Source organism: Oncorhynchus gorbuscha, linkage group LG22 (assembly GCF_021184085.1).
Source record: "Oncorhynchus gorbuscha isolate QuinsamMale2020 ecotype Even-year linkage group LG22, OgorEven_v1.0, whole genome shotgun sequence".
In the NCBI taxonomy this organism is placed as follows: domain Eukaryota; kingdom Metazoa; phylum Chordata; class Actinopteri; order Salmoniformes; family Salmonidae; genus Oncorhynchus; species Oncorhynchus gorbuscha.
The window spans coordinates 28,132,966-28,236,778 of record NC_060194.1 but is presented as its reverse complement, the minus strand read 5'-3'; the positions used below and the strand labels follow the sequence as shown (position 1 = coordinate 28,236,778).

At 43.4% G+C, this 103,813-nt stretch overlaps 3 protein-coding genes across 6 annotated transcripts in view; 2 read left to right on the top strand and 1 right to left on the bottom strand.

The window, feature by feature from the left end:
- Positions 1 to 5,491: 5,491 nt before the first annotated feature.
- On the top strand, positions 5,492 to 89,728 carry LOC124009616 (voltage-dependent R-type calcium channel subunit alpha-1E-like). 4 transcript variants are annotated; one of them, XM_046321596.1, is made up of 49 exons: positions 5,492 to 5,628; positions 8,263 to 8,740; positions 14,052 to 14,315; positions 16,160 to 16,265; positions 23,360 to 23,499; positions 37,427 to 37,530; positions 37,673 to 37,831; positions 48,175 to 48,365; positions 48,664 to 48,767; positions 49,124 to 49,239; positions 50,032 to 50,085; positions 51,963 to 52,034; positions 52,267 to 52,470; positions 52,758 to 52,870; positions 53,156 to 53,268; positions 53,879 to 54,010; positions 54,401 to 54,470; positions 54,959 to 55,076; positions 55,923 to 55,990; positions 58,810 to 58,877; positions 59,564 to 59,569; positions 60,669 to 61,469; positions 61,579 to 61,922; positions 62,095 to 62,251; positions 62,550 to 62,679; positions 62,770 to 62,829; positions 63,429 to 63,535; positions 68,625 to 68,636; positions 69,203 to 69,299; positions 69,665 to 69,825; positions 70,162 to 70,299; positions 70,681 to 70,882; positions 73,532 to 73,696; positions 73,935 to 74,045; positions 74,187 to 74,267; positions 75,015 to 75,134; positions 75,342 to 75,407; positions 75,507 to 75,598; positions 75,758 to 75,932; positions 76,156 to 76,283; positions 76,488 to 76,584; positions 76,788 to 76,905; positions 77,167 to 77,274; positions 77,370 to 77,470; positions 80,064 to 80,173; positions 82,042 to 82,144; positions 83,798 to 83,933; positions 87,169 to 87,338; positions 87,544 to 89,728. In XM_046321596.1, exons 2-49 carry the CDS (start codon positions 8,298 to 8,300, stop codon positions 88,087 to 88,089), a joined length of 7,281 nt encoding a protein of 2,426 aa, XP_046177552.1. In that variant the 5' UTR covers positions 5,492 to 5,628; positions 8,263 to 8,297; the 3' UTR covers positions 88,090 to 89,728. The 4 variants fall into 4 exon arrangements, with proteins under 4 accessions (XP_046177552.1, XP_046177553.1, XP_046177554.1 ...); XM_046321597.1 differs by lacking the exon at positions 59,564 to 59,569; XM_046321598.1 differs by lacking the exon at positions 68,625 to 68,636.
- A 564-nt stretch (positions 89,729 to 90,292) lies between these two features.
- On the top strand, positions 90,293 to 95,404 carry LOC124010104 (RING finger protein 11-like). The gene is made up of 3 exons (XM_046322453.1): positions 90,293 to 90,891; positions 94,218 to 94,387; positions 94,612 to 95,404. Exons 1-3 carry the CDS (start codon positions 90,772 to 90,774, stop codon positions 94,781 to 94,783), a joined length of 462 nt encoding a protein of 153 aa, XP_046178409.1. The 5' UTR covers positions 90,293 to 90,771; the 3' UTR covers positions 94,784 to 95,404.
- A 5,458-nt stretch (positions 95,405 to 100,862) lies between these two features.
- Positions 100,863 to 103,813, bottom strand: part of LOC124009989 (retinoid isomerohydrolase) — a 9,174-nt gene continuing 6,223 nt past the window's right edge. The window contains exons 11-13 of the mRNA XM_046322280.1: positions 102,215 to 102,424; positions 101,921 to 102,032; positions 100,863 to 101,489 (exon numbers count right to left, since the gene is read on the bottom strand). Coding sequence (XP_046178236.1) covers positions 101,344 to 101,489; positions 101,921 to 102,032; positions 102,215 to 102,424 — 468 coding nt within the window. The 3' untranslated portion in view covers positions 100,863 to 101,343. The remainder of the gene's footprint in view (positions 101,490 to 101,920; positions 102,033 to 102,214; positions 102,425 to 103,813) is intronic.

Genomic DNA, 103,813 nt, shown 5'->3' with positions numbered 1-103,813 from the left:
CGCTCTGATGATTTCTCCAGTGAGATTCAGCCACTTGCAAATTGATGGAGAGACGAAACAGAATAGTTATTTTTTGGGGGGGTTGGTTGGTTGGTTGGTCAAATAGCATGGCTTACCTTGGCATCCATGAATATACACCACTGCTAGTAAGGTTACAGAACAGTAGACAAGCCTAGGACCTCTAGACTTACAGAGTACAGTGAAACAGTAGGTTTGTCTAATCGGTTCTGTAACAATATATATTCATATATTTGAGGCTTTCCTCTCGTGGATCTTGTTGAGGACATCAACAGTGTCCTCCAGCAGGTATTCAAAGAGGCTGTCGACCATCCTCATCTTGATGACCAACTCCTCGTGCTGCCAATTCTGCATCTGGAGCTGTTCTCCAGGCAGCTCCTGATTCTGAAAGAGACCAACAGGATACATTAGTGTGTGTGCGTGTGTCAATTATGGACAATGACAAAATACTTGTAAAAAGTTTACCAGAATGTGGTCCACCCTGTTCACCTTCTTCCGCTTGAGGCTTGTTGCGAAGGTATGGCCAAACTTCTTGGTCAGGTCCACCTCTACCTTCTTGAGGCCATATGCCTTTAAAACCTCATGTGTTATGAATGCCTGTGACAGACACAAACAGTATTAACACAATAACGCATAACGCTCACACACACTCAATCAATCACACACACACACACAATCTCTCTCACACACACACACAGCGCAAGACTTGACTCCACAAATCCTGCTTTTGTCTCACCTGAACCTCTGCCATATTATCGAAGCTGAGTTTACACTTGTAGGTGTGATGTCTGACCTCTGGCTTCTCCCATGGCAGCCTCTTAACTTTTCCTTCTGGGAAGATGTCCTTCAGGATCTCCCAGCTAAGGTCAAAAACAGCCTTTAGGATAATTAGAGACATAGGAAGGTCACTCAAAACCACACAAACAATGAGCCACCACTTCAATAAATCCTGTAAAAAAGGTCAGGATGGTTTTGTTCCCTACTATTCCACCATGTTAACTAATTCACACTAATGGGGTGAATTAGCTGATTGTGTGAATCAATATGTGAATAGAGTGAATCTATGATTTTACACCAAGGCTTACCATCCTGTAGCTACGCTTGCTACGGGTCTCCAGATCATCTCCCTCTGCATATATCCCAAGGGGGATGCTTGGCTTGTCTTTGTCAGCCAGGATGTGTGGCCCCTGGGCCAGCTTGCTTTGGGTCCAAATGTGTCCAGTGGCCAGGTGTACCAGCCTGGTCACCGCAGGCACTGTGTGGGGCACCACCATAGGGATCTTAGCCTTTTGTGGCTTAAGCTTGGCTGGTTCTTTGGGAGGCTCTTTGTCACCTGCTTTAGCCTGGGGCTGCTGGTTTCCACCTGCCTTGGCATGGGACTGCTGGTTTCCACCTGCCTTGGCATGGGGCTGCTGGTTTCCACCTGCCTTGGCATGGGGCTGCTGAAGCTTACAGAGTTGCTTCCTCTTTGCCCCACTGTGGCCCAAATCATTGTTGAACCACTCATCCCCGAGCTCGTCCAGCAGCTCATCGAGCTCATCGCTAGATTTGGTATTTTTCCCCTCTTTGGCTGGACCGATGGCTTTGGCGACGATGGTACGGATGGCCTTTGTCTGGACAGAGTGTGGAACAGAGAATAGTTATACTAGAGAATGTACTGGAGACAACAAAAAGGAACTTCTCAAGACATGGACAGTACAAAAGCATCCAAAAACATCCAAAAACATCCAAAAACATCAAATGATACGATGGGGTAACTCACCTGGCTGTTGCTCTGCTCAGGAGGGTAGGGTGAGCACCTGCCGGTGCTGCTGCTTCGGCCAATGCTGGAGCTGTGGCTGGAACTGGAGCTCGAGATGCTCTCCTCAATCTCACTCTCCCCAGAAGACTCAAAGTCCTCCTCATAGTCAGCCTCAGCCTAAGCGTGAAAGACTCATTCAGTGACCCACAGTAGAACATTACCTATGGCCAATGACTTTGAACTACATGTATATTAAAAATAAATAACAAAAGTTACTCCCTTACCTCTTCCTCTTTCTCCTCATCTGAGGACACCTTCTCCTCCTTCTCCTCAGTGTCAGGGCTGGACTGGAACAAATTGCCATCGGAGGCCCTGGAGGGTTCTTGTTCCCCCTGGGAGGCTTGGACGATCCACACGGCCAGAACCTCCTTCTCCAGGCAGAGCACGGCTGCCTCCACGGCATCCAGCTGGCGTTTCCATTCTAGCAGCTTCTCTGCCTGGCAGCAACGCTGCCAGAGCACATGCTCACGCTTGGTCAGGTACCTAGCAGATGAGACATATCAATTATTTCCCCCACAGATGAACCTGTGAGATTACATAAATCCATATCAGATGACAAAGTGTGTAGTAGGAGTACAGTATTAACTAGATATAAGGCCATCAAAACAGAGTTACTTTGAAACCTTGTTGGCCTCCTTACGACTCCTTCTTCCCAATAACTGAACCTCCTCCTATGGGGACCATACATTACAGTACATGTAGTTAGTTACTTATACACAACCATGGTTATGCTATTAAGTACAGTACATACAAAGTAAAAGTGGTGTTACTAAGTACATACAATAATGGTGTTACTAAGTACATAATACCATAATGGTGTTACAAAGTACACATAAAATCATAGCAGTGTTGCTAAAGTACCCTAAAACTTCAATTAAAAGCTTAGTCTCAAATAGCTGCCTGTCCCTTTTAAAACATAGGTAGCATAAACGTGACCACATGTATATGGATTTGCATTAGTATACAGTACCAGTCAAAAGTTTGGACACACCAAATACTCATTAAATTGTCTTTCTTTATTTTTACTATTTTCTACATTGCATAATAATAGTGAAGACATCAAAACTACGAAATAACACGGAATCATGTAGTAAACAAAATAGTGTTAAACAAATAAAAAAATATTTAATATTGTCAAACGGTGGGTGTAGGTGGTGCAGTGAAGTCAGGCGCAGGAGAGCAGAGATGAGTGAACATAGAAGCACTTTACTGAGACAATATAATTAGAACAGAACGCAACAAGTGAGGCAGCACAAAGTACAACAACACAATACAAGGTACCGGCTGCCACAAAGTACGGGTACAAAACAAAACCCAGCACAAACCAGCCGGAAGCGTGCTAACCTAGACAATAAACAATACCCCACACAGACATGGAGGGAACAGAGGGCTAAATACACATAGTAATTATGAGGAGATGTAAACCAGGTGTGCAGGAAAACAAGACAAAACAAATGGAAAATGAAAGGTGGAGCGGTGATGGCTAGAAGGCCGGTGACATCGACCGCGGAACGCGGCACCGAATAAGGAGAGGGACCAACTTCGGCGGAAGTCGTGACAAATATTTGAGGTTCTTCAAAGTAGCCACCCTTTGCCCTTTGGGAATTTGAGTGGTGCAGCGGTCTAAGGCACTGCATCTCAGTGCAAGAGGCATTACTACAGTCCCTGTTTCAAATCCACGCTGAGTTATAGTCAGTGTCAGAATGGATAATTGACAATAAATGGGTCTTACATACATCCAAAATCATTGTATTTGGTTCAAAGCAGCTGAAGTCCTAGGAGTAACATTGGATGGTCATTGGATGGACAGGGGGCAAAGCCCAAGTGGATCGGTTGTCTAAAGCACAGCATCTCAGTACAAGATGTGTCACTGCAGTCCCTGGTTCAAATCCAGGCTGTATCACATCCGGCCATGATTGGGAGTCCCATAGGGTGGTGCACAATTGGCCCAACGTTGGCCAGGGTAGGCCATCATTGTAAATAAGAATTTGTTCTTAACTGACTTGCCTAGTTAAATAAATAAAAATTATTAATGACAGCTTGGCACACTCTTGGCATTCTCTCAACCAGCTTCAAGAGGTAGTCACCTGGAATGCGTTTGAGCCAATCAGTTGTGTAGTGACAAGGGTGGTATACAGAAGATAGCCCAAGTTGGTAAAAGACCAAGTCCATATCATGGCAAGAACAGCTCAAATAAGTCCATGAAGGTCAAGAACTTTGAATGTTTCTTCAAGTGCAGTTGCAAAAACCATCAAGCGAAATGATGAAACTGGCTCTCAGGAGGATCGCAACAGGAAAGGAAGACCCAGAGTTACCTCTGCTGCAGAGGATAAGTTCATTAGAGTTACCAGCCTCAGAAATTGCAGCCAAAATAAATGCTTCACATAGTTAAAGTAACAGACACATCTCAACATCAACTGTTCAGAGGAGACTGAGTGAATCAGGCCTTCATTGTTGAATTGCTACAAAGAAACCACTACTAAAGGACACCAATAATAAGAAGAGACTTGCTTGTGCTAAGAAACTGGTGAATTTGACTGGTGAAATCTGTCTTTGGTCTGATTTTTGGTTCCAACTGCGGTGTCTTTATGAGATGCAGAGTAGGTGAGCGGATGATCTCCGCATGTGTGATTCCCAACCTTGAAGCATGTCAGATCATGTCTATTGCATATATAAGCCAGTGGGGACAATAGAGTGTAATGAATTAATCAGCACATTTACCATGCGAGGGGTCTCCATTCTGAAATAGATCCACTTGTTTCACCAGCCAGTCAAAGCGACCACTCTGTTCAGAGATTGAGCAGAGACTGACAAACTGCTAGTGATACTCTAAAACAGAATGCTGCCTTCATGATGTAATAATACACTGCATGGTACATGTAATAAGGAACACTGAGGATGAAGTAATCCATATTAACATTCTTCAAGAGCAGTCAATGTGGTCAAATGAGTGATGTGTGTTAATTCACGTGTATTAAACTTTTTTTTTTTTTACTTTTTCATACAACTATAGCTTAAAATCAAATGTTCAGTGTCACTTTCCTTGCTACTCTTTTATTTCAAAAATAAATGTTGATAAAGCTGAAGATGAAACAAATTGAGCAGTCCATCTCTGTCTCTGACTGACATTGAGTGCTATGTTCTATACATGTAATACTAGTGTAGAATGTATGATATACTTCACCATGGCATTTGGCCCTTTCAACAATTGCATTGATATTTATAGTGTAATGTTCATATTCAGTTCCTTAGGCCTAGAGCAGTTTTGACTCAAGTTATTATTGATGGGTTAATTAACATCCACTCCAGAAGGATGTCCAAGCCATTCATTGCATGATGCTTAAAAAAAAAAAGTATTTGCCAAATAAATTAAATCAGGTGTGACACCAGGCATTTTCAATTGTGCATGGTTCACAATAAAAATGAATTAAGATGATCAATTAATACATATACTAGTTTGTATCGAACATGGGCATACGGTACTTGATCTAACACTGACTGATTCCCTGCACAGAGTAATGATTATTGGGATGATTTCCATGCATAACCAACCCCTTTCCCTCCCTTCCTTCTCCAGGCAGCCTGTGTAGCCTACATTCATCTCAGCTAGACTCCTTGGCTCCCAGCCTCTCTCCTGGATTTAGCTGCACAGCACTAATCATCATCACTCAAGGAATTCACGCGAATTCGTTTTTAATCATAATCTCAGACAATTTGAGGAATACAAGGACAATAAGACGAATTTCTTGTCATTTTGATGGCAGGTGCCCTGGTAACTGATAGTATGAAGAAGGGGACGTCACTTCAAGGTAAATGTTGTTTTTACAGATGAATATTTTACAGATGAGTTAATTGGTGTTTTCCCCAACGATCCATTACAGTATTCCCTAGAGCCCATAGTAACATGTTTCTAGTCGTTTATTTTGTGCTCTGATTATACTGTAATGCGCTTAATTGTTTGTTGTCGTTAATATGCTGTGTTCATGAAAACATCCTATTATTCCACATATACCTGTTGGAAGCTCGGTTTTTTATTAGATTTGATTTCATCGATTCGCCGGCGACCAATGTTTGACACGCACAAATTAGTCGAAAGGTGGTATAACTTGGCAGATCTTGTTGCAAACAATTCCAGTACGCAATAAGTGTTGCGCAAGGTAACAACCATGGACATATTTGCAAATTAAAAAGGACACAGAATCTCAATGGAGTGGTTAACTTTATAATGAAGATTGAAAAGCATGTGAACGTTCTGATATTATATTATATATCACGAATTGTATTATGTGTTAGGCTGTGTTTTATTCATTCGCAGCTACAAATGTAATAACAGTACAAACAAAAAAAGAAACAAGGAAATAACAGTTAGCTAGCTGAAGGAAAACCTCTATTCTATTCTAGCTACCCCATGCCCTTACAGTTTTTGCAAAGGGAGATACTCATGGCCTATGCGGTCCTAATAAGTTGTTTTGTTATTGCTACTATGACATATTTCATATGGCATAATTAAAAGTAATACTAATGACGAGCTCATCTATATCTTCAACATAATAAAAGTCCAGACTGTAATGATTTACATCATGTTGGTTCAAGTGTGTTGCTTATATGATGCTATGTACTATGAGGCCAAGGTCCAGTTTCAGTTATGGCAACACACAAAGCACAATAGAATACAATGCATTGGTCTTTCTCAGTGTACTGCCTGTCACTGGCTGTCCCTCTACAGTAACCTAGGTTAGGGCAGAGGCAGCTCTGCAGTCATGTCTCCTGTGGCTGTACAGGTCTGAAGAGCTGCCGATGAGTGACTCACTCTCTCTCCTATCTCTGTGCCTCAGCTCTCCCACACTCCAGAATGCTCCTTTCAGCTTCTGCTCAGTGGAAACGGCCTTGTCTCTTCTCTGTCTCAGATAGTGTCGCAGCTAACCGCTGTTCTGTTCTGCCATTGCTAACATACAGTAGTTGAATAGCCCCATAGAACAACAGAGTGAGGGAAGCAGCCAGGGTTCTCATGTGGGGTCCATTGGAGCAATGGGTTTGATAATGTTGTGATGAACCCCTGGCATTTACGTTATCATCTAATTCTTTAGTCATATTCAGGGCATTTTAATATAGTGCGTTGGGTAGATTTGTTCATGTAATCAAATTGCAACCTGGGAAGGTGAGGTTAGAGAGGATCAGATCATTTTTTTACTCAATATAAATCAATGTTGTCCTACTGGTACTTTGTAACTAAGGCAGTCACTTTTCAGCATCCCCATTTTTGGAGATTGTATTGTGTTTCCAAGAAACACAAGTCTAAAGAGAAAGCTTGGTTTTCCATCTATCATTCTCCCTATTTCCCGCTGCAAGTGGTTCGTTTGGTACATATGAGTTATTAGTGGTTCACGTCACGCAAACAGCTGTTAAAGCTAAAAGAAAATGGCACTGCATCAGGGAAGGTCACTTTGCTTTTCTTTTCATCCATTTGTGTGAAATGGCAAGATACACCCAATTACTCAGCAGTAAAATATCAATAGAGCCGTACGCCTTCACAAGGACCAGATGTTTAACCCCTTTTATTTGGCAAATTCATCATCACTAAAAGGAACAGACCTATGGTCAGATAGAGATGACTCTGGTATGTGCCTACATCGGACGAAAGGTTAAAGGTTAAAAGAGGGAGGCTTGAGGCAGGTGGACTTACTGCCTGAGAGGAGCAAATCTTTTTTCAAAAACTGTAGTCTGCACAAGATAAGACTGAATAGTGGATTAATCAGATTGTTATTAGCTTCAGGTTATCAGATTGACTTACAGAAAACAAATCTTTTTTCTAGGACTTGGCACAGAAAAATATGATCAGTATACATATTTGCAACTCATCGGTAGCTGCAGTCCAATTACTAAAATACCCTCATGGGTGGAATGTTATTAATATGTTTCATAATTTCATAATTGATATATATAAAAATATAAAAAATAATGCAGAAAATCCAGTGTTTCTATGTTAAACGGTAATAAAGTCTAATATTGGGATGCAAACTCAAAATGTAATACATTAAAACTCCATATCTGACATGGTACAGGTGTCTTCTTTGTTTTAAGACCATAACCATGTGTGTGAGGTGTAGACTTGTGTTTCAAAGTATATTTGTTTAAGGCTACCAAGAAACACTCTGTGTGACCCTGACTTAGCCCACTGCAGTAAAAGGTTGGATGGAATCCACAGTAGGGAGAAACAGCGCCACTGGCTGCCCCACCACCATTGTTATTGTTTTTGTTGCTGAGCTGAGCAACAGTACATATTGCGCTCTTCTATGGTGCGCGCAATGATGTCAGAGGGGAAAAAAATGTGTTTGTTGTTTGCAATAAATTCTATGCTGTTGTAATCACAAATGGAAGTGGCTGTTTCACCATTAGCGATTTGAGATTGAATCTATTCTCTCTCTCTATTTATCTTTCCCTAGCGCTATGTTGATCCCAGCAGCCCTCCTATCCAGAGATGCTCACCAGCTCAGACAAATCTCTATCTCTGATGCCCGACCACTGTGCCCCAGCGGGTTTGGCTTCCGGGCCCAAAGGCAGCACATCCAGTAGGGGGATGCACGGCACTCGCTCCTCCCTCTCTCTCCCTGAGCCAGAGCCATGGCGCCGGACCCCCAGCCCAGGCACCACCCGTCAAGGGGGCCTTGTCCAGGAGTCCCGCTCCTGCTCCTTGCAGGTTCCCCACTCCGGCCTGGAGACACTGGATCTACCCCCGCGTGCGGCCAGCTTCGATGTCCCTTACAGGGTGGAAGAGGCAGGGTCGGACACAGGCTCAGGGTCTGTGAGCCCCTGTAGTATGCAGAGGAGACGAGGTGGCATCGTGGATCAGAGAGATGTGATCAGGGCCCACGAGTCGCACAAGATGCAGAGCACACCACAGGCCCGCAGGAAAGACTGGGAGTAAGTACACAGGATGGAGGGGTTCTCTCTTCACATCTCTGTCCTGTGTCAAGATTAAAAGAAGCAGGGGGAAAGAAATGTACAGAATGTATCCAGGGATAGAATGTATACAATAACTTACAGGAATGCACAGAATAATCAGCCTACACTACGTTGGTTGAAGTGTGGCAGATTCTCATGTTATGCTGTGATAACAAGACAGAATTGCCAAAGTGGTCAATGTGCTCACCTCATCTGGCTGCACGTTTATTGGGCTGTACAGTGTCCCTTCAGACCTGTCTGACTGGCTGTACAAATCTCTAGGTTGAATCTGATGCTGTGTTACAATATTATTGGTGGTTGGGTTCTATCTACTGTATGTGTTGCTTGCTTGTGGAACTTTGAGCTCTGGAGCTCTGATTACCTCCTTAGCATCACTCAACTGTGGAGTGCCACTCCATCACGGTAACCCCGCCCCCACTCTCCCCCCACATCCCCCAGCACATCTTCTTTATCATACAGTACATACAGCACATTCTGTTATATACTGTGTTCTCTGGTTGTAATTCTCTCTTTGTCTCTGTCTCTCTAATGCTTTCTCTCTCTCTCTCTCTCTCTCTCTCTCTCATGCTTCCTCTCTCTCAATTTCTCTCATTCTCTCTCATTCTCTCTTTTCTACACTCTCTCTTTCACTCTGTCATACACACTTACGTAATTACTCTTTTGTATCCCTACTACACTCGCACACTCTCTCTCGCTTCGCATCCCCCCACCGCCCCCTCACTCATTCATCATATACAGCCAAACATAATTGGGAGACTTGTTTATTTCTGGTTGCAACCCAATGTCCCAATGTGCAACATTCAACGGAATGGGTCAACTCAGTCTTGCATTATGGTATCTATCAGGTTTGGAATCATTTTTAAAAATCAGTCTGGGAATCACCGTGAATTCACCTCAACAACAGTTTTTACATGTCAATATTATATTCACTTTTGAACTCATACAGTTATTCCCACACATTCCCCCTCTAGTGTCTGTGCAGTAGAATGTCTGTCAGGAAGGCCAGACATTAGGGTTTATCTTAGTGTAGTGTGCATATCTGACCATTAGAGGATGCCACAGAATCAAACAAAGCATACCGTGGAAAATCAAATAGATAGTGGCGATGATAATGGGAAGAGGAGTTCTTGTTCTTCCCAGATGTACATAAAAGAGTTTGGGTATTTGCTAAATATGAATGGTGGCTGTTGTAAATATTCACAATTAACATCCAAAGAGCAGTAGAGATGATTAATTCAAAGTATAAAATATACAAAAAAGTATCTTACAAAAGGCAACAAATAACTTTTAATGAAATAAGAGCGTGTGTCTGAAGATGACACATTTTTGAAGTGACATCTATTATCTATACTGTACAGGATAAGGATTACTGTAGGAGACATAAACAAGATTTAACATGATCAGAATGCAACGTTGATTGAGAGGATGGGGTGGTGTACAGTTAGGTTATTAATAATATGTCTGTTTATATAAGCTTCAGTTATTGGAAGGACCAGATCGACATAACTCAGGAATAGAGAGTGTCTGTTGCTAGGTAACGGAGATAAAGAAAAACGCTAAAGCCACTCCAATCAGCGTTGGTCGGGGTGAAATCCTCTGTCGACAATTACATAAACGCTCTTCTGAGTTCTGCCGATAAGTACACCCATTAATGTTTTAACTCGTGGTGCATGTCTGCTGAATACATTTCTCCCCCTTCCAAAGGAATATGTTTCAAAAGGACTGTGCTTATTTATGAGGATGTCCTCCTCCTGAGTGTTGTGAAGAGATAAATACATCATGAGTTTTTCCTCCATGTCTAGAGACACAAGAGATGGCACCGGAAATGCTCTTCTCCTCTTTGTATCTCCAACACAGAAAGTCCTTCTGAAACACATAATAGTGGAGATGTAGTGCAGATTTGGACCACACAAACTATATCCCGTTACCCCACCAGTACAGACTGTAGGTCATTCTGTTGTTCCTGATGATGTCAACTATGCTAACCCTTCTGATGCTTTGTATTATGAAGTGACATCTGAAGGCATGAGGATGATGATGATGAGCTGAACTAATGATGAATGCATGATTAAGCTATCAATACTGGGTAGTAATCACTTCCAAGTGGACTCAATCTGGAAACAAACTGTGTGAATCAATGTGTTTCTTTGTGCAACTTTGATGGTTAGATATTGTAATAGTTGTTGAATTCAACTGTATGTATCCTATTAAATTACTAGATGGGCTATTTCCTAAATCTTCAAAGTTCCAGAATGGGCTGAAAATGGCAGCTACGTATATTGGTCAGGGAGTTATCGAAACCAATCTAATTGGAATGAATGGCAGTAGAGGTATAATCCTTATTTTACTTATGCAGGAAAATAAAAGTAAGATGTGATATATATCAGACATTGTCTAATATAATTATTGCCAACCTAAAATATTGTTATATAATTATAAATACAGTTTATATGGCTTTATTCCAATTTTCTGTAAAATTGCCTCTAAAATATATGTAAACAGACCATAATTGTCTTAATGTTTGTTTTCTTGAAAAAATGTGAGTGCTATTATATGATACAATATCAGTACTTGTTGCGTTTACAACTTGTCTAAGTTCTATCATCAGCTGATTTCAGCCAGTGTATGGCTGTGTATTGACTGCATTGTTTGAATGGGATGTTGGCATATTGGCAGTTACTTAAAACATTTAAGAACAGTTACTTAAAACAATCATTCCTCTAAGACTGTCTGGCTAGCTAGCTAACAAACATACAGTGCAGATACATTCTTCAAATTCATTACTTTGCACAATAATCTTATCACAGCACTGGCAAACCATGGTTTACCAGCTCCCTGACCAAAATGGCTGACCTTTAGCCCATCATAAGAAGGTTAATGTCCATTCTAGTATTCTAATTCTATGCTAGCAACATATGAGCAGCGCTCATAGTCATTCATTTAACCTATTTTACCAGAGTGAAATATTATTTGAAGGCGGTATTGACCCCTCGGTTTATCTAGAGGGACTGAAACCTTGACATGGTTGAGTTGAGCTGAGTTGCCCTGAGCTGAGTTGCCCTGGGGGAGAAACCGATTTCTGTAGGAAGTGGTTGCTCTATTGTGCAACATGGCTTTTGTTGGCTAAATGAAAAGAACATAGCAGAAATTCAAGAGAGCTGTGTCGCTATGGAAACAACTGCTAAGAGAGAGAAAAACTAATTTCATGTTCATAGAAATGGACAAATATTTTAGGCCCACCTCTTAGGTAGGGTCTTTTCTGGTGCTTTATGTAATGGATGTTTAAGCAAAAATGTCTACATATGACTTTATGTACTGTAGTACTATTGTCTCTCTCTTTCTATTTTCTATTTCTCTGTTTCTCTCTCACTCCCCCACCTCCACCCTCCTTCTAAAGTATCTACACATATACCCATAGAGATAGAGGGAGGGATGGGGATGGGCGGTTGGGATGAAGTGGTGGTCATTTTTAAGACCCTTTACCACATCTCCCTCCATCCCCATTGGGAAGGGAAGAACAGCAGCAGATGGAATGAGAGAGCCCCGTGTTGCCAAATTAGGTCTCCATCACACTCTGAATTAGTGTGAAAGCCCCTGCTTTCTTCTCCTCTCTCTCCCACATAAAGGGGGGCAGCTCCTCAAGATCTATTTCACGATCTATTTTTATTTCAGACATTATATTCCAATATTAGCACAATGACCTGGATTGGTTAAATGTTTTTAATATTAGCCTACAAGTCTGTCTTCATTAATAAACATACTGTATCTCAATGCTCTCACTGTGCAGCTTAAAGCTAATATATAACATTTAAGGTGGACACATGGAAATCTGTTCATAACACCAGAGCAAACTTAAATTGGCCAATAAGTTTTTATCAGACTTCTTTGTGTGATAAGGTTTACCTTTCAATTGGGGAGGTTTTCAGTAGTTTTCTTGGTTCCAATGAGTTTTCTTTGTCTCAAGTCTTTGTTTTAGTGTTATGATGGTGGCTCTACATAAACATAGTGCTGATAGTGTGTTCACTAATGCAAGGACTGTGACCTAGTGGTACCAAGGACACAGGTCATGCTTTGCAAGACATGTTTGTTTAAATGCATTGCAGAGAAATGGGCCTATTTGTGTGGGCAGATTGTTTGTCACCTTATTTTCTAGCTGTATTTTACTATAACATAATGCTAACACTTAGGATCACTAATGTGTTCCTTTACTTTCAAAGGTGATTTTACCCCCCCCCCTCTAACCCCACCCCCTTAGGAATTCTGGTTCTTGTTTTAAATGTAGAACTTACAAGGGAATGTGAATGGTGTGGATAATGGAGATAGAATGCATAGATAGTGTCCATATGTATTTTTGGAAACTGGCAATTTTGACAAAATGTCAGTGTTTAACACTGAAATATATATTGCCATGGAAACGGAAATATGATTTTTCTATCTCATGACAATTCTCATTCAGATGTACAGTATGTTGAAAATTGCTATAGGCTACTGAAAGACGTGGGAGGGGTTGCGCAAGTGTGCGGGAGCTCGCGCTCACTCTGCTTCGTGGTCATTTGGAGGCAGGTAAACACATTGAAAGATAATCGTTCGTGGATCAAACCAGTATTCTAGCGCCAAATGTTTCTCTCTGCAGAAACAATTACATGTGTCATTGTTAAACGGATAAAATATTTCGAAAATGTTTTAGACGATACAAATTGGTCGCTTCGGAAAGTTACCAAGATCTATTTTGACTGGATGAGAGGAGATGCGTAAAGTTTTTGGAGACGAGGATACATGTCCCGTGGACTCCATTGTCTAACGAAGATCAACTGGGTTTAGGCTAAATATGCATTCTATAGTGTACGTTACTGAATGTATGTGTTTTTAGAAAGTTTTTAAGTGAAAAGTCGGTGAATGTTGTTCATGTTCCGAGTTTATCCAGTGATGCGTTTTATGTTGAAACTTGCCTGGAGCGTGACTGACCATCACCGTTCACTCGCCCGGACAGATGGGGTGATCTAGATGGAAACATTTTACAATCCGTGTAATCGAATCGTTATACATTATTAGTATGAAAACTCAACAGGAAATGTACATTTTGTAGTTCACTTCAGCATGGAATGACATTGCATGTAACTTTTTTTTTGGGGGGGGGACTCTTTGCGCCTCATCAGGTCTGCTGTCAGTGGATATTTTATTACTCTACCAACAAATTTGCTTTTTAATTTGTTTTGATATCCAAGGCAACAGCATATAGCAAGTTTTATCCTCGTTTTTCCCTCCATAGAATGGCTCGGTTTGGAGATGAGGTTCAGATGACGATGGATTCCCGAGACTCCGGGGACCCGGAGCGCGGGGAGGACGGCGGGGACACGGCTTCAGGTACAGGGTCAGGGACGCTAAAACAAACCAAAGCGGCGAGGGCGCGCACCATGGCTCTCTACAACCCTATACCCCACCGGCAGAACTGCCTCACTGTCAACAGGTCGCTCTTCATATTCGCCGAGGACAATTTAATTCGGAAAACCGCCAAGAGGATCATAGAATGGCCATATCCTTCCTTATACTATACATACTCACTCACGCGTTATCACAGCACTCAAGATTTGTTTAGTGTTGTCCGTCCATTGTCAAAAAGTATTACTAACTGCTACTTTGACTGTAGTGCATATCAGCACAATGGACAGCGCCCGTATCTATATTATAATGGCTGTCCTCAGTCGTCACTTTTAATTGAGTTCTTTAGATTTGATTGGACTGTTATAGTAGGCCTTCAGTTTGTTTTTCTTTTTTATTTTCTTCATTTTTTGAGGTACATTTGTCTATTGGTCAGTCTATTAGTCAGAAATACACGTTTTTGTTGTTGCCTTTTTCTATGCTAAATCTATCAATATCCACCAAAGACCACAGAGAGCTGAGTTTTGTCATGCTTATACTTACGGTATGATGCTTATACTAATACTTTATTGTGCTCTACAGATAATGCATTGATTCCATAATGCAATACACTGCTCTTTAGAGATATATCATCATACTCAAACATTGTGCCACTCTGCTGCTTCCTGTTATTTAACCACCATCCCAGTTGTTGTGTGGGTGTACAACCAGAGTGGTCAAGACAAGCTGAACACAGATGGTTGGAGGTATTTTTTGTATATTTTATAAATATATATATTTTTTTTACCTTTATTTTTACAGGTTTACAGGGAGTTATGCCGAGTGTGAGTGTGAGACTGTCTTTAGTTTTCTGCACTTGATTGAGCTTGTGTGAAGCAATGTAACTAATAGAAAAGTCCCAAAAGTGCAAGTCCCGCCCACCTGGTACTTCCAGGCAGATTCAATCAAACCTATTTTAAAGAAAACAATCCTTTTTGAACCCAGGTCTAGTTGTTGGTGGTGAATATTAATTCCAGTGGCTGTGAATGACTAATGGGAGTCAAGGCTCTGGAGGGTATTCTTTATTGAGGAGTATACATTTGTTGAGGAGTATTATTTTGTTGTGGAGTATTATTTTGTTGTGGAGTATTATTTTCTTATTTAGATGGGCTATTTTTAACTAGTTTGAGTCGTGCCGACATGATGTAGACTCATCAATGTGATTCACAGTAGCTCCCAGAGGCCCCCGCCACAGCCCTCCTCAGTGAGTTAATGACACCATTTTCACTCAAGGCTAGAAATTAATAATGAAGGAGAAAGTGTCTCATGTGGAGCCTCTTACGATAGACAAGACAAACACAGTCTCTCATGCACACACACACACACACACACACACACACACACACACACACACACACACACACACACACACACACACACACACACACACACACACACACACACACACACACACACACACACACACACACACACACACACACACACACACACACACACACACACACACACACACACACACACTAACAGAGTGATGCAGCAGCAAAGCTGTGGGTATCACAGTTTACATATAACAGGTCCCTCGAAGTGTTGCCCTGTGGGAAAGAGGCTCTCAGGCCAAAGTGACTTTTGAACACACTCAGATAAATGTTACTGTAAAATGTTGTTGCCATGGATACTGCATTAGCTCTGACTGCTTTTGATGCCAGTCTCTATTTGAACCATTCCATTGTCCATCCATCCGTCATCTGATAATCCATCCATACAATTCTAAATTAACTGTAACTACCAACATCCACAGCCATTCTGTATAACCTGAGTATAGCAAACATTAGGAACACCTTCCCAATATTGAGTTGCAATGTTTTGTATACTCAGTGTATATATAATAGTTTCCATTCCAATATAATCAGCATTGTCATTATCATTGGTTTGTCACGATTGTCTTGAACTGTATATAATAATGTAAAAAAGCTCTGTCCTTAACCTTGTGGCCCTTACACCGTTTGAGTGGGTGATTCTGGCGACCATCACGGCCAACTGCATCGTCCTGGCCCTGGAGCAACATCTTCCTGGGGAGGACAAGACCCCCATGGCCAAAAGACTGGTGAGACCACAGGCCTTGATCGTTTAATATTAGGCATTTAGGCTGCATCTCAAATAGTACCCTACTCACTATATAGTTTTGTAACTTAGATGGGTTACAGCGTTTACAGTTTATTCATAGCCAGACAGAACAATTTATTATTACAGTTTACAAGTGAGGTCTATGTATTTTATTGCAATACATATGACAGAACTATTTACACCTTTCTGTTGTATTGGTTGAAAACTGCAAGTACCATAATGTCTTGAGGCACTAAGTGAGAACAAGATGTTTTGTACAGTCTGAAGTGGTCAAATGTAACGTGGATGATTCAATTTACTCAAAGAACCTTTCATCGCATAACTAAAAAGGTACACTCCCCAAATGTCTTATTTACTAACTATAGTTTTGACAAGTCGGTTAGGAAAATTACTTTGTGCATATCACAAGTAATTTTTCCAACAATTGTTTACAGACAGATTATTTCACTTATAATTCACTGTATCACAATTCCAGTGGGTCAGTTTACATACACTAAGTTGTCTGTGCCTTTAAACAGCTTGGAACATTCCATAAAATTATGTCATGGCTTTAGAAGCTTCTAATAGGCTAATTGACATAATTTGAGTCAATTAGAGGTGTACCTGTGGATGTATTTCAGTGCCTCTGCTTGACATCATGGGAAAATCAAAAGAAATCAGCCAAGACCTGAAAAAATACCATTTTTTTGTAGACCTCCACAAGTCTGGTTCATCCTTGGGAGCAATTTCCAAATGCCTGAAGGTACCACGTTCATCTGTACAAACAATAGTACACAAGTATAAACACCAGGGGACCACGCAGCCGTCATACCACTCAGGAAGTCTCAGAGAGCTGAATGTACTTTGGTGCGAAAAGTGCAAATCAATCCCAGAACAACAGCAAAGGACCTTGTGAAGATGCTGGAGGAAACGGGTACAAAAGTATCTATATCCACAGTAAAAACGAGTCCTATATCGACATAACCTGAAAGGCCGCTCAGCAAGGAGGAAGCCACTGCTCCAAAACCCCCATAAAAAAAGACAGACTACGGTTTGCAGCTGCACATGGGGACAAAGATCATACTTTTTGGAGAAATATCCTCTGGTTTATGAAACAAAAGTAGAACTGTTTGGCCAGAATGACCATCATTATGTTTGGAGGAAAAAGGGGGAGGCTTGCAAGCCGAAGAACACCATCCCAACCGTGAATCATGGGGGTGGCAGCATCATAATAATAATAATAATAATAATAATATATGCCATTTAGCAGACGCTTTTATCCAAAGCGACTTACAGTCATGTGTGCATACATTCTACGTATGGGTGGTCCCGGGAATCGAACCCACTACCCTGGCGTTACAAGCGCCATGCTCTACCAACTGAGTGTTGTGGGGGTGCTTTGCGGCATGAGGGACTGGTTCACTTCACAAAATAGATGGCATCAATAATAATAATAATATATGCCATTTAGCAGACGCTTTTATCCAAAGCGACTTACAGTCATGTGTGCATACATTCTACGTATGGGTGGTCCCGGGGAACGAACCCACTACTCTGGCGTTACAAGCGCCATGCTCTACCAACTGAGCTACGTGGAACACCCGATCAGGAAAATTATGTGGATATATTGAAGCCACATCTCAAGACATCAGTCAGGAAGTTAAAGCTTGGTCGCAAATGGGTCTTCCAAATGGACAATGACCCCAAGCATACAGTCGTGGCCAAAGATTTTGAGAATGACACAAATATTAATTTTCACAAAGTCTGCTGCCTCAGTTTGTATGGTGGCAATTTGCATATACTCCAGAATGTTATGAAGAGTGATCAGATGAATTGCAATTCATTGCAAAGTCCCTCTTTGCCATGCAAATTAACTGAATCCCAAAAAATGATCTCCAGCCCTGCCACAAAAGGACCAGCTGACATCATGTCAGTGATTCTCTCGTTAACACAAGTGTGAGTGTTGACGAGGACAAGGCTGGAGATCACTCTGTCATGCTGATTGAGTTCGAATAACAGACTGGAAGCTTCAAAAGGAGGGTGGTGCTTGGAATCATTGTTCTTCCTCTGTCAATCATGGTTACTTGCAAGGAAACACGTGCAGTCATCCTTGCTTTGCACAAAATGGGCTTCATTCAGTTGTTGTGAAGAAGGCTTCAGGGCGCCCAAGAAAGTCCAGCAAGCGCCAGGACCGTCTCCTGAAGTTGATTCAGCTGTGGGATCGGGGGGACACCACTACAGAGCTTGCTCGGAAATGGCAGCAAGCAGGTGTGAGTGCATCTGCACGCACAGTTAGGCGAAGACTTTTGGAGGATAGCCTGGTATCGAGAAGGGCAGCAAAGAAACCACTTTTCTCCAGGAAAAACATTGGGGACAGACTGATATTCTGCAAAAGGTACAGGGATTGGACTGCTGAGGACTGGGGTTTCTCTAATTGTTTGGGGCATATGGAAAAATACTTGTCCGGAGAAGACAAGGTGATTGCTACCATCAGTCCTTTGCCATGTCAACAGTAAAGCATCCTGAGACCATTCATGTGTGGGGTTGCTTCTCAGCCAAGGGAGTGGGCTCACTCACAATTTTGCCTAAGAACACAACCATGAATATAGAATGGTACCAACACATCCTCCAAGAGCAACTTCTCCCAACCATCCAGGAACAGTTTGCTGACGAACAATGCCGTAAGGCAGAAGTGATAACTAAGTGGCTCGAGGAACTAAACATTGATATTTTGGGTCCATGGACAGGAAACTCCCCAGACCTTAATCCCATTGAGAACTTGTGGTCAATCCTCAAGAGGTGGGTGGACAAACAAAACCCCACAAATTCTGATGAAATCCAAGCATTGATTATGCAAGAATGGGCTGCCATCAGTCAGGATGTGACTGAGACCTAACAACCTGACTCAGTTACACCAGCTCTGTCAGGAGGAATGGGCCAAAGTTTACCCAACTTATTGTGGGAAGCTTGTAGAAGGCTACCTGAAATGTTTGACCCAAGTTAAACAATTTAAAGTCAATGCTTCCAATGCTTCCAAATACTAACTGAGTGTAATGTAAACTGAGACCTAACAACCTGACTCAGTTACACCAGCTCTGTCAGGAGGAATGGGCCAAAATTTACCCAACTTATTGTGGGAAGCTTGTAGAAGGCTACCTGAAATGTTTGACCCAAGTTAAACAATTTAAAGTCAATGCTTCCAAATACTAACTGAGTGTAATGTAAACTTCTGACCCACTGGGAATGTGATGAAAGAAATTAAAGCTGAAATGAATAATTTCACCTTCTTAAAATGTGGTGTTCCTAACTGACTTAAGACAGGGAATTTTTACTAGGATTAAATGTCAGGAATTGTGAAAAACTGAGTTTAAATGTACTTGGCTAAGGTGTACACATATATATATAACCCATTTCCAGGTTAACAAATCTAATTGCCATTCGGACCTATGGTTTCTGTGTTTTTTAGGTTTACATTTTTTTTTCCAATGTTGGCTGTGATATGCCGCGTTCACTTGCTATCAGAAACTCGGAACCTAACTTAGAGTTTTTTTTTGATGGCTTTGGTATTTTCACAAGTATGTGGTACATTTTCACAACTCTTAGTACAAAAACTCCAAACTAGTCACACAGCCAGTCTTTCACTCAAAACCTGTCATTTTTGTTTAACCAGGCAAGTCAGTTAAGAACAAATTCTTATTTACAATGACGGCCTACACTGGCCAAACCCGGACGACAATGGGCCAATTGTGCACCGCCCTATGGGACTCCCAATCACGGCCAGATGTGATACAGTCTGGATTCAAAACCAGGGACTGTAGTGACGCCTCTTGCACTAAGATGCAGTGCCTTAGACCGCTGTGCCACTCAGGATCCTTTTAGATTGTAAAAATCTCTCACCACACAACCATTGATTGAAAATATCTTTAATGTGAAATGTAATGAGAACATTCGTTTAATCACCAAAATACAACATAATGATCTTTTACAGTTTTTAATACTTTTAACTACAAGTTAATCCAATAGCAAACAATGCAAGATATATGTTTCAAATCACCCTTAGAAGTATAAATGACAGTAGATTACACAGATTTCACATTAGGCAATACACTTACATTAGCCAACAAAATTGACAGAAAATTGGCCAGAGAGGTTCCACCCACGGCGCCGAGTTCTGGCCAGGTTGAAGCCCGCTTCATCAACAAAGATTTACCCGTGATGGTTCACAGCAGGATCAAGCACCAACACCCTCGAAAAATATATTTTGGCAAGTTATTTTTACAGAATAGTTCCAATATGATATTGTGAAGTAGCATGTGCATCAAATAGTAACAGTAATGCAGTATATAGTGCTGTACCAGAACATACTCGGCCTGCAGTTTTTTCACCAGGTCGTTGTTTCTCTCCAAAGGCACCCGGTAAATATGTTTCATAGATACCTGGTGCCTCTTCTAAAGGAGGGAGATTGTTGGTAGGCTGATGAATGCCACTTTGGCAAAGGTGTCATCGTTCTCCTCAATGTTCTGCTTTTTTTTCGGACAGCAGTGTGTCATTGTCATTCCTGGCCCTCACCATTTCCACCACTGTCCACTCCTGCTGGTCGGTCAGCACACTGCCACGGCCACCACCACGGGCTCTTCTGTCAATTCTGAGGGTAGAACAGAGTATACTGTCAATAGATCATACCTTAAGAATACCAACATGTTTTGGTAATTTACATGCATTACTATATTTCATTTACTGTACATGTAAAGGTAAAGCATAGTGCATATCCTGCAGACTTGCCAGTTTTCTTGGTGAAATGTTCTCTTGATCGAATTGACAGTTGATCTTTTCAGATTAAGGTGAACTAATCTGTCAGCCTCTGCCATGGTAAGGCCTCTGTTTACTACATCGTCAACGACGATGGCCATGACTTCATTAGACACAGCAGTTCCCTGCCGCCTGCCTCCCTCTCTCTGATGTCCACCTCTTTGATGTGGCCCATGCCCACCTCTCTGACGGGCCACTTGTCCACGAGCTCTTTGATTTCTTCCTCCCCCTTTCTGTCTATCCTGCTCCATGTTTACACACACCCTTTTGCATGGTGACCAAGGTGGTGACCACTATGTAAAATCAATTAAAAATAACGAGTAGTCATTGTGTGTGGTTATCATGTATCATACATGTCATTTAGATGTTTCTACTTTACAAACAAACACATATTATTTCTGTTGTTCTCAAAATCCATATATAGTAGACAAACGGGCGATTCCCTGATCCACCTCTACGCAGACGACACCATTCTATATACGTTTGGCCCGTCACTGGACACTGTGCTATCTAACCTCCAAACGAGCTTCAATGCCATACAGCACTCCTTCCGTGGCCTCCAACTGCTCTTAAACGCGAGTAAAACCAAATGCATGCTTTTCAACCGATCGCTGCCTGCACCCGCATGCCCGACTAGCATCACCACCCTGGATGGTTCCGACCTTGAATATGTGGACACCTATAAGTACCTAGGTGTCTGGCTAGACTGCAAACTCTCCTTCCAGACTCACATCAAACATCTTCAATCGAAAATCAAATCAAGAGTCGGCTTTCTATTCCGCAACAAAGCCTCCTTCACTCACGCCGCCAAGCTTACCCTAGTAAAACTGACTATCCTACCGATCCTCGACTTCGGCGATGTCATCTACAAAATGGCTTCCAACACTCTACTCAGCAAACTGGATGCAGTCTATCACAGTGCCATCCGTTTTGTCACTAAAGCACCTTATACTACCCACCACTGCGACTTGTATGCTCTAGTCGGCTGGCCCTCACTACATATTCGTCGCCAGACCCACTGGCTCCAGGTCATCTACAAGTCCATGCTAGGTAAAGCTCCGCCTTATCTCAGTTCACTGGTCACGATGGCAACACCCATCCGTAGCACGCGCTCCAGCAGGTGTATCTCACTGATCATCCCTAAAGCCAACACCTCATTTGGCCGCCTTTCGTTCCAGTACTCTGCTGCCTGTGACTGGAACGAACTGCAAAAATCGCTGAAGTTGGAGACTTTTATCTCCCTCACCAACTTCAAACATCAGCTATCCGAGCAGCTAACCGATCGCTGCAGCTGTACATAGTCTATTGGTAAATAGCCCACCCATTTTCACCTACCTCATCCCCATACTGTTTTTATACTGTTTTTTATTTATTTACTTTTCTGCTCTTTTGCACACCAATATCTCTACCTGTACATGACCATCTGATCATTTATCACTCCAGTGTTAATCTGCAAAATTGTATTATTCGCCTACCTCCTCATGCCTTTTGCACACATTGTATATAGACTGCCCATTTTTTTCTACTGTGTTATTGACTTGTTAATTGTTTACTCCATGTGTAACTCTGTGTTGTCTGTTCACACTGCTATGCTTTATTTTGGCCAGGTCGCAGTTGCAAATGAGAACTTGTTCTCAACTAGCCTACCTGGTTAAATAAAGGTGAAATAAAAAATAAAAAAATCGTTTCAAATCTCTAGGTTTACCAAACGGTTAAATGATTAACCACAGTTGGATTAAGTGATGGCCAAATGTATTTTAACAATTGAGAGGAGAATCATATGAAAAGGATTGTGACCCATTGCATTGTGAAAGGCAACGACTTTATATGAAAGGTATTTCTGGATGAAACACTCATTTGTTTAGGTGAAAAAGTTACTGTGGGATGTTGTGTGTTGTACTTCGTTAAATGAAAATGTGCTTAAAGTTTTGGGGAAAAAAAACGCATTTTTGATGATCTGTTTTGAGTTTTGTACTAAGAGTTGTGAAATTGTACCACATACTTGTGAAAATAGTACCAAAGCGATAAATAAACCTGTATATGCGTAGAGCTTCCGATTGGTTTATTCTGATACTTCCCAAGTGGGTAACTCAGGATCATCTTTTTACAACGAGTTAGCAAGTCGGAAATGTCAGAGTTTCCTAGTTCAGACTAGCACTTGAACACGGCATTAAGCTACACATTCTCATGGGTTCATACCCTCACAAACATACCTGTGTAAATGTACAATATGGTTTGTTCTCCATTGATCTTCTAATGCATCCATACTGTATCTTCACCCTACAGGAGTGTACTGAGCCTTACTTCATTGGGATCTTCTGTTTTGAGTTTGGCATCAAGCTTGTGGCCCTGGGTTTTGTGTTCCATAAAGGCTCCTACCTGAGGAATGGATGGAATATCATGGACTTCATCGTGGTAGTCAGCGGGTGAGTTACAACTAGTGAAAGGTAGATTGCAATGCATTTATGTGGGACATTTGGACTAGAAGCTCTGGCACACTTACGATGGACAAAAATCACTTGTTTATTTTGTGCCAATGTGTTGGCCTCAAGGCCTTAGTCGGAACATTTTCTTGGAGCTCAGCTGGTGAGGGACAGCACGGGCCTCTTACGTCTCCTCTGCGTGACCTTCAAACCTGTGGCCATGTGTCCACAGTGGTTTTTCCTTGTGGACCCTTTTGCAAACACATCCATATGGATCTTATCTTCTGCAGTTAGGCAGTTACTATTAATGATTGGTTAGATAGCTGTTCATCATTACAAAAAGGTGCTTATGCATAACAAGGTGAAGTGTGTGCTTCCCCTGTACAGTGTGGCTACGCAGCCAGCAGATAGGTGGGTGGATAAGTGGATTGGCTGTCGTGTCGAAAACCTGTTTAGTTTTGCCCCCCAGGGCCTCTGTGAATGACATGTAAATGTAGTGAGAAAGAGAGAGAGAGAGCATAGAGAGAGAGAGAGATTGGGTTCATTTCTGCTTTATGTTTATCTAACACTTTACTTCTTCCTAATGCTCTATTTTTGGCATCCATATTTGGTATTTTCTGTTGTATGTCGGGAAGCAGCATACAGCATACAGCATACAGTATACAGGGAAGATGGCTGTTGGCATGTTGACGTCACAGCTCACCCCAACGCCCACGTCTCTCTCTCTCTCTCTCCACTTTCTCTCGCTGAATGCACTTACATAAAAGGACCTGCATCACGTTGACACACTGTTTAGGACCCAAACTCAACAGCTGTTCTATCACCATTTAGTAGATACCCATCGCAAACTGTCTAAAAAACATGGAAGAATCTGAAACAGCCTCTTGGTGCAAAATATTACAGTTACTCAATCATAATAATCAGTGGGGGGTCTCGGCAGGTCAGAGAGACCACTCCATGTCTGTACTGTCTCTGGATTCAAGTGTTACGAGGACAGACAAACTGTCTGGCATGGTCACATACTGTAGTTTATAGAGGGGTTCGTATAGTGCATCCTTTTGTCTGAGCCAGTAATGAGTCAAAGAGAAAACATCCACGCTGTACTCTTATTGTGTCATGAGTGTGTGTCTTTGTGTATGAGAGAGATAGAGTTTTTAATACGCTCTGCCTGTGGGGGCCTCTAGCTCAGGTCAGGACCTGGGTGAATCAGAGCTGTTTCAGTTCCATGTGTCATCCCCTGACAAGTGTCACTATTTCAAATGAGAGATGTGTCATGCTTTTTCCTGCTACTCAGTGCTACTCATGTTCAGTATATTGCATGCTGCGCACTGCATATTATTGTGAGCGTGGTGGATAAAATACTGAATTGTTATACTTGAGTAAAAGTAAAGATACCTTAATAGAAAAGGACTCAGGTACACAAGCAGTTAAGAGCAATGAGCCAGTAACTGAAAGGTTGGTGGTTTCAGCTACTGAGCTGTGAATAATCTGTCGATGTACTCTTGAGCAAGGCACTTAACCCTAATTGCTCCTGTAAATCGCTCTGGATTTGATCATCTGCTACAGTGCATTCAGAAAGTATTCAGATCCCTTCTCCTTTTCCACATTTTGTTACATTACAGCCTTATTCTAAAATGCATTCAATAAAAAACATCCTCATCAATCTACACACAATACCCCCTAATGACAAAGCGAAAACAGTTTTTAGGACATTTTTGCACATTGATCTCAGCCTGTTTCCACTGATCATCCTTGAAATGTTTCTACAACTTGATTGGAGTCCACCTGTGTTAAATTCTGTTGATTGGACATAATTTGGAAAGGCACACACCTGTCTATATAAGGTCCCACAGTTGACAGTGCATGTCAGAGCAAAAACCAAGCCATGAGGTTGAAGGAATTATCCGTAGAGCTCCGAGACAGGATTGTGTCGAGGCACAGATCTGGGGAAGGGTACCAAAACATTTCTGCAGCATTGAAGGTCCTCAAGAACAGTGGCCTCCATCATTCTTAAATGAAATAAGTTTGGAACCACCAAGTCTGTTGCTAGAGCTAGCTGCCCAGAGAAACTCTGACAGAGCTCCAGAGTTCTTCTGTGGAGATGGGAGAACCTGCCAGAAGGACAACCATCTCTGTAGCACTCCACCAATCATGCCTTTATTCTAGAGTGTCCAGACGGAAGCCACTCCTCAGTAAAAGGCACATGACTGCCCACTTGGAGTTTGCCAAATATAGTGCCTTGCGAAAGTATTCGGCCCCCTTGAACTTTGCGACCTTTTGCCACATTTCAGGCTTCAAACATAAAAATATAAAACTGTATTTTTTTTGTGAAGAATCAACAACAAGTGGGACACAATCATGAAATGGAACAACATTTATTGGATATTTGAAACTTATTTAACAAATCAAAAACTGAAAAATTGGGCGTGCAAAATTATTCAGCCCCTTTACTTTCAGTGCAGCAAACTCTCTCCAGAAGTTAAGTGAGGATCTCTGAATGATCCAATGTTGACCTAAATGACTAATGATGATAAATACAATCCACCTGTGTGTAATCAAGTCTCCGTATAAATGCACCTGCACTGTGATAGTCTCAGAGGTCAGTTAAAAGTGCAGAGAGCATCATGAAGAACAAGGAACACACCAGGCAGGTCCGAGATACTGTTGTGAAGAAGTTTAAAAGCCGGATTTGGATACAAAAATATTTCCCAAGCTTTAAACATCCCAAGGAGCACTGTGCAAGCGATAATATTGAAATGGAAGGAGTATCAGACCACTGCAAATCTACCAAGACCTGGCCGTCCCTCTAAACTTTCAGCTCATACAAGGAGAAGACTGATCAGAGATGCAGCCAAGAGGCCCATGATCACTCTGGATGAACTGCAGATATCTACAGCTGAGGTGGGAGACTCTGTCCATAGGACAACAATCAGTCGTATATTGCACAAATCTGGCCTTTATGGAAGAGTGGCAAGAAGAAAGCCATTTCTTAAAGATATCCATAAAAAGTGTTGTTTAAAGTTTACCACAAGCCACCTGGGAGACACACCAAACATGTGGAAGAAGGTGCTCTGGTCAGATGAAACCAAAATTGAACTTTTTGGCAACAATGCAAAACGTTATGTTTGGCATAAAAGCAACACAGCCCATCACCCTGAACACACCATCCCCACTGTCAAACATGGTGGTGGCAGCATCATGGTTTGGGCCTGCTTTTCTTCAGCAGGGACAGGGAAGATGGTTAAAATTGATGGGAAGATGGATGGAGCCAAATACAGGACCATTCTGGAAGAAAACCTGATGGAGTCTGCAAAAGACCTGAGACTGGGACGGAGATGTGTCTTCCAACAAGGCAATGATCCAAAACATAAAGCAAAATCTACAATGGAATGGTTCAAAAATAAACATATCCAGGTGTTAGAATGGCCAAGTCAAAGTCCAGACCTGAATCCAATCGAGAATCTGTGGAAAGAACTGAAAACTGCTGTTCACAAATGCTCTCCATCCAACCTCACTGAGCTCGAGCTGTTTTGCAAGGAGGAATGGGGAAAAATTGCAGTCTCTCGATGTGCAAAACTGATAGAGACATACCCCAAGCGACTTACAGCTGTAATTGCAGCAAAAGGTGGCACTACAAAGTATTAACTTAAGGGGGGCTGAATAATTTTGCACGACCAATTTTTCAGTTTTTGATTTGTTAAAAAAGTTTGAAATATCCGATAAATGTCGTTCCACTTCAGGATTGTGTCCCACTTGTTGTTGATTCTTCAAAAAAAATACAGTTTTATATCTTTATGTTTGAAGCCTGAAATGTGGCAAAAGGTCGCAAAGTTCAAGGGGGCCGAATACTTTCGCAAGGCACTGTAGCACCTAAAGGTCTCAGACCATGACAAACAAGATTCTCTGGTCTGATGAAACCAAGATTGAACACTTTGGCCTGAATGCCAAGCGTCACGTCTGGAGGAAACCTGGCACCATCCCTATGGTGAAGCAAGGTGGTGGCAGCTTCATGCTGTGGGGATGTTTTTCAGCAGCAGGGACTGGGAGACTAGTCAGGATTAAGGGAAAGATGAACGGAGAAAAGTACAGAGAGATCCTTGATGAAAACCTGCTTCAGAGTGCTCAGGACCTCAGACTGGGGCTAAGGTTCACCTTCCAACAGGACAATGACCCTAAACACACAGCTAAGCAGGAGTGGCTTCGGGACAAGTCTCTGAATGCCAGACCCCGGACTTGAACCTGATTGAACATCTCTGTAGAGACCTGAAAATAGGTGTGCAGCGACGCTCCCCATCCAACCTGACAGAGCTTGAGAGGATCTGCAGAGAAGAATGAGAGAAACTTCCCAAATACAGCTGTGCCAAGCTTGTAGATTCATACCCAAGAAGACTCGAGGCTGTAATCACTGCCAAAGGTGCTTCAACAAAGTACTGAGTAAAAGGTCCGAATACTTATGTAAATGTGGTATTTCAGTTTGAGATTTTTTATAAATTTGCTTAAATTTCTAAAAAACAGTTTTTGCTCTGTCATTATGGGGTATTGTGTTTAGATTGATGAGAAACAATTAACTACTAATTGAATCAATGTTGGAATAAGGCTGTAACGTAACAAAATGTGGAAAAAGTCAAGCGGTCTGAATACTTTTCAAGTGCACGCTAAATGACTAAAATATGAATGTCACCCAGTAAAATACTACTTGACTAAAATGATATGGTTTTAAATGTACTTAAGTACAGTGGTAGAAAAGTCACTCAATTGTCATACTTGACTAAAATTAAATACTATTCATAAAATTCCTTATAGGAAACCAGACAGTCAGTTGTTAGTTTGTTTACTGTGAAATATGTATCTGGTCAAACACATATTTTTCCCAATAATTTTTCTCCAAAAGTTCCAAAAGAACTTATGTGACATACTTTCTGGTGGAAGGCATGTTGTCCCCCCTCCGCCATCTAGGAAGTAAGTCAGACATAAGAGGAACAGCACACATGTCACGGCGGTGGCCGATGGGAAATGAAACAGGGCCAGTGGGCCAGTAGCTGGCGGCTTTCATTCCATCTGAAATTAATGAAATTGTTGGAGCCTCATCTACAGGGACTCAGAGCTCAATTAAGAATTCTTCATTTTTATGAGGAGAGTGTGTAGAAAAACCCAGATTTACTGGGATTCTGAACATGTTCAATTACAGTAACTCCCCCGGCAACAAGTTTGGTACCGGTGGATTGGATGTCGTTGATTAGGGTGGACTTGTATGCCAGGTGAATTGTATTGCATATGTCGGTACTCCAATTATGTATTAGTAGAACTGGATAGCTACAGTATATTATGCACTTATACAGTACTATGTATGTTTAGGAGTTTTCTGTTTCATGGATTTGAACATGCAACCCTTTAGTCACAAGTCCATTTCTCTCCATGTCTCTACCCTCTTTGCCACACTGCATCCCATTGTACTACTGACTAATCAATGTAGTACTCAATCAATCAATCAATCAATGGTGCATCATTGAGTTATGTTCTCACGCTCTTTTGCTTCTGACCCCTCTCTCTCTTCTGTATGTGTCAGACCAGCTCATTATCCCTGCTCCCCTCACCCCCCTCTCTCTCTACTCTATGTGTCAGACCAGCTCATCACCCCTGCTCCCCTCACCCCTCTCTCTCTCTCTCTCTCTCTCTCTCTCTCCTGTATGTGTCAGACCAGCTCATCATCCCTGCTCCCCTCACCCCTCTCTCTCTACTGTATGTGTCAGAGCCAGCTCATCATCCCTGCTCCCCTCACCCCTCTCTCTCTCTCTCGTCTCTATGTGTCAGAGCAGCTCATCATCCCTGCTCCCCTCACCCCAGAGCAGCTCATCTCTCTCTCTCAGAGCAGCTCATCATCCCTGCTCCCCTCACCCCTCTCTCTCTACTGTATGTGTCAGAGCAGCTCATCGTCCCTGCTCCCCTCACCCCTCTCTCTCTCTCTACTGTATGTGTCAGACCAGCTCATCATCCCTGCTCCCCTCACCCCTCTCTCTCTACTGTATGTGTCAGAGCAGCTCATCGTCCCTGCTCCCCTCACCCCTCTCTCTCTCTCTACTGTATGTGTCAGACCAGCTCATCATCCCTGCTCCCCTCACCCCTCTCTCTCTACTGTATGTGTCAGAGCAGCTCATCGTCCCTGCTCCCCTCACCCCTCTCTCTCTACTCTATTTGTCAGAGCAGCTCATCATCCCTGCTCCCCATCATCTCCCTGCTCTCACCCCTCTCTCTCTACTGTATGTGTCAGACCAGCTCATCATCCCTGCTCCCCTCACCCCTCTCTCTCTACTGTACTGTCATCATCATCCCTGCTCCCCTCACCCCTCTCTCTCTCTACTGTATGTGTCAGACCAGCTCATCATCCCTGCTCCCCTCACCCCTCTCTCTCTACTGTATGTGTCAGAGCAGCTCATCGTCCCTGCTCCCCTCACCCCTCTCTCTCTCTACTGTATGTGTCAGACCAGCTCATCATCCCTGCTCCCCTCACCCCTCTCTCTCTCTCTACTGTATGTGTCAGAGCAGCTCATCACCCCTGCTCCCCTCACCCCTCTCTCTCTCTACTGTATGTGTCAGACCAGCTCATCACCCCTGCTCCCCTCACCCCTCTCTCTCTCTACTGTATGTGTCAGAGCAGCTCATCATCCCTGCTCCCCTCACCCCTCTCTCTCTCTACTGTATGTGTCAGACCAGCTCATCACCCCTGCTCCCCTCACCCCTCTCTCTCTCTACTGTATGTGTCAGAGCAGCTCATCATCCCTGCTCCCCTCACCCCTCTCTCTCTCTCTACTGTATGTGTCAGACCAGCTCATCACCCCTGCTCCCCTCACCCCTCTCTCTCTACTGTATGTGTCAGAGCAGCTCATCATCCCTGCTCCCCTCACCTCTCTCTCTCTACTCTATGTGTCAGACCAGCTCATCGTCCCTGCTCCCCTCACCCCTCTCTCTCTCTCTCTCTACTGTATGTGTCAGAGCAGCTCATTATCCCTGCTCCCCTCACCCCTCTCTCTCTACTGTATGTGTCAGACCAGCTCATCATCCCTGCTCCCATCACCCCTCTCTCTCTCTACTGTATGTGTCAGACCAGCTCATCATCCCTACTCCCATCACCCTTCTCTCTCTCTACTGTATGTGTCAGACCAGCTCATCATCCCTGCTCCCATCACCCCTCTCTCTCTCTACTGTATGTGTCAGACCAGCTCATCATCCCTACTCCCATCACCCCTCTCTCTCTCTCTACTGTATGTGTCAAACCAGCTCATCATCCCTGCTCCCCTCACCCCTCTCTCTCTCTACTCTATGTGTCGGACCAGCTCATCATCCCTGCTCCCATCACCCCTCTCTCTCTACTCTGTGTCAGACCAGCTCATCATCCCTGCTCCCCTCACCCCTCTCTCTCTCTACTCTATGTGTCAGACCAGCTCATCATCCCTGCTCCCCTCACCCCTCTCTCTCTCTACTGTATGTGTCAGACCAGCTCATCATTCCTGCTCCCCTCACCCCTCTCTCTCTCTACTCTATGTGTCAGACCAGCTCATCATCCCTGCTCCCCTTACCCCTCTCTCTCTCTACTCTATGTGTCAGACCAGCTCATCATCCCTGCTCCCCTCACCCCTCTCTCTCTCTCTCTCTCTCTCTACTCTATGTGTCAGAGCAGCTCATCGTCCCTGCTCCCCTCACCCCTCTCTCTCTCTACTCTATGTGTCAGAGCAGCTCATCGTCCCTGCTCCCCTCACCCCTCTCTCTCTCTACTCTATGTGTCAGAGCAGCTCATCGTCCCTGCTCCCCTCACCCCTCTCTCTCTCTACTGTATGTGTCAGAGCAGCTCATTGTCCCTGCTCCCCTCACCCCTCTCTCTCTCTACTGTATGTGTCAGAGCAGCTCATCGTCCCTGCTCCCCTCACCCGCCAGCCCTGTCCTCCACCCTTCGCCCCCTGCCCCTTGTGCCCCTCTCTGCTGTCCCTGTTGGAGAGTGTGTGTGACACTTAGCTGTAATGCATAATATATTTGGGTGGGTGTTCTGAATGATTCATTAGCCATCTGGCACAGAGACAGCTACTCCATACTTTGCGTGTGTTTGCATGTGTGTGTGTGTGTGTGTGTGTGTGTGTGTGTGTGTGTGTGTGTGTGTGTGTGTGTGTGTGTGTGTGTGTGTGTGTGTGTGTGTGTGTGTGTGTGTGTGTGTGTGTGTGTGTGTGTGTGTGTGTGTGTGTGTGTGTGTGTGTGTGTGTGTGTGTGTGTGTGTGTGTGTGTGCTCCTCAGCATATATTCAGTCCAGCTCTTAGTTCCTCTTCATTTTCCTTCTCAGTCTGTATACAGAAATGCCTTTTTTTCTACAGCAGTTATCACCTAAATCAATCAATTAACAAGTTAATCACTCAACCAATTAATAAATTAACCAAATAATCACTCAACCAATCACTCGTGCATCATTCAGTCACAGAATCCTATTGTGCCCTTGATAGTGAACTCAAGAAATGAATTGACATGTTATATTGCATTAGAAGTACTTGTACTCACCATGGGTGTTAACCTTGAGTTTTAAAAGAGAGAGTGTGTAGGGGTCTCATTTCCAATCATGCAATCATACAGCTAATTGAACTGTATAAACAATGGTTTATAGTCCCATGTGGGTAGTCGTTGTGAAAACACAGGCCCAGCTATTTATTCGGTAACTAATAATGGATAAATGCTATTCTAAACCCAATGGAAGCATGCGGAATGTTTTATAAAACGTTATGTTTATGGCATTAAATGGAAGATAATGCACTTAAAACTAGTACTGGCATCTATAGGCGTACACACAGGACTCCTCTGTATGTCTTGTCATTCGCTGTAAGCAGTCTTCTTAAAATGGCAGCAACATGATGTTCAAATAGTTTCTCTTTTTTTCTTCTTATATTTCCCTCCCTTTGTTCAGTGGTTGTTCTCTGTGTAGGTGGAGGTGTGTGGGAGAGGCCGGCAGGCCACATTCTGTTCATGTAATGAATTCAACCACTTAAAAGTCAGTTTCAGTACAATACAGTGTAACACTATGAGGCGACCGGGAAGGTAGAGCAGCCACTCAGTGTAACACTATGAGGAGACCGGGAAAGTAGAGCAGCCACTCAGTGTTACACTATGAGGAGACCGGGAAGGTAGAGCAGCCACTCAGTGTTACACAATGAGGAGACCGGGAAGGTAGAGCAGCCACTCAGTGTAACACTATGAGGAGACCGGGAAGGTAGAGCAGCCACTCAGTGTAACACTATGAGGAGACCGGGAAGGTAGAGCAGCCACTCAGTGTTACACTATGAGGAGACCGGGAAGGTAGAGCAGCCACTCAGTGTTACACTATGAGGAGACCGGGAAGGTAGAGCAGCCACTCAGTGTAACACTATGAGGAGACCGGGAAGGTAGAGCAGCCACTCAGTGTTACACTATGAGGAGACCGGAAAGGTAGAGCAGCCACTCAGTGTTACACTATGAGGCGACCGGGAAGGCAGAGCAGCCATTCAGTGTTACACTTTGAGGAGACCGGGAAGGTAGAGCAGCCACTCAGTGTAACACTATGAGGAGACCGGGAAGGTAGAGCAGCCACTCAGTGTTACACTATGAGGCGACCGGGAAGGTAGAGCAGCCAATCAGTGTAACACTATGAGGCGACCGGGAAGGTAGAGCAGCCACTCAGTGTTACACTATGAGGAGACCGGGAAGGTAGAGCAGCCACTCAGTGTTACACTATGAGGTGACCGGGAAGGTAGAGCAGCCACTCAGTGTTACACTTTGAGGAGACCGGGAAGGTAGAGCAGCCATTCAGTGTTACACTATGAGGCGACCGGGAAGGTAGAGCAGCCACTCAGTGTTACACTTTGAGGAGACCGGGAAGGTAGAGCAGCCACTCAGTGTAACACTATGAGGAGACTGGGAAGGTAGAGCAGCCACTCAGTGTTACACTATGAGGAGACCGGGAAGGTAGAGCAGCCACTCAGTGTTACACTATGAGGCGACCGGGAAGGCAGAGCAGCCATTCAGTGTTACACTTTGAGGAGACCGGGAAGGTAGAGCAGCCACTCAGTGTAACACTATGAGGAGACCGGGAAGGTAGAGCAGCCAATCAGTGTAACACTATGAGGCGACCGGGAAGGTAGAGCAGCCACTCAGTGTTACACTATGAGGAGACCGGGAAGGTAGAGCAGCCATTCAGTGTTACACTATGAGGCGACCGGGAAGGTAGAGCAGCCACTCAGTGTTACACTTTGAGGAGACCGGGAAGGTAGAGCAGCCACTCAGTGTAACACTATGAGGAGACTGGGAAGGTAGAGCAGCCACTCAGTGTTACACTATGAGGAGACCGGGAAGGTAGAGCAGCCACTCAGTGTTACACTATGAGGCGACCGGGAAGGCAGAGCAGCCACTCAGTGTAACACTATGAGGAGACCGGGAAGGTAGAGCAGCCAATCAGTGTAACACTATGAGGCGACCGGGAAGGTAGAGCAGCCACTCAGTGTTACACTATGAGGAGACCGGGAAGGTAGAGCAGCCACTCAGTGTTACACTTTGAGGAGACCGGGAAGGTAGAGCAGCCACTCAGTGTTACACTAGGAGGAGACCGGGAAGGTAGAGCAGCCACTCAGTGTTACACTATGAGGCGACCGGGAAGGTAGAGCAGCCACTCAGTGTAACAAGAACAAACAACGACAAACCATCACAGAAACAGCATAAAACAATTCCAGAAATCTGGCCCTGCTATTCATATCTATCCATTACATTAACAACTACACTCTTAGAAAAAAAGGTGCTATCTTGAACCTTAAAGGGTTCTTCGGCTGTCCCCATAGAAGAACACTTTGAAGAACCTTTTTGGTTCAAAGTAGAACCCTTTTGGGTTCCTTGTAGAACCCTCTATGGAAAAGGTTCTACATAGTCTCCAAAAGGGTTCTACCTGGAACCAAAAAAAGGTTCTTCCTGTAACCAAAAACGGTTCTCCAATGGGGCTAGCCGAATAACTTATTTGGAACCCTTTGTTCTAAGAGTGTTCTGAACATTCTCTTTAATAGCTAGTGTATTTCTCCAGTTCAGGTCATGGTGGATTCAGACTGTGTAGATGTGACAGACGGGTCTGCCAGTCTGTTTGTGCTATCATGTCAACTGGCACTCATTATCGTGTTTTGCTTGACAATGACAGCAATGGATCTGGGACCAGGCTTTTGGTCTTGTGGCTCTAAACGAAACTTGGACAAAACATTTTATGTAGGTTTTCCCTTGCATTGATTGTATTTTTAATGTTGTTCTGGTGATTTGTTTGGACAGAAGGGATTCATCTGTATAAAACTAGTGATCTGTGGTCAGAAGAAATTCTCTGCCCAATCAGCCATGAAGGAGCAGCAGTGCTACAGCTTTTGTTCAATGTGTTTGATGGCTGTAGACTCCCACACCTCTCTACACTCACTCTCTGCTCTCTCTCTTTCTCTTTCTCGCTCTCTCTCTTTCAGTCTCCCTCTCTCTAGCACCTTCTCTCTCTCTCCCTCTCTCTCTCCATCCCTCTCTCTATTGCGTGGGCCCACACTTGAGTTTCTGCCATGGTCTTTCTGCCCCCCACCCCTCCTCCACACAACCCCTCCCCCACAATCCGCAGCACTTACTATCAGAAGTTAATCGATTCATCTATACATAGAATAGAATGAATGCCTGTTCAAAGTCATACATGTATGGCGTTAGCAATGTAGTGTACAGTACAATGTACAGGAAGTACAGTTAATACAGAGACTGATTTGCCTTTCTTTACTTCCTGTTGGTTGCTGTAAATGTTTTCAATGTTTGTGTGCGTGGGTGGAGGGATGTCAATATGTACGTGGGTGGAGGGATGTCAATATGTACGTGGGTGGAGGGATGTCAATATGTACGTGGGTGGAGGGATGTCAATATGTACGTGGGTGGAGGGATGTCAATATGTACGTGGGTGGAGGGATGTCAATATGTACGTGGGTGGAGGGATGTCAATATGTACGTGGGTGGAGGGATGTCAATATGTACGTGGGTGGAGGGATGTCAATATGTACGTGGGTGGAGGGATGTCAATATGTACGTGGGTGGAGGGATGTCAATATGTACGTGGGTGGAGGGATGTGAATAGGGTTATTCCATGTCATTTCAGCAAGCCATGACACCCACCATCTCAGATTGTTCTGAACTCATTTCTGTAGTTAGAAACAGATAAGATTAGCATTCTTGAAACGTTATTTTGGTGAAATTGTATTTGATCAAATTGATTGCACCCAAATTGGCTATTTTTATTTATAGGGTTCATATAATCTTCAATAGATATAGTACCTAACATCTGACTTGGATCATATTTATTTGTATCAATGACTAAGACATGAGGAATCCAATAACATTTCAAAAGCTACCACGGCACCCCCCAACACAACCCACGCCAATCCCACCCCAACAGCCAGTGTACAGTATCAGTTCTCTATGTTTGAGAAGTAGTGTAAAGATGTGGTTTGGAGTTTTTTCATCCTTTGTAATGTATTTCCTGTGACTCTGGTGATGGTCCCTCCCCCTAATGAATTTGCTTAAATTATTTACCATAAATGAGTATGAAAGTAGCAGGTTTTCCCAACTTGGTGCTGCTGTTCCTGCTACTGACACCACACCCTTTTATCCATTTCACTGGTCTCTTGTGTTTATTAAATAGATCACAGCATTTATTTGCATCTTCGAGCAGAAAACCAATAGCTTTTTGCTGATGATGAAAATACATTGTGTGGTCAAGCCAGTCCTCCATGAAAGCAATTCAGTTTGTCCTTCTTTTAGCAACCTAATGCTTCAACACAACTAATCCCTGAGTAGTCCAACAAATGGAGGCTCTAAGGGGGCTATCCATATGGTGCAATTCTCATAAGAAGACTTTTCCTACAAGCCCAGCATTTTGATGGACATATGGACTTGTGACTAAATGTGACAACCCTAATAAAATAATACAAATATTAACCATTGCATGGCAGTCGTATGTTTATAAAACATTTATTATTAGAAAACATCTTATTGTTAAACCCAGCCCAATACCTTCACCCTTGCAAAACACTATACAGTGTGTGTTTGAGACTAGTACCATTGAAAAACATTAGAGCATTAGAGGACATAACGTTGAAACCATTAGAGGACATAACGTTGAAACCATTAGAAGACATAACGTTGAAACCATTAGAGGACATAACGTTGAACCCATTAGAGGACATAACGTTGAAACCATTAGAGGACATAACGTTGAAACCATTAGAGGACATAACGTTGAAACCATTAGAAGACATAACGTTGAAACCATTAGAGGACATAACGTTGAAACCATTAGAGGACATAACGTTGAAACCATTAGAAGACATAACGTTGAAACCATTAGAGGACATAACGTTGAAACCATTAGAGGACATAACGTTGAAACCATTAGAGGACATAACGTTAAAACCATTAGAAGACATAACGTTGAAACCATTAGAACATAATGTTGAAACCATTAGAACTGCAGTAACCTAAAGGTTTGCTGTTCGTCAGGAAAGGTCTAACTAATCCATTTTTTAGATGAAATAAACCACACACAGAGGGACCGTTTCCTAGACACAAATTAAGAATAAGAATAAGACATACTGAATTGCTTTCATGGAAGATTGGCTTGAATTGTGAGCATGACAGCACAATTTATTTCAATCATCAACAAAAGCTATTGGCTTTCTACCCAAATCCATACTGAATGATGGAAATAGTCTGTTAAGCTGATAGTGTCGCTCTGAATGTGATAAGTTATCAGATGATGATAATTGTGGGTTAATTTGATTTCCTCAACGTAGACCGCTTCTGTCACTCAAAGTTCCTTATCCATAAGCCACACTACCTATTAACCATTTATTACATTGACAACATGTGTCGGCAGAATCCTGGCTACAGCAGGAGCCCACATGAACATCCCTGTGGACCTGCGGACGCTGAGGGCGGTGCGAGTCCTGAGGCCTCTCAAACTGGTCTCTGGGATCCCTAGTAAGTACTCTGCATATCAATCACCAGCTGAAATATTAATCAGTTACAGTATCATAATACCTCTGTCTGTACTCTACTACAATGTCTTATTCCCAGAGGCAATCGGGCATTAACTATTCATACACGTGTGTGGTGCCACCAGGCTTGCAGATCGTGCTGAAGTCCATCATGAAGGCCATGGTGCCTCTGCTCCAGATCGGTCTGCTCTTGTTCTTCGCCATTCTCATGTTCGCCATCATCGGCCTGGAGTTCTACAGCGGGAAGCTCCACCACACCTGTCTACCTACAGCTGACATCCTGGGTAGGAACATACTCCACTCTCCCTCACACTCCCTGCATTTCATACACTACCCCAGTGGTTCCCAACCTGCGGTATTAGGACCACCAGGGTTACTTGGCTTATCCATTGGGGTACTTGAGAAGACTCACTAGACCATAGGCCTACTGGTAAAATGCACTTTTTAAAAAAATTTATTTTTTTATTTCACCTTTATTTAACCAGGTAGGCTAGTTGAGAACAAGTTCTCATTTGCAACTGCAACCTGGCCAAGATAAAGCATAGCAATTCGACACATACAACAACACAGATTTACACATGGAATAAACAAAACATACAGTCAATAATACAGTAGAACAAAAGAAAACAAAAAGTCTATATACAGTGAGTGCAAATGAGGTAAGTTAAGGAAATAAATAGGCCATAGTGGCAAAGTAATTACAATATAGCAATTAAACACTGGAATGGTAGATCGGCAGAAGATGAATGTGCAGGTAGACATACTGGGGTGCAAAGGAGCAAAATAAATAAATAAATACCAGTACGGGGATGAGGTTAGGTGGATAGATGGGCTGTTTACAGATAGGCTAAGTACAGGTGCAATGATCTGTAAACTGCTCTTAAAGCTAGTGAGGGAGATGTGAGTCTCCAGCTGAAGAGATTTTTGCAATTCGTTTCAAATGGCTTTGTCTGACTGGTTTACTGTACTTACAGGCTTCTAATTTGCACAAAGGATGGAAAATTCCTTTGTTAGATGATGACATGGGGCAAACATATTATTAATGGTAGTGTGCCCAACTGAGCTGCCTAGCTACATTTCAATAAGTCAACAATGATTACTCTGCAATTACACAAGCCACAAATAGTATTTTATTTACTCTAACATGGAAAAATATGGTTTGACCCAGTGATATACTGTATGATCAATCTCCAGAAATGTGTATTTCTCAACTGTCAATTCATGCAGCAACACTGACCCCTGGGATGTTGGTGAGTGGTCCCTGAGATGGTTAGCTGACACAGATTCAGTCAGTTCTCAAGTGACAGTTTTTAATATAAGTGGTCCTCCTAGGACAAGAGATCATAGCTCCCCTGTTGTAATTAAGGTTGAGAGGGACACCGCTCTAGACATCCCCTACTCCTAAATCCTATTCCAGTCTATGGTGACATTGGAAAAGGTCAGAAGCAGAGCTAATGTAATCAGACTGAAAAGATTTGGCATGGATCCTCAGATTCTCAAAAGGTTCTACAGCTGCACCATTGAGACCATCTTAACTGGCTGCATCACCGCTCGGTATGGCAACTGCTCGGCATCCGACTGCAAGGCCATACAGACGGTAGTGAGTACGACTCAGTACATCAGTGGGGCCAAACTCCCTGCCAACCAGGACCTCTATACCAGGGTGTTGTCAGAAGAAGGCCCTTAAATTTGCCAAAGACTCCAACAACCCAAGTCATAGCTTTCTCTGTTACTGAATGGCAAGCAGTACTGGAGCGCCAAGTCTGACCCCAAAAGGGTCTTGAATATCTTCTACCCCCAAACCATAAGACTGCTGAACAGTTCATCAAATGGCCACCCTGACTATTTACACTGACCTCCTTTATTATTATTTGTATTTTTTTTGCACTGACATTATGTACACTCACTACACTCACACACCCACTCACTACACTCACACACCCACTCACCCACCCACTACACTCACACACCCACCCACTACACTCACACACCCACTCACTACACTCACACACCCACTCACCCACCCACTACACTCACACACCCACTCACTACACTCACACACCCACTCACCCACCCACTACACTCACACACCCACTCACTACACTCACACACCCACTCACTACACTCACACACCCACTCACCCACCCACTACACTCACACACCCACTCACCCACCCACTACACTCACACACCCACTACACTCACACACCCACTCACCCACCCACTACACTCACACACCCACTCACTCACTCACACACTCACACACCCACTCACTACACTCACACACCCACTCACTACACTCACACACCCACTCACCCACCCACTACACTCACACACCCACTCACTCACTCACACACCCACTCACTACACTCACACACCCACTCACCCACCCACACACACCCACTCACCCACCCACTACACTCACACACACACCACCCACTACACTCACACACCCACTCACTACACTCACACACCCACTCCACCCACTACACTCACACACCCACTCACTCACACACCCACTACACTCACACCCCACTCACTACACTCACACACCCACCCACTACACTCACACACCCACTCACTACACTCACACACCCACCCACTACACTCACACACCCACTACTACACTCACACACCCACTCACTACACTCACACACCCACTCCCACTACACTCACACACCCACTCACTACACTCACACACCCACTCACTACACTCACACACCCACTCACTACACTCACACACCCACTCACTACACTCCCACACACCCACACCCACACTACACTCACACACCCACACCACTACACTCACACACCCACTCACTACACTCACACACCCACCACTACACTCACACACCCACTCACACTCACACACCCACTCACTACACTCACACCCCACTCACTACACTCACACACCCACACTCTCACACACCCACACTCACACACCCACTCACTACACTCACACACCCACTCACTACACTCACACACACACCCACTCACTACACTCACACACCCACTCACTACACTCACACACCCACTCACTACACTCACACACCCACTCACTACACTCACACACCCACTCACTACACTCACACACCCACTCACTACACTCACACACCCACTCACTACACTCACACACCCACTCACTACACTCACACACCCACTCACTACACTCACACACCCACACTACACTCACACACCCACCACTACACTCACACACCCACTCACTACACTCACACACCCACTCACTACACTCACACACCCACTCACTACACTCACACACCCACCCACTACACTCACACACCCACTCACTACACTCACACACCCACTCACTACACTCACACACCCACCCACTACACTCACACACCCACTCACTACACTCACACACCCACTCACTACACTCACACACCCACTCACTACACTCACACACCCACTCACTACACTCACACACCCACTCACTACACTCACACACCCACTCACTACACTCACTACACACACCCACCCACTCACTACACTCACACACCCACTCACTACACTCACACACCCACTACACTCACACTCACACACCCACACCCACACTACACTCACACACCCACTCACTACACTCACACACCCACCCACTCACTACCCACTCACTACACACACACACCCACTCACTACACTCACACCCCACTCACTACACTCACACACCCACTCACTACACTCACACACCCACTCACTACACTCACACACCCACTCACTACACTCACACACCCACTCACTACACTCACACACCCACTCACTACACTCACACACCCACTCACTACACTCACACACCCACTCACTACACTCACACACCCACTCACTACTACACTCACACACCCACTCACTACACTCACACACCCACTCACTACACTCACACACCCACTCACTACACTCACACACCCACTCACTACACTCACACACCCACTCACTACACTCACACACCCACTCACTACACTCACACACCCACTCACTACACTCACACACCCACTCACTACACTCACACACCCACTCACTACACTCACACACCCACTCACTACACTCACACACCCACTCACTACACTCACACACCCACTCACTACACTCACACACCCACTCACTACACTCACACACCCACTCACTACACTCACACACCCACACTCACTACACTCACACACCCACTCACTACACTCACACACCCACTCACTACACTCACACACCCACTCACTACACTCACACACCCACTCACTACACTCACACACCCACTCACTACACTCACACACCCACTCACTACACTCACACACCCACTCACTACACTCACACACCCACTCACTACACTCACACACCCACTCACTACACTCACACACCCACTCACTACACTCACACACCCACTACTACACACCCACTCACTACACTCACACACCCACTCACTACACTCACACACCCACTCACTACACTCACACACCCACTCACTACACTCACACACCCACCCACACTCACACACCCACTACACACACCCACTCACTACACTCACACACCCACTCACTACACTCACACACCCACTCACTACACTCACACACCCACTCACTACACTCACACACCCACTCACTACACTCACACACCCACTCACTACACTCACACACCCACTCACTACACTCACACACCCACTCACTACACTCACACACCCACTCACTACACTCACACACCACTCACTACACACACCCACTCACTCACACACCCACTCACTACACTCACACACCCACTCACTACACTCACACACCCACTCACTACACTCACACACCCACTCACTACACTCACACACCCACTCACTACACTCACACACCCACTCACTACACTCACACACCCACTCACTACACTCACACACCCACTCACTACACTCACACACCCACCCACTCACTACACTCACACACCCACTCACTACACTCACACACCCACTCACTACACTCACACACCCACCACTACACTCACACACCCACTCACTACACTCACACACCCACACACCCACACACTACACTCACACACCCACTCACTACACTCACACACCCACTCACTACACTCACACACCCACTCACTACACTCACACACCCACTCACTACACTCACACACCCACTCACTACACTCACACACCCACTCACTACACTCACCACCCACTCACTACACCCACTCACACACCCACTCACTACACTCACACACCCACTCACTACACTCACACACCCACTCACTACACTCACACACCCACTCACTACACTCACACACCCACTCACTACACTCACACACCCACTCACTACACACCCACTCACTACACTCACACACCCACTCACTACACTCACACACCCACCCACTACACACCCACTCACTACACCCACACCCACTCACTACACTCACACACCCACTACACACCCACTCACACACCCACACCCACTCACTACACTCACACACCCACCCTCACCCTCACACTACACTCACACACTCACACCCACTCACTACACTCACACACCCACTCACTACACTCACACACCCACTCACTACACCACACACCACTCACTACACTCACACACCCACTCACACACTCACACACACCCACTCACTACACTCACACACCCACTCACTACACTCACACACCCACCCACTCACTACACTCACACACCCACTCACTACACTCACACACCCACTCACTACACTCACACACCCACCCACTCACTACACTCACACACCCACTCACTACACTCACACACCCACTCACTACACTCACACACCCACTCACTACACTCACACACCCACTCACTACACTCACACACCCACTCACTACACTCACACACCCACTCACTACACTCACACACCCACTCACTACACTCACACACCCACTCACTACACTCACACACCCACTCACTACACTCACACCCACCCACTCACACACACTCACACACCCACCCACTCACTACACTCACACACCCACTCACTACACTCACACACCCACTCACTCACACACACTCACACACCCACCACTACACTCACACACCCACTCACTACACTCACACACCCACTCACTACACTCACACACCCACTCACTACACTCACACACCCACCCACTCACTACACTCACACACCCACCCACTACACTCACACACCCACTCCACTACACTCACACACCCACCACTACACTCACACACCCACTCACTACACTCACACACCCACTCACTACACTCACACACCCACTCACTACACTCACACACCCACTCACTACACTCACACACCCACCCACTACACTCACACACCCACTCACTACACTCACACACCCACTCACTACACTCACCCACCCACTACACTCACACACCCACTCACTACACTCACACACCCACTCACTACACTCACACACCCACTCACTACACTCACTACACCCACACCACTCACTACACTCACACACCCACTCACTACACTCACACACCCACCCACTACACTCACACACCCACTCACTACACTCACACACCCACTCACTACACTCACACACCCACACACTCACACACCCACTCACTCACACACTCACACACCCACTCCACTACACTCACACACCCACTCACTACACTCACACACCCTCACTACACACTCACACTCACACACCCACTCACTACACTCACACACCCACTCACTACACACACCCACTCACTACTCACACACCCACTCACACACCCACCACTACACTCACACACCCACTCACTACACTCACACACCCACTCACTACACTCACACCCACCACTACACTCACACACCCACACTCACACACCCACTCACTACACTCACACACCCACTCACTACACTCACACACCCACTCACTACACTCACACACCCACTACTACACTCACACACCCACTCACTACACTCACACACCCACTCACTACACTCACACACCCACTCACTAGACTCACACACCCACTCACTACACTCACACACCCACTCACTACACTCACACACCCACTCACTACACTCACACACCCACTCACTAGACTCACACACCCACTCACTACACTCACACACCCACTCACTACACTCACACACCCACTCACTACTCACACTCACACCCACTCACTACACTCACACACCCACTCACTACACTCACACACCCACTCACTAGACTCACACACCCACTCACTAGACTCACACACCCACTCACTACACTCACACACCCACTCACTACACTCACACACCCACACATACTACACTGACACTCCAAAGCAAATCAAATCAAATCAAATCAAATTTTATTTGTCACATACACATGGTTAGCAGATGTTAATGCGAGTGTAGCGAAATGCTTGTGCTTCTAGTTCCGACAATGCAGTGATAACCAACAAGTAATCTAACTAACAATTCCAAAACTACTGTCATACACAGTGTAAGGGGATAAGGAACATGTACATAAGGATATATGAATGAGTGATGGTACAGAGCAGCATACAGTAGATGGTATCGAGTACAGTATATACATATGAGATGAGTGTGTAGACAAAGTAAACAAAGTGGCATAGTTAAAGTGGCTAGTGATACATGTGTTACATAAGGATGCAGTCGATGATGTAGAGTACAGTATATACATATGCATATGAGATGAATAATGTAGGGTAAGTAACATTATATAAGGTAGCATTGTTTAAAGTGGCTAGTGATATATTTACATAATTTCCCATCAATTCCCATTATTAAAATGGCTGTAGTTGGGTCAGTGTCAATGACAGTGTGTTGGCAGCAGCCACTCAATGTTAGTGGTGGCTGTTTAACAGTCTGATGGCCTTGAGATAGAAGCTGTTTTTCAGTCTCTCGGTCCCAGCTTTGATGCACCTGTACTGACCTCGCCTTCTGGATGATAGCGGGGTGAACAGGCAGTGGTTCGGGTGGTTGATGTCCTTGATGATCTTAATGGCCTTCCTGTAACAACGGGTGGTGTAGGTGTCCTGGAGGGCAGGTAGTTTGCCCCCGGTGATGCGATGTGCAGTCCTCACTACCCTCTGGAGAGCCTTACGGTTGAGGGCGGAGCAGTTGCCGTACCAGGCGGTGATACAGCCCGCCAGGATGCTCTCGATTGTGCATCTGTAGAAGTTTGTGAGTGCTTTTGGTGACAAGCCGAATTTCTTTAGCCTCCTGAGGTTGAATAGGCGCTGCTGCGCCTTCTTCACGACGCTGTCAGTGTGAGTGGACCAATTCAGTTTGTCTGTGATGTGTATGCCGAGGAACTTAAAACTAGCTACCCTCTCCACTACTGTTCCATCGATGTGGATAGGGGGGTGTTCCCTCTGCTGTTTCCTGAAGTCCACAATCATCTCCTTAGTTTTGTTGACACACACACACACACACGCACGCACGCACGCACGCACACACACACATACTACACTGACACTCCAACACACACACACACACACACACGCACGCACACACACACACACACACACACACACACACACACACGCTCACACACACACACACACACACACACACACACACACACACACACAAGCACGCACGCACGCACACACGCACGCACGCACGCACGCACGCACACACACACACACACACACATTCACACACACACACGCACACACACACACGCACACACACACATATATTATCTATCCTGATTTCCTAGTTACTTTTTACCCTTAGCCACAGTACCAGTCAAAAGTTTGGGCACACCTACTCATTCAAAGGTTTTACTTTATTTTTACTATTTTATACATTGTAGAATAATAGTGAAAACATCAAAACTATGAAATTACACATGGAATCATGTAGTATCCAAAAAGCTGTTAAACAAATCAAAATAGATTTTAGATTTTAGATTCTTAAAAGTAGCCACTCTTTGCCTTGAAGACAGCTTTGCACACAGCATTCTGTAATGCTTTTGAAGGAGTTCAAAAGGAGTTCCCACATATGCTGAGCACTTGAAGGAGTTCCCACATATGCTGAGCACTTGTTGGCTGCTTTTCCTTCACTCTGTGGTTCAACTCATCCCAAACTATCTCAATTGGGTTGAGTTGGGGTGATTGTGGAGGCCAGGTCATCTGATGCAGCACTCCATCACTCTCCTTCTTGTTCAAATAGCCCTTATACAGCCTGGAGGTGTGTTTGGGGTCATTGTCCTGTTGAAAAACAAATGATAGTCCAACTAAGCGCAAACCAGATGGAATGGCGTATCGCTGCAGAATGCTGTTGTAGTCATGCTGGTTAAGTGGTTAATTCTAAATGTATCACTGACAGTGTCACCAGCAAATCACCATCGCACCTCCTCCTCCATGCTTCACGGTGGGAACCACTCATGTGGAGATCATCCGCTCACCTAATCTGCGTTTCACGAAGACACTGAAAATCTCAAATTTGGACTCATCAGACCAAATGACAGATTTCCACCGGTTCTGATGTCCATCGCTCTTGTTTCTTGGCACAATCAAGTCTCTTCTTATTTTTGGTGTCCTTTAGTAGTGGTTTCTTTGCAGCAATCTGACCATGAAGGCCAGATTCACGCAGTCTCCTCCAACAGTTGATGTTGAGATGTGTCTGTTACTTGAACTCTGTGAAGCATTTATTTTGGCTGCAATTTCTGAGGCTGGTAACTCTAATGATCTTATCCTCTGCAGCAGAGGTAACTCTGGGTCTTCCTTTCCTGTTGCGATCCTCCTGAGAGCCAGTTTCATCACAGCTCTTGATGGTTTTTGCAACTGCACTTGAAGAAATGTTCATATTTCTTGAAATGTTCCACATTGAGTGACCTTCATCTCTAATGATGGGCTGTCTTTTCTCTTTACTTATTTGAGCTGTTCTTGCCATAATATGGACTTGGTCTTTTACCAAATAGGGCTATCTTCTGTATACCACCCCCTACCTTGTCACAACACAACTGATTGGCTCAACATATTAAGAAGGAAATAAATTCCAAAAATTAACGTTTAAAAAGGCATACCTGTTCATTGAAATGCATTCCAGGTGACTACCTAATGAAGCTGGTTGAGAGAATGCCAAGAGTTTGCAAAGCTGTCATCAAGGCAAATGGTGTCTACTTTGAAGAATTTCACATTTAAAATATATTTTGATTTGTTTAACACTTTTTTGGTTACTACATAATTCCATATGTGTTATTTCATAGTTTTGATGTCTTCATTATTTTTCTACAATGTAGAAAATAGTAAAAATAGAAAAACCCTTGAATGAGTAGGTGTGTCCAAACTTTTGACTGGTACTGTATATCTAGATTCTATATTACCTCAATTACCTCAACTACCTCGTATCCATGCATATTGACTCAGTACTGGTATTCCTTATATATAGCCTCGCTATTGTTATTTTATTGTGTTATTATTTCCTTATTTTGTTCAAATATTTTTCTTACATTTTAACTCTGCGTTGTTGGGAAAGGGCTCGTAGGTAAGCATTTCACTGTAAAGTCTACACCTGTTGTATTCGGCCCATGTGAACAATACAATTGGATTTGAAACAACACACCATGGACAGTGGATGTCAGGCTCCCCATCCTGTTAGGTGGAATACTGCAACACTGTGTTGTTAGTTTGGTGAAGAAAGGAGCGTGCTACTTACATTTGAACCACCTCTGCCTTGTCCTGTGTTAGAAAATGAGACGATGGATACGACTGAGGTGGAGTTTGCGTGCGGAGTGAGGAAGTGTCCAGAGAAGTACGACTGTGTCGGGTCATGGATTGGCCCCAACGACGGCATCACCCAGTTTGACAACATCCTGTTCGCTGTGCTCACTGTCTTCCAGTGCATCACCATGGAGGGATGGACAGCTGTGCTCTACAATGTGAGTACGGTACACTCCAACTACTTTAAGGCTACTCAACAACAACAAAAATATGTTTCTTTTGGGCAGACACATTGAGGATCAAACCCTAACTTCGTGTGTAATTCAATGTTTCACGTACAGTGAATGATTTATCGATGTCAATGGGAGCTTTGTCTGAATGTTGGCGCGTTGCATGGGTATCTCTAAGGTTTGTGGATTCGTGGAGGATTCCTGAATGCACAGGTTTGATAGGTGCCTCTATCTTGTATCTGTTCTTGTACTTCTTGTACTTACATACACGTCTCGTGTGTGCTAGACCAACGATGCCTTGGGCTTTATGTGGAATTGGATCTACTTTATTCCTCTCATCATCATCGGCTCTTTCTTCGTACTCAACCTGGTGTTGGGAGTCCTCTCCGGGTGAGTAAATAAAAGTGTGTGTGTGTGTGTGTTTGTGTGTGTGTTTGTGTGTGTGTGTGTGTGTGTGTGTGTGTGTGTGTGTGTGTGTGTGTGTGTGTGTGTGTGTGTGTGTGTGTGTGTGTGTGTGTGTGTGTGTGTGTGTGTGTGTGTGTGTGTGTGTGTGTGTGTGTGTGTGTGTGTGTGTGTGTGTGTGTGTGTGTGTGTGTGTGTGTGTGTGTGTGTGTGTGTGTGTGTGTGCGTTTGTTTAAAATGTATGTGTTAGTCATAGAAATCAAGTTTGTGTGTGCAAGTTTGTGTGATTGTATGAGGGTTTTGGAAGCGGTTTCAATGGATTGCCCCATGTCCTGCATGTGTAGGGAGTTTGCCAAAGAGAGGGAGCGGGTGGAGAACCGTAGAGCCTTCATGAAGCTGAGACGCCAACAGCAGGTGGAGAGAGAACTCAACGGATACAGAGCCTGGATAGACCGAGCAGGTACTGTACTGTCACCTTAGAACCGCCACCAGAATTACGTAAGATGGAACAATGTATATATTATAAGATCCAAGTGGTGATTTGTGTGTTGTGGTTTGGTCGAAGTAGATCATATTCATTTTGCAAGCTGCTGTGTTGCTTTTGAAATGGCTCTGCCCTGATGGAGATACCTGGTAAATATGTGGCTGGAGGGTGACTTTGTGATGCTGCAGTGCTATAATGGCAATCTACAGTATCTTTCTCCCACGCAAGTTGAGGTTGAGAGGAAGGTGAGACTGACTCACTGACTCAAGTGTGTATGTGTGAATGCGAGTCTGTGCGCATCCATGTGTGTGTGCGCGTCCATTTTTGTGTACATGTGCTCGTCCGTGTGTGTGTGTTTGTGTGGGTGTGTGTGTGTGCACGTCTGTGTTTGTGTGTGCCCGTCCGTGTGTGTGTTTAAAATGTATGTGTTAGTCATAGAAATCAATGTGTTCCATCTCTGGAGGGGTTTATCAGGGCCCTGAAAGAGAAACGTTGGCTGCCAGGCGAGCACTAGATGAGCTCTTACCTGATGATGAGTTTCTCCTCCTCTTAGAGCATCGACACTATGCAACACAATACCCCAATAATTCCACCTTTGCAATACTAAAACAATCATTTCAATATTACATTTCAACAGGTTAGCCCCGTGATTTGCTCACAATCTTCAGAGAGTGCTGAGAGAGGGAGAGAGACATATTTATGTTTCAGTAACACTTTAAGATCACTTTGTGTGGATGACCTTGAAATGTGTTCATCCCAATGTCACAGAGGAGGTTATGCTGGCTGAGGAGAACAAGAAGTCGGGGAGATCTGCTTTAGATGGTAAGAACCGGAAGACTTTGAGAGGAGTCACCACCAAAATGTCCTATTAATGTCCTCCCCTTCCCTTCCACATTCACTACCCTTACAGTCCAGACACATTGTCCAGACACTGTAATCCTTACAGTCCAGACACATTGTCCAGACACTGTAATCCTTACAGTCCAGACACATTGTCCAGACACTGTAATCCTTACAGTCCAGACACATTGTCCAGACACTGTAATCCTTACAGTCCAGACACATTGTCCAGACACTGTAATCCTTACAGTCCAGACACATTGTCCAGACACTGTAATCCTTACAGTCCAATACAGTACAGTACACTGTTTTTGATGATACATTGAACACTTCACCTTTTCACAACCTGCCTTTCTCCATCCACTACACGACAACTCCTTCTTTTGACCTTCGCCGATGCTGCAGACAATTGCAAATGCCAGTGAAAAGCAAAAATATACTGTAAAACACATCAAGAAGTTCATTTGCTTTGTTTACTGTGTGGACATTGTGGTTGTCTTGGTAACAGTAAAGTGAAAAAGGCTTGGCGTGCGCCTGTAGTGATATACCATCTGTCAACAAGGTCTTGTTTTTAGAATGTTTTTGTTTGTCTCACTCCTTTTCAGAAGACGTGAATGATTCATATGACACTTTCATTTACACCGTATCTAATATCTACCCTTCCTCTCATGTTCATTTACACCGTATCTAATATCTACCCTTCCTCTCATGTTCATTTACACCGTATCTAATATCTACCCTTCCTCTCATGTTCATTTACACCGTATCTAATATCTACCCTTCCTCTCATGTTCATTTACACCGTATCTAATATCTACCCTTCCTCTCATGTTCATTTACACCGTATCTAATATCTACCCTTCCTCTCATGTTCATTTACACCGTATCTAATATCTACCCTTCCTCTCATGTTCATTTACACCGTATCTAATATCTACCCTTCCTCTCATGTTCATTTACACCGTATCTAATATCTACCCTTCCTCTCATGTTCATTTACACCGTATCTAATATCTACCCTTCCTCTCATGTTCATTTACACCGTATCTAATATCTACCCTTCCTCTCATGTTCATTTACACCGTATCTAATATCTACCCTTCCTCTCATGTTCATTTACACCGTATCTAATATCTACCCTTCCTCTCATGTTCATTTACACCGTATCTAATATCTACCCTTCCTCTCATGTTCATTTACACCAGATCTAATATCTACCCTTCCTCTCATGTTCATTTACACCAGATCTAATATCTACCCTTCCTCTCATGTTCATTTACACCGTATCTAATATCTACCCTTCCTCTCATGTTCATTTACACCGTATCTAATATCTACCCTTCCTCTCATGTTCATTTACACCGTATCTAATATCTACCCTTCCTCTCATGTTCATTTACACCGTATCTAATATCTACCCTTCCTCTCATGTTCATTTACACCGTATCTAATATCTACCCTTCCTCTCATGTTCATTTACACCAGATCTAATATCTACCCTTCCTCTCATGTTCATTTACACCGTATCTAATATCTACCCTTCCTCTCATGTTCATTTACACCGTATCTAATATCTACCCTTCCTCTCATGTTCATTTACACCGTATCTAATATCTACCCTTCCTCTCATGTTCAGAGGACTTCAGTCAGTTTGCCCTGAAAGTTAGTATGTCAGCGTGAATATGTGCCATTCCCCACCGTTAACATATCTTTATTTCTATTTGGAGCTAGTTTGCCATTCACTATGCTGGCTCGTGAAATGTGTTGTGTCATAAAGCATCTGTGGTTTCATGTCAGACTATCTAGGCTATCAGAGACATTCTCTGTTGGTTCTCATTTTCTGTCGTGTGTGTATTCAGTGCTGAAGCGGGCCACCAGTAAAAATGCAAAGCGTAGAGGAGGTCCTGGGGATGTGGAGATCTCCACTATAGGTGAGTGAGGAACACACAACCTAGACCCTCATATTAAGGCTTCTTGTTCTCTTTCTCTCTACCTCCATTTCTGATCTCTTTCCCCCGTACCTATTTGACCTCTAATATTTTCTACACCTTTTCTCTCTTCTCCCCAAAGCTGACCTTTTTCTCTGTCCATATCCTTTCTCTCCCTCTCTTTCTTTCTATTTTCTTCCACTTTCCTCCTCTCCTCTCATTCGTCCTCCCCCAGGAGCACCTCGTATGCGGATCCGTACAGTGCGGCGTGGCCCGGTGGCGTACATGCGTCGTAAGGAGCGTATGCTGCGTATCTCCCTGCGGCGCATGGTGAAGACAGACACCTTCTACTGGACTGTCCTCAGCCTGGTGTTTCTCAACACCATATGTGTGGCCATTGTCCACCATAACCAGCCAGACTGGCTCTCCACCTTCCTGTGTACGGTTGGGCGATCAATTGATTGATCTATAGACAATTTCACCACAACAATTCCACATTCCGAGAAAAAAAAACTCCTGGCCCTAAGCATAGGCTATGTATTGTATTTACAGTAGCAAACTTTAAATGCATTCTGAATAACTTTCAATATCTCTCCAGACTATGAAGATGGCGCTCTTCCATCGTACAGTGTTTATAAAATACCCTGAAAAAAAGCTGGGTTTGAACAAAGAAAAACTCAACATCTGCCCAGCCTTTCATTTTTAATAATTGATTATTTCTTTCAGACTATGCAGAGTTTGTTTTCCTGGGGCTCTTCTTGGCAGAGATGTTCTTAAAGATGTACGGCCTGGGATTCCGCCTCTATTTCCACTCCTCATTCAACTGCTTCGACTGCGGAGTGAGTTCATTGATCCTTTACGTTTACTCCCTGATAGCTTATGGTGAACCTTGATTACCACAGCTAAGTGGAATCAAGATTTACAAATGTGGCAACAAAATATTTGCTTATTATTATACAGGTGGATCAAGAGGCATTACATTTCTAACAATATGGACAATTAAGTGCTATTGTTATGTGATACTGTCCTATATTGCAGACTTATGTGTGTTCTTAATGATAGAGGTTTGTCTAAACTGAACTTCTCTTACAGTGTTTGGGTGTTGCTTGGTGTCTCTTGTGCAGGTGATAGTTGGCAGCATCTTTGAGGTGGTGTGGGGCTTCTTCCGGCCTGGCATGTCCTTTGGCATCAGCGTCCTGAGGGCACTGAGACTCCTGAGGATCTTTAAGATCACCAAGTGAGTGGGACATCAACCAGAATGAGGGTTAGGGTCAACATTAGTGTTACTGCTGTAAGTACAATGTATTATCACACTAGGGTTAGTGTTACTGCTGTAAGTACAATGTATTATCACACTAGGGTTAAGGTTACTGCTGTAAGTACAATGTATTATCACACTAGGGTTAGTGTTACTGCTGTAAGTACAATGTATTATCACACTAGGGTTAAGGTTACTGCTGTAAGTACAATGTATTATCACACTAGGGTTAGTGTTACTGCTGTAAGTACAATGTATTATCACACTAGGGTTAAGGTTACTGCTGTAAGTACAATGTATTATCACACTAGGGTTAGTGTTACTGCTGTAAGTACAATGTATTATCACACTAGGGTTAAGGTTGGGATTAGGTTTAGGTTTAGGGTCAGCATTGGTGTTACTGCTGTAAGTACAATGTATTATCACACTAGGGTTAAGGTTGGGATTAGGTTTAGGTTTAGGGTCAGCATTGGTGTTACTGCTGTAAGTACAATGATTTACCACTCTAAAAGGCAGTCAAAATGGCAGAAGGAAGATATTGAGGTCCATCTATTTAGTGTGCCAACCTTACTCTCTTTTTCTTGACCAGGTACTGGGCATCACTGAGGAACCTAGTGGTGTCTCTCATGAGTTCCATGAAGTCCATCATTAGTCTGCTGTTTCTCCTCTTCCTCTTCATTGTTGTTTTCGCCCTGCTGGGCATGCAGCTCTTTGGGGGCAGGTGAGCAGAACCATAGGGTTTGGGTTCATTTATTAGATACAGTGTCACTGATATCAGGATAATTATTCAGTAGTTCTCCAATATCAGGATATTAACAATGTCTTCTATAGACAGGTCTCAGGTCCCATAAATGTATTTTCAGTTGTTCTGTTCATTGACTATTGATGTGGATTCGCCATGATCATATCACCAGATATTATTCCAAATATAAATTCAGGAGCAGCCTGAAGCTGTTCCATGTTATGTTGTGCTGCATCGGAAATGGAATGATAAATCTGAAATGAAACGTCTGGCTGAAAATATCAACTTCCACCTCCTCCTCTTCCTACCTCTTCCTCCTCCTCTTCTTCCCCGGTCACATCTGCCTATCCTTTCTCTTTCTCCCTCTAGGTTCATCTTTGAAGATTACACTCCTACCAACTTTGACACGTTTCCAGCTGCCATCATGACAGTGTTCCAGGTTTGGCTTCTTCACTCCAGACTCTCCCTCTCACTCTGACTTCCCCATGATGACACACAGAACCCAGGGATATCTCCCACATCCTCCCAGGGCCAAGATTAAACAACTCTGTTCACCGCTTGCCTCCCCTTCATTTACTGGCATCCCACACATACACACACGTATACGCATGAATGTCAGAGCAGTGAAGTATGGAAGAATGTTTGATCAAAACCATAAACTAGGTTTTTACGAGATAAATCAATGAATAGTTGGCCTGACATTTTTAACTCTGCAGAGAGAAAGAACCCTGTTACCAATATGATTCAATTATGGCCCAACAATGACTAAACAATTCAGACAAGGTTCCTGCCATTTTGAGTCTTCTTATGTATTGGTGTGTGGTATTTGTGTGTCTGCATTTTCAATGATATACTTTGCGTTTTTGTATTATTTTCATTCAAATTGAATTGGGCTGCTCATTATTGATCCTGTAATTGTGACTCTAGATCCTGACTGGTGAGGACTGGAATGAGGTGATGTACAATGGGATCCGCTCACAAGGAGGAGTGCAGTACGGAATGTGGTCCTCCATATACTTCATAGTGCTCACCCTGTTTGGGAACTGTATCCTTCTTCAACTTCCTACGAACCACCGTCTACTGATTCTGCTCACATTGTAGATAGGTTTCTATATACACTACCATTCAAAAGTTTGGGGTCACTTAGAAACGTCCTTGTTTTTGAAAGAAACACGCAATTTCTGTCCATTAAAATAACATCAAATTCATCAGAAATACAATGCAGACATTGTTAATGTTGTAAATGACTATTGTAGCTGGAAACGGAAGATTTTCTAATGGAATATCTACATAGGCGTACAGAGGCCCATTATCAGCAACCATCACTCATGTGTTCCAATGGCACGTTGTGTTAGCTAATCCAAGTTTATCATTTTAAAAGGCTAATTGATCATTAGAAAACCCTTTTGCAATTATGTTAGCACAGCTGAAAACAGTTGTTCTAATTAAAGAAGCAATAAAACTGGCCTTCTTTAGACTGGTTGAGTATCTGGAGCATCAGCATTTGTGGGTTCGATAACAGGCTCAAAATGGCCAGAAACAAAGACCTTTCTTCTGAAATTCGTCAGTCTGTTCTTGTTCTGAGAAATGAAGGCTTTTCCATGCGAGAAATTGCCAAGAAACTGAAGATCTCGTACAACGCTGTGTACTACTCCCTTCACAGAACAGCGCAAACTGTTCAATTTTTTTTGCTTTTCTTTAAAAAACAAGGACACTTCTAAGTGGCCCCAAACTTTTGAACGGTAGTGTATTTCTTTCTCCTTATGTGAAAGTTGTAGCAGGCCTAAAGTAGGGGTCATGGGTTTTGATGTTGTGTGGAACTGTTGGACAGAAGTTCATGTATTTCAGTTTCTTCCACCCCTGTAAGCATTCTTGACCATACTGTGATCAGATACACTGCTCAACGTCTTCTTGGCCATCGCTGTGGATAACCTTGCCAACGCACAGGAACTCACCAAGGTGTGTAGTACAGAATTGGTTGTCTTGAAATTAAAATAAGTGCTTTCAAATAAATGTTTAAGGGTCATGATCTATGGTCATAGTCAATGTTCCCTCTAAACTGCGTACGTGTGCAGGACACGCAGCTCCCCCGGGACTGCAGAGCAGAAGAAATATCAGCCCGCGCAGAGAAGCATGAGATTTTCCTATTCGTTTTCCCTGTTAGTTAATTAACACTATCAACATTTCCCTTTACTGTGGGAATTGTGATCAACGCAATATTAGCCACTTTCAATGCAACATACCGAGAATGTTTTTGTTGTTCTAGGCAGAATGTATTAGAGTAGGATTCTGTTGCATTGACACGCATGACTCAGCCCATACTCTACACAGACCAGTGTGCCAAAACCAATCAGAGCTGCAGTAGGCTATATGCAAATAGACAATTGCCATATATGGATCTGTGCCATTCACTTTGAACTGGACTGTGTTTACAGCATGAGCTGTCATGAGTAGATGCGCTCAGTGGTGTAATGTACTGAAGTTAAAATACTTGAAAGTACTACTTAAGTATTTTTATTGGGGTATCTGTACTTTACTTTACTATTTATATTTTTGACAACTTTTACTTCACTGCATTCCTTAAGAAAATTATGTACTTTTTACTCCATACATTTTCCCTGACACCCAAAAGTTCTTGTTACATTTTGAATGCTTAGCAGGACAGGAAAATGATCCAATTCACACACTCAAGAGAACATCCCTGGTCATTCCTACTGCCTATTATCTGGCGGACTCACTAAACACAAATGTTTCATTTGTAAATTATGTCTGAGTGTTGGAGTGTGCCCCCAAAAATGTGCTGCCTGGTTCGCTAAATGTAACTAATTTTAAATTATTCATGCTTGTACTTTTACTTTTGATAGTTAATTATATTTTAGCAGTTATAAACTCAGAAAGAACTCAGAAAGAAATGTCCTCTCAATATCAACTGTGTTTATTTTCAGAAAACTTAACATGTGTAAATATTTGTATGAACATAACAAGTTTCAACAACTGAGATATAAACTCAACAAGTTCCACGACATATGACTAACAGAAAAGGAATAATGTGTCCCTGAACAAAGGAGGGTCAAAATCAAAAGTAAGAGTCAGTATCTGGTATGGCCACCAGATGCATTAAGTACTGCAGTTCTTGCTGTGAGATGTTACCCCACTCTTCCACCAAGGCACCTGCAAGTTCCCGGACATTTCTGGGGGGAATGGCCCTAGCCCTCACCCTCTGATCCAACAGGTCCCAGACATGCTCAATGGGATTGAGAACCCATGGCAGAACACTGACATTCCTGTTTTGCAGGAAATCACGCACAGAACAAGTAGTATGGCTGGTGGCATTGTCATTCTGGAGGGTCATGTCAGGATGAGCCTGCAGGAAGGGTACCACATGAGGGAGGAGGATGTCTTCCCTGTAACGCACAGCGATGAGATTGCCTGCAATGACAACAAGCTCAGTCCAATGATGCTGTGACACACCTCCCCAGACCATAACGGACCCTCCATCTCCAAATTGATCCCGCTCCAGAGTACAGGCCTCGGTGTAACGCTCATTCCTTTGATGATAAACACGAATCCGACCATCACCCCTGGTGAGATAAAACCGTGACTCGTCAGTGAAGAGCACTTTTTGCCAGTCCTGTCTAGTCCAGCGACGGTGGGTTTGTGCCCACAGGCAACGTTGCCTTACAACAGGCCTACAAGCCCTCAGTCTGTCTGAGCACTGATGGAGGGATTGTGCGTTCCTGGTGTAACTCGGGTAGTTGTTGTTGCCATCCTGTACCTGTCCCACAGGTGTGATGTTCGGATATACCGATCCTGTGCAGGTCTTGTTACACGTTGTTACACAGTACGTTCATTGCAATTTATTGCCTTGGTTATATCTGCAGTCCTCATGCCTTCTTGCAGCATGCCTAAGGCATGTTCACGCAGATGAGCAGGGACCCTGGGCATCTTTTCTTCTGTGTCTTTCAGAGACAGTAGAAAGGCCTCTTTAGTGTCTTAAGTTTTCATAACTGTGACCTAAATTGCCTAAATTGTCTGTAAGCTGTTAGTGTCTTAACGACCATTTCACAGGTGCATGTTCATTAATTGTTTATGGTTCATTGAACAAGCATGGGAAACAGTGTTTAAACCCTTTACAATGAAGATCTGTGAAGTTATTACGGTTTTTACAAATTATCTTTGAAAGACAGGGTCCTGAAAAAGTAGCAAATTATCTTTGAAAGACAGGGTCCTGAAAAAGTAGCCAATAGGCAGAGGGTAGCATGATTTGTCTGATTCTCTGTGATAATGGTATGGGAATAATAATGCATTTTATTTTAGAAAGTAGTTTCTTGCATCGAACAGCACAACAACATATTCAGTCACCTTGTCTTAATGACAAGTGGATAGATTCCAAAAGTCTCATGGAATTTAAGCCTACATTGAACACCACACATTGGCTGCTACTGTAGGCTGAATGATAGAACAACAATTTCCATGCTAAAATGTTATGAGATCCATTTTATACATTGTTTTTGATGATAGGCTACTGGTAGGCCTACATTATGATCAAATAGCCACAGTAGCCTACTTGACCACTGTCTGAAATGAACTTAAAGCTGTTAGAGCCTCAGTGTTCACAGTCAACGCACGCTGGAAGTTGCACAGAATTTACACAATGTTCAAGTTTGAGCTCAGCAGACCTGAAATTTACTCAGTGCCCCAAAAAATGTTAGCTGCCCTATATCCTAAACTATTTGTGGGACTTAAATTACTTTTTGTGTTTATTTTACCTTTGTTAGGACGAAGAGGAGGAAGAGGAGTTTTTCAATGCAAGATACGCCAGAGGCACAGATGGCCCGATGTCTGAGTAAGTGCTCTGTTTAAGCTTTTATTACAATGGCAGTTGGTCAGGCACCTACTTTGGCCTAGTCTTGGTGAAGATTAGGAGGAGATTTGAAACTGAGGGGTGATCATCATGCGAACTCAATATCTATCGATTACACAGCCATAACACTCACAGGAAAACGCTGGTCTACTATTCTCTTTGAGAATCTGGTGTAGGTGTAGGCAGAATGTTGATTTTCTTTGCATACAGCTGCATGATCAATCTTCAGGGTTAGAGAGGCATGTTCTGTGGGCTGTGTGTGGAAAATGAATGTGTATTTGCTTGTTACATAGCACGTGTAATGGAAATTGCATTAGGGAAATTAGGGATGAGGCACACGTCCAAGTTTAGACAAGCATCTTCGCTTTGAGTCGGATGTTGCTCCGGGGACTTTGCTAATGAAAATGCTAAAATGCTATTGTAAGATAATGCATGATTATAATTAGGATATACGTTTTTTGTTTATTTGAGCATGTCAGTCAAATAGTAAATGAAGAAAGATAACAGGCCAGTCATACAAGCATGTTTTGATTTATTTAGGATTTGTTTATTTGGGAATATCAGTAAACAGATCAATTAAACCAAATGACAGGGCAATTATAGAGTATAAGCATAGTATAATGCTTAGTGTATAAGCACCACCAACCATTCTGCTCCCTCTGTAACAGGTACAGGTAGGGGGGAAAAGGATGCATGGATTGTACTGTCCTCTGATCTTCTCCAGGCACGTTACACTGACTGTGTCATTTGTCTGTTACAACATATTTGAGTGTCAGTCCTATGTGTTTCAGAGCTATCAAGATGCCACTGCTTTTGATACGTATACTGTACTATGGTGTAATGTTCTGTCATGCTGCTTCCATCATGTTGTCTTGTTACTCTATGCCTGTAATGTGGCACTAACCAAAATAAATAGTACAAAATATAAGTAACAATTCTAGTAATGCCCTGTAGGGTCAAGTTGAAACTATTTGTAATAACACTTGAATATCCACTGTTATTTGATAGGATTTATCAACGTCCACTGTCACTACTGGATCCATTTATAGATCCATTTATTAAGCTGTCAAAGCCAAATCCCCATGCCAAATATACTAAATATTATAATAATACAAATAAAATAAGATAGAACCAAATATACTAGACTGGTATTACTGGCATGACCCTTGACCTGGTTTTGGACTGTGTCACAAGGATTGTTCTATTCTGTCTCTGTTCCAAAAACACTAATGTCTTGTTTTCAACCAATCACTCATTGAATACATGGATTACAAAAGAGTCTGAATACCGTAAGTAAAGTTGTATGTCTGTCTGTACCTCTGTCACACCTAATTCAATTTCCTTTATCTTAGTAGAAGAAGTTGATTTCTATATATCACAGTATTTCCCTATTTTAATCCTGCACTATTCCTTTTTGTTTTTGTGGCTTTTTGATTTTGTGTGCTTTCTTCCCAGGTATTTTCATCATTTGAATTTCAATCGAATTTCTGGATGTTTGCTTTATTTAGATGATAATTCAAAAATTGTATTGAATTCATCTTAAGCCATAAAACATACAATATCTTTGATTCAAAATGTTCATGGCAAATTGCTCTGTCGTGCAATTTTCATACTTCATTATTGACATATTTACATACATAGATACTATGTTATATAATATGTAATATGTCTATACTCTATTTAGTGTGAGGTATAACTTATCATTGATAAGTGTACATGTGACGTGGGCGAGATGCTGCCCTCTAGTGACGAGCTTTGTATTGTGTTCTGTAGGAGGAGGAGGCGGCCCTACCTCCGCAGGAAGAAGGCCATCCACAGGGGCCGTATGGCCGTCCCCGAGGAGGAGGAGGAGAGCACTGCTGGGGGTGGAGCCGATCAACCCCCCAATGGCACCAATGCTTTCTCCAACCGCCGTGACCGACGGAGGAGGGGGGGAGGAGGAGGAAGAGGAGGAAGGTCCGTGTGGGAGCAGAGGGCCAACCAGCTACGCAAGCGGCGCCAGATGGAGAGCCAGGAGGTCCTATTCGGAGGCAGCCCCACCGAGGACACCACTGACACCCCTACCACCGCCTACCGCGCTCCCACCCTCTCCCCAGACGCCAGCCCCGGTCACCTGCCCGAGTCACCCATGTCCGGGATCATACCCATGCCTGAACCCCCGATGTCCATCGCCATCCCGCTACCGGAACCCCCAGACTCGGAGCCTGTGCCTCTGTTTACGTTAGCTGAGGAGAGAGCGGTGAACCATCGCCCCACCGGTGGGGAAAGGAGGCACAGGGTGGCCCGGAAATCCAGACCTGGCCCTGGGGGGGCGGAGGAGGGAGGGACGGCGCGGCATAGGAGGCACCGTCACCGTGAAGCCCGGGCGGAGGCCAAGAGCAGAGAGTCCCCACATGAGGAGGTCAGTGAATCAGGCAGCCGCGAGAGGAAGATATTGGAAGAGAGGGAGGAGAAGGAGGAGAAAGACGAGAAGGAGGTCAAAGGAGAGTTCGCTGAGGTGGAGGGAGGAGTGTCAGGCAAGGATGAAGGAGGAGCCCTTATTATCAACTTAGAGAGTGAAGAAGAGCATCTGAGGTAAGACAGTGGTTCTAGGTTGCATTATTTTATGATAAGGGTGATTCTTGAGATTAGAATAAGTGTCTAAACACATGTAAACATTTTCTTCCATACACCTCCTCTGCAGGGTGTGTATTGCAGACATCCCTGAGCCTCCCCTATGTGATAACTTCCCTGAGTACCTACCCCCACCCCTGCTGGAACCTCCACCCCAGATGGGGGAGGGTGAGGTGGGGGAGACTGGGCAGTGTGAGCCCTTGTCCCAGGACCCTCCAGTGGAGCCAGCCCCAGAGCAGTTCGCAGACCCCTCAGAGCTCCAGGCAGCAGCAGGGGTCAGTGACTCAGAGAACAACCAAGCCTCCCTGAACCTTGAGGAGGGTAAGGAGTCTGAGCAAGGCCCAGACAGCCAGACCAGTGTGATCATAGAGATGTCTGGAGCACAGCCACTGCTGGAGGTCACCCCCATGACAGGTATGGTGCTCAAAATTTTACAGTAGTTCTTTGAAAGCAATGCAAGGACCGTTGACTGTTCTGTATGGTTTCCTGCTGGAACAAGGATGATTACGATAACGATGGAACTTCTTTTGTCATCCTCGAGAGGAGCCAGCTCAAATAACAGGTTTTATCTTCAATTTACTTTTAGCTTTACACAGCAGCAAGGAGGTGGAGATGTACCATCATGAGAGGAAGGAGAAGAAGGAGGAGGAGGAGTCGCAGGTGGAGAAGGAGGAGGAGGAGGAGGCTAGCCCGCCCAAACCTGTACCTCCTGGCAGCATGTTCCTCTTCAAGGCCTCCAACCCGTAAGACTCTCCTTCCTGCCCATGTCTTGGCATGCATTCACGTGCAGTTCAGAGTCAGAACCCAGTTAGAAAAGGCTACTATATTTATGCATCAGTCAGTGTGCTTTTACTGCACAAATACACATTCATATACTCTCTCATACATTGTAGCTTTACAGCTCTCAATCAGTCATCTTTTTTTTGTGACCACATTTGCAGATACAATATAGTAGTCATTATATTTATCATCATTGTCGTCATGAGCGATCACTTGTGTTTCTTATACTGTTGACCATCTCTCCGCTTTATTGATCTGTAGGATTAGGAGGATCTGTCACTATGTGGTGACCATGCGCTACTTTGAGATGACCATCTTGCTGGTGATCGTGGCTAGCAGCATCGCTCTGGCTGCTGAAGACCCTGTGTGCACCAACTCTGACAGAAACAGGGTGAGTTCAATTTGAATCTGGAATGTTGCTATCAGTGATGTGGATGTGTGTATCTTCTCACATAATTGTTGGATGTGTTGACTTTTCTAGGTTCTCCGTTACTTTGATTACGTCTTTACTGGAGTCTTCACGTTTGAAATGATTATAAAGGTGGGATACTCAAAGAGAAGTGATCAGTTATGATCAACTAAAATGATCAAATGAAACTATGCACAGAAATAAACATGTAACAATGTTTTAGTGTAGTAACTTATGGTGTTATATGTACGTGTGTGTGTGTATCTATATTGTTGTGTGTGTGTGTGTGTGTGTGTGTGTGTCTATGTTGTTGGTGTGTGTGTGTGTGTGTGTGTGTGTGTGTGTGTGTGTGTGTGTGTGTGTGTGTGTGTGTGTGTGTGTGTGTGTGTGTGTGTGTGTGTGTGTGTGTGTGTGTGTGTGTGTGTGTGTGTGTGTGTGTGTGTGTCTATGTTGTTGTTGTGTGTGGGCTTGTGTGTGTGTGTGTGTGTGTCTATGTTGTTGTTGTGTGTGGGCTTGTGTGTGTGTGTGTGTGTGTATGTTGTTGTTGTGTGTGAGCGTGTGTGAGCGTGTGTGTGTGTGTGTGTGTGTGTGTGTGTGTGTGTGTGTGTGTGTGTGTGTGTGTGTGTGTGTGTGTGTGTGTGTGTGTGTGTGTGTGTGTGTGTGTGTGTGTGTGTGTGTCTATGTTGTTGTTGTGTGTGGGCTTGTGTGTGTGTGTGGGGGGTGTCCTCCAGATGACTGACCTGGGACTGCTTCTTCATGATGGCTCCTACTTCCGTGACCTGTGGAACATTCTGGACTTCATCGTGGTGGTGGGAGCTCTAATCGCCTTCGCTCTGACGTGAGTAGGGTTGCAAAGTTACCGGTAATTTACCAAAGTTACCGGAGTCTTCTGTAATTTTGGTAATTAACAGGTAATCTATGGTAATTTTGGTCTTTTATACTTTAACTTTTGAAGTTTTTAAAAATTATATCTGTGTCCATATTGTCCTAGTGGATAGACCATACGGTTCAAGATAGCCTAATTAATGGAAAAAGCATCTCTGCAACTCTTCCAACTATTTACTTTTTTCCGCCAAAACATTTACAACAAATACATATAGACATAGTAAAATAAATAATGAAAGAGTGTAATATGTGAAGTATATTTATTTCTGAAAACCTCATATTAAACACCAATGGAATTCACTAAGTTTATGGTTTATATTTAGGATAATGTTTTACAGTTTTGTAATTCAATTGTTTTGCTATCTTAACTGTATTTAATTATTTTATATACAGTACCAGTCAAAGTTTGGACACCTACTCATTCAAGGGTTTTTCTTTATTGTTACTATTTTCTACATTATAGAATAATAGTGAAGACATCAAAACTATGAAATAACACATATAAATGCATGATGAATTAACCAAAAAAAGTGTTAAAAATATTTTAGATTTTACAATCTTCAAAGTAGCCACCCTTTGCCTTGATGACAGCTTTGCACACTCTTGGCATTTTCTCAACCAGCTTCATGAGGAATTATTTTCCAAAGGTCTTGAAGGATTTCCCACATATGCTGAGCACTTATTGGCTGCTTTTCCTTCACTCTGCGGTCCAACTAATCCCAAAGTATCTCAATTGGGTTGGGGTGGGGTGATTGTGGAGGCCAGATCGACTGATGCAGCACTCCATCACTCTCCTTCTTGTTCAAATAGCCCTTGCCCACCCTGGAGGTCTGTTGGGTCATTGTCCTGGTGAAAAACAAATGATAGTCCCACTAAGCGCAAACCAGATGGGATGGTCTATCGCTGCAGAATGCTGTTGTAGCCATGCTGGTTAAGAGTGCCTTGAATTCTAAATAAATCACTGACAGTGTCACCAGCAAAGCACCCCCACACCATCACACCTCCTCCTCAATGCTTCACGGTGGGAACCACACATGCGGTGATCATCCGTTCACGTACTCTGTGTCTCACACAGATACAGCGGATGGAACCAAAAATCTCAAATTTGGACTCATCAGACCAAAGGATAGATTTCCACCGGTCTAATGTCCATTTCTCGTGTTTCTTGGCCAAAGCAAGTCTCTTCTTTTGATTGGTGTACTTTAGTAGTGGTTTCTTGCCAGCAATTCGACCATGAAGACCCGATTCACGAAGTCTCCTCTGAACAGTTGATGTTACGATGCGTCTGTTACTTGAATCATCAAATGAAATCACATTTATTTATATAGCCCTTCTTACATCAGCTGATATATCAAAGTGCTGTACAGAAACCCAGCCTAAAACCCCAAACAGCAAGCAATGCAGGTGTAGAAGCACGGTGGCTAGGAAAAACTCCCTAGAAAGGCCAAAACCTAGGAAGAAACCTAGAGAGGAACCGGGCTATGAGGGGTGGCCAGTCCTCTTCTGGCTGTGCAGGGCGGAGATTATAACAGAACATGGCCAAGATGTTAAAATGTTCATAAATGACCAGCATGGTCAAATAATAATAATCACAGTAGTTGTCGAGGGTGCAACAAGTCAGCACCTCAGGAGTAAATGTCAGTTGACTTTTCGTAGCCGATCATTGAGTATCTCTACCGCTCCTGCTATCTCTAGAGCGTTGAAAACAGCAGGTCTGGGACAGGTAGCAGGTCTGGTGAACAGGTTAGGGTTCCATAGCCGCAGGCAGAACAGTTGAAACTGGAGCAGCAGCATGACCAGGTGGACTGGGGACAGCAAGCAGTCATCATGCCAGGTAGTCCTGAGGCATGGTCCTAGGGCTCAGGTCCTCCGAGAGAAAGAATGAAAGAGAGAAAGAGAGTAGTTGGAGAGAAGATACTTAAATTCACACAGTACACCGGATAAGACAGGAGAAATACTCCAGATATAACAGACTGACCCTAGCCCCCCGACACATAAACTACTGCAGCATAAATACTGGAGGCTGAGACAGGATGGATCAGGAGACACTGTGGCCCCATCCGATGATACCCCCGGACAGGGCCAAACAGGCAGGATATAACCCCACCCACTTTGCCAAAGCACAGCCCCCACACCACTAGAGGGATATCTTCAACCACCAACTTACCATTCTGAGACAAGGCCGAGTATAGCCCACAAAGATCTCCGCCACGGCACAACCCATGGGGTGAGCTAACCCAGACAGGAAGACCACGTCAGTGACTCAACCCACTCATAGGGACAGCATGGAAGAGCACCAGTAAGCCAGTGACTCAGCCCCTGTAATAGGGTTAGAGGCAGAGAATCCCATTGGAGAGAGGAGAACCGGCCAGGCAGAGACAGCAAGGGCGATTCGTTGCTCCAGAGCCTTTCCGTTCACATTCACACTCCTGGGCTAGACTACACTCAATCATATGACCCACTGAAGAGATGAGTCTTCAGTAAAGACTTAAAGGTTGAGACGAGTTTGCGTCTCTCACATGGGTAGGCAGACCATTCCATAAAAATGGAGCTCAATTGGAGAAAGCCCTGCCTCCAGCTGTTTGCTTACAAATTCTAGGGACAATTAGGAGGCCTGAGTCTTGTGACCGTAGCGTACGTGTAGGTATGTACGTCAGGACTAAATCGGAAAGATAGGTAGGAGCAAGCCCATGTAATGCTTTGTAGGTTAGCAGTAAAATCTTGAAATCAGCCCTTGCCTTAACAGGAAGCCAGTGTAGGGAGGCTAGCACTGGAGTAATATGATCAATTGTTTTGGTTCTAGTCAGGATTCTAGCAGCTATATTTAGCAGTAACTAAAGTTTATATAGTGCTTTATCTGGGTAGCCGGAAAGTAGAGCATTGCAGTAGTCTAACCTAGAAGTAACAAAAGCATGGATTAATTTTTCTGCATCATTTTTGGAAAGAAAGTTTCTGATTTTTGAATAAAATCTGTCCTTAAAACAGTCTTGAAATGTTCTTCAAAAGAGAGATCAGGGTCCAGAGTAACGCCAAAGTCCTTCACAGTTTTATTTGAGACGACTGTACAATTGAGATTTATTGTCAGATTCAACAAAAGATCTCTTTGTTTCTTGGGACCTAGAACAAGCATCTGTGTTTTGTCTGAGTTTAAAAGTAGAACGTTTGCGGCCATCCACTTCCTTATGTCTGAAACACAGGCTTCTAGCGAGGGAAATTTTGGGGCTTCACCATGTTTCATTGTAATGTACAGCTGTGTGTCATCCTCATAGCAGTGAAAGTTAACATTAGGTTTTCGAATGACATCCCCAAGAGGTAAAATATATAGAGAAAACAATAGTGGTCCTAAAACGGAACCTTGAGGAACACCGAAATGTACAGTTGATTTGTCAGAAGACAGACCATTCACAGAGACAAACTAGTATCTTTCCGACAGATAAGATCTAAACCAGGCCAGAACTTTTCCGTGTAGACCAATTTGGGTTTCCAATCTCTCCAAAACAATGTGGTGATCGATGGCATTAAAGCAGCTCTAAGGTCTAGGAGCACGAGGACAGATGCAGAGCCTCGGTCTGACGCCATTAAAAGGTCATTTACCACCTTCACAAATGCAGTCTCAGTGCTATGATGGGGTCTAAAACCAGACTGAATCATTTCGTATACATTGTTTGTCTTCAGGAAGGCAGTGAGTGGAACTCTGTGAAGCATTTATTTGGACTGCAATCTGAGGTGCAGTTAACTCTAATGAATTTATAATCTGCAACAGAGGTAACTCTGGGTCTTCTTTTCCTGTGGCGGTCCTCAGGAGAGCCAGCTCTTGAAGTTTTCCGGATTGACTGACCTTCATGTCTTAAAGTAATGATGGACTGTCTTTTCTCTTTGCTTATTTTAGCTGTTATTTTACCAAATGGGACTATCTTCTGTATACCACCACTACCTTGTCACAACTGATTGGCAGTTAATTGAAATATATTCCAAGTGACTACCTCATGAAGGTGGTTGAGAGAATGCCAAGAGCCAAGCTTTCATCAAGGCAAAGGGTGGCTACTTTGAAGAATTTCAAATATAACACATTTTGATTTGTTTAACACTTTTTTTGGTTACTACATGATTCCATATGTGTTATTTCATAGTTTTGATGTCTTCAGTATTATTATACAATGTAGAAAATAGTAAAAATAAAGAAAAACCCTTGAATGAGTACGTGTGTCCAAATGTTTGACTGGTACTGTATATTACTGTAGGCCACACAGAGATAAATACAGATACCTGTGATAATTTGAAGTACCCAAAAGGCCCCTGGATCTCATCTGATAAAATTCCACCCAAAATGAAAGTTAGAAAAATGTTCGTACTTTACTGGTAAACTTTTCCAGTATTATACCCTTCCTCTGCAACCCTAAACATGAGTCACACTCACAACGCTTCTGCTGCTGGATGAGTAATCACACTGACTCACTGTAGCAGAGTAGCAGAATTTATATTATATACTGACTGCACTGTAGCATATCTCAACATATATTATGCGTCTTCTAGTTGATGCCTCATGCAGTGATCGAAATATTGCATTTCCTATGTCTTTGTAATAACTCTTTCCCTCTGACAAGGGGTGACAGGTAGCCTAGCGGTTAATAGTGTTTAGCCTGTAACCGAAAGGTCACTGGTTTGAATCCCTGAGCCGACAATGTTAAAAATCTGTGGATGTACCCTTGAGCAAGGCACTTAACCCTAATTGCTCTGCATAAGAGTGTCTGCTAAATGACTCAAATGTAAGTGGACATGTTAATGGACTTTCAGTCTTTTTGTAGGCTAACATACTAATAACATCATCAAGTACAGTAGCTAGCGCACACAGAATTTAGTTCTGGGTTGCGAGGTTAATGAATGTGTTTTTCTCCCCTGCCTTGTATGTAGATATGACTGTGTGTTGATTTCTCTGTTGTGGATATAGCTGTGATCCTCTGAGCGGTGCTCGTTGTGGATCTCTCTTTATGTTTCTATTTCTCTGTTGTTCCTGTGGAATTTATCACTGTTGGGGCTTCCAGGAATGTGATTGGGTAAAGCACACACTTCTCATTCTCAGAAAATTCTCATTGAATTCTCATGCACTTCTCATCGAATTCTCATGCGCTTCCCATAGAATTCTCATGTACTTCTCATACAATTCCCTGTTGAACTTCTTATATAATTCTCATACATATACTTCTTGTACACGATTCACCATGTCTTTTTTCGGATACTTCTCACTCAGCTACAAATATTTTAAACATTTTACTGAATTCAAATGAATTCAAATTACAAAAAAGAAATGAAGACCTTTGTGTGAACACTTGTGTGTTTGTGAGATGTGTGTGTGTGTGTGTGTGTGTGTGTGTGTGTGTGTGTGTGTGTGTGTGTGTGTGTGTGTGTGTGTGTGTGTGTGTGTGTGTGTGTGTGTGTGTGTGTGTGTGTGTGTGTGTGTGTGTGTGTGTGTGTGTGTGTGTGTGTGTGTGTGTGTGTGTGTGTGTGTGTGTGTGTGTGTGCTCTCGCTCGTGCATGTGTGTGTGCATGCGTGCATCTATGTGTGTTTGTGTTTCTTCCCTGTGAGTCCACAGTACACTAAAACACATGTCTGCGTCAACAGGAACAACAAAGGCAGAGACATCAAAACCATCAAGTCCCTCAGGGTTCTGAGAGTCCTACGACCTCTGAAGACCATCAAGAGACTCCCCAAACTCAAGGTACCATACTGTACTGTGTTTATGTTCATATACCAACATGGTTGGGGAATTTCAGTTTACTTCCTGAATTGACCGAATTGAAATGGAATTGACCTTGGCTCCCCTTACAGGAAAAACACACGATTTCACATGTGGTAAATCACATGATTTCACATGTGTAGTTTCATGTTATCACATGTTGCTTTACATGTTGTCACATGTTATCACACTAACTTTGCGTTAAGATCACGTGATATCCAAGGGGTTTTTCCATAAAGGTCCTTCATTAAAATGAATGAAATCTTTCAAATCTTTCAGGGAATTTCCAGTGAATGTGGGTTTTTGCCTTCTATCCGTGGAACCATGTATCCTCTCCTCCTATACAGGCAGTGTTTGACTGTGTGGTCACATCTTTGAAGAACGTCTTCAACATCCTCATCGTCTACCAGCTCTTCATGTTTATCTTCGCTGTCATCGCCGTTCAGCTCTTCAAGGGAAAGTTCTTTTACTGCACTGACAGCTCCATGGACACAGAGAAGGAGTGCCAGTGAGTCCAACACACAGATGTACAGTACGCCAGTGGAGGCTGCTGAGGGGAGAACGGCTCATTATAATGGATGGAATGGACTGAATGGAATGGTATCAAACACATCAATAACATGTTGTTGATGCCATTCCATTTACTCCATTCCAGCCATTATAATGAGCCGTTCTCCTCTCAGCAGCCTCCACTTACAGTACAAACACTGGAACAAACAAAGACAACAAATCGTTTACTTATTCACAATCGTCCACACAACAACCCATTTCAAATTGGTGAGTGATCAGAGGAATCCCTACCTCCTCTGTCTCTGTCCTTTAACCTCTGTTCTGTTCTCCACAGAGGTTACTACATTGACTACGCTCGAGACAAGAAGGAAGTGAAGAAGAGGGAGTGGAAGAGGCATGAGTTCCACTATGACAACGTGTGCTGGGCTCTGCTCACTCTCTTCACTGTTTCAACTGGAGAGGGCTGGCCGCAGTAAGTCCCTGATGTTCCCAGCACTATGCTCTAACACAACATGAATGCAACTGATATGGGATTCAGAGAGAATGTTGACATTTGTTTGCCTTTTACTATTCTTTCTCTCACTCTCTCTCTCTCTCTCTCTCTCTCTCTCTCTCTCTCTCTCTCTCTCTCTCTCTCTCTCTCTCTCTCTCTCTCTCTCTCTCTCTCTCTCGCGCTCTCTCTCTCTCTCTCTCTCTCTCGCTCTCTCACTCTTTTGCTCTCTCTCTCTCTCTCTGTCTCCTCTCTCTCTCTCTGTCTCTCCTTCTCTCTCTCTCTGTCTCTCCTTCTCTCTCTCTCCTCTCTATCTCCCTCCCTATCTCTCTCTATTTTTTTTCTCTCCCTCCTTACCTCCAGGGTTCTGCAGCACTCTGTGGACGTGACAGAGGAGGACATGGGTCCAAGTCGGGGCAACAGGATGGAGATGTCCATCTTTTACGTTGTCTACTTTGTGGTCTTCCCTTTCTTCTTTGTCAACATCTTCGTCGCTCTCATCATCATTACCTTCCAGGAACAGGGTGATAAGATGATGGAGGAGTGTAGCTTGGAGAAGAACGAGGTACAGGACAGAAAAGCAGCACACAAATGCACTCCCATTCTACTATAGCTTAAACATACTGCTGGACCCCGTCACCCCAGAATTTGACTTAGTGAATAGGACCTGCCAGAAATAGACCACAGGAGGTTGGTGGCACCTTACTGCTTACCCCAGGAAGAGTAGCTACTGCCTTGGCAACAGCTAATGGGGATCCATAATAAATACAAATACTCAACTTGTACATACATTCTTACAACACAATAATAAACACAGGATTTCATGAAATTGATTCACTAAACAGTGGTTCCCAAACATTTTATAGTCCTGTTCCCTTTCAAACATTCAACCTCCAGTTGCGTACCCTCTCTAGCACCAGGGTAAGCGCACTCTCAAATGTTGTTTTTTTGCCATCATTGTAAGCCTCCCCCACACACACACTATACGATACATTTATTAAACATAACAATGAGTGTGAGTTGTCACAATCCGGCACATGGGAAGTGACAAAGAGCTTTTATAGGACCAGGGCACTTATAATAATATAATAATCAATAATTTTGCTCTTTATTTAGCCATCTTACATGTAAAACCTTATTTGTTCATCAAAAATTGTGAATAACTCACCACAGGTTAATGAGAAGGGTGTTCTTGATAGGATGCACATAACTCTGCAATGTTGGGTTGTATTGGAGAGAGCATCAGTCTTAAATCATTTCCCACACACAGTCTGTGCCTGTATTTAGTTTTCATGCTTGTGAGAGCTGAGAATCCACTCTCACATAGGTACGTGGTCATCAGTGTCTTAACAGCGTGATTTTCAAGGCAGGATACTCTGAGCACAGCCCTGTCCAGAACTCTGGCGGTGGCTTCTGATTAAATTACATTTTCACAGAACCGCTTGTTGCAATTTTGACGAGGCTCGCTTGTTCAGATATCGGTAAGTGGACTGGAGGCAGGTCATGAAAGGGATAACGACTCCAGTTGTTTGTGTCGTCCGTTTCAGGAAAGTACCTGCGTAATTGCGCACCCAGCTCACATTTGACATTGTCCGTAAGTGTAACGATGTACGCTGAGAGTCGGGAAGCAAGTTCAGGGAGTGAATCCATTTAATGAATAAATGAAACAAACATGTAACACAAACAGCACACCAACATGGAACAGGAACAGAAACAGTGATGACTGGGGAAGAAACCAAAGGGAGTGATATATAAAAGGGCATGTAATCAAGGAGGTGATGGAGTCCAGGTGAGTGTCATTATGCGCGTAGCGCTGGTCAGAGGTGTGCTCCATAACGAGCAGCCTGATGACCTAGAGGCCGGAGAGGGAGCACACCGTGACAGTAAGCTTGAGTTCATTTTTACACAACACATTATACAATGATGGAAAGACCTGTGTGTTGTCCTTGTTAATGCAGACAGAAAAGAGTTCCAACTTCTTAATTATAGCCTCATATTTTGTCCCGAACATTGAATATAGTTGCTGAGAGTCCCTGCAGATTCAGATCATTCAGGCAAGAAAAAACATCACCCAGTTGTGTGAGAAACTCGTCATCATGCAAGCAGTCAGACAAGTGAAAATTATGGTCAGTAAAGAAAACTTTAAGCTCGTCTCTCAATTTTTAAAAAACGTGTCAATATTTTGCCCCTTGATAACCAGCTCACTTTTGCAAAAGCATTACATGGCCACTGCCCATATCATTGCATAATGCAGAAAATACACGACAGTTCAAGGGCCTTGCTTTAACAAAGTTAACCATTTTCACTGTAGTCTCCAAAATGTCTTTCAAGCTGCGTTACCACTCCACTATGTCTCTCTGTCATGGCTTTTGTGCCATCAGTACAGATACCAACACAAAGTCCATTTGATATCACAAAGATGTCCAGTACTTTAAAAATATCCTCTCATTTTGTCCTGGTTTCCAGTGGTTTCCAGAAGAGGTTGCTTCCTTAATAGACCCCCCATAAACATAACAGAGATATACCAGGAGCTGTGCCAGGCCCGCCACGTCTGTTGACTCATCCAGCTGTAACGCATAGAATTCACTGGCTTGTATGGGAAGCAGTAATTGTTTCAAAACATCTCCTGCCATGTCACTGATGTGTCGTGAAACAGTGTTGTTGTCTTACTACTCGAAAGTCGTCTTTATTCTCGCTCAAAAAACTCCTGTGGCTTATTTTTCAAATTGTCATGTTTCGCTTCTAAATGTCTGCTCAAGAGTGAAGGTTTCCCACAAGAGGGTAACGGTTAATGTGATTGGATGTTAATTATTGGACAAGGCTACCTGTATTTGACATTGTGTTGTTATTTCGATGAACACTAGATGGTTTAATTTTATTCTTGGCAGTGAAACGAGGCTACTCATGCGAGAGATAAAAACTCATCCAAATGTATAGCCCTGTTGGAAAATTTAAATATACTGTTTGAAAATGTGAAGAAAAAAATGTAAGTTATTATTATTATTTAAAGAAAAATGTGAATCACATTTTTATCTGGCTTACCCCTGACGGCATTGCGTACCCCTGGGGGTAGGCATACCCCAGTTTGGGAATACCTGACCTACAATAACCATCTTGTTACCTTGATCAGATATACACATTTGATTGATCACAATAATCTCACAATAATTTCATTCCTGATTTCTTCCTCTTTTTAAAATTCTCTCTCCGTCAGAGGGCATGCATTGACTTTACCATCAGTGCCAAGCCCCTGACCCGCTACATGCCCCAGAACAGACAGACCTTCCAGTACCGACTGTGGCACTTTGTGGCGTCACCATCGTTTGAGTACACAGTGATGGTCATGATCGCCCTCAACACTGTGGTGCTCATGATGAAGGTATGGAGCCTATGTCTTTGTAACACAGTTTATAAACATGACATATGTGCGGGCCTTTGTTAGAATTTAGTTTCACTCTCAAAGTCTCAAATCCACAGGAGCAAGCCCAGTGGAACCCTCTTTGTCTGATAACAGTTGAATATGACACATCTCTGTCTCTTTTGTATTAACCCACTTCTTTACCATCACTGTTGGATACATTCCGGTCTCACTCTGAATGTGTCCTGTCTGTCCGCAGTACTACTCAGCTCCAGCAGCGTATGACACGGTACTGAAGCACCTGAACACAGCCTTCACCGTTCTCTTCTCCCTGGAGTGTATCCTCAAGATCATGGCCTTTGGTTTTTTGGTGAGCAAGACAACGGGACTAAACTGTCCAACTGGGAAAATGAATGTTATGGTGGACATGGTAGCATGTTATGGTAGAATCATTTCCATTCAAGAAAGGAGGCTTGCTTTTGTATAATGGTGCTCATTTGCCCCCTGGCAGAACTATTTTCGAGACACTTGGAACATTTTTGACTTCATCACTGTGCTCGGCAGCATCACTGAGATCATTGTGGATTTACAGGTAATGTTTCACTTTAGCTCTTAAACCTTTACTTCATAACCACTGTGATTCATGAGTTGGTAATGCTGTAAAACTTTGTCTCTCAGTAAAAATAGGCTATGAAAGTTGTAAACTTACTTGTTCAATTACTCGCCATCAATCAAATCGATCTCTATATATCCCTATCTGCCTATGGGTATGTTCTGTCTTCTCTGTCCCCGAACACTTCTCTGTCCCCGAACACTTCTCTGTCCCCGAACACTTCTCTGTCCCCGAACACTTCTCTGTCCCCGAACACTTCTCTGTCCCCGAACACTTCTCTGTCCCCGAACACTTCTCTGTCCCCGAACACTTCTCTGTCCCCGAACACTTCTCTGTTCCGTATATGCCTTGCCGTCATACATCAGTTTTATGTTTACTGTATTTATATAGAATATTCTGTATGTTGACTTTGTGTGACTTCCTCTGTCTGTATAGTATCTGTACGTTTGTCTATAGCAGTGGAGGCTGCTGAGGGGAGGACGGCTCATAATAATGGTTGGAACGGCGCAAATGGAAACCATATGTTTGATGTTTTTGATACCATTTCACCTATTCCGCTCCAGCCATTACCAAGAGCCCGTCCTCCCCAGTTAAGGTGCCACCAACCTCCCGTGGTCTATTGCTGACAGCACCTATTCACTAAGACAAATTATGGGTATGTATAAATGTACTTGGTGAATAAAAGTGATTCTGACTTCTATATTTCCTGTGGTCTGTCTACCTCAGTCAATAAACACATTCAATATGAGTTTCCTGAAGCTATTCCGGGCTGCCAGACTGATCAAACTGTTGAGGCAGGGCTACACCATACGAATCCTGCTCTGGACCTTTGTACAATCCTTCAAGGTCAGCCATGTTCTCGCCTGCTTTTACCACCTGTCATGTCCACTTAAGAAATATCTGACTTTGTTAATAGAATCAGTAGTCTGTCTTTATTTTGTATGTCCTTAGTTCCAGCTGGCCATTGCACACACAGATGGGACTCGGCTGCTGGTGTGTGTTCTTGGGAAATCCAAACCATTCTTCTCTATTTGTATCTCTTCTTTGCTCTAGGCTCTTCCTTATGTGTGTCTGCTCATCGCCATGCTGTTCTTCATCTATGCCATCATTGGGATGCAGGTAAGACCTCCGAAGCTTATATGCTTTACAATGGTAACTTCAGCCACAAAAAGGATGCTGTACTGCGGCTTCATGGGTTTCTCACTTGATCCACACAAGGTGTTTGGAAACATCAAACTGAACGATGAAAACCATATCAACCAGCACAACAACTTCAAGACCTTCTCCGGTGCACTGATGCTTCTCTTCAGGTGGGTGCATTGAGAAGGAATCAGAAGCTGAGATATATTCAAAACTATACGTAGATTATTTTGCTGACTGATGAATTCATATATTGGTTAGTGTTTAATATACTAATTGGTTGATAAATTGCTTGCTTGCTTGATTAATTGACTCATTAATTGACACAGGAGTGCGACGGGGGAGTCATGGCAGGAGATCATGCTATCGTGTCTGGGGGGGCAGGAGTGTGAGCCAGACTCCTCCATGGCACCCATGACCATGTCCCCTGACCACGAGGGAGGCTGTGGTACTGACTTTGCCTACTGCTACTTTGTCTCCTTCATCTTCTTCAGCTCTTTCCTGGTGAGGACGCTGCAGGAATAAACTGTTTCTCCTTTCCTCCACTCTTTCTCAGCACTCTTTCTCTCCCTCACTGCCCATTTTTCTGATAGACAAGAGCAATTTTTGATAGTGCTACACAGATACACAAAAGCAATTATTTGGATTGTATGCACGGACATGTGGACATCAGTATTGTTCATGATGCTATCTCTCACACGTCTTCTCCTCTTGTGTGACTCTGTAGATGCTGAATCTGTTTGTGGCTGTGATCATGGATAACTTTGAGTATCTGACCAGAGACTCTTCCATCCTGGGTCCTCATCACCTGGATGAGTTTGTCCGTGTCTGGGGAGAGTACGACCGTGCAGCATGGTGAGAGAGAAGACACCACCATGTCTCAACTCTTCCCAGCAGAGGACAGTGTATTGACTCTCTAAAAGCTAAATAGGCCTGAACTGCCTTAATTCCTGTGTTAGACTGGCCAACGTCTTCTGTTTCAAACTCCAAATGAATGCCCTTACATTTTCTCCTCAACTCTCTCTTTCTCCTTTCTAATTTTCCCTGTTTCTTCTGTAGTGGGCGTATACATTACACTGCCATGTATGAGATGTTGACCCACATGTCTCCACCCCTGGGCCTGGGGAAGAAATGCCCCAGAGGTATGGCCTACAAGGTATGGAATAAACACTTTATTTTATTCATTTAAATTTAGGAAAGACGTGTTTTTTTTATACAGTTGTTTCACTGTAAAGCATGTGGAATTCTCGCTATCTCTCTTCCTCCCTTTCTACTGCCCTCCATCTCTCTCTCTCTCTCTCTCTCCTCCCTCCCTCACTCTCTCTCCGCCCATCCCTCCTTTCCCCTCTCCCTCCACAGAGGCTGGTGTTGATGAACATGCCAGTGGATGAGGACATGTCAGTCCACTTCACCTCCACCTTGATGTCTCTCATCCGCACTGCTCTGGAGATCAAGATCGCACGAGGTCAGGGAATGAGTTGAGTTTAAAACCACCACGCCTCACTGCATTTGCATAATTTTTTCAATTTAGACTTGGTCTTCCATCTTGAGCCTGGAGATCCACACTGCCTAGGGCATGCAGGCTTTTGGTCCAGCCCAGTACCGGTAACACACCTGATTCAACATATAAATGGCTTGGTGATTGGTTGAGTAGTTGAAACAGGAAATTTAGCAACATTATCCATTTCCCCTGTCTGTGTATAATGGCTGAATAAAGATCTATTGTAATGTGGTCCAGGTGGGGAGGACCGAGTAGCTCTGGACACTGAGCTACAGAAGGAGATCAGTGTGATATGGCCGTACCTCCCCCAGAAGACCCTGGATGTACTGGTGCCCATCAACAAAGGTTAGACCCACACTGGAGAGAGACATGGAGAGGTAGACCTGGGAGTCAGTCAGTCAGTCAGTGACTAGCAATCTAATCTAATCTGTGTTTTACAGATTCTGACATGACAGTAGGTAAGATATATGCCTCCATGATGATCATGGACTACTTCAAACAGAACAAAGCCAAGAAGCTGAGAGCACAGCTGGAAGCACAGGTCAGCTATACACACCATATACACATTATATACACTGAGTGTACGAAACATTATGAACACCTGCTCTTTCCAAGACCAGGTGAATCCAGGTGAAAGCTATGATCCCAAGACCTCCCGGGTGGCGCAGTGATTAGGGCCCTGTACTGCAGCGCCAGCTGTGCCGTCAGAGACTCTGGGTTCGCGCCCAGGCTCTGTCGTAACCGGCCGCGACCGGGAGGTCCATGGGGCGACGCACAATTGGCCTAGCATCGTCCGGGTTAGGGAGGGCTTGGTTGGTAGGGATGTCCTTGTCTCATCGCGCACCAGCGACTCCTGTGGCGGGCCGGGCGCAGTGCGCGCTAACCAAGGTTGCCAGGTACACGGTGTTTCCTCCGGCACATTGGCACCACATTGGCTGACTTCCGGGTTGGATGCGCGCTGTGTTAAGAAGCAGTGCGGCTTGGTTGGGTTGTGTATCGGAGGACGCATGACTTTCGACCTTCGTCTCTCCCGAGCCCGTACGGGAGTTGTAGCGATGAGACAAGATAGTAGCTACTACAACAATTGGACACCACGAAATTGGGGAGAAAAAGGGGGGAAAAAAATAAAGAAAAAATAAAGCTATGATCCCTTATTGATGACACTTGTTAAATCCAATTCAATCAGTGTAAATAAAGGGGAGGAGACAGGTTAAAGAAGGATTTTTAAGCCTTGAGACATTTGTGATATGGCAAGAGTTTATGATAGTAAACACAGCAAAAAAAGAAATGTCCCCTCACTGTCAACTGCGTTTATTTTCAGCAAACTTAACATGTGTAAATATTTGTATGAACAAACAATATTCAACAACTTAGACATAAACTGAACAAGTTCCACAGATATGTGACTAACATAAATGGAATAATGTGTCCCTGAACGAAGGGGGGGGGTCAAAATCAAATGTAACAATCTTGTGTGGCCACCAGCTGCATTAAGTACTGCAGAGCATCTCCTCCTCATGGACTGTACCAGATTTGCCAGTTCTGTGGGATGTTACCCCACTCTTCCACCAAGGCACCTGAAAGTTCCTGGACATTTCTGGGGGGGAATGGTCCTAGCCCTCACCCTCCGATCCAACATGTCCCAGACATGCTCAATGGGATTGAGATCTGGGCTCTTTGCTGGCCATGGCAGAACACTGACATTCCTGTCTTACAGGAAATCATGCACAGAACGAGCAGTATGGCTGGTGGCATTATCATGCTGGAGGGTTATGTCAGGATGAGCCTGCAGGAAGGGTACCACATGAGAGAGGAGGATGTCTTCCCTGTAATGCACAGCGTTGAGATTGCCTTCAATGACAACAAGCTCAGTCCGATGATGCTGTGACACACCGCCCCAGACCATTACGGACCCTCCACCTCCAAATCGATCCCGCTCCAGAGTACAGGCCTTGGTGTAACGCTCATTCCTTCAACGATAAACACGAATCCGACCATCACCCCTGGTGAGACAAAACCGTGACTCGTCATTGAAGAGCACTTTTTGCCAGTCCTGTCTGGTCCAGCAACGGTGGGTTTGTGCCCATAGATGACGTTGTTGCCGGTGATGTCTGGTGAGGACCTGCCTTACAACAGGCCTACAAGCCCTCAGTCCAGCCTCTCTTAGCCTATTGCGGACAGTCTGAACACTGATGGAGGGATTGTGCGTTCCTGGTGTAACTCGGGCTGTTGTTGTTGCCATTCTGTACCTGTCCCGCAGGTGTGATGTTCGGATGTACCGATCCTGTGCACGTTTTGTTACACGTGCTCTGCCACTGCGAGGACGATCAGCTGTCCGTCCTGTCTCCTTGTAGCACTGTCTTAGGCGTTGCAAGCTAAAGCATACATTGCAATTTATTGCCCTGGCCACATCTGCAGTCCTCATGCCTCCTTGCAGCATGCCTACGGCACATTCACGCAGATGAGCAGGGACCCTGGGCATCTTTCTTTTGGTGTTTTTCAGAGTCAGTAGAAAGGCCTCTTTAGTGTCCTAACTGTGACCTTAATTGCCTACCGTCTGTAAGCTGTTAGTGTCTTAACGCCCGTTTCACAGGTGTATGTTCATTAATTGTTTATTGTTCATTGAACAAGCATGGGAAACCGTGTTTAAATCCTTTACAATGAAGATCTGTGAAGTTATTTGGATGTTTACGAATTATCTTTGAAAGACAGGATCTTGAAAAAGGGACATTTCTTTTTTTGCTGAGTTTAGGTGCCAGTTGCACCGGTTTGTTTGACTGCAACACTGCTGGGGTTTTCACGCTCAACAGTTTCCTGTGTGTATCAAGAATGGTCCACCACCCAAAGGACATCCAGCCAGCTTGACACAACTGTGGGAAGCATTGGAGTCAACATGGGCCAGCATTCATGTGGAAGGCTTTCAACACCTTGTAGAGTTCCTTCCCTGACAAATTGAGGCTGTTCTGAGGGCAAATGGGGGTACAACGCAATATTATGAAGGTGTTCTTAATGTTTTGTACACTCAGTGTTTATACCTCAGTCCTCTTCTGTATAACATTACCATGGCATCTGGCATTGGTTGCCACAACATAGTGCCTGTAGTGATGTATTGCTTGGTGTGGTCTCCTCTACAGAAGGCCAGTCTGATGCCGTTCCAGCGGCTAGATGCCTCGACCCTCTCTGAAGACATTCTGTCCAATGCTCAGCCCCTGCCCTGCATGCCCCACAGTGCTGGCTCTGCCCTGTGAGTCAGTCCGTGCATGCAAGCTTGCTTGCATTCGTGTGTGTGTGTGTGTGTGTGTGTGTGTGTGTGTGTGTGTGTGTGTGTGTGTGTGTGTGTGTGTGTGTGTGTGTGTGTGTGTGTGTGTGTGTGTGTGTGTGTGTGTGTGTGTGTGTGTGTGTGTTGAGCCTTGAGCCTTGAGCCTTGAGCCTTGAGCCTTGAGCCTTGAGCCTTGAGCCTTGAGCCTTGTGCCTTGTGCCTTTAGTAAGTATTTGTGACCGACCCCCTTGATTCGGCCTTATGTAGCAACATTTTAAATGTTTTTTTAGGTTGTAGAGTAGAGGTAGAGGCGCAGAGCTAAAAAAAATGTATATCATACACTGCAGTTGAGAAACAATGGGAAAGTAATTCTGCTTTGAAAGTTAAATACTTGAAACTTGTAACCCCACTTTTGAGAAAATGGCCCTTGAATGTTTTGGTACACCTACGAGAGAGCTTTTCTTTGTCTACACCCATTCAGCATCGTTCACACCCTCTTAAGCCTTAGCCCCACCCATCTCTTTAAAGATTCACATGTGAGGCCATGTGGTAAACACACGCTATATCAAATTAGATCTATGTTTATTTGTCACAAACACAGGATACAGAAGTTGTTACTTGCATAGTAGTAATATCTAAAACAGAAAGTGTCCAGATAAAAATATTGTATAAATATTTTATCAATATTAGATGACACTTACCTGACACACTTGTCTAAATTGATGGGTCATGTGAAGGAAATGCTATAACCACCTCCCAGACACATCTAGCTAAGTGGATGGGTCACTATTGTCTAGACATGTACACATGTTCATGAAATACAATAGATGGCCGTAATCACCCCCAGACACACCTGGCTAATTTGATGGATCATGTAATAATCCGGCCGAAGTGGAGTCTTTTGTTTAGACATGTAGCTAGCTAGGTAGCTAGCTAGCTAAACAATTAACCGGCATAATCCCAACTCATACTGCTGCGAAAACAAACATTGTAATAGCTGTAGTGTGAATCTGCAGGTAGCTAAAGCTATCAAACTAGGTTCAATATTAGCAAGCTAACATTAGGCTATAACTAGCAATGCAAATTGATTTCTGATTCGAATAGTATTACTACACTGGTCATACACATAATGTTAGCTAGCGAGCCAGCAAGCTAGCATTTGCTTACCTAACTAACAGTATGGTTTAGCTTGCAATAAAAACAACTTTCTCACAAAATTAGAAACTTATATCTGAAAATGTAGCTTGACTCTTAACATATACATGGACAAACACTTCACAGAAGACTGGAACCATTTAACTCTGTTTTGTTTGTAGCTACATCTTGTTTGGCCAGCGTTGTGTCAAGTCACTCCGATTCACACGGACTGTAGCGTGTGCAATGTTGTTGAGAAAAGTTGCAACACTTTTGTTGTTCTCGTTGGCTAACGTTATATCTTTCAAAAATGGTGTGGTAGAAAGGGCTGTCAAAACATACTGAACAGCTCTCGTTATAGCCTGAAGCATGCTACATGGCAGACCAATCCAAACACATCTCCCGGCATGTCCAGCCCATCCATTATCACAGCCAATCATGGCTAGCGGGAAGGTTTCTGTCTTTTTCCGTGGCTAAACCATCTGGGCTCGTACTTTGACAATTTGATTTGTATTTATGGAAAGAACACAAATTTGTTATTAAGGCACATGAAAGTTCACATGTTTCAGAAGGCATTTCTGCCAAAAAACACATTTTGATAACAAAGAGTAATAATAATATTTTTTTAAAGTAGTGACGTGCGACATATGCCTAGTTTCCTGAAATGAGTCACATTTGTGTTTGACAGAATTTCCTCTGTGACTTGCCTCCCTCTGTAGGACCAGAGGAGGCCTGGTGGCATTGAGTCCTCTCTCCCCCCAGGACCTGCTCAACATGCAGCCCCAGACCTCTGACACGGACACCAGAAGCCAACACTCCAGGGTAACGAGAAGGACCAAGTCCTATGTACTGTAGAAACACATCACAGGAGTACTGTACACCAGCACAAACACAACTAGCACAAACACCAACTACACAAAGTACACACACAAAGAAGCCTTTATATAATTTAGTAAGTGTACAATGATAGCTCTATAAAGCCCTTTGCTAGGAGCCAAAAAAGAAAGTCAGCTGTGGGCAAAATATAAAATACTGCCCGTTGAAAACCTAACCTCTTGCGGTAAAGAGCAAAATATCAACCCACTCATAGACAACAATGAATCAATTACACTTATCTAATAGTAATGGTTGAATGAAGATACTAATAGTGCATCGCAGAGCACAGGATTCATGTTTCTATGTGTTTCTGTCCTTGCCTAAGTTGTCGTCTGATTAGTGGAGGTTTAAAGGAGATGCAGGCATTCTCGCTGTTCATTGTGCTGTTTATAGGCTGTTTGGTTGAACTAGTCTTCAGTGTACTGTTTTCCCTATAAGAATGTTACGACTTTGACCCTGGATATCTGTTACTGTTTGCCTTATTCTATGTGTATTTTCACTAGGGAGTTACATGAGTCATGACGGGCTTTAAGGAAAGGTGAACTTGTCTGGCTCAGGATGTTTAGTGTATCCAGATCTGAACTTGCATGAGTATGTATAACAGTAGGCCCAATTGTTGTTCTGGTCTCTCTCTTCTCATTTATTGTTGTAGTGATGTGCTTGTGCTGCCATCTCCTCTTGCTCTCTGACTTTCTCCTCCAGCTTTGCCCAATCTTTCTGGGGTCAGTCTCCTTGTTGTCATTGGTTGTTAATCTGTGGCTCTTTGGCTGGAATGGCTTCTGATTGGTTGGTGACAATGGAATGGCCTAGGTTTGATTCACCCAATTGCAGAAAGGCCTTGTGAATTTTTACCATGTAACATTGTCTGAGGTCCTCCTTGGCTGGAACCCCAAAAGGCAGTTAGTCCCAGTACTGAATTGACCAGCCTGATCTCTACTGTACTGTACTCTATCTCTCCCCTCTCTCTGTCTCTAGTCCGATATAGGTGAGTGCAGGGGAGTGCAGTGGGTTGATTCCTTACCCACTGGAGCTCCCGTTTGGCAGGGGGCTGTGTGTACGGGCCTCCTCCATGCCTCGTCTGGCTGTAGAGCCACAGGTACTGCCCTCTGACCACACTGACTCCTCCAGGGGCCGGATGGGCCCGGGCAGCAAGGGGGCACCAGAGTGTGACATGCATGTCTGTGTGACAGAAGACAATGACCAGGCTACACTGGTTGTGCCGTTTAGAGAGAGAAATTGATTTGATCTGTCTACCGTTTGCTGCTGGTGTGTCTGGAGAGATATAATCAACATGGATGTTTTCTACGGAATGCTAGCGGTTCAGAATTGTGTTTTATTGATCCTGGGTTACTGGTATGTTTGGCCTGACCTCTCTCTCTGTCTTTCTCTCCACAATGAGTTGAGGGGGAATTAGGCAGTTCAAGCGTTCTAGTTGACCTGTTAATTGCCTGGAATAGTGAGCATGGATAGAAATTATGGATGGATTTCTTCCAAAGTAATAAAACATATTTTATGGTATTTGTGGGTATTTGGTTGTCTTCTCCTCTGTGTGTATGTCTGTGTGCGTGTGCGTGTGCTTGTGTGTGTGTGTGTGTGCAGACCGAGATGGCCAGTGGCTCTATGAAGCGGTCCTCTTCCGCTGTGGCTGACCAGAGGGTGAATGGCCTGAGGCAGGAGGAGAAGAAGAGTCCTGATAGACTGTACAGACCACGCCACAAGAGCTACAAGGCTGCTGGTCAGTCTCCACTCTCTACTCACGTGACCTCTCCTCTTATCAGTCCCACTGGCATGATGAGGGGTGGTATTCGTGTGTGGTTATTGTATGTTTAAAGAGTTATTATTTTTCCATGTCTTTTTTATGTCTTTATCCTAAATGCATCAATGATTATCCACTTGTCATCAACATTCTCTTTACTGATCTACAGTGTAGTGGTAACATTACTCTTTACTGATTCACAGTGTAGTGGTAATGTTACTATTTACTGATCTACAGTGTAGTGGTAATGTTACTATTTACTGATCTACAGTGTAGTGTAATGTTACTATTTACTGATCTACAGTGTAGTGTAATGTTACTATTTACTGATCTACAGTGTAGTGTAATGTTACTATTTACTGAACTACAGTGTAGTGGTAACATTACTCTTTACTGATTCACAGTGTAGTGGTAATGTTACTATTTACTGATCTACAGTGTAGTGGTAATGTTACTATTTACTGATCTACAGTGTAGTGTAATGTTACTATTTACTGAACTACAGTGTAGTGGTAACATTACTCTTTACTGATTCACAGTGTAGTGGTAATGTTACTATTTACTGATCTACAGTGTAGTGGTAATGTTACTATTTACTGATCTACAGTGTAGTGGTAACATTACTATTTACTGATCTACAGTGTAGTGATAACATTACTATTTACTGATCTACAGTGTAGTGGTAACATTACTATTTACTGATTTACAGTGTAGTGGTAACATTACTATTTACTGATCTACAGTGTAGTGGTAACGTTACTATTTACTGATCTACAGTGTAGTGGTAACTTTACTATTTACTGATCTACAGTGTAGTGGTAACATTACTATTTACTGATCTACAGTGTAGTGGTAATGTTACTGTTTACTGATCGACAGTGTAGTGGTAACATCACTGTTTACTAATCTACAGTGTAGTGGTAACATCACTATTTACTGATCTACAGTGTAGTGATAACGTTGCTATCTATTGATCTACAGTGTACTGATAACGTTGCTATCTATTGATCTACAGTGTACTGATAACGTTGCTGTCTCTCTCTGTCCCCTCTCTCTTTATCTGTTGCTGTCTCTCTCTGTCCCCCTCTCTCTTTATCTGTTGTTGTCTCTCTCTGTCCCCCTCTCTGTTTATCTGTTGTTGTCTCTCTCTGTCCCCCTCTCTGTTTATCTGTTGTTGTCTCTCTCTGTCCCCCTCTCTGTTTATCTGTTGTTGTCTCTCTCTGTCCCCCTCTCTGTTTATGTGTTGTTGTCTCTCTCTGTCCCTCTCTCTTTATCTGTTGTTGTCTCTCTCTGTCCCCTCTCTGTTTATCTGTTGTTGTCTCTCTCTGTCCCTCTCTCTGTTTATCTGTTGTTGTCTCTCTCTGTCCCCCTCTCTGTTTATCTGTTGTTGTCTCTCTCTGTCCCCCTCTCTGTTTATGTGTTGTTGTCTCTCTCTGTCCCTCTCTCTTTATCTGTTGTTGTCTCTCTCTGTCCCCTCTCTGTTTATCTGTTGTTGTCTCTCTCTGTCCCTCTCTCTGTTTATCTGTTGTTGTCTCTCTCTGTCCCCCTCTCTGTTTATCTGTTGTTGTCTCTCTCTGTCCCCTCTCTGTTTATCTGTTGTTGTCTCTCTCTGTCCCTCTCTCTGTTTATCTGTTGTTGTCTCTCTCTGTCCCCTCTCTCTTTATCTGTTGTTGTCTCTCTCTGTCCCCTCTCTCTTTATCTGTTGTTGTCTCTCTCTGTCCCTCTCTCTGTTTATCTGTTGCTGTCTCTCTCTGTCCCCCTCTCTTTATCTGTTGTTGTCTCTCTCTGTCCCTCTCTCTTTATCTGTTGCTGTCTCTCTCTGTCCCCCTCTCTGTTTATCTGTTGTTGTCTCTCTCTGTCCCTCTCTCTTTATCTGTTGCTGTCTCTCTCTGTCCCCCTCTCTTTATCTGTTGTTGTCTCTCTCTGTCCCCCTCTCTGTTTATCTGTTGTTGTCTCTCTCTGTCCCCTCTCTGTTTATCTGTTGTTGTCTCTCTCTGTCCCTCTCTCTGTTTATCTGTTGCTGTCTCTCTCTGTCCCCCTCTCTGTTTATCTGTTGTTGTCTCTCTCTGTCCCCTCTCTCTTTATCTGTTGTTGTCTCTCTCTGTCCCTCTCTCTGTTTATCTGTTGCTGTCTCTCTCTGTCCCCCTCTCTGTTTATCTGTTGTTGTCTCTCTCTGTCCCCCTCTCTGTTTATCTGTTGCTGTCTCTCTCTGTCCCCCTCTCTGTTTATCTGTTGTTGTCTCTCTCTGTCCCCTCTCTGTTTATCTGTTGTTGTCTCTCTCTGTCCCCTCTCTGTTTATCTGTTGTTGTCTCTCTCTGTCCCCCTCTCTGTTTATCTGTTGTTGTCTCTCTCTGTCCCTCTCTCTTTATCTGTTGCTGTCTCTCTCTGTCCCCCTCTCTGTTTATCTGTTGTTGTCTCTCTCTGTCCCCCTCTCTGTTTATCTGTTGCTGTCTCTCTCTGTCCCCCTCTCTCTTTATCTGTTGCTGTCTCTCTCTGTCCCCCTCTCTGTTTATCTGTTGCTGTCTCTCTCTGTCCCCCTCTCTCTTTATCTGTTGTTGTCTCTCTCTGTCCCCCTCTCTGTTTATCTGTTGTTGTCTCTCTCTGTCCCCCTCTCTGTTTATCTGTTGCTGTCTCTCTCTGTCCCCCTCTCTCTTTATCTGTTGTTGTCTCTCTCTGTCCCCCTCTCTGTTTATCTGTTGTTGTCTCTCTCTGTCCCCCTCTCTCTTTATCTGTTGTTGTCTCTCTCTCTCCCCTCTCTCTTTATCTGTTGTTGTCTCTCTCTGTCCCCTCTCTGTTTATCTGTTGTTGTCTCTCTCTGTCCCCTCTCTGTTTATCTGTTGTTGTCTCTCTCTGTCCCCCTCTCTGTTTATCTGTTGTTGTCTCTCTCTGTCCCCCTCTCTGTTTATCTGTTGCTGTCGCTCTCTGTCCCCTCTCTGTTTATCTGTTGTTGTCTCTCTCTGTCCCCCTCTCTGTTTATCTGTTGTTGTCTCTCTCTGTCCCCCTCTCTCTTTATCTGTTGCTGTCTCTCTCTGTCCCCCTCTCTGTTTATCTGTTGCTGTCTCTCTCTGTCCCCCTCTCTGTTTATCTGTTGCTGTCCCTCTCTGTTCCCTCTTTGTTTATCTGTTGCTGTCTCTCTCTGTCCCCCTCTCTGTTTATCTGTTGCTGCTCCCCTCTCTCTGTGCTCCTTGCCATGGTCTTCCTCTTTCTCATCCAGTGTCGCGGTCAGAAAGGAAGAGGCAGTTGGATACGGAGAAGGAGCGCGGGAGGTCTAAAGAGCGCCGCCACCTCCTCTCCCCAGACACGTCCCGCTGTACCTCCGAGGAGAGGAGCCTGCAACCCTCACGCTCCCCTAGCCGTGAGCGCACACACCCCCTGGACAAACAGGTAGGCCACACACATGCAGGATGCTTTACCAAGGACACATATTAAAGACCCATACACCAGTAGTACCACCTGAAGCCACAAACACTAGTTTAGACCAACTAGACACAAACACATACCCACATTTGAAGAACTGGTAGGCCACATACACACTTATAAAAAAACAGTCAGACATTTGTATTAAATGTGTTTCCACTCTTGTGTCCAGGGCAACAGCTCCGACAGCCCCCTCCCCACCTCTGAATCTAGTACCCCTAGCCGCCGCCCTCTGTCCCAGACCTCAACACGCTCCCATCCCCACATCTCCTACTCTCCTCTGGTGTGTCGCACGCACCCTCCCTCAGGGGACGATGATGACGACAGGGGCAGCCCAGAGACTCAGAGGAGAGGGGAAGCCTCCAGAGACCGGGCAGGGGGAGAGGGACAGAGTGGGGCGAGGGGCCGTCGCCACCAACAGGCCTCTCCCCTGCGTCGCTACCCGTCGGAGCCCTACCTGGCCCTGCAGGAGGACGAGCACAGTCTGGACCCCACCGGGTTCATGGAGACGCTGACTTTCGAGGCGGCGGTAGCAACCAGCCTGGGACGTGCTAACACGGTCAGCTCCACATCCAGCTCCAGCTTCAGCTCCGCTCGACGGGGTTCCAGGAGCAGCTGGCAGGTCCCCAATGGACACTTCCGGAAACGCCTGGCTCAGACGGTCTCTGTTGCGGGCTGTGAGCCACTCAGCGACACAGAAGAGGACGATCGCTGCTAGGAAGAGGAAAGAAGTGGAGGCGGAGGAGCGGTGAAGAAGGAGCGTAGGGAGTAAAGAGTTAAAGTTGTATTACATTATATTGGAAAAGGGACATTTGTCACTCTCTTGCTTTACTACTGCACACCTGTGTGATTGTAGTATGTTTGCTCATATGTGAGAGGAGAACAAAAAATAAGAACATTGTTTTTGACTTTTGCAAGTGGAATCCCTTTCACATCCACACAAAAAATGTACAATAAATATCTACCCACAAATATTTGACTGTGGTTCATTTATATTCTGCCTATCAAAATAAAGAGCGTAATAATAAACCTCAAATAGCCTTGGATGGACAGGAAAGAGATTAAATGAATAGAATTGTAATTTGTGTCAATAGGTATTGTCATATCTGAAGGTGTTTCTCTGGCATTGATTCAGTGTTGCTCTTAACGGTGTGTGTGGGGTGTGAATATGTAACTATGTGCAAAATAAGGAGTAACAATGTCTTTGAAAGCCATGGTTTTTGTAAATACATGTGGGTTTTTTTTCCTATAAATTTACCACCAGTACCACTTGATTGTCTTGAGTAGGATACAAGGCCATAAAGAAGGGTAACTGTAAAAGTACTTTATAAATTAATGAAATGTAGTCATGTCTATGTAACAAAATACACCCAAACAATAATTAATCAAGCAATGTTTTTTCAAATTTGAGTAGAACTGAGTTAGTTTTTGACATTTTGCACCCTCCACCATTAGATCTCCTATCCCTTTACTGTCTACAAAGGGAACACACTTCTTTAATAAGAATCTATTCATACGTAAACCATGTAACTCCTGTTGTAATTTTTTAAAGGAATAAAACAATCATTAATACAAGCAGAAAAGTGAATGGCACATTGTCTTCTGTTGGAAATCTGTATGATTTCTTCTTTTTTTCAACCAACTTGCAGGACAATGGACAGCAACCAACAAGGTCAATGAATGTAATTGCTTTCAATAAAATTATACATTATTTCTCAGAAAAGGAATGCCTAAATATCTCGTGTGATTTGAAAGATAGGGCTTTGTTATGAACAGGACTCCTAGAGAACCAAATGACTAGGACTATACCCAGAAGATGGCTTCTATCCAAACCTTTACTAAGCCAATAGGAAAACCAGCAGAACCTGTGGCTGTCTTGAACCGACCTTCATCTTGTCGATGTACTGTACTGTACCTGTTTTTCTTCAGATGTTACAATATATTTTTTAAACATTTGACTGATTCATTCCTTCTCATCTTCCGGAGTCAATAACTGGCCAGAAACAATAATGAACTTGAGTATTTTCTTCATCAATGTAGCCATCCATGTTCTCCTCTTCTTCATTAGCCTAACATGTAATCAGTATGTGTCAGATACCTCACTACATCTGTATATTTTCTACCTAGATTGGTTTATTAAAATACTGTATGAGCCATTACAGACGACACATGTAGGAAGATGTTTTCAACACACCTGATTTGACCTGTTATTTAGAATGGTTTACTAATAATGTACAGTACATTTATACCATGCTTTCTGCAATATTGTAAGAGAACATATCCCTTTCAGCTCACAAAACACTTGAAGGACGGAATATGATATTTCTGGAATGTTCATTTAAGGTACATGTATATGTATTTGTTTTATTTGCCTGAAAAAGGGTCATGATTCTGTGAAACTCACTTAACCAAAAAACAGAAATGTATAATAAGTTCCTTGAATGCAAATAGTTGTTTGGTTTATATGTGTAAAATAACTGTATATACAGTATGAATAAAAGTTTCCTAAATTCCAAGAAAAGTATCCTTAATTGCAGTTATGTGGCTGCTTGTCTAGGTATCTGATGTAGACCAATGGTCATCTCCAGTCCTATAACTCTCTATAAGGCTCTAACGACTGGGTAAGGTCGGGAATAAACATTTTGCTGAATGTTTTTTTACACATTACATTAGACCACTTCAGGGAATAACTATACATGAATTATGAGATTAAACCAACAATTGCGATCTTTGTTTAAGAACAAAATTGTATATCATTCCAAAAAAACTGAAATAACAGACTATTTGGGGTCTTGTGCCAGGCACCACTTTTATTTTCCTCGTGTGACGTTGCATTGCAACCATCCAATGAAAGTGCAAAATGCAAACTCCTCTCATTCACTTTATGACAAAGACAACAACACTAAAGCCGTTACGTCATATCCAATGGACGCCGAGTTCAGGTTGAAAAAATTGAATAATATTGCAAGCTAGCCAGACACTTACTTTATTCGCGAAGTCAGTGGTCTATATTTGTGAAAAATATAGATGTTCTATCGCTAATGTCGTTATGATAGTTTCTATTTGAGCGAACATTTTTAATTTAAAATCTTAGGCCGAGGAATTAATTATATTAATCAAGGAAGTCACTAGCTGGTTAGCCAAAAGCGTTAGCTAGCAGCAGTATCTAGCTAGCTCTTTGTTTTGACTGTGATGGTCTGATGATGTTGAAAAGCTTGGACAGCTGATGGGTCTCGAGCTAATGTTTATATGAACATGTATATTATGTTTTAATGGGTTGTTAAATAGTATTTAATGTGTAATAACATTACTTCTTCAACGAGGGGAATATACATTTGGTTGTAAACGAACAATAGCAAGTTTACAAGCTAGCTAAACAACGAGGGACTGAGAAGTGGACATGGGCAATTGTCTCAAATCGCCGACGTCCGACGATATATCTTTGCTTCACGAATCCCAGTCTGACAGAGCAAGTTATGGGGAGGCAGACCCAGATTTGGAGCCACCTCCGCCTTACCAGGTCAGACTTTATAGCTACTAATGTTAAAGCTAGAATCCTTAGTTGCTACATTAATTGTTGAACTTATACATTCACCATATAGTTATAACCCCTGATCTTTGAAGAGTATAACTGATAAATGCCTCATGAGCTTGGTTCAACAGTCGTACCCTATCAGAACCCAAAATATAAGCTTGTTTTGTTTGTAAACATTTTAGTAAATTGTAAACAAACACTGTATAGCCTTCTAATCATGGTTATAATTATAATTTTGATATCGTGGATGGTCAGTCCTTATTGCATCCATAGCTCTGAATTAATTTAAGAGGGGTTCCATTTCTCCAGGCCCATCCCTCAGCATTTTACCAAAACAGAGGCGGGGTAACCACTTTGTTATTGTATCAATTAAGGACCCTAGCTTTAAGTATTGCTATGTGAATTGACATCATCATGCAAGACCCAGGGGTCAAGAACATCTTTAGAGAATCTGGTCAAATATTTCCTAATTATTTAGCTAGATTAATTATTTTATTTTATATGATTCCATACCATTACTGACCCATTAATCTAGGTATAGTTTAAAGTTAAATGTTGCAGTCAATGTATGGTTTTAAAAGCTAGGCCACATCAGATGAGCCACAATAAAATATTTAAAGGGCTGAGCAATAGTGTTGCATTGAAATTATTGTTTTCATAGGTAGGCCTATTTGCAACTGATTGTTGTGGGTCTCAGTTTTCACATATCAATAGTTGAACATGCTCAGTCACACAAAGAGAAAAACACACACAACACTTTTAATGCCCAAACGCTTTTCAATCTCACAAAAGTGTTCTAAACAGGCTTGCCAAGAATGTCCAGACTGGGCAGTTTTTTCCGGCTGCTTTATCCATGGCAGGGTGTGTGTTTTGGCTCGCCACAGCGCAGAACACACAGCGTGATAAACCATTATGATAGACTCCTTCTTTCTCCTTGTTGTATCACACTTTCATGTAGGCCTCACACATCATTCCACCTCAAATCACCCAATACTAGATGGCTGCCTAGTAATACGCTGGCTGCCCAAAAGTAGTGTAATTGTTTATGAATTGGATTTGCCGTGGCAGTGTTTCTGCTAGTTTAATTTCCAGGTTCCCTCTGGCAACAACATTGTCAATTGAAACAAATACAAGACAAACTCTTATAGGCGGGGTGGAACCGATGATGTATGTGTATAAACCCTGGATGACTGACAGGTGGCGCTGTATTGAAGCCACCGCACATCCATCTTGGTATTCCTCAATTATACAAATTATTTTGGAAGATTTAGAAATGCATTTCTTAATGTCTGTATTTGTTTTTGACACGTTTATTCTATTACAGACACTTTAGTGCATACTTTTAAATTGTATTATGTGAGCTAAACATTAAAAAGAAAATCAACAACAAAAAATCTTCAAAGTATTTATTTTAGATTACTAATGTTACTGTCCTCACTACAACAACAGAATAAATACATGTAATTTTGTCCTTGAACCATTTAATTGAAACACTATCGCCAATATGGCCGACCAGTGGCTTCAAAGCCTTTCAATGGCCAATATATAGCATCAGCAATCCAGGGTTTACAGTTGAAGTGGGAAGTTTACATATACTTCGGTTAAGTGTATTATTAAAACCTGTTTTTCAACCACTCCACACATTTCTTGTTAACAAACCATAGTTTTGGCAAGTCAGTTAGGACATCTACTTTGTGCATGACACAAGTAATTTTTCCAACAATTGTTCACAGACAGATAATTTCACTGATAATTCACTGTCACAATTCCAGTGGGTCAGAAGTTTACATACACTAAGTTGACTGTGCCTTTAAACAGCTTGGAAAATTCCAGAAAATGAGGTCATGGCTTTAGAAGCTTCTGATAGGCTAATTGACATAATTTGAGTCAATTGGAGGTGTTCATGTGGATGTATTTCAAGGCCTACCTTCAAACTCAGTGCCTCTTTGCTTGACATAATGGGAAAATCAAAAGAAATCAATCCAAGCCCTCAAAAAAAAATTGTAGATCTCCACAAGTCTGATTCATCCTTGGGAGCAATTTCCAAACTCCTAAAGGTACCACGTTTATCTGTACAAACAATAGTACACAAGTACAAACACCATGGGACCATGCAGCCATCATTCCGCTCAGGAAGGAGACGCGTTCTGCCTCCTAGAGATGAACATACTTTGGTGCGAAAAGTCCAATCAATCCCAGAACAACAGCAAATGACCTTGTGAAGATGCTGGAGGAAACAGGTACAAAAGTATCTATATCCACAGTAAAATGTGCCCTATATCGACATAACCTGAAAGGCCGCTCAGCAAGGAATGTTCACTGCTCCAAAACGGCCATAAAAAGCCAGACTACGGTTTGCAACTGCACATGGGGACAAAGATTGTACTTTTTGGAGAAATGAACTGTTTAGCCATAATGACCATCGTTATGTTTGGAGGAAAAAGGGGAAGGCTTGCAAGCCGAAGGACACCATCCCAACCATGAAGCACGCAGTTGGCAGCATCATGTTGCAGGGGTGCTTTGCTGCAGGACGGACTGGTGCACTACACAAAATAGATGGCATCATGAGGAATGAAAATGATGTGTATATATTGATGCAACATCTCAAGACATCAGTCAGGAAGTTAAAGTTTGGTCGCAAATGGGTCTTCCAAATGGACAATGACCCCAAGCATACTTCCAAAGTTGTGGCAAAATGGCTTAAGGACAACAAAGTCAAGCTATTGGAGTGGCCATCACAAAGCCCTGACCTCAATCCTATGGAAAATGTGTGGGCATAACTGAAAAAGCGTGCACGCGCAGGTAGGCCTACAAACCTGACTCTGTTAGGAGGAATGGGCAGAAATTCACCCCTTATTGTGGGAAGCTTGTGGAAGGCTACCCGAAACATTTGACCCAAGTTAAACAATTGAAAGGCAATGCTACCAAATACTAATTGAGTGCATGTAAACTTCTGACCCACTGGGAATGTGATTAACGAAATTAAAGCTGAAATAAATTATTCTTTCTTCTATTATTCTGACATTTCACATTCTTCAAATAAAGTGGTGATCCTAACTGACCTAAGACAGGGAATTTCTACTCGGATTAAATGTCAGGAATTGTGAAAAACTGAGTTTAATTATATTTGGCTAAGGTGTATGTAAACTTCCGACTTGAACTGTATATACGTCATTAGGTAGAACAGCCTTAGGTGGAACAGACCACCCAACCCTGCTTATAAAATGGTTGTTGAAACACTGGGTCATGGGAACAGTTCAGTTGAGTTGGCCCATGGATTGACTTTCTGTATGGGTATGTCTTTTTCCCAGGAGGAGGCCCACATGCCGGTGTACCACCCCACCCCCAGCCAGGCCCGCCTGGCCAGCCAGCTGACTGAGGAGGAGCAGGTCCGTATCGCCCAGCGTATCGGCCTCATCCAGCACCTCCCCCGGGGTGTCTACGACGGAGGACGGGACGGCTCAGAGAAGAAAATCAGAGAGTAAGCATCTGTTTACCACTGTTTTGATTAATATCTTAATATTATTAGTTTACCACTGTTTTTATTCTCTGAAGTAATATATAAAGGTCACTGTTCATGTGACCTGAGCAGGTAAAACTCTGGCCCTAGTTGTAGCATGTAACTGTGTTTTTCCTGGTCAGTTATAGTGCTGAGGAAAAAATGATCAAAACCACTATTCATACATGTTTTGACCCATTTTCTAGGTGTGTGATATGTATGATGGACTTTGTGTACGGGGACCCCATCCGGTTTCTGCCCTGTATGCACATCTACCACATGGACTGTATAGACGACTGGCTGATGAGGTCCTTCACCTGTCCCTCCTGCATGGAGCCTGTGGACGCCGCCCTGCTCTCCACTTACGAGACCAACTGACCACTGACCCTAAATACAGCACTACCCCCTTCTGCCGAGCTCTGCCTTGCCACCCCCCCTACAAACACACGCACACATACACACACACACACTTCCACCAGCCCCAACAAACATACACATGCTGCCCCGTTCCCCTCTGCTTTTTACCTTGGGATAAGGAGCAGCACAGTGTCTTGGTTGGTGATGACATACGAGAGAGAGACTGGAAACACTAGTGATTAACAATGAAAAGACTTGGACCCATCCACCCATCACCTGGAACTGGCTGAACTGGGACTGGCTCTGAACTGAGACTGGCTCTGAACTGGAACTGGTTCTGAACTGAGACTGGCTCTGAACTGGAACTGGCTCTGAACTGAGACTGGCTCTGAACTGGAACTGGCTCTGAACTGGAACTGGCTCTGAACTGGGACTGGCTCTGAACTGGAATGGGCTCTGAACTGGAACTGGCTCTGAACTTGAACTGGAACTGGCTCAGAATTGGAACTGGTTCAGAACTGGAACTGGCTTTGAACTGGAACTGGTTCAGAACTGGAACTGCCTCTGAACTGGAACTGGCTCTGAACTGGAACTGGCTCTGAACTGGAACTGGTTCAGAACTGGAACTGGCTCTGAACTGGAACTGGCTCTGAACTGGAACTTGCTCTGAACTGGAACTGGTTCAGAACTGGAACTGGCTCTGAACTGGAACTGGCTCTGAACTTGAACTGGAACTGGCTCAGAACTGGAACTGGCTTTGAACTGGAACTGGCTCTGAACTGGAACTGGCTCTGAACTGGAGCTGGCACTGGAACTGGCTCTGAACTGAACTGGCTCTGAACTGGCTGAGTCATGGTCTGACTGAAAGAAGGCAACATTAGGCAACTGTCTACATAGGAGGACAAGCAGGCATAATATGTGCGTCTGTGGTGGACTGGATTCCTGAGTCAGCTGTTGAATACAGTACTAGGATTGGGTTGGTGATGTTATGGTCAGAAGGGGGAGGGGCTGTTACTGTAGTGATGGCTCACTGCATTTCCACTTGAGCAGGTCTCGGTGGCATCCCATCCCAGCCAATCATTATTCACCATGATTAGTAGCTGGGAATGGGATTAGATCATTTTCTGTCATCTGAATTTGGTCACCAGGAGGTATCCTATTAGATTCCTTTGGAACCCACAGCTGGCAACAACAAGACAATAACATGACTCATCAGTCTTCTAAAGTCTCAAAATCCTTGCACTCTGAATATGACTTAGTAATGGCAAAACAGCCCCAAGAAAGCCGGCAATAATGGTTATCTCTCTACGGACTGAAGCGTACCCTGTTTTAGTGTTTCAAAATAAAATAAGTAACAGAGCATAGTCTCCATTTAGGATTACAACAAAAACAATTATAGTATGCACATACACAGTGCAGAAATCACCCAAAGCCCATCCTCTATTAGACTATGATATGTTTAATGGAGAAACACATACACTACCGTTAAAAGGTTTGGGGTCACTTAGAAATGTCCTTGTTTTTGAAAGAAAAGCACATTTTTTGTCCATTAAAAGAACATCAAATTGATCAGAAATACAGTGTAGACATGGTTAATGTTGTAAATTACTATTGTAGCTGGAAAAGGCCGATTTTTAGGCGTACAGGGGCCCATTATCAGCAACCATCACTCCTGTGTTCCAATGGCACGTTGTGTTAGCTAATTCAAGTTTATAATTTTAAAAGGCTAGTTGATCATTAGAAAACCTTTTTGCAATTATGTTAGCACAGCTGAAAACTTGTGCTGATTAAAGAAGCAATAAAACTGGCCTTCTTTAGACTAGTTCAGTATCTGGAGCATCAGCATTTGTGGGTTCGGTTACAGGCTCAAAATGGCCAGAAACAAAGACCTTTCTTCTAAAACTTGTCAGTCTATTCTTGTTCTGAGAAATGAAGGCTATTCCATGTGAGAAATTGCCAAGAAACTGAAGATCTCGTACAATGCTGTGTACTACTCCCTTCACAGAACAGCGCAAACTGGCCCTAACCAGAATAGAAAGAGGAGTGGGAGGCCCCGGTGTACAACTGAGCAAGAGGACAAGTACCTTAGGGTGTCTAGTTTGAGAAACAGACGCCTCACCAGTCTTCAACTGGCAACTGTCTCATCATCAACAGTGAAGAGGCTACTCTGGGATTCTGATCAATTTGATGTTATTTTAATGGACACATTTTTTTAAATATTCTTTTTTAAACAAGAACATTTCTAAGTGACCCCAAACTTTTGAACATTAGTGTACATCCTTTACCTTTTGTTTTGTCTTTCAGATTAACCATTCTAAATGGCTCCACTGCCATTCCAAATGGCCTGAAGAAGTGGATGAGCTGTATGTTAATCACTCTGTGTAAGGTTTATAGGTTTTACAATAGGAGGAGTAGCATAGCTGTCAGACAATGTAAAGGGCTCATTTGTGCGTGTGCAGGAGGATCCGTCTAAAAGTTAGGAATGCTTGCACACACGTTAATCAGATCCTAAGATTTGCACTTTACTTATAGGACAATAACGGAAGCATTATATTAATATATATATACCTATAACCTTGCACTTTTCAATATTGTTTCTTCATTTCGCAGCACAGAAGTTAAGATTGATATTGATAATGCTGTCAATGCTACCATTGGTCACGTATCAAGTTGAAGTAAAGCTCAATAGCTGAATATGTATTCATGAGTTGTGTGATTCAGTAGTGTGCACCTACTTTGTTTTGCTTGTCTTGATTCTAGTGTGTGTTTTTGTGTGGAAGTGACTGCGTGAAGGGGACAGAGGTTTGCTTTGTCTTGAATGGGACAATATGGAATAGAATAATATTTATTCCCTTAAGTACTTAGCTTACTTACCTATATTTTCAATCCCACAGTCATCATTGCGCAATTTTCTTTCTTGCTGTAAAAAACAAATAAAAAACTAGGCCAGCATTTTCTTTGCTCTTTTAGTTTTGTTTGTAGCGAAGTAGCATTGCAGTGAATTATTTCCATTACATTTTTTGTTTATATAATAGTGATACCCTTTTCTGTATTGATGTTTGTGTATCTCCTACCTTTTAGATGTATCGTTTGTCATTGTGTTCGTGGGAGATAAGTATTTCCCATTAGAGTTTACACTGGCTTGAGTATGCATTTGCAAACCTCTGTCCCAAAGATATTTGTAAGAGGGGGAAGATTTCTCTCATGGTTTCACGGTGACATTAAAAGACAACACACGTGTTTCAATTATTAGCTTTGTCTTGCAGTGTTTTTCAGGATTCTGAAAATAAATGTCATCTTCTGTAATCTTGGTGTTTGAAAGGCCAACCATCCCTCATATTGAAGCTGTAAAAAAAATGTAAATAAACAAGAAAGCACACATTTGTGTCATGCCTGACTTATTGTTCTGAGACTGTAGTATCTTGTTACACCAGGTGTTAGTCAAATGTTTTATTTCCCCTTTTGTCCTATCAGCATAGTACATACTGTAATTATTTCTGCTTAGATTTGTTGCTGCTATAATCATGGCAATGGTGTTTCAAAGTCTTTTGCTACATACAGTATTGCACAAGCCAGGCTTTTATGGTCATTATGATCTGTGCTTTTACAGAAGTCACTAGTTGCGACATGCCTGTTTGTTTCTCAGATTAGACGTTTGACCCAATTAATCAGAATGATCAGCTTAGTTTATCAATGCTGCAATGCAATCGCCTGACCAGCTTAGACTAGTGGGGCTAATGCCATGGTACGGAGGCAAGATTACGTTAGGCAACATTGTACAAAACATGGGCTCGGTCAAATAAATTACTAGTTGCAACATCCTAACTTGTTTGTTCTTTTTCTTGAAGCTAAATACACCTAATCTGATTTTCTTTGGCAACATAACTAATCTTTGTGGCCCTTTCACTAGTAGTGACACTCAGTATGCTCAGCGCTTTTGGTGCAAAGCCTCATAATGTATTCAGATCCTTTTTTTACGATGGAGCAATGGTCAGTGAAGGTTACTCAGAGGAGGAAGGGGAGGACCATCCTCAGTAAATTTGATGAATATAAAAATAGTGAAACATTTAAAAGGTTATCATTTTTAGATACAAATATACTAAATATATTCATGTCACCAAATAATTGATTAAAACACACTGTTTTGCAATAAAGGTCTACAGTAGCCTCAACGGCACTCTGTAGGGTAGCACCATGATGTAGTCGGAGGTCAGCTAGTTTCCCTCCTCCTCTGGGTACATTGACTTCAATATAAAACCTAGGAGGCTCATGGTTCTCACCCCCTTCCATAGACTTACACAGTAATTATGACAACTTCCGGAGGACGTCCACCAACCCATCAGAGCTCTTGCAGCATGAACATATTGTCCACCCAAAGGATCATAGAATGAATCTAGTACTGAAACCATAAGCTACAGCTAGCTAGCACTGCAGTGCATAACATGTGCTGAGTAGATGACTCAAAGAAAGACAAAGACAACAGTTGAACAGTTATGAAACAAATTAATTTCTTCAAAAATGAAGGAGAAGCAAGAAAGAGCCGGCTGTTTCTTGTTGTATTATTTTTTTTCACTTTAACTTTCACTTACTTAGCTACCGAATGCAGCTAGCTAGTTTAGCCTATTCAAACACTCAGCTCAAACCGAAAGGGATGCTATGTTAGCAAGCTGGTGATGGCTATCCAACACTGGAACTCTTCCAAGTCAAGGTAAGCTTTTGGTTTTATTAATTTATTGCCACCTGGGCCCGCTTGCTGGCTGACTACAATGTACTGCATGATTGTAGCGGGTTTACTAACCCGTTAGTTCTAGTAGCTATGTTGACTATGTTGTCAGCTAATATGTTGACAATTATGTAGGCCTTGTATAGCAGTTGGTGGTTATATATGAAGGTTTGGCTTGAAAAGTTATTTTGCCTGGTCACAAGACAGCTGATGTGCTGTGCACTAAAGTCCACAAGTGAAGGTGAAAGGAGGAGAGTGTAGATGCGAGAAGGAATTATACTGTACATCAAGAAAAGTGATAATACTGTTTGTATGTGTCCACTATGAACATGAACTGTGTTTGAGTGTGATCAGGGGTGTATTCATTCAGCCATTTCTTAAACGGAAGCAAACGGAACGGGGATAAACATACCTGAAAATGTCCAATAGATACTCTTGTTTGCAACTGTTAGACTAATGATTACACCCTAGATCAGATAGAGATGCAGGCAAGAGCGTGCAAGGCGGTATTAAATGTGTCATCTTGATTTCTTACATTTTTCTCTCGACCTGTGCACCTACATTGTAAACTAGGTTGAAGCAACCTCATGATGGATATAGGGAAAATGTGAGTATCATGTAGTAACCTAACCCTATGTTACATTGAGCTGGGTGAATGGAATAAGAATGATAGTCATTCAATATGCTGTAATAGAAATAAGGCCATGCTCATAAAAATCCTCCCTCATCTTAAACGGCACCGACCGCCACTGATTAACATGGAGCGGAGGGACTTTCTCCTGGATTCAATCAGATCAAGAGTTAACCAGCATTAGCAGACACCGACATAGCGGGTATTTTGGCTGTGTCAGAGGTGGAGCTGTTGGACCCTTCAAATCGGTGAGCAGCTGCTCTTGAGAACATTGCCACAAAGCCACACTGTCCCACTCCTGTTAGAAGTTCAGAAGGAGAAAGTGTAGGCTGTATAGAAATACATGTAAAAATCATTACACTAATTAGAGTTTCTATCATCCTAATGGAGGTGTAGATCACATCTCACATTCCAGTGTTCAAACTTGCAAACAATGCTGCATGGGATTTATTTTAATTGTGCCTCTGTGCAGCCAATGGCAATGTCCGCTTTGTGAGCCATTTGTGGATTTGACAACTCTAATGCAGTTCCAACTTCGACTCCTCCAAAACAACCGCTATACAGATGACATGGAGCAGATGGACTTTATTGTTGTCCTTTGGGACTAGTTATTTCATGTATATAAACCTGTACTACGTGTACATCTAGGATTTATTTTGATTTTTTATACACTATAGAATAGTCAAATTATTAGTTACACACAACATTCAACTTTCTTTCCCAAAATAACAGACATACAATAAAAGGCCAGTATTTTGATTATATTTTAATTATTCCAACCCTGAAGTACTCAAGAGACATGGTACTGTGAACAAACTCATTGATTTCCAGCACTGACACAACAATTGTAATAACCAATCAGGGTGTCGTGACTGAGAGGCCGCTGATGATGTTATGCTGTGGGCTCACTGAGAAATAATTGTAGGAAACCTACTTATGCCCTGATACCAGCAGGTTCCATTCATACCACGAAATGTTACATTTTCATCAAAATGGACGCCCAACCATAGTGAATCGTAGGTGGCAGAAAATTAAATGACTTAAATCATGATGGAAGATGATCAGATACTTGCCTCGTTTTTGCTGACACAACAAGCCAAGTTATTTGTAGCCTATATTTTGTCATTGTTTATTTATTTGTTCTATTGCTGAGGGAAATGTGATGCTTAGTATGAATACCCTGGAATGGTGACTACTACTCTTTGTGCCTGCAGGATTATTGAAATGTTATTTCTTGTACATTCCGTGGAAGGTGACGGGTATAGGGCATTCCACCTCTGCCCTGGCGATCTCCGACATGTCCTTGGCGTTGAGGATCAGCATGTACCCTGACTTCTGGGCCCCGGGGGATACTACAACGGTCAACAGAACTCCTGTGGGTCATTGGAAAAACACACGGTTTGTTAGAAAAACACAGTGCCCAACACATTGTAACTGTAACCCATCTTTTTATGAATTATGCTGAGTACATTTTTCTACTAAATGTAAGTACCTTGTCCCTGGATAAATAGCTAAAGGGCTCTAATTAATCCGCATTGCGGAAGTTCAGTTTTACAGCGTGATTGAAATTTAAAGGCAATATTCCTGCTTTAGAGGAGACTGCATTCGCGATAAACACTGCATATGTCATCTCAATTGCAAATGACCTCAATTTATATTGCGGATTGAATAGAGCCCAATGTCTCTTAAACTCTCTTCTAAACACTAACACAAACACAATACCATGTATCAGTGTTTGCCCTGTACCATGTCTGTAACAGTGACAGTATAGTACACTAAGAGTACAGTACAATACTGTACATACCATCATCCTCATCCACGCCATCGGGGGTCTGAACAAAGAGAGGCTCTGAGGGGTAGGAGTCCGGCTCCTGCCACACCCAGGTCTCCTTGGTCTTCACGTTCAGCTTGATGATCTACAGCCGCATAGAGATTCCTCAAGGTCTAACATACACATCTTGGTCTTCACATTCAACTTGATGATATACAACCACATATAGAAAGAAACTCATGGCCACTCACGTAACATGCTATGACCTCTGCCATTCACTTCTCAGAGTTTGAAGATAGATTTGTGGCAAACAACAAGACTACTCACCCTGTCAGGAATGAAGTGGTTGAGGCCCAGGGCATAGGCATATGAGTAGTTCTTCCCACCGTGCTTCTCATAGTTGATCTGAGGAAACTCAAAGGCTTGGCGGGGACCAGAGAACAGCACCTCAGGCTCCAGCCAGATGGTCCCGTCAGTACGCATCACTGCTGTGGCCGTGGTGTACGGCAGGCATATCAGGTTCTTTCCCTGCTCCTCCTGAAACACACAATCAGTATGAAAGAAAGTTTGAATAAGTTAGGGCAGATATACAGTGCATTCGAAAAGTATTCAGACCTGTTGACTTTTTCCACATTTCGTTACATTACAGCCTTATTCTAAAATGAATTAAATGTATTTTTTTCCTCATCAATCTTCACACAATATCCCATAATGACAAAGTGAAAACAGGTATTTAGAAATGTTTGCAAATTAAGATTTTTTTTAAAGAGAAATATAATATTTACATAAGAATTCAGACCCTTTGCTATGAGACTCGAAATTGAGCTTAGGTACCAAAAAGGGTACCTAAAAATATTTGCAGCATTGAAGGTCTCCAAGAACACAGTGTCCACCATCATTCTTAAATGGAAGAAGTTTGAAACCACCAAGACTCTTCCTAGAGCTGGCCGCACGGCCAAACTGAGCAATTGGAGGAGAAGGGCCGTGGGCAGGGAGGTGACCAAGAACCCGATGGTCACTCTGACAGAGCTCCAGAGTTCCCCTGTGGAGATGGGATAAACTTCCAGAAGGACAACCATCGCTGCAGCACTCCACCAATCAGGCCTTTATGGTAGTGGCCGGACGGAAGCCACATGACAGCCCGTTTGGAGTTTGCCAAAAGGCACCTAAAGACTCGTAGACAAGATTCTCTGGTCTGATGAAACCAAGATTGAACTCTTTTGCCTGAATGCCAAGCGTCACGTCTGAAGGAAACCTGGGACCATCCCTGTGAAGAAGCATGGTGGTGGCAGCATCATGCTGTGGGGATGTTTTTCAACGGCAGGGACTGGGAGACTAGTCAGTATCGAGGGAAAGATGAACAGAGCAATGTACAGAGAGATCATTCATGAAAAGCACTCTGGAGCAGGTTAGGAACTCAGACTGGGGTGAAGGTTCACCTTCCACCAGGACAATGACCCTAAGCACACAGCCAAGACAACGCTGGAGTGGCTTCGGGACAAGTCTCTGAATGTCCTTGAGTGGCCCAGCCAGAGCCCGGACTTGAACCTGATCAAACATTTCTGGAGAGACCTGAAAATAGCTGTGCAGAGACACTCCCCATCCAACCTGACAGATCTTGAGAGGATCTGCAGAGAAGAATGGAAGAAACTCCCCAAATACAGGTGTGCCAAGCTTGTAGCATCATACCCAAGAAGCCTCAAGGCTGTAATCGCTGCCAAAGGTGCTTTATCAAAGTACTGATTAAAGGGTATTTGAATTTAATGTGATATTTCAGTTTTGTATTTTTAATACATTTCTAAAAAACAGTTTTAGCTTTGTCATTATGGGTTATTGTGTGTAGGTTTGATGAGGGGGAAAAAATGATATTATCAATTTTAGAATAAGTATGTAACGTAACAAAATGTGGAAAAAGTCAACGGGTCT

What these genes read in the sequence shown, in the direction of transcription:
- LOC124009616 (XM_046321596.1), top strand. Translation starts at nt 8,298, where the DNA reads ATGCTCACCAGCTCAGACAAATCTCTATCTCTGATGCCCGACCACTGT. An exon ending in TGTGGAGATCTCCACTATAG is followed by an intron (nt 52,035 to 52,266) that starts GTGAGTGAGGAA and finishes GTCCTCCCCCAG; the next exon opens with GAGCACCTCGTATGCGGATC. An exon ending in CACAGTGCTGGCTCTGCCCT is followed by an intron (nt 80,174 to 82,041) that starts GTGAGTCAGTCC and finishes CTCCCTCTGTAG; the next exon opens with GACCAGAGGAGGCCTGGTGG.
- LOC124010104 (XM_046322453.1), top strand. Translation starts at nt 90,772, where the DNA reads ATGGGCAATTGTCTCAAATCGCCGACGTCCGACGATATATCTTTGCTT. An exon ending in AGCCACCTCCGCCTTACCAG is followed by an intron (nt 90,892 to 94,217) that starts GTCAGACTTTAT and finishes TCTTTTTCCCAG; the next exon opens with GAGGAGGCCCACATGCCGGT. An exon ending in TCAGAGAAGAAAATCAGAGA is followed by an intron (nt 94,388 to 94,611) that starts GTAAGCATCTGT and finishes CCCATTTTCTAG; the next exon opens with GTGTGTGATATGTATGATGG.